General features: G+C 40.4%; 1 protein-coding gene across 1 annotated transcript; it reads right to left on the bottom strand.

Moving 5' to 3' along the window:
• Positions 1 to 17,233: 17,233 nt before the first annotated feature.
• LOC119815651 (60S ribosomal protein L21-like) lies at positions 17,234 to 17,760 on the bottom strand. Its single transcript, XM_038331888.1, has one exon. The coding sequence runs from the start codon at positions 17,758 to 17,760 to the stop codon at positions 17,278 to 17,280; it is 483 nt and encodes a 160-aa protein (XP_038187816.1). The 3' UTR covers positions 17,234 to 17,277.
• Positions 17,761 to 144,179: the final 126,419 nt, after the last annotated feature.

Raw genomic sequence — 144,179 nt, 5'->3', positions numbered from 1 at the left:
AATGAAATTCCAAAAATAAGAGAAGAATGAGAATAAACTAAGAATCTTTATTCACTCACTCTTTCTGTTGGCCAGCTGTAGTTTGGATACTTTCGTCTACTGAGACACAGGTTATTATTATTTTAATTAATTAACTTATTTTTAAAAAAACAAATCTTTTTTCATTTTACATACCAATCCCAGTTCTCACTCCCTCCTCTCCTCCCGCTCCCTCCACCTTCCTCCACCCCACCCCCATCCACTCCTCAGAGAAGGTAAGGCTTCCCTTGGAGAATCAACTAAGTCTAATTGATTAAGTCACTTTGAGGCAGGACCGAGGCCCTCCCCCTATATCTAGGCTGAGCAAAGTATCCCTCTAAAGAGAATGGGCTCCAAAAAGTCAGTTCAAGCAGTAGATAAATCCTGGTCCCACTGCCAATGGCCCCACAGACTGCACCAGCCATACAACTGTTACCCACATTCAGAACCATACAACTGTCATTCACATTCAGAGAGCCTAGTTTGGTCTTATGCTGGTTCCCCCACAGTCACTCCAGAGGCAGTGGGCTCACATTAGTTCATGTAAACTGCTTCAGTGGTATCCCATCATAGTCTTGAGCCCTTTGCTCATATTTTGGCTATTCCCCCTCTTTGACTGAACTTTGGGAGCTCAGCCCAGTGCTTTGATCTGGATCTCTGCTTCTGCTTCCATCAGTTGCTGGATAAGGTTCTATGATGACAATGAAGGTAGTCATCAGTCTGATAGTAGGGGAAAGCCAGTTTAGATAACCTCTCCACTGTTGCTTAGGGTTTTAGCTGGGGTCATCCTTGTGGATTCCTGGGAATTTCCCTAGTGCCAGCTTTCTTACTAGTCCCATATTAGCTCCCTCATTCAAGGTATCTGTCCCTCTTGCTCTCCCTCTCTGTCCTTCCTTATCTCAGCCATCCTGTTCTCTCATGTTCTCTTCCTCACTCCCCTTCTCCTTTTCTCCTTCCCTTTTGCTGTCCCTTCTTCCCCCACCTCCATGCTCCCAATTGTAACATGAGGGGGCCAGGCATGCTTGTTTGGGTTTCTCTCCTGCCCGGTACCCCACAACTGTTTATCCCCAAAGAAAATCACACAAAGATCTTTATAAGTTATAAAGCTGATTGGCCCATTAGCTCTAGCCTCTCAACTGGCTAACTCTCACATCTTGATTAACCCTGATGGAGGAGAGTTATCTGTCTATGTTTCTTTCATTGGTTAATTAATAAAGAAAACTGCCTTGGCCCTTTAAGAACAGAAAATTAGGTAGGTGGAGTAGACAACAGAATTGTGGGAACAAGGAAGTAGAGTTGGGGAGACGCTTCAGGGAGTCGCGTGGTGAGTCTCCATGCTGCTCCTCTCCGAGATGGACGCAGGTTAAGATCTCTCCTGGTAAGCCACACCTCGTGGTGCTACCCAGATCACTAAATATGGGTTAAAGGAAGATGTGAGAATTAATCAATAAGAGGCTGAAACTATGGGCCAGGCAGTGTTTTAAAAGAATACAGTTTCCGTGTAATTATTTCGGGTGTAAAGCTAGCCGGTGGCCGGGTGGCCGGACGCAGCCCCGCCGCTTCACACTACAGATTGGCGCTCCAACGTGGTCACTAAATCCACTTAAAAACCTTGCCAGCTTGGTATCGGAAAGAAAGTACTCTGAGACCATGCCAATGGCTCACTGCTCCCCGCCTGCACCTGGGCAGATGGCGGAATCAGGCTTAGGCGAGCGGGACAGCGTTTGCGGATTCCTGCCGCCATAGAGAGAGAGGTGTTTTCAGTCTGCGCAGTGCTCTGCGCATCTGATTTGGCTGTAACTTGGATTAAAAGAGTTTCTGTGCTGCACGCTCAGTCTCAGAATTAAACTGCTGAGTGCGGCTCCAATGTGGACTGCTGTGTGCCTGGAACTGTGTGCGGCTCAGGGGCACCAAATGACTGAGGCAGGAGCGGCTTTGGCTCTGCTCCGCCATGCTGAACTGTGCTGATCTCAGGCAGGATCTATCGTAATTACCACAATAACTGCGCAGTTAAGGTTTAGACTTGGCTGTAAACAGGCAGTACCGTATTACCTATAAGTGGCGCAACTTAAGTTTTTAAGAAGTGCTTAACCTTTTAAGAAATGCTCCTGGATAGTAAAAAATTACAGATTCACAATAGAAAAGATTCAGACATAGAAGGCCTTTAAATGGCTCACGTAGGCTTAAAAGAGAGAAAAAGAAAATATAGAGAATAAAGTTAATGCCTTAAAAACAAAAGGTTAAAGTCTTTAAAGAGACAGAGTACAGATAGTTATAGATTAAAAGAAGTAAAGTGATAGAGTAAAAATAAGCCACGTAAAAATGGAAAATTCACAGAGAGTCTGGATTATGTATTTTGTTGTGTTTTCTTTGATTTTTTTGACTGTAAAGGAGCTAAGTACAGAGAGACATTTCATTATATGGGCTGCCAGGCTAGACCAGAATGGACATCTTAACGGTATGACTTCAGGATTTGGATCTAAGAACATGATGCTTTGGAAAAGAGTTTCTTCTTTTGTTTTCACAGAGGACGAGACTCTGTGGATTGCTTCTATCCCAATATGGTATGATAGACCACGCCCTCCTGAAAGGTTGCTGTGAACATCTTCAAAAAATTACTTCACTCAACTGCCAACTGAGAGGAACCTAGCACACAGGTTACACCATAAAAGACCTAAATAACAGCGCCCCCATTCAGCAGGAAGCAGTTTGGAGAGAAAAAACTGCGCCCATTTTCCCAAATATTGCTTATAAATGTTCTTTTACATTTAAAGGGGGATATGATATGGAGATGATATAGATATGAATTTGCATTGGTATAGATTTTAAGGTCAATTTTGTTATATGTATATGTATTTCTGATCTTGATTAAGCTATTGTGATTGTAGTTCATTTTAAAAACTGTAATGTATAATTAGGAAATATAGGTTGTTAATGGATAATCATTGATAATAGTTAAGCTTGTAGTCAAGTTATTAGATTTTCAAGATATGTAGAGATATATTTCAGTTAGATAAACATTCTTCATATCTTTCAAAGACTGCAGAATATGGCATTTAATGTTTTAATAACTTAGGGTTTTTCATGACAATGAGACACGTCTGCTCCTGGCAGCACCAATCTACTTCAAGAGGAAGATGGGCATCGAAGAGGCTACTTATGGAGTTTGTTAGCCATTTGGGCAAGAAACTGCTCTTGCCTGGACTGTTGCATAAACTGGACACAAGGAACCCACAGAAAGAGGACTGCTAAACTTGCCTAAAGGTGAGATGGTCTCTCAGGGTTCCTGATTCGTGAAAGAGTCTGTGAGACGTTCTGCAGGACACAGCAGAAAGTGACTGAACTGTCTTTGGAATTTTTCTGCTTCATGGAAATGTCTGCTGGATACTGTGGGCCTGAAGCCCGAAGATGGATGCCCCAACGGTACAGAGGAACTTTGGGTGACTGTCCAGGCAGCGAGTTGTCTCTGTCATTTCTAGAGTTTTATAAGTTACTTATTTCTTGTTTACTTAGGTAATATATCCTTCTGGAGTCTTTGATGGAGTTGAAGAATAAATAGATAGTTATAGATTTCCTTAGTTATGATAAAAGATAAAATAGATTTAAATATTGTAACTGTAATACTTGCTTGATAACTGTTTTGTTATATGTAATTTTGCTATGTTAAAGTTGAAGCCTTTCTTTTTTGTTTAAACAGAAAAAGGGGAAATGATGGAGGAGAGTTATCTGTCTATGTTTCTTTCATTGGTTAATTAATAAAGAAAACTGCCTTGGCCCTTTAAGAACAGAAAATTAGGTAGGTGGAGTAGACAGAACAGAATTGTGGGAACAAGGAAGTAGAGTTGGGGAGACGCTTCAGGGAGTCGCGTGGTGAGTCTCCATGCTGCTCCTCTCCGAGATGGACGCAGGTTAAGATCTCTCCTGGTAAGCCACACCTCGTGGTGCTACCCAGATCACTAAATATGGGTTAAAGGAAGATGTGAGAATTAATCAATAAGAGGCTGAAACTATGGGCCAGGCAGTGTTTTAAAAGAATACAGTTTCCGTGTAATTATTTCGGGTGTAAAGCTAGCCGGTGGCCGGGTGGCCGGACGCAGCCCCGCCGCTTCTCACTACATAACCCATTTTCTACATGCAAACATCCAGCTAGAGCAGCATCATTTAGTGAAGATGCTGTCATTTTTCCATTGTATAATTTTAGCTTCTTTGTCAAAAATCAGGTGTTCATAGGTGTATGGATTAATATCAGGGTCTTTGATCTGATTCCATTGGTCCACCTGTCTGTTTTTATGCCGATACCAAGCTGTTTTCATTACTGCAGCTCTATAATAGAGTTTGATGTCAGAGATGGTGATGCCTCTGGAAGTTTCTTTATTGTACAGGATTTTTTTGGTTATCCCGGGTTTTTCATTTTTCCATATGAAATTGAGTATTGTTCTTTTGAGGTCTGTGAATAATTGTTTTGGGATTTTGATGGGGGATTGTATTGAAATCTATAGCTTACTTCTGGTAGGATTGCCATTTTTATTATGTTTATCCTATTTATTCAAGAGCATGGGATGTCTTTCTATTTTCTGATATCTTCTTCAATTTCTTTCTTCAAAGACTTAAAGTTCTTGTCATACAGGTCATTAACTTCTTTGGTTAGTGTTACCCCAAGATACAATATGTTATCCCCAAGATACAGTATGTTATTTATTACATAGATTAACAATATTACAATATTGTTATTAACAATAAATGTGTTATTTGTGGCTATTGTAAATAGTGATGTTTTTCTGATTCGTTTCTCAGCAAGGCACAGTTTATTAAGCCTTTTCATCTTGCTCTGTAACTATTCCATCATTTCGTCTTTTTTGACCTAGGTTGCTAACAGCTCCATATTGTTTCCCATTGGTGTCGTGAATTTTCCCAACAGTTACACTGTGGCTGTGTCCGAAACATTGGCCTAAAGTAATTTATTAATGATGCTTCCCTTTATTTTCAAAAGTGGAACAATTTAAATGATAAATTAGGTAGCTATTGTTCATTTCTTTTCTTATACCCTTTGTAGATAGTTAATTTATTAAACCATACTGCAGTTTTTAAGGTGGAATATGCTCTTTGTTTCCCATGGGCCTCTGACTAAGTCAGTTAACTGCAGTAGTGACCAATGTGTCATAATATGAAGTCTATTTTCCCACCATTGGTATCTACTTTGTGATACCATCGTTCTATAACCATTGCAAAGGAGACAGTGGCTCTTAATCTAGTAGTCTAGTGTCTAGAATTTGTGTCCTTATTCTGAATGGTGAAAGAGAAGTTACATTAAATTCTGCAATTTTCCATTTTTTAAGTGACCTTTTTTCATAGTTGACAACAATTGTCAGGATTTGCAAGAAAATCATGAAGCTACTAGACTCTATTGTATAATTTCTTACAGTTTAGTCCTATTTTATGCACAGACATCATAAGATCAGTGGCTGTCAGGAGAGTTGGGTGGCTGGCAGCTTCTTTCCCATGTGGTGTGCTTCAGTCTCTCCAAGAATCTCCGCTGCACTGAATTCTAAAACTACCCACAGTGGCTTGTGTTCTGAGTTAAGCAACCACTTTAACAACTTCTCTGGAGGAGCCAGAGTTACCCAAGTAGGTACTGGAACATGAACTCAGGTCCTAAGCAAGAGCAATATGTACTTTTTTCTTTACAAGAGTCTTCCTATGTACCATGGCTGTCCTGGAACAAACTATGTAGATAAGATTAGCCCGAACTCATAGAATTCTGCCTGCTTCTGTCTTTGCTTCCCATGTGTTGTGATTAAAGGTGGATGCCATCACACCAAGGCGGAATACATACTCTTAATCTCTAAGCCATTTCTCTAGTTTTTCTGTGGTGGTGTGTTGACACATTGTGGAACCTTGGGGAGGCAGACCTACCTGGAGAAAGGGTCACTAGGAATAGGACTTGAGGCTTATGAACAACCTTTGGGTCAGGCCCACTTTCTGCTTCCGGATCATGCCTCAAGTTGCCACCACCACAGACAGAGAGCCCCAAGCTTTGTTCCTTGGCCATGAACTGTGAGCTAAAGTAAATAATTCTTCTCCAAATTGCTTATCAGATATTGGCTGTAGCAAAAAACAAAAACAAACAGCAACAACAACAACAACAAACCAGTAATCTAACACATTCTATGCATGAAAAGAATATATAAATAGGCACAGGCAAAATTTAGTCATATGTGCATTCACACACACATACATATAATATCTTGAGAAGGATAAAAAATGGAAGACATTTGCTGTGATTTCAGCCTTTGGGAATCTGACTCTGAAGGATCATGCCTCAGAAACTTTGCTAGATTCTGCCTTATAAAAACACAACAACAGAAGAACCAAAGAACATCAAGAGAAAAGTACAGTCAACTGGATTAAAGTTTCCTGCCTTGACAATTATTTTAATATTGATATTCAAAACAATGCTTCAGTAAACAATCTTGTTCATTTATCATCTAGAACATTTTTCCAGATATAAATTATCTGTAAGATGAATCCCTAAAACTAAAATGCCTAGGTTAATGACATATTAATATATAACTGAGATACACATTATCTGTCTGTCTGTCTGTCTGTCTATCTATCTATCATCTGTCTGTCTGTCTGTCTATCTATCTGTCTATCTATCTATCTATCTATCTATCTATCTATCTATCTATCTATCTATCATCTACCCATATACATACTAGTAAAACAGTCTTGTACAATTCCCTGTTGTTGAAAGAAGTTATCAAAATTATCGATTTTTATTTTTATTTATCTATTGCTAAACTAGTAGACAAAATTAGTGAACTATTTCAAGGTTGTTTCACTTTCATTTTATTTTATTATAAGCTGTTTTTACTTGGCTACTTTAGCGTTTATAGTAGATGTCTTGAGTTTATGTATGCTTAAGTGTTGTTTGTATTTCCTGTTCTGTGAGCGTCTGCTCAATTGCTTTGCTGATGTGTAGTCTAAAAGACTGTTGACAACTAGGGAAATTGTCCTTCGTAGTCAGGTGACTTACAGATACTCTCGTAAGTTTCTGGTGATTTCTTTTTAATGTTGCTAATGCAAATTTTTACCAATACAGATTTTTTTAATTCTAGTAAAATTTACCATTTCTTTTCTTCTTCTCTTAAGAGTATCTTTCTACATTCTAGACAACCTGACTGGAAAAAGTAGAAATATTGTGTTAAGCGGTATCAGGATATATTTTTCTTTATTAATTTAGTCACAAAATTTTTGAAAAGCATTTTCTTTTATTTATGATACTTTTTTGATTAAATTTGTGGCTAAAAACACTGCAAAATTTGAGTTAACAAGATGTCTCAGTGGGAAAAGTGCTGAGTGTGCAGTTCTGACAATCTGAACTTAACCCTGAGAACCTACAATGACAGGAGGGAGCAACTCCTGAAAGTTGTCTTCTGCCTGCTCTCACAATGCACACACACACACACACACACACACACACACACACACAATACAGACATATCAATATTTGATAAAGGTGGAAGTGGAGGCATGCAAGTATCTCTGAGCTAGAGGCCAGCCTGGTCTGTACAGTGAGTTCCAGAACAGCCAGGGTTACACAGAGAGACCCTGTCTTAAAAACAAAACAAATAATAAAAAAGGAAACATGGTAAGACCATGACAGAGTTTATATAATTGTTGTTTTCCTATTTTTTAATTTGGTTTTTAGAATTTTTTTTCTCAGATTCACTTTTCACCCCCAGCAATTAGCACTGAGATGTTGCTTGGTTCCTGTGTTTCCTCTCTTCTCCGATTCCATTCTTTTAAAATTTTTCATTTCAAACACTTGCTGGTGATGCGCTTTCACCTACAGGCAAACATGACGTGACTGTCATGTGGGTAAGAGGAGGAGAAGCTTGAGTTCGATGAGGATCAGTTGGGTTGAATGCCACCCTACACCATCTTCATACGCCATCCTAATGCGGAGATCACACCACAGCGTCAGCACACTGGATCTGCATTGTCTTACAGATGTGGGTTTCTCCTTTTTCTCTACTTCTTGTCTAAACTACCTTGTCACTCTCCCTATGGTCATCTGATTAGTCATCCTTTCTCTACTCTGCCTGTCATTTCCTCTCATGGAGCCTAAACACTGTCACCTTATGACAAGTTATTACCAAAATTGGTGATCTCCCTAAACTCAGGCTTTGTTTATATACACTCTATTAACTCTATTAATTTTAAAATCAAGTTTCTTACATGGTCCCAAGTTCACACTACATCAAGCCATTTTGCCTCAATGCTTACTTTTAATTATTTCAACTCTACCTCCACTCGTTTGCTTTGCTTTTGGTACAATATCTGCTTTGGACTTTGCTACTCTCCTAGACCAACTCTGGCTTTGCCATCCTGATAGTGACCTTCATTTTATTTTCACTCCAGTTTTGTAACAAGTAAACACATAGCATTAGTAGCAAAATAATAATGTGGTACCTGTTGGAATGTAAGTGACAATTACATCTTGGTCATGGTGTAAAGACTCCAGCTCAGATGCTTTGCCTTCCTCAAACCAGCCAGCTGTTATGAAGTAACAATGTCCAAGTTTGCATTATCCTGACTCTACTAGTAGAGTATCTTTAAGTTTACATCATTAATTTCTTTGTCCATTGAGAAGATACCTTGACAAATGCAACTCATGGAAGTTGATGTCAATTTATAGTTTAAAATACAGTTCATTGTGCCATGACAACAGAAGCTTGAAGCAGCTTGTCATGTAATATCCATAATCAGGGATTAGAGAGGGATGAATCAATGCTTACTCAGTTCACTCTCTCCTCGTTTAGACGGTTCAAGACTCATGCCTAGGGAAAGGGGTTGTCCAGTTACAGTGTGAGTTTTCCCACTTCAGTTAACCTGATCAAGCTAAACTCGCCCAGAGGCAAAATTAGTCCCCACAGTTTTGTGTGGAAGACTGTCTCCTCCGTGATCTCAGTCTCTGACAAGTTGAGTAAACAGTCTTCTAGAAGCACGTGCAGAATACTAGCATAAAGTGGAGTGCTGGAAATACTGATATCAGTATATTTGGAAGGACACAGAAGACAGGAGCAACAGCATAACTTTAAATTATTCATTACAAACAATTTTTATGGCGGTGGAATGGTAGAATTGATGGACTTAGTTTATATGTTTCGTGGGCATACTGAGATCTGACACAACTCGCTACAAAACATTAGAAAACACTGGTTTTAAGAGATACTTATTTTTCATGATTTCTAATTTTCAGTATGACTCACTTAAATATTATTTTATGATACCACGTTTGGATGTTGGAGATCACTAGCTGTCCTCCAAAACTTCTTTGTTCTTTAGTTAATAGAATTGTGGCTACAAGGTCATTCTTCAGCTGTGCCTGCCTCCACAAACAGTGACATATTACCCTTACAGGGCAAGAAGGATAAACCTTCCAGCCCCAAATCAAGGAAGACTGTAAAATACGTCCATGATATCTTGTAGGGTACATCTCATTTAGAAAACTACTATCTCTAGCTTTACCTATTTCAAGTCTTGTGAACTCAAAGTCAGTTAGTCATGCTATCTAAAGGAGCTATAGCTGTGTGACTGTTCCTCTTGGCTTTAGCTTTGCTCCCTATCAGTAGTGCTTTCTTTGCTTTTCTCTGAATTATACTGCTTCTTACAAAACATTTCATAAGAGACAGTAGCTCTGAGCAATATTTTAAATGATGTTCAGAACGGCCAACTATTTGTATCTAAACCTGTGAATATCAGTCCTGAGGTCCCAGAAGTTTTATGACTTCAGAACATGGGAAACTAAAATACAAATACAGATAGTATACCTCATAGATTCTACCTGGTTTGAATTGTTCTCATGGAGGATGATTTTTTTAAAAAGTAGGAAACAGTAAAATTGAGAACAGTAGATTCTGTCACCTGGTAGCACCTCCTTAGAGTTTTTCTGGGAGGGTCAGGTGATGATGAGAGCAAGGAGAGGCTTCAAGTGGCTTTCTTGGGCTTTTCTTATTCTAGTGCCATGTGCACATTTTAAGAAACTTATTTTCCTGGACCTGGGGGGAGTTGGGAGGACCTTGGACTTAACATAGTGTAGGGAACCCTGATGGCTCTTTGGCTTGGAGAGGAAGGGAGTGGGGTTATGGGTAGAGGGGATGGGAGGGAAGAGGGAGGAGGGGAGGACATGGAAATTTTTAATAAAAAAATGAGAAAAAAAGAAGAAAATAAAGAAACTTTTTTCCTTTATATCAAATTTCTTAACCTGAAAATAAATAAATGTGGGTCCAGAAAGACAGCTTATTGGTTACAAGGACTGCTTGCTTCTGGTGGTCTGAATGAGAATGACCCCTAAGGGTAAGGTGCATAGGTTTGAATACTTGGTTATAAGTTGGTGGAACTGTTTGGGAAGGATTAAGATATATGACGTTGTTGGAGGAGGCGTGTCACTTGGGGAAAACTTGGGGGTTTTAAAAGTCCAGCCATTTCTCTCTCTCTCTCTCTCTCTCTCTCTCTCTCTCTCTCTCTCTCTCTCCCCCTCCCTCTCTCTCTCTCTCTCTCTCTCTCTCTCTCTCTCTCGGATCAAGATATAAGCTCTCTACTACTGCTCCATTGCCATGCCCTTCTGCCTGCTGCCATGGTTTCTTCTGTGATGGTCTTGGACTTCCCCTTAAAACTGTAGTGCACCAATAAACTCTTTATCTCCAAGTTGCCTTGGTCATAGTACCTTAGCACAGCAGTCGGAAAGTGACTAAGACACCGCTCTTCCAGAAGACTGGAGTTCGATTCCCAGTGCCTGTAATTCCAGTTCCAGGGCATCTGATGTCTTTTGCTAGTCTTTGCAGGCAGCTAGCACACATGTGGCATACAGATATACATGCAGGCAAAGTATTCATATATATATATATATATATGAAAATATGTATATATATTCATATATATATATATATATATATATATAAAACAGAATTTTCAGAACACATTTGACATTCTAGTTGCTTTTATCTCACCACTGTGAAGATGGACTGGAGAAAGGGAACAACATTATTAGAGTGGTGGTGCACAACTCTAGTCCCAGCACTCAGGAGGCAGAGGCAGGCGGATCTCTGTGAGTTGGAGGCCATCCTCGTCTACAGAGTGAGTTCCAGGACAGCCAGGGCAACACAGACAAAACACTGCCTCAAAAATAGAAAAAAAAAGAAAGAAATATAAGGAAAAAAAGCACTGTCTTGTTTTTACCACTAACTAGTTGTTTCACCTATGAATATTAAGGGATTTACTGAAATTAACCAATTACCCACAGGTTATTTAGGCCAAGGTAATTAGATAGATAGAGCAAGTGTGGACCTGCCTATTATCTACCATATGTTTATGTATTTTCATCTTAATGATCACATATCTCTTTATATAACATTTTCTATGTCCTAGGTTCTGTAAGTACCTTAGAATATTAGCTTAATATTACAATAATGATATGAAGTAGAAACTCCTACATACTTATATTATAGGCATGAAATGGAATCGCAGGGAGGCAAAGCAGCTCTACAAAAATCACTGACAGAACTAGGGGAAGAGCAAGTAGGTCCGCAGATGGTAATAGACCAGCAATATCCATTGCTTCCCATCCTGGTTCTTTTCAGATTAAGCCCAAAGCGTTGACCATATAAGCAAGCACTCTACTACTGAGCCACATACCAAGTCCATCAGCCTCATTCCTCAAAATGTATATGTAACATATGTAACACACAAACATGTCTTAGAATAAAATAACACAAGAATGTAACTTGTTGTTATGTGGTGTCAGACACTGTGTTATAATTATAATACACACATGTACATTTTATAATTCAGAACCACTCTACGAGGTCAAACTATTAGTTTGCCCACAGCTGGCCATATCCTGGCTACATGTCAGAATAATCATAAGGTTGGATCTATTAATATTATTTTTCAGGGTTAAAAGAATGAATGTTTAGTCTGATTAGGTTACTTTCTAAGGTTATAGAGACCACAGACAACAGTGCTGTGACTTGCAATAAAGTTTATCTGACTCCAGACTGCATGCTTTGAACCAAAATGCTATTCTGTTTCCGTTCCATGAACTTTCTTTGTGTGGCTGTATATTCTGACCCTGTGTTTCCTGTGTCCAGTGTGTTTGCCCATGCTTGTAAATGACACTGCTTGTTGTCGCTCTCTGCCATTAAGACCACTCCAATGCCTTTCTGATTATCAATCCCCTTGTGCACTGGCATCATTATGTACTTGTTAGAAGCACATAACCTCACCCATCCCTATTCTCAGTACTATGAAGTCAGAGCCCGCATTTTAGGAGATTGTCCATCAAAGACCAGGTGATTCATCATCATCGTCATCATCGTCATCGTCATCGTCATCTTCATTGTCATCGTCAGCAGCAGCAGCAGCAGCAGCAGCAGCAGCAGCAGGAGCTCTGTAATTCAGACTGAATTTCCAGAGCTGCTGGTGTGGAGAGCCGGTTAACACCCCTTAAGTGGAAGGACAGAGTGGACGAGGGGGATCTGTTCTCCCTAATAGGTTAATTATTATACATTCAGATCTGTAGGACACATAGGAAGAATTTTGTAGCATGTTTGGAAAATTCTGTGCTAGGACGCTGGCTGAAAGAGAGAAGTGAGTATAATGTTTTGTTTTAGTGGACAATCCTATGACTTCTTAGTTTTTCTCTATATCAAATTGACCAATTTTCTCTGACCCAATCAAAATGCACCCCTCCTGAAAATGCTAGCCAAACTCTTACTGTATATTTTAAAGAGTAACATACTTAAAAATGTGTAAATAAAAAGCTTACTCTGATCTAGGGGAATTTACTTGGTTCTGATTCACATCCTATTAACTGAAGGAAAAGGCCGTTACCCGTGCTGATAAAGTACTCACAGGAAGAAGTGTTTTGAATTAGGTAGAATATGAATCAGTCCCAGGAAAATCCCAGGAGCCAGAAACCAGAGCCCTGGAAGGGCCCAGTTATTATTTCAGTCTGGCAGAACAAGTTCCAAAGCTTGTAAAAAAGGCCACAGTTAAAAGAAATCTGCTGAAGTGATGGATCAGACCCTACAGCCTGTGATAGAACAGACCCTCCACCCCCACCCACTCCTGCAAATTGCTAATTCAGAGGAAGGAGAGGACAATAAGTAAACTGGTCAATTACTTTGCCTCTAGCTAGATTAGGCAAGGGAAATTTATGAGATAGAAAAGATTAAACCGTTTCATATGTAACTGACATCATTTTAATCATGTTTATATTTTTTTCACATCAAGAAAATAATCACTTTGGTTTCAAATGAGAATTATTTGTATCTAGTTAAAAATTCAAGTGGTAAAAATGGTATTCAGAGATATTTTCTCATCAAATTCTTGATTTCTCCCTTCCTATCTTTTGTCAATTCACTGTTTTATTTCTCTTTTTAAGATTTATTTATTTTCATTTTATGAATATGAATTTTTTTCTTGCTTGTAAGTTTATGTACCATACGTATGTCTTGTGTCTGAGGAAGCTTTCAGAGAAGACCATCGGATCTCATGAAACCAGAGTTACAGTTGGCTCTTCTTCAATGTGGGTGCTGGGAAATGAACTCAGGTCCTCTGTAAGATTAACTAGTGCTGCCGGGCGGTGGTGGCGCATGCCTTTAATCCCAGCAATCGGGAGGCAGAGGCAGGTGGATCTCTGTGAGTTCAAGGCCAGCCTGGTCTACAAGAGCTAGTTCCAGGACAGGCTCTAAAAAAGCTGCAGAGAAACCCTGTCTCAAAAAAACAAAACAAAACAAAAGAGCAACTAGCGCTCTTACACACTGAAGCATCTCTCCAGCCTCTTAGTTTCCTTCTTAAGGGGGAAATTCATAACCAATATTACATTTTCTTTGTGCATTTCTCTAGAGACGTATTTAAAAATTATTTACACAGACATAGCACACTGTACACAAGCACTTGCGCTCTGCTCCTTTTCATAAACACGACAATTTTGAGGTTATTATCAATGCTTATAAAATTGCTTCCTTATTTTAGTAGGTTTGTAGTAGAATGTTGGATGTTTAGATATTATCATAATACTCAGTCAGTGTTCCATGAATAGAAACTGAGGGTTTTTTTTTTCATTTCTTTGAGTCCACGTGTCTGTACGCATGAGAGACCACACATCATTGCAGTTAAGGGAATGAATTACTTGGTCTCAAAGCCCAGTCCTGTAAATCACAAGTTTGTGCAGAAGCAAGTACCCCCTCTGTACATTGTGATACATTCAATCAACATATAGGAGTGGAGCTACTTGTACTTGAGGGGTGTAACTCTCAGATAAAGCTCTTGAAGTGCACTTGTTTGGTAAAAGAATGTGTGCACTTGGTATGGGAAGTCCTTCTGTATATGTGTTTCTTTTTATTGGTTAATGAATAAAGAAACTTCCTTGGTCTGTGATAGGGTAGAGTAGAGCTAATGGGAGATCACCAAGGCCAGCTGGAATGGGACTGATGGAGCATGTGATCAAACCGGACTCTTTAAATGTGGCTGACGGTGGAGGCTGACTGAGAAGCCAAGGACAATGGCGCTGGGCTTTGATTCTACTGCATGGACGGGCTCTGTGGGAGCCTTGTCAGTTTGGATGCTCATCTTCCTGGACCTGGGAGGAATTGGAAGGACCTTGGACTTCCCATAGTGTAGGGAACCCTGACTGCTCTTTGGCCTGGAGAGGGAGGGAATGTGGGTAGAGGGGAGGGGGGGGGGAAGTGGGAGGAGGGGAGGAGATGAAATTTTTAATTTTAAAATAGAAAAAAACAACTCTTCATTTCATGTTTGTCTTGTCCCTTGACAATCACTCTTTTGCTCTCTTTTGCTATAAATTTGACCACTCTACATGTCAAATGTAGATTCTACCTACATATGATGTTCTTATGTTAATTAAGATAAACAATCCCTCACAGACATGCCTATAGTCCAACATGATCTAGAAAATTCCTTGTTGAGACCTTCTTTGCAGGTGACTCTAGATTGTGTCAAACTGACAACTGAAATTAATCAACATACCATATTTTCATTATTCATCCATATGCCTGTAGTGATGAGCTGCGGGCTGTGTTCCTGCCACCCAGCTCCCGGCCACCTGGCTAGCTTATGCCCCAAAATAACAACACACAAACTGTATTCATTGAAACACTGCCTGGCCCATTAGTTTCAGCCTCTTACTGGCTAACTCTCACATTTTGATTAACCCATATTTAGTAATGCGTGTAGCACCACTAGGGGTGTCTTACCTGGAAGATTCTAGCCTATGTTCATCTTGGGTTGGAGCTTCATTGCATCTGCCTAACTTCCCTTCTTCCCAGCATTCTGTTCTGTCTACTCCACCCTCCTAAATCCTGCCCTATCAAAAAGCCAAGGCAGTTTCTTTATTAACCAATGAGAGTCCTCCATCATATGCCCAGGGACAATTAAGCTGCTTGTATATCTTGGCTGTTACAAATAATTCTTCTATAAACTTGAACATGAAGATACTTCTGTGAGATCCTCCTTTCAGTTTTCTTGGGTACGTGCCAACGAGAAATTGCTAGGTCACGTGGCAATCTTGGCTATAATTTTCTGCAGTACTAGCACAGTTTCTCATAATAACTGTACCATTTTGCATTTATACCAACATCTTCTGCACATTCTAAAAACAGATATAGAATCTAGAAAAACCTGTTATTTTTACTTTACAAAACTATTACTGAGAAAAATCTAGAAAATAACTCGAGACACATTATAACCAAAGTGTCATTTCAAATTAGTGGGAGCAAGTGGGATAATTTAGTAAATGAGTATAAGGTTTTCTAGATAGAAAACTTAGGAAAAACAGGCAAATCACTTTGAAAGAACTAGAAAAAATAGGTGATTTTATGTCTTTGCTAGGTAAGTCCTCTAGGTTTTCTAAACCATGAAGGAAAGGGCATTAAGTACAGCTCTATAAAAGTTTTTAAAGTGTTTAAAAATTTTAAGTTATATTTCTTTATTTTATATATGTTTGTTTCAGTCAGAATGACCACAAAAGAAAGATAAATAGAATATAGTATTAAAAAGATAAAAGGGAAACTAGAATAAGAGGATTACATGAGAATGTGGCTAGGATGACAGAGTTAAAGAGGGAGTCGGAGAGAGATAACTTGTACTAAAAGCCTTCTGAAAAGCCATATGGAAGCATAATTCCACAGAAGTGCTTTAAAACATATACATATATGAATGGCATTTAAGTGGAGTCACCATATGTTGGAGGAAACAAGACCCTTACCTAAATATCCTATGCCACCAACTAACATTACCGGTTCCAGAAATTGGTTATTTCTTGTTGAATCATTGGCCAAACCAAACACACACACACACACACACACACACACACACACACACACACACACCCCACAGGCTATTGCCAAGGTTACTGGTTACCTTCCACAATCTGACAGTAAGGCGTTGTTGTTAGGAAAACATTTACTTATATCAATGTACCTGGAAAAATTTAGCTGGTGCTCAACTAGGAGCTTCACCCTACTGATTAATGTTCATGGTTCTAGAAGGTATTTTGTCTGATACCAGAGGAGAAAAGTAATTGTCAGTATCATAGAGCTACAAACCCTATGACCTCAAGCAGTGGTCTACTCACAAGATATGCTGGTGCAATAGTGGCAGAAATATTATGAAAGTCATCAACCACTTTCTCATTGGATTTAAGGCCCACTCCATGAGACATAACCCATACCTGACATTGCTAAAGTGATTAAGAGCCTCAGAACAGGTAGGTCATGGACCTAATCCCTAGATGCTATGGGAGAATGCTTTTGTACACTGTAAAGATTGTCACTCATATTGGTTTAATAAAATGCTGATTGGCCAGAAGCAGGCAGGAAGGATAGGTGGGACAACCAGAATAGGATAATTCTGAGAAAAGGAAAGGCAGAGACACAGTAACCAACCAACGTAGAGAAAACAAGATGAGAAGGCCTCACTGAGAAAAGGTACCAAGCCACATGACTAAACATAGACAAGAATTATGGGTTAATTTAAATAGTAAGAGCTAGTTAATAATAAACCTGAGCAAATAGGCCAAAAAGCTTGTAGTTAATATAAGCCTCTGTGTCTTTCTTTCTTTCTTTCTTCCTTCCTTCCTTCCTTTCTTTCTTTCTTTCTTTCTTTCTTTCTTTCTTTCTTTCTTCCTTTCAGAAAAACCCTTTACAGTCCAGGTCTTTTATTTCTTTTTGTACATCAGGCCATGAATTTGTATGGAATGGGCTCCAGCAGCTCAGGCTCCTTCCCATTAGTTCTCACAAAGTGTGCTTCTCTGGGTGGAGCAGGCTGGCGCTTCAGCTGAACCCAGGTGCCCTTCCCTTTGGCTTCCTTTTTCTTCTGGTCATTCTCCTTCACCCGCTTCAGGAAGCTGTCTCTGCTCTTCGAGTGCTTGATGTGTTCAATCCGCACATTAATTCTCTTGGCAAGAATCTTGCCCTTAACTTGCTTGTTTACAATGATGCCCACAGCATGCTGGGTGACATTGTAGACTCTTCCGGTTTTGCTATGGTAACATTTATGGGGCATTCCTTTTTGAACAGTGCTTGTTCCCTTGATGTCTACAATATTACCCTTCTTGTAGATTCGCGTGTACATGGCCAAAGGAACAACTCCATGTTTCCTAAAGGGCCTAGAGAACATATAGTGAGTGCCCTTCCTCTTTCCCTTTGTGTTTGTCATGTTGGCGAGTTACTGAAAGATGGCTACCATGGCCGGAAGCCTCTGTGTGTTTCTTTGGGACTAAATGGCTGCAGAACTGGGCAGGACAAACCTACTACAGGGAAAACCTACTACTTTTATTCTGCTAAAAGAACATAGGAATAAGATGATTCCTACTGACATATTGCTAGGCCCATAGATCTGTGTATCACTCAACCCTCATCAGAGAAGCTTCTTTTTGTACTAAATAACAATTAACACAGAGACCCATGACTGGACAATGTACAGATGGTATGCCTTTATCAAACTCCTCCCCTCAAGTCTCAGGGCTCTTTGTGGAAGAGGAGGCAGAAAGATTGGAAAGACGGATATGATAGATGACTCCTTTACCTACTGAGCATTTTAGCAGCCCTAAACAGTCTTAATGAGGTGCAATTGTTATACCAATGCTATTTACTATTCTATTACTGTGCTAAGATACTCCTTACCAAAACAACTTATACACAGAAGAGTTTTTTGGGGCATTACAGTTTCAGAGGGTAAGTACAAGACCATCACAACAAAGAGCATTGCAGTAGACAGACAGGTAGGCAGTTATGGTAGCAGAGAACTTACATCCTGATCCACAGCAGGAGGCAGAGGAAGAGCTAAGTGGAAACTGTTGAGCTCTTGAAACTCCAAAGCTTTCCCCGATGACACACTTCCTCCAATATGGCTACCCCTCTTAATCCTTCCAAAACAGTTCCACCATTGGGAACCAAGTATTCAAACCTATGAGCCTCTGAAGGGTCATCCTGATTCAAAGCACAACAACAAAGAGCTAAAAATCTTAATAGATTATTGTTGCTGATTTTTCAAAAATTTTTTACATATTTTTGATATTACCCTGTAATCAGATACAAAGTGATGAATTTGACACATGCAAATAAATTTTCCACAGAATAATTAGCATTATCCAACACATTATGATGTTTTCTTGTATCTCTCTTCTATTTGTAGTAAAAAATTTAACAATATATCTAATTGCTTAATACATTTTGAAGTGCACAATATCTTAATTTTAATCAACAGGCTTATGTTGTACAGATCTCTAGGACTTACTCATCTATAAACTGAAAATTTACAATCATTGTCAATTTTCATTTCCACAACCCTTTGACAACTGCTCTTTTATCTCTGTTTCTATGAATTTGGACATTTTAGACAGTTATATGGATTCATGCAGTGTTAAACTGAATAAATTACATGTATATTCATCAGTGATTATGCCTATATAGACCATTTTTCAGAATAAATAAATTCTAATAATTACTCTAATAATACTCATTAGGCATACCTTGGAACTCACCTGAACTAACAAAAAGGGTCTTTACCAAGCTATTTATCACCTATCTATGTATTTAATCTCATATTAATATAAAGTAATATATAGCAAATCAACAGCAATAGGAAACTCTTGAAGGATGAGTAAGAAATAGGGAAAGAGGAAGAAGTAGGAGAGATTTACTTTTTACAGTATACTCATTTGTATATTTTAAAACTTCTGGTTTCAAGTATAAACCTGTTCATACATAAATAAATATATGTAAGTCCTACTTAAACAAACACAATCCCTCTTCTTTTTAAAGCCCATTTTCTTTTCTTTTTTACTTTTTCTTGTCTTTTTTAAAAATTTTATTGCTTTATAAATAATAGCATTCAAAATTTCCACTTCCCCTCTTCCTCCCATTTCCCTCCCACTCCTCCACTCATCCTCTCCCCTCTCCCTCTAGACTAGGATCCCCAAAGGCCAGTCCACCCACTGAGACAGTGTGCCTGATCTAATGGGAGCTCACCAAAGCCAGCTGGACTGGGACTGAACGAGCATGGGATCAAACTGGACCCTCTGAATGTGGCTGACAATTGGGGCAGACTGAGAAGCCAATGATAATGGCACTGGGATTTGTCTCTACTGCATGTACTGGCTTTTTGGGATCCTAGTCTATTTGGATGCATACCTTCCTAAGCCTGGATGGAGCGGGGATGGCCTTTGGACTCCCCACAGGCAGGGTACCCTGCCCTCTCTTAGGACTGGATGGGGAGGTGTGGAGGGTGAGTGGGGGAGTGCATGTGTGTGTGCTCTTAGTTTCTTAGCTTCCCATTCCTGTCATAATACTGCTGCTTGCTGCCATGCTGTGTCCACCCTTATGAATTCTAGTCTTCTGGGACCAAAATTCAAAATAGACTCTTCCTTCTATAAATTGTTGTGGTCATGGTATTTTATCACATCAGTAGAAAAGTAACTAATACAGTGTGTTAACTTTAGGAATTATGTATGAAATGCCATAATAAAACTCATCACTTTCCATGCTGACTTAAGAAATTACTTTAAAAAATATTGTATCTAGATCAATTAAACTGGATTCTCTGACACTGAGTTCTAGATATAAATATTTCTTCCAAGAACTCTTGATAATTTTAGGATTCTGACAAGACTGAGCCACTGCTGCAAATGGTGTCCACTGAGATTCACTAGCTCTTCACCAAAGGGATGAAGGACACAGGCAGACTGGAGACACTCCATCCAATGATGCTGAGGTCACACATGGTGACATGTGATTTAGTCTTTGGTTCTGTAAGAGCTCTGAGACTCATGAGTTAGAAGTTGCAGCACGGAATAGCATGTCATTACTCTGAGATAAGGGCAGACTCATGTATTTGAATTCTGACCCTGCTGCTTATTGTGTAAAGTTGAGAATATTGTTTTAACTCTGCAATCTTATTCCTTTGTGAATGGCAATATTGACATCATATAGTGTTGTGAGAGATGAAAGAGAAAATAATAAGCCTCCATGAGGATTATCTATCAGATGATAGCTAACATTTCTTTTATGGTAGCTGAAGAATCTGGCTCACTCCATATAGCTATAGTACAATGAACCATATGCTCTAGAATTCAATATTTAAAACACTCATGGGGTGGCAATGGCTCAGTGGGGGAGGGTAAAGTTACTGGTGATCAGACTTATTTACTGAAATTCACTTGGCAGGAGAGAACCAACATCGTAAGTTGTCCTCTGACCTCTGAATACACCCTGGGGCTTACCCCCCTTTCTCTTCCTTCAAAATAAGTAAATGTTGATAAAATACAATAAAATAAAATTCAAGCCAGGTGTGGTGGCATATGCCTTTAGTCCCAGCACTCAGGAGGCAGAGGCAGGAGGATCATTGAGTTCAATGCCAGCCTGGCTTCAGGAAAGCAAAACAACAACAACAACAACAACAAAATATGCACAACAAAACTTTCCCTCATTTTTGTGGCAAATGAAGCTTATTTCAGGGAGTCCTGTTGGAGTGGAAAATGCTCTGTTGAAGTTTCTAGGTTTTGAGTGAAAATAAGAACTTTTTTTTTTATTTGCACGAATGGGTATGTAAAGCTCTCACAGGGTGCGTGGGAACCGGGGTGCTAGTGAAGTGACGTGTGAGTTTGGAGTACTTTGTGGAAGTCTCAGACAGGCACGCTTGAATATTAGCAGCGTGGAACCGCGGCGAAGGGAAGAAGGGACTGGAGCAGAAGGAAAACGATGATGGCATTTTCTGAAGAGTGGTGTAGCCTCTCCCGAGTTCCTCTGATGCTAGAAACACCCCTTAAAAAGTGAGTCACAAACACTGTCCTAGTTTGAATTCAAGATGAGAAAGAAGTTGTTGCTATGGGATCATGAGCAAAGAGGGAAATGATGCAACGCCCGCAGTGAAGCCGACACCCACCCTGCGATCCAGGATTCTCCGGCATTTGCTCTTTCTTTTTTCTCCTTTGCTTTAGAGAGGAAAAGGAACTATTAAAGAAAACACACATTTATGATTGGGACTAACACACTTCTGAAGAATAGCAAATTCAACACTAGGAATAACAAAATCTATCATATTAGCAATTGTCTTTTTAAAGGTTGAAAACATTTTAATGTAGTGTATTTAAAACACTGAAATTGAGAGTTTAATATTTAACACAAAGAGAAAAAGGTAGGAAGTTTTAGCTGATTGCAGATTCAGGAAATGCATGATCCTCTCAGACTGACTAACACAATTAATCATTCCTTCTTGGCCTGTCTTAGATGGAATTGTTTTCCCCCTTTTTCTTCCTTTGATTTTCCCCTCCTATAAATAACTCAAAAATGTCTGCCAAGTGTGACTTCTTTCTGTAGTATGTAAGCCTCGCTCTTTTTCATGGCAACTGAGGAAGGGAAGCATTCTTCCCAGGTCATTGCAAGCATACACACAAGGTGACACTGAGTGGAAGGACGTTTCTAGAGCCCTTCACTCTCTGGGTATTTACTGCTACTTAAGTACATTTCAAGCAAAGAGCAAAGCATAAATTAAAATATGAATTGTTGCTAGGTGGCAGTGGTGCATGCCTTTAATCCTGGCATTTGGGAGGCAGAGGCAGGCTGGTCTCTGGGAATTTGAAGCCAGCTTGGTCTACAAATTGATTTCCAGGAACCCAGGGCTGCCCAGAGAAACCCAGTTAGTTAATAAGCTGAAAAATGACAGGGAAATATGACAATGCACTGTGAATGGGTTTGCGAGAAGAGGAAGGACATTTCTTTCAGGTTAGAACATTCTCCTAAAGAGTGACAGTCTGGGCTGGAGAGAGAGCAGCTCAAGTGTGCACCTGGCACACCCAGCACCTAGGTCTAACAGCTCACAACACCCTGTAACTCCCAGTGTCTCTGGCTTCCTCAAGCACATGCACTCACACAAGGGATCTGTTTGGGAATGAGGGGGGACAGGAGACAAAAGTGGGGAATGGATATTATCCACATACATTATCTGCATGTATGAAAATGTCATAATGGAGCTCATTATTTTGTACAATTAATACATTCTAATAATAGGTTTAAAAGAAGAAAATAGCTAATGCTTCTTGTAACTTAGTTCTGGGACTACCTCATCATTTTTTAAAAGAGAGAATGTATGTGTGCGACTTATGGAAACTTGATATTTGATAAAGAAGCCAGGATTACACAATTGAAAAAAGTCAGCATCTTCATCAAATGGTGCTAGTCTAACTGGGTGTTTGCGTATAGAAGAGTTCAAATTGATCCTTATCTATCAACCTGCACAAAACCCAAGTACATGAGGATCAAAACCATATACACTGAAGCTAATAGAAGAAAAATCAAGGAATAGCCTTGAACACATTGGCACAGGAGACAACTTCCTAAACAGAAAACTGATAGTGCAGGCACATAGATCAACAATTAATAAATGGAACCTCATGAAACTGAAAAGCTCTGTAAGACAAGGGACACTATCAGTAAGACAAAAATTACAGGATGAGAAAAGATTTTCATCAACTCCATAGCTGAGTGAGGCTTGATATCCAAAATATATGAAGAACTCAAGAAACTAGACCTCAACAAACCAAATAATCCAATTGAAAAATGGGGTAAAAATCTAAACAGAGAATTCTCAATAGAGAAAACTCAATAACCAAGAAACACTTGAAATGTTCAACAGCTTAACCACCAAGGGAAATGTTTCTTTATTTAGGGAAATGCAAGTCAAAGCTACATTGAGATTCCATTTTATACCAGTCAGTAGAATAAAAAACACAAGGGACCATTCATACTGGTGAGGATGTGGAGCAAGGAGAGTCCTCCCATTGCTGGTGGGAAAGCAAACTTGTACAGTCACTATGGAAATCAGTATGGGTGTTTCTCGAAAAATTTGAAGTCAATCTACCTCAACACCCAGCTATACGACCCTTGGGCATCATTCTACCTCAACACCCAGCTATACGACCCTTGGGCATACATCCAAAGGACTGATTATCTATTCTATCACAAGGACCTTTGCTCAACTATGTTCATAGAACCTTTATTCATGATAGCCAGAACCTGGAAATAACCTAAATGTCCCTCAACTGAAGAATGGACAAAGAAAATGTGTTGCATTTGCTTAGTGGAATATTACTCAGTGTTTTTTAAAAAAATAACATCATGAGATTTGCAGCCAAATGGATGGAACTAGAAAATGTCATCCCGAGTAAGGTGACCCAGGCCTAGAAAGATAAGCATGGTATATACTCATTTATAAGTGAATATTAGTTATTAAGTAAAAGATAATCATGCTACAATCCACAGACCCAGAGAGGCTAAATAACAAGGACTTAAGGGGGACACATGGATCTCCCTGAGAAGGGGAAATAGAATAGATTTTATGGCCAGATTGGGGATGACTGGGGATGGGAACAGGAGGGTACAGGTAGGGAGATAAAGGGAAAGAGTACTTGAGGAGATAATTAGGGGACCATTTCAGGGTCAAGGTAGAAACCTAGTACAATGGAAACTCCCAGGAATGTTTGAGAATGACCATAGCAAAGACTCCTAGTAATGGGGAATATGGAGCCCAAACAGGCCATCTCCTGTAATCAGGCAAGTGAAGAGATTGGGACACCAACCCAACCACAAAACCTTTGACCTACAATTTATCCTGTCTGCAAGATGTGCTGGGGTAAAAGTGGTACAGAAGTTGTGGGAGTGGCCGACCAATGACTGGTCCTACTAGAGAGCATGCATGAGAAGGAGCCCACCCCTGACACCGCCAGAAGGCCCAGGAACCTGGATAGCCCAGAGACTTAGGATAGAACCAAACATTATGACACCCACAAAAAGTCAATGAAATGGTTCCTAATGATACTATGCTATTCTTGTAGACCAGAACTTTCCATAATCATCAGAGAGGCTTCATTCAGCAACTGATGGGAGCAGGTGCAGATACCCACAGCCAAACATACGGCAGAGTTCAGGAAGTCTATGGAAGATTGGGAGGAAACATTGTAGACGCCAGAGGGGGTCAAGGACACCACAAGAAAATCCATAGAATCAACTAGCCAGAGCTCATAGGGGCTCACAGAGACAGAACTGACAGTCAGGGACCCTGTATGGCTCTAACCTAGATCTTCTGTGTATATGTTATGTTTGTGTAGCTTGGTGTTCTTGTGGGACTCTTAACAGTGGGAGTTGGGGGCTGCCTGTGACACTTATGCCTGCTTTTGGAACCCTTTTCTGCCTACAGGGCTGTCTCATCCAGCCTTAGTATGAGGGGATGTGCCTAGTCTTATTGCATCATGGTGTGTCATGTTTGGTTGACATCTCTGGGAGTCCTGCTCTTTTTTGTAAGGAAACGGAAGAGGAGTGAATCTGAGGGAAAGGGCAGCTAGGGGGCGGTGCCTGGAAGAAGAGGAAGAAGGAGAAACTGTGGTAAGAACATAATATATGAGAGAATAATGAATTTTTTTTTTGGTTTTTCAAGACAGGGTTTCTCTGCAGCTTTTTTAGAGCCTATCCTGGACCTAGCTCTTGTAGACCAGGCTGGCCTCGAACTCACAGAGATCCGCCTGCCTCTGCCTCCCGAGTGCTGGGATTAAAGGTGTGCGCCACCACTGCCCGGGAATAATGAATTTTTTTAAAAAGGAAAAAGAACAAAAGGTGTGTGTGTGTGTGTGTGTGTGTGTGTGTGTGTGTAGTGTCCTGATCTTTCACCTTTCTAAGGAGCTACTTCTTGATAATTTAATAGAATGTCTTATAAAATACAATAGCATAACTATGTCATAAAATACAATAGCATAACTGTTTACAAAGTTTTTTATTCTTAGTCTGGTATAAGTGTTTTAGTTAGTTTGTCCTTTAAAAGCCACTGTACATTTTATTTTTCTCATACACCTTTTAAATGTATGACATTTTCTTAGATGCTGGGGCTTGTAAAGAAGGACTTCATCAATGCTAGTCAACATTTCACCACTGAATGGTCTCTCCAGCCCTAGTATGTGGCTTTTTTCTTTAGCATTGTGCTTGGGAAATAATTACATCAATATATAGTTTTTTTTCTAATGATTTTGTGGCTCTTAAGCATTTTAAAATGTTTGATTTTTCTGAAGTATATTTTGATTTAAGATGATTTTTATTATCTCAAATCATTATCATTTTTCTAAAAATGAATTATTTTGTAAAATGAATGTTTCATCAAACACACACTAATCTACATTATATATGTTGAGTAACACAACATGTTTTTATTGACTTAAAAAGTATGATAATATACTCTGGTTTATACTAGACCATTTATATTATATTATATTTCATTTACAATGTCATTTATTGTAACAAATTTTAATGTGGAGTAATTCCATGTGAGCACTCTTGTATTGATAACTATGACAGAAATATGAACTATATTAATGAAAATAATTCAGTTAGATTCTCAGACATTTATAGAAAATACAATCCATTGAACTTTGTTTCCAGTCAAGGCTAGATGTCATTTTTATATTTATATTACATTGATTTGTGTGTCTGCCTCCTACATGCAGGCACATGCTTACTAAGGCATATGTCATTTGTGTTGCTGTCCAGTGAAAGGGTGTCCAAATAAGGGAGTTTCTATTCAAGTCTGAGCATCTAGACTACAAAACTAGAAGTAAAATAAAGCTTGTTTTTCTTTTTGTGAGTTTTTTGATATTTATTGAGCTCTACATTTTTCTCTGCTCCCCTTCATGCCTTTCCCCCCCTTAAACCCTCCCCCAAGGTCCCCATGCTCCCAATTTACTCAGGAGATCTTGTCTTTTCTACTTTCTACTTCCCATGTAGATTAGATCTATGTAAGTCTCTCTTAGTGTCCTCATTGTTGTCTAAGTTCTCTGGGATTATGATTTGTAGGCTGGCTTTCTTTGTTTTATGTTTAAAAACCATCTATGAGTGAGTACATGTGATAATTGTCTTTCTGAGTCTGGGTTGTCTCACTCAAAATAATGTTTTCTAGCTCCATCCATTTTCCTGCAAAATTCAAGCTGTCATCATTTTTTCTGCTGTGTAGTACTCCATTGTGTAAATGTACCAATTTTCCTCATTCATTCTTCAGCCAAGGGGCATTTAGGTTGTTTACAGGTTCTGGCTATGACAAAGAAAGCTGCTATGAACATAGTTGAGCACATGTCCTTGTGGCACGATTGAGCATCCTTTGGATATATATCCAAAAGTGGTATTACTGGGGTCTTGAGGAAGGTTGTTTCCTAATTTTCTGAGAAATTGCCACACTGACATCCAAAGGGGCTGTAACAGCTTGCATTCCCACCAGCAATCAGAAGTGTTCCCTATTTCCCACAACCTCTCCAGCATAAATTGTCATCAGTGTTTTTGATCTTGGCCATTCTTACAGGTGTAAGATGGAATCTCAGAGTTGTTTTAATTTGCATTTCTCTGATGACTAAGGATATTGAACATTTCCTTAAGTGTCTTTCAGCCATTTTAGATTCCTCTGTTGAGAGTTCTCTGTTTAAATCTGTACTCCTTTTTTTTTTATTGGATTATGTGTTCTTTTGGTGTCTAATTTCTTGAGTTCTTTGTATATTTTGGAGATCAGACCTCTGTCTGATTTGGGGTTAGTGAAGATCTTTTTTCATTCTGTAGGCTGTTGTTTTGTCTTGTTGGCTGTGTCCTTTGTAATTAATAGTTTGTTGTAAAATGTTTACAACAGCTAAAAAAATAAACTGCTACAGATATTTGATGAATTTAACCTTCCATTGTTTGAGTCATGAGTCAAAAGCTACAAGACTTTATTCTTTTAGGATGGTCTAGAGACACAATTTATTAAGAAAACACAAAATAATAGACCCTAGGGTGTTATATTTCTGTATTCATACTATTATTACTAGGGTGTTAAAAGTCTAATTAAAAAACTATATTGCTAATTCTGAAAAATTTGAAAAAAACCAAAAAGCATAAATAAACCAGTTAATCTACACTGCTCCTAATACCTTTACCCATTTATCCGAATGAGTACATATCATGGAGTCATTCTAGCAAAACTATTTGATCTTAATAACATATCAGTGGATATTTCAAATGCTATATTGTATTTTCTTATGAGATAATTTTAGAGGTTCTGTAACAGTCCACGTGTAGCCTGGAGGTATTATAGTTTTCACAACATTGAAGCTGCTTCCAGTCTTTGGTGAAGCTATGTGGTGTGTACTAGACCAAGTGTATGTGGAGATTATGCCCCAAGTCAGTGTGTAAGGTGAAAACCTCATGGAGCGCATCACAGCAAATATTACACATGGATCCTCTGAAGAAAGTTTAGCCTGAGGCATTGATGTTCTACCTCTCAAAAGGTCCAACATGGCTGGCATTTTCCACTAGGGACTAGGAAGTATTCTTTTGGTTAGTTATGCTAGGAGGTAGAAACAGAAAGTATCCAATTTTCTAGTTCATTGGTGTGACACTCCATGAAAAGGAAGAGTTAGGAGTTCTTTTCTCAGGAAAAGTTACTTATGGGAAATTCCACCAAATGGGCTCAGGATACTAACAACAAGTGGAAAAAAAGTTGGGTGTCAGGAGCCAAGAAACAGATATTGTCAGTTTAAGGGACAAAAATAAATCAGTTTTCCCCCTAGGTAAGCAGCAGACAAAGAAGTTGGTTGGAATTTAAGAGCTATGTGTTGTGAGCTAAAAGTGAAAGCTATATGCTTCTCAGATGCACTCTGGAGTCACCTGGGGGAAACCTGTTTATAGCTCTCGTCTTGTGCTCATATTTCTTGATAGAATAGTGTTTTGATTTGAAGAGCTCAACTTCAGAGACATCTTGATACATTTTCTCATTTCACTCTTTCAATTTATAGGACTCATTTTTTTAAAGTAATTCTTTGTTGAAATTTCTTGAGGTAGTAGAGATTCTCATTATGCTGTAAAAGACCTGTAATTTTCTACCTTTTTATATCTTTCCATGAACTCATCATCTTCCCCTCATTTGGTCTTCCTTCTCTCCTGATGAAGCCATGCCTGTAGGTTCAGGTTTAACCACAAGTGCCACTCTCAAGCCTACCCTATCCTTTTACCTGCTAGCATGTACTGTCCTTATCACCAGGTCCATGGAAGGTCTTGCTTCCTGACATGAACCATGATGTCTTTCACTGCATGGAAATCTTAGGCCGATACTCACCTTAGTTTTACTACTATGACTCCTCCTCCTCCTCTTCCTCCTCCCGTCCTTTTCTTCCTCCTCTTCTTCCTCCTCCTTCTTCTTCCTCTTTTACTGGTTCTTTTCTTGAACCTCCAAGACATTGTGGCATCTATTTGTTCTTTATGAGGTATTTTCTGTTACTTTAATTTGCCAAACTTATGAATAAAAGTTCATGCCTTTGTGGTTTACCCCACTCACTCTCTTTAATCCTTCATGACCATAGTTTTATTCAAGTTGTTTTAGTGATAGTCAAAAATGAATTAGAAAGTAAGTTTAGAAACTTCTCTTGGATAGAAATTCTTGGAGTCTTGAGTACTGGACATTCTTGGAACCAAAGGTCTTAATTTCTCACAAATTCTTTATAAATAATTCTTTTTTTCTTTTTATATAATAGTAAGTTTTAGAGAGCTGTTGGTCTTTAGATCATGCTAGAAGAGAAAAGAAGATGGGTTTAGACATTAGTAAAGGATGGCAACAGTAGCAGCGAGAACAGGGTACATGTACTTACCAACAAGGAACAGAGGCTAGCAGGCAAAAGCACTTCCTCGAACATCTTTGTATCTGCACTGGAAAAGGTTCTGCCCTCTCTGGGAAAGGGTCTTCCCTACTCATTTAATCTTTTCCAGAAAATACTGTCACAGAGACACCCAGAGTTATGTCACAGTTGATTCCAGGTCCAACCAACATTAACTGTCACAAATTCAACACTTGTCAACTTGCTAACCAGTCACAGACTTTATGTCAAGTTTTGTTTTCAAATGAAGACAAAAGGCCGGGCGGTGGTGGCGCACGCCTTTAATCCCAGCACTCGGGAGGCAGAGGCAGGTGGATCTCTGAGTTCGAGGCCAGCCTGGTATACAAGAGCTAGTTCCAGGACAGGCTCTAGAAACTACAGGGAAACACTGTCTCGAAAAACCAACAAAAAAAAAATAAAAAAAAATGAAGACAAAAGGTCCTAATTCTGATATAATTATCCTACATACAAGTGAAAATGCACTATTCTTCTCCCAAGAACAGATGGCAAAGTCCCTTGAGGAATGCTTATTCCCTTAATATCCTATGACATAAATGCAATAATAAAGATTTATAACACTTAACTAATAGTATCTTGATTTGTCTTATATGGTCAAGAAATAGAGGAAAGAAAACACAAATAGCTATTTAATAAATAAATCTAAATATATTTAATATATGTATACATATAAACAAAAACATCCTTTAATTTTATTTTACACTGATTTAGGGTTTCTGTCTGTGTGGTGGGGGGGGATACACACTACATGTAGGTTTCGGGGCTGAACTCAGGTTGTCAGACTTGTAAGCCAGGGTCTTTACCTACTGAACCATCTTGCTGGACCAACAAATACATTCTTAGAACAGAAGAATAGAGCTATTGACGACAATTACATTCCTCATTTCTGTAACTGGTTACATAGTCTTCACTGGTATTTTTAACTACTTTCTTCCACTACTCATCCAAACTCCCCCGATCCCAGAAATCACTTTGACAGTCTTGGTTCTTTACTTGGAGGGATAAAGGACAGTCTTAAATAAATTGATTTATTTATAATTGTTCCTGGATTGAATTGATGTAGTTCTCTATCTGTCCTTGACCACAGGACATGATAACACCAGGAGACACCCCAAAGAAACCCCTGCACTTTACATTCCTTACTTTCTACACAAAACATTCCTTACTTTCTATATAAAACATTCCTTACTTTTATTATGGAGAAGCATTCCAATTTCCCCCCTAGATCAATCATACATCCCAACACTGTAATTCATTTCTTAGGCTGTTGACTCAGGGGCATCAGGAGCCCAAAGTGACAAAGGGGAACTCTCAACTTCTAGTTTAATGGAATGTTTGTCATGTCTCCTGGCAGAAGCACTCCACTCTTTGGAACTAAAAGTTCTGGACCAACAGAAAAAAAAGTTTTGATAGTGAGTCAACCAGGGATGACTGAGTGGTACTATTCCCATTTCCAACCCTCAATTTCTGAACCTATGAATCCTAGTTAGATTAGAAACTGTAGCATGTATTGGACACTTACTTAAAACAATTACAGTCTTCTAGGGAACTGTTCCACAGACATCTAGCTTATTGCCACATAGTTCTTCAAAGGGCCAACTACTATTCTCTCAAGTCAGCTGATTTAGGATGGTTGGGAACATAGAAAGACCAGTGGCTTCTATTAACATGATAAGCTGCGTTGCTTAGGCTATGGAGCAAGTATCTTCATCAGAAGCAATGCTGTGTGGAATACCACACTAGTGGATAAATCATTTGGTAAGTCATGGGTTGTAGTTTTTCCAGAAACACTATGTACATGAAAAGCAAATACATACATAGAATATCTACCTATACCTATAAGGCCAAAGTTGTGCCTTTTTCCTGACTAACGTACTCTAAAAGAGGTTGCTTATCACTAGGTTGCTGATCACCCTGAAGAATGGTTCTGTATTAGAGGATATATTGGTCTCTGCTTGTGTTCAGTTTGGTACTCAGGTTCAGATATAGCAAAGTCAGCAGACGGTCATGCTGTTGAGTACATGCCCAACCTCCATCACTGCCACCACGACTACTTCGTTAGTAAGCTCCTTAGACAATGACAGGGACTGCCTAGGGAAAGGATAGACTACTGTCTCAGAAAGGATCATCCCATCTATTTGATTATTGAATTTTTACACCACAGAGGTCACCTTTTGATGGACATTTACATGGGACACAAGTATCTTCTTATCAGTGGCCCATTTGGAGAGATCTATCCATACATCGCTTTCCCAAATGTCTTTCCCATTGATTTTTCAATCATGCTTTTTCTAATTTCCTGACTATTCAGTCAAACCATTGTTGACAAGCCTATGAATTAGTATATGATAAAAATTAACCATTCTTCTTTCCAAGCAAAATGTGTAATAATATGCTTCACCTAAGATTCTAATCCCTGTGAATACTTCTCTTCACGGGTGTCTTTCATCGTTGTCCCACAAAGAAGATGCAATGCTGTAACTATGGAACTTCTTCATCTGTAAACTAGCCCTGGGATTCTTTACCTGTGTCAATGGGTCATAGAGCATAGTCCATGAGACTGTAGGGTCATGCTTGGGGACAGAAGGCATCTTAGCCAAAGTGGAAATTGGACAATTAGGCAATTTCCTCACATGTCTTGTATATTCAGGAAGTGCTAAGCTCTGAGTATGTACACACCACCACCATTTGGTTATGGAGTGCTATTGTACATTATGTATTCCCAACGTTATGGCTTGTGATCAGATAACATGGAGCTCATGTTGGGCAACTGGGTCACATGGTAACCTGGTGGCCCACTTTCCAGTGTTCACTTTCTAATACAGCCTAGTAGAAAGCCAAGAACTGACTCTCAAAAGAGGATAGTTGTCTACAGACGATGGCAGTGATTTGATCCAAAATTCCAAGACCTTTGCTGTGATTCAGCCTCAGAAGCCTGCCAAAGGCTTCAAACAACAACACTTTATACCCCTAAAACCTGAATCACTCCACTACCTTTATCACAGTCTCTGTTAATCAGAGTTCTTGAGAAGAGAAAAACTGACATAGCAAATATATTACAAGGATATTATGTTTGGTTACAAAATATGAACCCAGTCTAACAACATCTATACACATGCTGGGAACTGGGTAGCTGCTTCATCAATGATGCTAGCTGGGGGCATGAGCAATTTCAACCTTGCCCTGAAGGCCTGTAGCAATTGCGAAAAACTGCTGGTCTTTAGTCCATGCTGGAAGGCAGGGGCAACCTTCAAAGTCATCAAGTCCTCGTGTGGGCGTTTAGAGTCTTTAGTTACTCAAATACATAGCTGTTTTTGAGTTCTTACTAGATTCTAGAATAGTTGCTAAGTGGTAAGTCAGGACCTCGAAATGACACCTCTACCTGCATCAGGAATTCATGGGGAAGAGGAATCCTACTGATGTAGCTTGAAGGTCTGCATGGTAAACTGAAAAGAGTTGTAAGCTACACTTACATTGATGCTTTTTATTTTTATATAGAACTTTGATTATCTGATTTCTCATAGATAAAAGAAAGAAATTCAAGTAGACGAAATTTAAGACTTCCCCAGTGAATATTCTACCTTCCCCCCCAAATAAAACCACCCTCACCTACATTTGATGTGGCTTGAAGTTGGCCCATGAAGAACTCTCATAAAGAGATAGAATGTCTAGTCATATAAATTAAGGAGAGGACATTTACCAATATCAGTAGAAGCAAGCTAGAGGCACACCCCAAATTACTCATTTCTTGGTGGAAGAATGACACCTAAGGTTTTTCTTAAATTCTATTTGTTGACTCACTTCTCAAAAATTATTCTAAAGTTATTTTAAATATACATACTTACGATCTATCCCTTTAAGTAAACAGGCAAAGACTTTCCAATTACTTTAATTCCATTTAGTCTTCTCTCTACCATCCAGCATTCATATGTTGGGTTGTACTTATTTTATAGACAGTCTTGGTTTGGTGTTAAGTGGTGTAATCTAGGTTCTTCAATATAAAATCACGGCTGCTAGACTCTGAAGTCCGACATACTTGAGTTAAATGCAAATGCAGATCATGAAGGTTTTTCTTGGAAGGGGCAATGAATTTTTTTGAATGGATATATTGTTCTTTAAGAAGTACTAAGAAGTAAGTCAAAGCCCCGGAGAGTGTTTTTATAAATAATAGAAGCTAGGAACAAGCAGAATTGGCTCCTTTCCTTATAGAAATAGTAAGTAAAAAGACGGTAATACAGTCTAAAATGTATTAAAGGCAAGGAATGTCTCCAGGGAACTTTTATTGGACAAATTGGGTTTTGTTTATGTATCCACATAAATAACGTGATCTAATGACTTAGGGTAGTGGATAGGCCACGTGATGCATGCTGATTTTTCGCTTATGTGATGTGTTTTTGTTAATTTATACTTATTTTCTTGGAAAGAACAAAAATTGCTTTTAGATGAACATAGCATAGGATAAATACTAGTAAAGTAAGACCCAGCTAAGAGGTAGAGACGTGCTAGGGCACAGTAACCATAAAAAGTTCACACTAAGTGTGTCACACACTTGACAAGGTCATGCAAAAAATGGTCCATGTTTGTCTTTAGCAAAACAGAAAGAAGCCCAGTAGCAAACTATGCAATTTTTATGTATTAAGCAGAAATAATGGATTGAATAGGACAATTTTTATTAGATCATTAATTATACTTTTAGATAATGCTAAATCTGAGAGACTCTCCCCAAAACATCGAGTGAGGTAATGAGAAAAATCACTCTCAATGTTTAGAATAAATGAAGTGCTCTAATATGTCTCAAGATGACTAAATATCTCAACATTAACTTGTATAGAAAACGTGGTCAAAGTGCTATGTTGAAATTATATTTCTCATACATTATGGCTTGATGAAAGACAAAAGCATAAATATTTGGGTGTCTAAATACATTATTTTGGTCAACCATCCAAAAAGATTATGTTCTCAAATCAAGCAAAGCATCTGTCAGTGGATTAATTCTGTCTTTCAGATAGTTAATAGTGCTCATTAAGCATGTTTTATATTGTATTATTGATAAAAAATACCACTTGAGGTGTTTTTGTTGAAATCATGGATGTATTTTTGACTTAAGACCTATATCTGAGTAGATAATTCTCTGACTATCTCATGGAGATTGGCCAAGACTTAAGCAAATGCTGGGCCTGGTAGACAGTGTAGTAGCTGTTGGTGGACCCAAATTTATTATAGAAATCAGTGCAATTATTTCATTAGTCTCTCTGTATCTGTCTGTCTGTCTGTCTCTTTCTCTCTCTCTCTCTCTCTCTCTCTCTCTCTCTCTCTCTCTCTCTCTCTCTGTTTCTCCCCCTTTCTTTTTTCTTTCTTGGGTTTTTTTTGAAAGAGGGTTTCTCTGTATAGCCCTGACTGTCCTGGAACTTGCTACAGAGACCAGACAGACTAGCCTCACACTCAGAGATCCACCTGCCCCTGCCTCCTGAGTGCTGGGATTAAAAGTGTGCACCACTACGTCATGACTTTTTTTGTTAGATTTTCAAAACGGGGCTTAGAACTTTATATAACCAATAATGGAAAAAAAACTGACAAATTTTAATTATTACAATATTTTGTAATCTCTTCAAATTGATTAGGATTCAAAATGTGTACTTTTAATCTATAAATACACTGTTTTTCAGGCTTGCAGATTCCAATTATTGGTTTAAAGGTATCCAGGAAAAGCGGAGCTGGTACTGAATTTTCCTTAGCTGATTGTAAGGTTCTTTTTATTGCAAAAATTAGAGTCTTGAATTTGAATTGAGATAATCTCCCTACTCACCTAGTAAATCCATGTTAGGAGCGTGTAGAATACTGTTTATATGCTCCACAATAGGTGGCAGAGAAGGGATATATACATATGTACACATAATCAATAAGCAGTTTCAGACCAATAAGTTGTCTATTAAAACTAAAGAAAATTCAAGAATAAAATTTTTGCTAGCACAGCCATTTGGGTCCCTAATGTGCCAAGAACTTCCAAATATTTACAAATGAAAAACATAACAATCTTTCTAGGAAAATTTGGAGTTCTGACCAAACTTCTGACCAAGCCTTTGCTGGAGACACATTAAGGCATGAATACTAATCCTTGTAAATCCATGAGATTGCTGGAGGATTATCAGAGGAAAATAACTTTTGAATTTCTAATTCAGAATTTCACTAAAAGCTCGGGTGACAGAGATGCATAGAAGTTACCTAAAAACTAAATTATATAGAAAGGCAATTGCTGCCAAGACTGATAACAGGCTCTGAGGAGACCCATTCGGTGGAAAAAGGAGAAATAGCTTCCTCAACTTGTCTTCTAATCTGCACACATATGGCAGGGCATGTTTATGATCACACACACGGATGCTCATTTTTAAAGTCCAGTTTTGTCATCTAATCAGGTAGTTCCCTCCCTTTATTTAATCAACCAAAGAAGGCAGTTTAACATTGTAATGATGTGAGACATGTAAACTACTGGGTAGTGAAACCTGCCCTTAGTTGCTGCTAACGCAAAGGCATGCAGGTTCTCCAAGAGAGGGTGTGGCTTAACCTCATGGCCACTGTAACTAAAAATTTTCAGCAATGAAGTCATTGCTTACAACACTGGACTATAGTCTGTTGTAATAAACTCTATAGTCATAAATATGAAAGCAGAGGACATCAATATATAATTAAAACCAATAACCTGAAAGAGAATGCTTGGAGACAAGTTGATGGGCAAAGCAAAGCAAAAGGTTCCTCATGCAGAATACTTTCCAGAAATTGTACTTGAGAGACAGGAGCTTGTTATAGGAGTGTAATTAGGGTATTAACATATGGTTCACACTGGAAGTCAAGCAAGTCCTAAGGGTGATAGAATTGAAACCAGCAGAATTAATTTCAAGCACCTCTGTGAATCAGAAAAGCCCCACTAATGACACAGAATAGTATTGGGATTCTTCATTTTAAAATTTTTTAGTTGTGGTAAAATACACATCACCATTTTCCATTTAAATCATTAAGGGTACGGTTCACTGGTGTTAAAGATATTCATGCTGCTCTGTAATCATCACCACTGTCTATTTCCAGAACTCTCCATGCACAACTAAAGCCCTGTGCCCATTAAATAGTAGCTCTCCATTAACTGCTCCCCATAAAATCCCTAGAAATCATAGAATATTTTCCAAATCTAAGAATTTAAGTGTGCTAGGCATGCCTCAAATAGAACTGTGTTGGGTCCATATTTTTATGTTTTTTATTTCACTTATAATAACATTGTAAAGGTCCATTAATGTAGTAGCATTGCTTCCTTCCTTTGAAAGATAAACAATATCCTATTTGTGTGAACATACCATGTTTTCTTTACTCATTCATCCAGCAGTAAACATTTGGGTTTCCTCCACCCTTTTGCCATTGTGAAAAATGATATCTCGAAACTGGAATGAACATATTTGTTTGAGAACCTGCATTCAGTTCTTTTGAACATACACCAAGAATTGAAATTGCTAAATAATATGCTAATTTTATTTGTAATTTTCTGAGAAATTTACAAACTGTTTTTCCTTTTTCCTTTCTTTAGTCTCTGCTCATACATTAGATCCCAACTTCAGTTTCCCTTCCCTCCCCTCCTCTCTGTTCCTGCACCTTGATTCTCTCCCATATCCACCCCATTCTGTTTCCCTTCAGAAAAGAACAGCCCCCTTCCTGGGGATATCAACTGAACAAGGCATAGCAAGATGAAATAAGAGTAGGCACAAAGCTGGATGAGGCAACCCTTTAGGAGAAAAAGGGCCCCAAGTACAGCCAAAAAAGTCAAAGATATCCCTCCCTCACTTCCACAGATCCGAGTCCCACAAGAACACCAAGCTACACAGCCATAATGCATACGCAGAGGACCTAGCTCAGACCCATGCAGGGTCACATTTGGAACTTCACAGCTGATGCTGCAAACTGCATTTCCACCAAAGGGTACAAGCTTCCAATTTCTTCAATCCTTGCCAACACCTGCTTCCCCCCGCCCCCCGCTTAGAATTACAAAAATTTATCTGAAATGTCACAAAGAGACCCAATACTGCGGATAATTGATTGTTTTAATTTGAAAAACGTTTCCGGTATCTCATCCTCCAAGTCATGGTATTTTCAACTCACTAAGAATTTATTGGAACACAACCCAATAATCTGAAAATAACCTCTATAGTATCTATATACTATAATATTTAGATAGTATATATTACTTGCATTATTAGTTTAATATATATTTAATACACACATGTGAAAGTTATTGAATTGTTGATATGGTCTTTAGGAAGAAGGACTTGGGATGGTAGTGTAGGATGGTTATTTGAAGATCTAGCTTTTGTGGCATGGTACAGAATTTAAAGTAAGGAATCAACAAATCAGTAAATTGGAGCAGGTTTTTTTGTGATGGACAAACAGCATGATGGTCTATAGTTATTAAGTGTCTATTTTTGTGCACCTGGGTTAAAGAAAGGAGGAGACACAACCGTTGGCTGTGATGTGAAGAAGAAAGTTGGAACTGGGACCTGGAAAGCAAAATATTGGAAATATTTTTCAAATTAAAACTATAAATTAATGCCCACAGTGTTGGGTGTCTTTGTGACGTTCCAGGTGAATTTTTGTTGTTGCCTCCCCCCTCCCCATGTTCCCTTCCGTCTTCCTGGCAGATTTCCCTCAGTGCTCGCTCATCCTCTCAGAACCTCCTCACTTTTGTGCCGCGTGTTTCCCCATGTCGCCTACCCCCGTCCCCCGTCGCTGTCTTGTTTCATACGCTTTACCACCACTTAAACACACACATATAGACACCCTGAGCTATGAGCCACAGGAAAGAGAGAACATGTGATATTCATCTGTCTGAGGCTGGGTTATTTCATGTAGTACTTTCCAATTTTACCCACTTTCCTGCAAATTCCATTACTTCATTTTTCTTTACAATAAATAAAAGTGCATCGTGTATGTTTGCTACATTTTATCTATCTGTTCATCTGCTTGTGGATATCTAGGCCAGTTCCTGCCTTGTGAAGAATACAATAATTGTGTGTGTGTGTGTGTGTGTGTGCAAGCATGTCTCTTACAGGACATAGAGTCCTTTGGGTGTATGTCCAAGAGTGGTGTTGCCAGATCTTGCCTATACCTTTTTATTTATTTACTTATTTTTTCTACAAAGGTGTCAAATGCAGACACTGGAAAAGAGCCTATTCAACAACTCATTCTCATTCTGACAAAATTGGTATCCACCCATAGAAGAATGAAATCATATCAATATATCTGATCCGGCACAAAACCAAAACGAATCAAAGACTTTAATTTGAAACCCTAAACCCTGAACCTAGTGGAGGAAAACACTTCAAGATACAGGAAACACAGTTTTTCTCTTCATTGGTTAAATTTTGTGAGACTTGTGAGTGATTTTATAGTGTCAGGAAAAGTTAGGCCTGAGAGCAACGCTGAGGCAAGAGGGAACCAGAAGATCTGGTCATACCTGAGGAGGGCTGCGCCCAGAGCACTGAGGAAGTAAGTCCCCGAGGGGCTGCTCCTCTTCATTCTGTTCAAAGAGAGAGGAAGGCAGAGGTGTGGGTGTGGAAAGCTCTGCAGGTGTGGTGTCCAGAATTTGTAGGCGTTTCTACCTCATGACTCACGGTTTCTCTTTAAAGTGGAGGCTAAGGTCATCTTCAGAGTGGATGGGTCGCAGTGGGGAGGAAGCACAGCGAGAGCTGTGAATGTTGACATGGGAACCCCGCTCATCATCAGCCATCAGAGATGTTTAGCTGTGGCTTCTGGCCTCAGAGCGCATCATGGGCATTCATGTTTATATATCTCTGAAGCAACTGCCTTTGGCTTTTTTTCCCCCACTTCACCTTTTCCTTTATTCTTCCTTTCTTGACTGGTCTTCTCAGGTTTCAGCTAAAATGTTTCTCTAGAAGGACTTTGTTTAACTTGGCTTTGCAAATATTTCTGTTCTCTCTCAGAATGAATAGGCAATGAATGAGCACTTCTTAAGCTTGGCCCAGGTTTCCACCTGGGACCATGCACTGCACATGTGCTGACATCTGTAAAAAGATGCCATCTCCCGTTCAAAAGATAATGTTTTTAGAAGAATGGAGAATATTACCTCAAGTAGACAAAATGTTGAAAACATTACTGTTGTCTTTGATGCTGTAGAGTTTAAGAAACAAAATCTTGAGATTTCAAGTTTAGATCAAAAGCAAATTATCTTCTGCTTTTTAGCAATCTGTAACATGAGATAAATCTGCCTGATTTTTGCTCTCAATACCCTGCACCTTTGATGCCAATAGAGCTTTGCATTGGTCAAGATTTGGATTTTTGAGAGAAGTGGACAGAGGAAAGCAGGGGCTAGGAAACGTGAACATGCCGGCCAACAGAGGATGCAGAGAATCCAAGTTGTGTATGGCAAACAGGAAAAGGTTGAAGAGAAGAGACGGATGGTGGGAAAACATGGAGCTAGGACAACAAAACAGGATGCCCTGGAAGTATGTGTGACGGCACTGAAATGCTCTGAAGTCATCAGGAGAAAGTAGAAAGATTTTAGTACCTGACTATTTAAATAATCAGCTGATATGGAATAAAGGTAACAATAATAAGCTAAAACAGATATGACGGTATTTGACTGGGTCACTCACGTGTGCACTAGAATGAGCACGGTTTCTGAAGAGAATCTAGGAGAAGAGGGACCTTGAGTCACATGCTAGACTTTCATGAATGAGGAGGCAAGTCCAGGATTAACCTTGCTAACTGTGGTGGTTGATGGCTGGCAATCATTTCACCCCTAGAATCTTCAGAAGAAGACTGCATTTCTTTTGCCATTTATTCATTTCAGCTCTATATCAGACACTTTTCAGATATGCGATTTATTAATAAAATGTGAGAACAAAGTGTGTGGAGTTAATTAATCAACATGTAATAAAATATTTATTATGTAGTTAGTATCACATACTGAGAGAACTGTGAAAGTTATAGCTCCCGACTTTGCCATCTGTGGAGTTAAAATGTCTAATACAGAGTGTTGGTTGAAAGGATTAATAAATGAGTATAGCATACATTAGGAGAGCAGATAAGCCAATCTCACAAACACGCCGCTTGTATTAACTTTGATTTAAAGGAATTCGCATCACTTTGGAGTTCCTGTGTAAGATGAAATTGCTAGTCTTGTTTTCACCTGATTGAAATCAACTTCCCAAACACGCGGTCTCTTTAACTTACTGAGCCTTTTTGTTGCTTAGAATGTTTTAAGTTTACTGACTCAGAGGAAATTCCTAATATCATTTTCTTCATTCTTTCCTTTCTGTATAATATATGACCCTTTGGCTTAGGAATTTTAAAATGTCATCACTCACTTTAAAAATAACTCAGAAAATAAACGATGGTTTCCCAATTGGTTTCATTAAAAAGTTTTCATAATTTTCATGTATCAATAGTTAAAGGAAGAAATTTCCCCATCCAGGTTTGAGTAGAAAGCTACAGTCTTCATTAAGTATGGAGAAAATAAAATTGTTTTGAGCAGACACTAGTACAAAATTAAAGTATGTAACTTATTAAAGTTATGCCCTAAGGCTCATTGGGAGTGTCCATGCCATGCTTCAATCAAAAATGCCTTTTCCCACTACATGGCACCACACTGTTATTCAAGTTTCATTGCTAGGAGACGTGGACCCTTGCCATGACCTACTCAACTATGCCAACATCCTTCGCCAAAGAGAAAATTCTTCTGTCTTTAGACAAAAAGAAAGAAAGAAAGAAAGAAAGAAAGAAAGAAAGAAAGAAAGAAAGAAAGAAAGATATTTGCTAATGTAACACTCTCATTTTGCAGGTCCCTTAGGGAAGAAAACAGCCAAAGAAACTTGAAAACTAACTTCCCTTCAAACTCACAGAGATCAGCCTGCCTCTCTCTCTCAAGTGCTGGGATTAAAGGCGTGTACCACCACCGCCTGGCCTTAAAAAGTTAAATTCTTGAGAAATAACAATATCTTTGCCAAATGGTTTTAACTTTAAAATAAGCTTGTCTCTAAATATGATTCTTGAGAAAAATCCCTGAAATTTAATAAATGACAAAAGGTTGATAGGGTCTGGAGAGAAACCAGAGAATCCTTAAAGTCTGGAATCCCTTCCAGTTCCCATTCCTAGTCCTGCATCACCCTCAAGTGGAAATCATTACAGGCGGCTGAAAAAGGAGCCCCTGTGGGGTCTAGCGAGGCCGCAGACAAAATCACTTCACGGATGTCAGAGGGAGCACGAGGCAGGTGAGGAGCCTCTTCGCTGGAGGGGTGTTGAGGTAAACAGATGAGTCTACCAGGTCCTCTCCTACATTCAAAAGAGGACAGCAGGTGCTTCTATACTGTTTGCAGAGAGCTGGAGTTGGGGGCCAGCCACTCTTCCTAGGAGTGGGTACCAGTGGGAGGCCAGGACATATGTACCCATGCCAGTTCCCTCCCTGGATTCTATTCAGGGCTCATTTTCAAGGAAAATGCTGTGCTTTCAAGGAAGTCACACCGTGAGCCAGTTATGCATTTACCAGGATGGACAAGGCCCAGCGAGGACTGTTGTCACTGATGGAGGCTGAGCTTTGGTGCCAATGGCTTCCCAGGGAGATTAATTCTTTGACATCCCCTCAAGCCTACAATGTTAAGCTATTTTTCCCAATATTTACTCATAGGGAATGCTGAGACTAACTATAGGAAATGGAGTGGGGAGATAATAGATGGTAGCCTGTAGTTTCTTTCTTAATTTATCTCTTGTAACCTGTCCAAAACTCAAACCTTATCTAGTAAACTGAAGTCTACTAAAATTAGCAGAATTGGCATTTTTGCAGAGCAAATTCTCAATAAGATATTATTTCTCAGTTATACCCTTCACTGAGGTTTGTGACAATCTTCAGGTATGTCACACATAAGTGACCACCTTCCAATTCAGTCAGCTTACCAAAATAGTCCTTGGAAATTCCGTTTTAGATCTGAAAATATCTTTATTCACGTCATTCACTTTGTTTCGGTTTGAGCTTTATGAGACAGGGTCTCTATGTTGCTGAGCCTGATATCCAATTCATGGCAATATTCCTGTCTCAGCTTACTGCTGTAATTACAGGCAGGCACCGGCATGTCTGGCTTGGCTCCTGCTTTTAAGGTGAGTTGGGAGGCAAAGTTATATCATGGGCCTGACACCAAACTGGAATGGAATGCCGGCCTTCCCACTTACATGCAAATATTAACGTAGACAAATTATTTTATTTCGTTGTGCTTTAGTTTCCTAATTCATAATACTGTGTCAATAATCATAGAGCTATAGAGTCATTGTGTTAGGAACGTTAGTGAGCTCATTTTGTGTAAAATCATTTTGTGTGACTTGGAACAATGTAATGTTTGCAAATGTGTAAAGGAGCCAGCCACAAACAGCTCTGATCTAAGCCAAGCTTCTAAGGCAAGCTCTGATACGTCAATGGACCAACCCCGAGGTGGCTCCAATATGTTGAAGAATCAACCCTGGCTCTGAATCCCAGGTAGTGCAAAGTTAACGCCTTCTGGGATAACAGAAGAAATCAAAACTTTGGGAACAGTCTCAGGACTACACTGCCATGCACCCAACAACACAGTGCCTCAAGCCTCTGCCCTGAGCCTGTGGCAAGTTGGCAAGTGGACTGCCCAAAGACTCTGGCTCTAGGGACTCTGGAGTTTGTAGAACTGGTATAGTTGCTGAGTTCACATATGCTCACCTGTCAGGGACTTTTTGGAACTCAACAGAAGGAAGCTTCTAGCATTTCTTGCCTATATATTCCACACTACAGTGGTATTTTATGTTTTAATAAATAAAGTTTGCCTGAAGATCAGAAAGTAAAATTAAAACACTATAGGCCAAGCAGTGGTGTCATACACCTTTAATCCCAGGATTTGGGAGTGAGAGGCAGATGGATCTCTGTGAGTTCAAAGCTACCCTGGACTACACAGATCCAGGTGCTTGTGACTCACACCTTTAATCTCAGCATTAAGGAATCACACACTTTAATCCCAGCACCAAAGGGGAATATCAAATGGGAGGAGACAGAGACTCAGCTCTGTCTGCAGTCGCCCAGCTTTGATAGAGTTAAGACTTTTCTAGTGACTTGCCTGTTTTGCTTTTCTGATCTTCAGTTTGAACCCCAATATCTGTCTCTGGGCTTTTATTATTTGTGCTACCCTACACTTAGTGATATGTCTGTCTACATAAGACTTCCATAATCTTAATAAGAGCACGGTATTATAAAGACATGAGATTACCATGATTTTTATAACAGCACGATAATGTAAAGAATGCTTGTGTGAATGAATAAATTTTAAGTTAAAACTTAATTTAATTAAGCCTCTTACTTTGATTGATAATGTAATACATTAACAGGAGTGGATTTTCAATACAACTAAACTTTTAACACCATACTTCAAAATAATGGTGTGACTTTTATTTGGAGAACATGCATGTTCTGTAAGAATATCCCTTATTCCTAGACTGAAGATTTCTATAAGGAATAGGAATTACAGACAGACTACCACCTACAGACATTCTCAGGATCTTATGATTTCTTTCTGTGAACATAGGTCTTGTCCTTATTGTCTGACTACGGAAGAGGTCCAGTGCTTATGCGTCTTTGGCAATTCCCAGCAAGTATGGCAAAAGAGCAAGCACTTGGCATAGCCAGTTACTCATTTCGTAGGCTGTTTCTGGTCCTTGGCTCGTGAAAAATAGTGCTATAATTAATATGGTGGTGTTGTCTGACGGACTTATTTTGCTTCTTTTGGCTATAGATCCAGTACTGAGACTACTGGATCAGATGCTTGTGAGCATGGTGGAAAATCTTTTTGAAGGACCATCATCCTGTATTAACTTATTCCTACCAACAGTATTCTTTTCCCCCTTTGTGAAAGGGTGTTTGGAATTTATGTCAGTGTAGAGTCCTTGCCTAGCAAGTACCAGGTCTTGGGTTTGGTCTCCAACACAAAAATGGAAAACAAAACAGAACAGCCCTGTGTGCTTAGTATTTTTTATCTCTTTATTGCAATACCCATTTAATTTTGTAGACTACATTGTTTTCATAACCTTCCTATGTACTTGCATGATATTTTTGAGTATCTATCAAGTAAATTATATAGCTCCATTTCTTTTTTAAAATTTTTTCTCAGGCCTACTTCATTCTTTTTCCTCTCTCTCTCTCTCTCTCTCTCTCTCTCTCTCTCTCTCTCTCTCTCTCTCTCTCTCTCTCTCTCTTTATCATCCTGGCCACAGTTTGCCCTCTATCCTCTCTTCATGGTCCCTCCCTCACTCCACCCACTCTGTTCCCACCCCTCAATCCATTCTTCTTCTATTTCTGTTCTGGAAAGGGCAGATCTATGGCTATAAACAAAACTTGGTATAACAAGTTGCAATAAAACTAAATACCTCCCAATGTATTAAGGCTGGACTAGGTGACCCAGTATGAAGAGTAGGATCCCAAAACCCAGTAAGACTCAGACAACCCCTGCTCCCACTGTTAGGAGTCTCACAAGAAGATCAATATAGCTCCATTTCATTGTTTGTTTTTAAGAGATTCATTTTTTTTCTTTTGCCTGGAATTCCCTGTTTTCCCTTTTCTCTTTAATGTTCATTCCTGCACTTCTCATAAAACAACCATTTTTCTCCTCTGGCTCCCTTCCCTCACCCCCACATCCACTTCTCCTCTGTCTCCACTCAGATGGAGTAAGGCCTCCAATGGAATCAACAAAGCATGCACATCAGGCTGAGGCTGAAGCAAGCTCCTCCCTGCTACATCAAAGCTGAATAAGATATCCCACCCTAGGGAATGGGTTCCAGAGAGCTGGCTTATGCATCAGGAACAGGTCCTGTTCCACTGCTAGGGGCCCCACAAAAGACCAAGCTACACAACTGTCACTCAGATGCAGAGGGCCTTGGTCAGTTCATTGCTGGCTCCCTAGTTCTCCGTCCAGAGGCTGTGATCTCCACAAGCTCAGGTCAGCTGTCTCTAGCAGTTTTCCCATTGTGATCGTGACCCTCTACCCCTTGCTCATACAATCTCTTCACCCTCCCCTCAGCTGCACTCCTGGGGTTCGGCCCCATGCTTGGCTGTGGACCTCTGCATCTGCTTCCATCAGGTACTGGATGGAGGCTCCATGATGACAAGTAGGGAAGTCACCAATCTGATTGCAGGGGAAGGCCAGTTCAGGCCTGAAGGGGAAACTGGTTGGTTTGTAAAATGAATTTTAAAAACTGATGAAGAAAATAAAACAAATCAAAACTCTGGACTAACACAAAAAAATGGCTGTCTCCTGACAGAAAGTCCAATAGTTGTTTGTTTTGTGCTCGAGGCAGGATGTCTCAGCTGGCCTTCAGTACATGCTGGGGGATCCTGAAGAAGTGGGCTCTAGTGTCAGTGAAGGGATGGATACGCTAGCGAGCGTGAGGACAAAAAGACAAAGAGCAAAACTTCCTCCTTAGCATCCTTTAAACAGTCTACCACCAGAAGGTGTGGCTCACATTTAGAATGGGTCATCTGACCTCAAATGATCTGGATTTAGGGTGTATTTTCTAACCTCAAATGATCCAATCAAGAAAATTCCATCACAGGCATGCCCTGCTGCTTGGGCTTTAATTAATTCCACATGTAGTCAAGTTGACAACCGAGAATAGTCATTGTTTTCCTCAAGAAACTGTTTTTCTTAAACATAAAAAGGTTGATCAGGAACTGGGCGGTGGTGGCACATACCTTTAATCCCAGCACTCGGGAGGCAGAGGCAGGCGGATCTCTGAGTTCGAGGCCAACCTGGTCTACATGAGCTACTTCCAGGACAGGCTCTAGAAACTACAGGGAAACCCTGTCTCAAACCCCACCCCCAAATATGTTGCTCAAGGGCTTGGTGGGGTGATAACTCAGTTAGAAAATTGCTTTCCAGCCTGGTGGTGGTGGCACGTGCCTTTAATCCCAGCACCTGGGAGACAGAGGCAGGCAGATCTCTGTGAGTTCAAAGCCAGCCTGGTCTGCAAGAGCTAGTTCCAGAACAGGCCCCAAAGCTACAGAGAAACCCTGTCTTGAAAAACAAAAAAACTAAAATGCAAGAAGAAGAAGAAGAAGGAGGAGGAGGAGGAGAAGAAGAAGAAGAAGAAGAAGAAGAAGAAGAAGAAGAAGAAGAAGAAGAAGAAGAAGAAGAAGAAGAAGATTGCTTTCCAGAAATAAGGGAAATTAACAGACATCAATAAAACATTCCATCCAAACAGAAAAGAATATACCTTCTTCTCAGCACCTCATGGAACCTTCTCAAATTGACCACATACTCGGTAACAAAACAAACCTCAACAGATACAAAAAAATTGGAATAATCCCATGTATCTTATTGGATCACCATGATTAAAACTAGAATTCAACAGCAACACTAATTCTAAAAGTCCACAAACACATGAAAATTAAACAATGCTCACCTGAATCATCAATGGGTCAAGGAAGAAAGGAGAAATTAAAGACTTCCTAAAATTCAATGAAAATGGCCACACAACATACCCAAATTTATGGGACACAATGAAAGTAGTGTTAAGAGGAAAGTTCATAGTACTAAATGCCTACATAAAGAAACTGGGAAAGCCGGGCGTGGTGGCACACGCCTTTAATCCCAGCACTCGGGAGGCAGAGGCAGGCAGATCTCTGTGAGTTTGAGGCCAGCCTGGTCTACAAGAGCTAGGTCCAGGACAGGCTCTAAAAAAGCTGCAGAGAAACCCTGTCTTGAAAAACCAAAAGAAAAAAGAAAAAAGAAAAGAAAAAAAAGAAACTGGGAAAATTCCACTCTAGTGAATTAACAGAAAATTTAAAAACTTAAGAACAAAAAGAAGCAAACTCACCCAAGAACTAGACCGCAGGAAATAATCAAATTGAGAGCTGAAATCAACACAATAGAAACAAAGAAAACAATACAAAGAATCAATGAGACAAAGAGTTGGTTCTTCGAGAAAATCAACAAAAGAGACAAACCTTAATCCAAACTAACCAAAAGATAGAAAGAGAATATCCAAATTAATGAAATCAAAATGAAAAGGGGGACATAACAACAGACTTGGAGGAAATCCAGAGAATCATCAGGTCATTGTACTCTACAAAACCTGTACTCTACAAAATTAGAAAACTTAAATGAAATTGACAATTTTCTGGATAAATTTCACTTACCAAAACTAAATCAAGACCAGATAAGCAAAGTAAACGGATCTATACCTGCTAAAGAAATAGAAACAGTCATCAAAATCTTCCAACCAAAAAAAAGCTAAGGGTCAGATGGTTTCAGTGCAGAATTCTACAAGATTTTCAAAGAAGAACTAATATCAATACTCCTCAAATTGTTCCACACAATAAAAACAGAAGGAACAGTGCCAAACTCTTTTTACCAGGCTACAGTTACCCTGATACCCAAACCACAGAAAGACATTACTAAGGAGGAGAATTACAGACCAATCTCACTCATGAACATTGATACAAAAATACTCAATAAAATACTGGCAAACTGAATCCAAGAACACATCAGAAAAATCATCTACCATGACCAAGTTGGCTTCATCCCAGAAATACAGGGATGGTTCACCATACAAAAATTTGCCAATGTAATCCACCATGTAAACAAACTGAAGAAAAAAAATACATGATCATCTCATTAGATGCTAAAAAAGTCTTCAATAAAATACAACATTCCTTCATGATAAAGGTCTTGGAGAGAGCAGGGATACAAGGAACATACTTTAACACAATAAAGGCAATATACAGCAAGCCAGCAGCCAATATAAAAATAAATGGAGAGAAATTCAAAACAATCCCACTGAAATCAGGAACAAGAAAACGTTGTCCACTGTCTCCATATCTATTCAATATGCTACTTGAGACTCTAGCTAAAATAATAAGCCAACAAAAGGAGATCAAGGGGACACAAATTGGAAAAGAAGACAGTCAAACTCTCACTATTTGCTGATGATATGGTAGTTTCATAAGTAACCCCAAAAATTCTACCAAGGAACTTCTACAGCTCATAAACACCTTCAGTAATGTAGCAGGATTAATTAAAAAAATCAGTAGCCCTCCTTTACATAGATGATAAATGATCTGAGAAAGAAATCAGAGAAACATCACCCTTCACAATAGCCACAAATAACATAAAATATCTTGGAATAACTCTAACCAAACAAGTGGAAGACCTGTATGACAAGAACTATAAATATTTGAAGAAAGAAATTGAAGAAGACACCAGAAAATCTTCCATGCTCTTGGGAAAAATGGTTATCTTATCAAAAGCAATCTACAAATTCAATGAAATGCCCATCAAAATCCAAGAAAATTTCTTCACAAACCTTGAAAGAACAATACTCAACTTCATATGGAAAAAAACCAGGATAGTCAAAACAATTCTGTAAAATAAGAGGCATCACAATCCCTGAGTTCAAACTCTACTACAAAGCTGCAGTACTGAAAACAGCTTGCTATTGGCATAAAAACAGACAGGAAGACAGATGGAACCGAATAGAAGACCCAGATATTAGTCCACACAGCTTTGAACACCTGATTTTTGACAAAGAAGCAAAAAATACCAAATGGAAAAAAGAAAGCATATTTAACAAATAGTGCTAGCATAACTGGATGTCAACATGTAGAAGAATGAAATCAGACCCATATCTATCACCATGCACAAAATTCAAGTACAAATGGATCAAAGACCTCAACATAAAGCCAAGCACACTGGACCTTATTGAAAACAAAGTGGGAGTACACTTGAACACATTGGCACAGGAGACCACTCCCTAAATATAACCCCAGTAGCACAGACACTGAGAGAAACAATTAATAAATGGAACCTCCTCAAACTGAGAAACTTCTGTAAAGCAAAGGATATGGCCAACAAGACAAAATGACAGCCTACAGAATGGGAAAAGATCTTTACCAACCCCACGTTGGACAGAAGACTGATCTCTAAAATATACAAAGAACTCAAGAAAATTGATCACCAAAAGAACAAATAATCCAATAAAAAATGGGGTACAGACCTAACAAAGAACTCTCAACAGAGGAATCTAAAATGGCTTAAAGACACTTAAGGAAATGTTCAGCTTCCTTAGCCATCAGAGAAATGCAAATCAAAACAACTCAGATTCCATCTTACACCTGTAAGAATGGCCAATGTCAAAAGCACTGATGACAACTTATGCTGGAGAGGTTGTGGGGTAAAGGGAACACTCTGTATTGCTGGTGGGAGTGCAAACTGGTACAGTCACTTTGGATTTCAGTATGGCGATTTCTCAGAAAATTAGAAAACAACCTTCCTCAAGACCCAGTAATACCACTTTTGGGTATATATCCAAAGGATGCTCAATCATGCCACAAGGACAGGTGCTCAATTATGGTCATAGCAGCATTTTTCCCCATCTAACTAAGTTCTGCCTTGCTATAGGTCCAAAGCAGTTTCTTTATTATTCAATGGCATTCACAGCATACAGAGGGGAGTACTATATTACCTCCCCCTTTCTGTTTAAATAAAAGGGAAGGTTTTAACTTTAACCTAGTAAAATTACATATAACAAAACAGGTATCAAGTAATAATTACAGTTATAATATTTATATCTACTTTATCTTTTATCTTAACTAAGGAAAACTATAAATTCTTCAGCTCCATCAAAGATTCCAGAAGGATATAATATTACCTAAGTAAACAGGAAGTGCATTGTAAGCAATTTCCAAAACTCTAGAATTGACAGAGACATCTTGCTGCCTGGACAGTCACCCAAAGTTCTGTATCCTTGGGGCATCCAGTCTTCAGCCTACAGGCTCATAATATCTGGCTGACTTTTCCATGAAGCAGGAATTTGAAGATCTGTTCTGCCTGAAGATCTGTTCTGCCTTATAATGACAAAGTCCATCAGTTGCTTTCTTCTGTGTCCTGCAGAATGTCTAGCAGCCTCTTTCATGAAGCAGGAATCCCAAAGGATCATCTCATCTTTAGGCAAGTTTAGCAGTCATTTTTCTATGGTTCCTGCATGTCCAGTTCATCAAGCAGTCCAGGCAAGAGCATTTTCTTGTCCAAATGTCTAACCAACTCCATAAGGAAGCTCTCCAATGCCTATCTTCCTCTTGAAGAAATTGTTGCTGCCAGGAGCAGATGTGTCTCATTGTCATGAAAAGTTCTAAGTTAGTAAAGCATTTTAAGTGCCATATTTTATTAGTCTTTAAAAGGTTTGAAGAATGCCTATCTATCTGAAATTCATCTCTGTCCATCTAGAAAATCTAACTAACATGACTACAAGCTTGACTATTATAGATGATTATCAATTAACCTATATTTCCTAATTATACACTGCATTTTTAAATGAGCTGGACAAACACAATACCTTAATCAAGATCAGAAATACATATATACAATACAACAAAATTGACCTTAAATTTGTAATTTGTATCAATAAACCAAGATCCATACCAATGCAAATCTCTATAGCATATCCCCCTTTAAATGTAAAGAAACATTTATAAACAATATTTGGGAATATGAGCGCAGTTCTCTCCAAACTGCTTCTTGCTTTTTGTTAGGTAAAAGAAGTTTTGGGGGTGTTTATGGAGACCTTTCAGGGGGTTTTGTCCCATCAAACCACATTAGTCTGGAAGAATTCCACAGGTACTCATCCTCTGTGGAAACAAAAGAACTTTTTCCCAAAGCAACATATCCTTAGACCCAAATTTTGAAGTCAAGAAACCTTTAAGACATATATGTTGGTTTAGCTTAGCAGCCCATACAATGAAATATCTCTCTGTACTAAGTTCCATCACAGTCAAAAAATTCAAAGAAAACACAATAACGCACATAATCCAGACTCTCTTTGTATATTCCATCTTTACATGGCTTTTCTTACTCTATTACTTTTTAATATTTATTTTATTATCTTTACTTTTTTAATCTATAACTGTCTGTACTCTGTCTCTTTAAAGACTTTGTTTTATTTTTATAAGCCATTTACTTCTTTTTACAACTCTCTTTCTCCCAAGCCTATGTACATTTTTAAAACACAGTGTGTCTCATTTAGAGGTCTTTTTCATCTGAATTTGTCTTTATTGCATATCTGTAATCCTTTTCTGACCAGAAGTGCTTTGTAAAATGTTAAGCCCTTCTTATGAACTTAAGCAGTGGCATTTTGCTAGGGGAAATATGGCACTGCTGGCTTGCCCCGCCCAGCCCATCATGGCAGAGCTGTTCACTGCCTCTGAGAGCCATGCACATTGCCCCATTTTAGGCAAACAGCCTGCCTATGTTGCCATTAAGCAAGTTGTAACTCTCTGTTCACAAACCTCTTTTAAATGTTTGGCCTCCTAAAAGACCTAGAGTTTGCACTGGTAGCAAGGCCCAGAAAGCCAGCATTTCAAAATGGGTGTGGCTTTTTTTCTGCTGTCACTGAATTAGGAAAATCTCTCTTACAGGAGCCGTGGCATGCCACCAGCAAAATGCTGGCTACCAAGAAGTCACGCTTAATTCTCTTTTTGTGTGTCTAAAATTACTTTTTAAGCTTTTAGATTTTACATGGATATAGCTAGCACATGTTGGAGTGCCAATTTGTTGTAGGAAGGCCACTTGGTCATTCTGGCTGACCAGCAGCTAAGACCCGAAATAACCACATAGAAACTATATTATTTAAATCACTGTTTGTCCCATTAGTGCTAGCTTCTTATTTGTTAACTCTTACATCTTTATTTAACCTATCTCTATTAATCTGTGTATCACCATGTGACTGTGGCTTACTGGGTAAAGTTCCTGTCCAGTGTCTGTCTACACATGGCTTCTCACTGACTCTGCCTCCCTTCTCCCAATATTCAGTTTAGTTTTCCCTGCCTAAGTTCTGCCTTGCTATAGGTCCAAAGTGGTTTCTTTATTAATCAATGGTACTCACAGCATACAAAGGGGAATCCCACATCACATTTGGGCTGACAATACTCTAAGAGTCAAAGACCAACTATTAAAACCTCAAGCATGAGAAGCCCTCTTTTGAATTGTTGTCTAAGAGACTCCCTCAAATATTGCAAGCCCTTAAATGCTCCCCAAAGGTGGAAGGTAAGTCCTGATTGCTGAAGACATCATGTACTTCAGATGCAGAGCCCAGAGGCCCCTGAGCTGGAAGTGACCTAAATGCTTCCTCCCTGAAGATGGTCTTTCATGGTACCAGAAGCCACCATGCTTCTGGTATGAGAGAAGCAACCAACACTCCTACCCAGGTATGATACCTATGAGCCACAACACTGACCATCACGACATGATAACTAGTAGTAGTACACACACCCTGGTGGTAACCAACAGCTCTCCATTTGAGCTCAAGACCCACTCAACAAGAGGCAAATCATACATGGTACTAGAAACCTAGCCCACTACATGGGACTAGTGAAGCCACACATCTTGGAGAAGGGCATAGGCTCACCATTTTACTAACTCAGAACAATTCTAACTATAGTCTAAATGTCCGTCTTTCAACCCATAGATAAATGCACTCACCATCCCTCATCATTAAGGAAATTTCTCTTTGCAACAGATGGAGATCATTACAGAAAAACCACAACCAATCAAAATGCAGCCTTGTGGAGTCAAGTGCCAGTAGACACATCTTTATAAAACAACTCCAGCACCTAAGGCTCAGAAAAGGGGACCAAAGGTTTGTGAGAGCCAGAGGATCAGGAGGTTTGCTGTGAGACTGTGACTACTAGGGATGTTAGAAACCACACTCTAGAGTCTCAATAACAGGACTTCTTAAACATGAGCTGAACAGAGACAACAATAACAGACCTGCCGATTTGGACATGGGGGAAAGTCTATTAGGTCTCAGCCTTACACAAAGAACTACAGACAACTATGGAATGCTGAGAGCAGTATTAGGGGAAGAGCTCAACTGCCAGTCTGAACTGCCCTTATTCACATTGTGGGAATTATATGATGGACAGCTGCGCACAAGGTAACTCAACGTTATGAAATAAACACCTTTGCAACAATGCAGACACTTACAACCCCATTGCCTTATGCTGCAGGTAGTTGGGTTGTTGCTATCAACTTACTGCCTTTGCAACAATAAGCCCATTTCATTTCTACCCTGGACTAAAGGGTGAATTCATTCACTGCCTGCCAACCAGGTCTGATTAAAGATCTTGAATCATGCAGGACATGATGAAGCTGCTTGATAAGCTTCATTTTACTTACAGTGAGTCATTAGATCAGTCAAGCCTCAGCTCTCACTTTCCAGAGTCCTTAACAAGATTCTTACCACAGCTATTTGTAAATTTTAGGAGAATGTATTCGGTTTCATTAGTTCAGAAGTCATTTGAAGGTTCCATTTAGGTCCCAAGAATTGTGTCAAGTTCTACAGATTAAAAAATGAATAGGATATATGCTTAACTTTCTCATTGTAAAATCCCTTGGCACCATTTAGATATATAGAGTTACGCTGCACAGGCATGTGTTCCTTTACGGGCACTAGACCTGAAAATTGACTGCATTGCCAAAAGAATGACGGTATCTGAGTCAGGTTCCTTTTGATAGCAACTAAGCAGGAATGATTGATTAGTCTAAGCTAATGTGTTTGGTAAGTTTTTAGGGCATAGACAGAACAGGGCCTCAAAGCAGGATTTATGGCCACCACACCCAAGAAATGAAATGCTCTAAGTCACCTAGACCCTGCTTCTCCTTCTCTCTAGGTTCCACTTCCATTTTTCCTCCCCTCTCTTCATAGTGGCTGTTGGTGCTTTCTCACATCAATAGGATGCCACAGCTTGCAAGTTTGTCACCTGTGCTCAAGAGTTAACCCTTAAAGGACTCAGTTCTTCTAAATTTCAATCTTAAGTTCCTGGGACAAAGAAGCTGATTAATGCAGCTTCTGATGGGCACCCTTCTGGTTCCATCAACAGTGGCTAAGATGTTCAAGTTGCATGGCACACACCCTAGGAGAGGAAAGGGAAGGCAGATACTTTATTTAGTCTGTGATTTAATTGTATTTCTTCCAAGTAAGCTGTGATACTTGTTGAAGATCACAGAGCTCACCAGAGCTGAATCACTCAGTTCTGTGATTACTTATTTTTCTTAATTACAAAGGAAAATATCCTGTCTTTCTCCCCCAACAGCTTCCTCCCTCACAACCTCTCTCTAGGAGGAAAGGTCATGCTACAAAAACCAGGTTGAGTTTGAACTTGTGATCTGTCTGCCCCAAGTGTTGGTAGTACAACTGTGACTTAATAATGGCTTCTTTTTCCTATTAAAAAAATTTAAATAGGTTTTGAAATAAAATATTTGCTTACTGGTTGACCTATGTGTAATTTAGTTATCCTTGTCTTAGGAATCTATCAGCTTTTGTTAATGATAAAATTCTAATTCTTCTAAAGTTAGTCTACTTTCTTTCTGAATGTTGCATCTGAAAATATTAAATTTTGTAGCAGGTTCTTTCTGCCTGAATTACTTTTCATGCAAATTATTATCAAACAAAAAATTTTCATTGAAAATTTGTTGAATCTTTTTAGTCATTAATACATATATCTATGAGCATTAGAACTAAAAGCAGAGGTTAAAAAAGTTTGGTTTTTTGACATTTAAAATATGTGTAATTGAGTCTTTTGAAACAGTTCTGTCATACTCCATGGCTACTTTTGCTTCTCCTTCCTGATGACTGTACATGTATATTATTTTATTTTTAGATTATTATTGGTGGGAGAGATAAATATTAGGATTAACATGATAAAGAGCCTAATTTGAAGTAAATATATCTATGTTCATGACAAGTGACTTGAATAAAAAATAAAACCAAGATGTATACAAACTCATATATTTGTTTAATTCTAACATGAAAGTATTTATTAATCCTTTTGCCAAAACAGAGTAGTGGGTATGTTTCTGCATAATCCATGCTTATTTATCATGCATGTATATGCATTTTTATGTGGATAAGAGAAGAAAGACTTGAAAAATATCATTATCATTACTATTAGAAACAAAATCTTTTGAGCATAAAAATTATACTATCTGGGAAAATATTCTGAAAATATTTTGGATGGAAGTTGAGTTTCTCAAAGGATTTAAATGCTATCAGACTTTGAGGGTGGTAAAAAAAAGTATTCTGCATTCAAAAGGAAGTGTGAATTTGGAAAAAAAGAAGGAATTAGGAGTTGAAGCAGAAAGAGGAAAGAGGCTGCTAGGACCAGAGGCAGCGAGCAACAAGAGATGGGATGCTGCAGAGGAGAAGTCAGGACCAGAGGCAGCGAGTAACAAGAGATGGGATGCTGCAGAGGAGAAGTCAGGACCAGAGGCAGCGAGTAACAAGAGATGGGATGCTGCAGAGGAGAAGTTGCAAGGGGGAGCAATGTGAAGAAGTGGACTGCTTGTGGATTTTAAAGATTTTTATTTTCTACACAGGACACAGTTCTGTCCTGCTAGCCTCATTTTTTTCAGCAAATATGCAGCTCCAAAAAAAATGACTAAAGTGAGCATACACTGTGGAAAATCAAGTTTATTGCCATATTGGGTCCAAGATTATGGACACCAGAGCAACATGTGAGCGCATGGGAGTCAGGAGACGCTAAGCATGGAAGGGCCTCAGACAATCAAAATTAATAAATTTTTAAAAAAATCATAATATAGGGATTTTCAACCACTCTGGACCCAGATTCTTGGAGTCTGTTGTTCTTTATCCTGGGATCACATTATGGAATTATTAGAGCAGAAGAGATATTTAGTTCTAGTTGTCCTTCTCGTTTGATTTAAACCAGCACTGTGGACATAGCAAAGTGCCAGCAAACCAAAGGCAAAAGATTCACTCAGTTTAGAAGATGTCAGGTTATCTGTATTTGCCCTTATTAGGAGAAGGAAAGGCTTCTGCCAGCACACAGACTCATGTTTGTTGATGCTTTCTGAAATCCGCAGGCTTGTGCATCATGGACTGGAGATATTGGTTTGCCAAATGTTTCCCTTATCACTGAAAAGTAATCAATAGTGGTGTGACTCTGACAAATTTCCTGTCTCAAACTAATTTATCTCATTATTCCTTTTTATTCTGCACCACAGGATGTTTGGAAACATCTGACTATCAGTTCTATCTAAGTGAAAGCCTGATGGTGTAACCTGTATTGCCTGAAGCTAAGTTTATGTATGCACAGAAACTGTATTGGGCAGAACAACCATAGAAACCTATTACAGGAAATGTAGCACAGCTATCTCATAGCATTTTAAATTCATCCCTTTAATGTTGTATCAAGTTTATATATTCACAGAAACTATACTGGGCAAAAATAATCATAGAAATTTATTACAGGATGTGTAGCATAAGTGGTCTTATAAACGTTTTTGTTCTGTCCCTTTAATGTTGTGCTTGTGAGATTTTTTCCTGTGAACTACTAAAGACCGAGGTTAGAAGAAGCAATACCATAGAAAGAAAATTTAAAGTATACTCAGGTACTTCAACATGACCTCCATTAAGACATTGTAAATCTATTTTGAAATAAACTTGGACATTAATGGGTCATTATATCTGATTGAACTTGTATATCAATTATAGATTAGTAATAAATATATTTTTGAAGATAATAATATACAAAAATATATGTTAACATGTATAATTTATGTGCACATGGTTTCAACTCAAGCATAGGTAGATTTCTCCTTGGGGATTCTAAATTGTACAGAAGGTTCATCTTAGGATCTCATGCATGCTAGGTAACCTCTCTACTGATGACCTGTAGCCCAAGCCATCAGGAGACTTTCCACTGGAAAGAGTTCCTTGCTTTATCACAAACATGAAAGTATTATGGAAAGCCACCTTCTTCAAACAATGTGTCGGGCCTGTGAAGTCTCCTGATTAAAAAGAGCCAAATGTTTTCCTTTAGGAGAATTTGGTGTTGAACTAGAAAGGCAAGGGTCTGATAGGACCTTCCTCTTCTCAGGAGTGGGCAGAGAAAAAGGCATACCAATCAAGAAGAAAAAGAAACAGAGAGGCAATGACTATGTTTCCCCTGTCAGATTCATCAAAGACGCCATTTTAAACTTTCAATGACACTTGTACGTGCTTATGGTTAACAGAAATATACAATTGTCTACTGTTACATCACTGACCGCATAACAATCATTCATGAAATGCTCATTGACAGAAGGCTTGGGCTCACACATCCTGTGTGAGTAACAGTATTTTAAGGCAGAAGGAAGTATTGTTTGAGTTTTCTCTTTGAGGATCAGGAAGGGATGTAACTTGTTCGTGTTACTCCATAGCTTCGGTAATAGCTAGTAGGATGCTGGAAATCATTTTCTTAGAGAATTAGTTAGAGTAGGATTGCATAAAGTGAAGCTAACACAAATTCACTGTGTAAAATGAATCTCAAATTCTCTTAGGAGAAATCTGTGAATAACACTGAGACAATATCTGATATACCAAATAACAGATCTCTTTAGTCAATGAAGGGAACATAGAAGTTTTCCGTGAACAAATAAATATTCTATCACAGCAGTATAATTTATAAGAGCAAAGGATTTATAAATAATTTACTTGAAACCTTTAATAAACTTGACCTGGTACAGAAAGTGTCTGTGATGGCGATGGAGAAATGCTCCTAGCTTAGAAATATTCAAAAGCAAACAGTAGCTACCACATAAACATAAAGCATACTTTATGTGTTAGAAGAAGAAGCAGATAAACACAGACCACCACAAAACATTTTGTTTAACATGGATTTGTTCAAGTGAGCACACACACTGCAGATGGAACCACACACCATCAGCCTCTAGCACCCTTTTGTTGATGAGCCACAACTCCATCTTCCATCACAGCTTGGGTCTGAAGAGAGAAATCCACAGGGCTGTAATGCAATGTGTAGCATTAACTACACCTCAAGGGAACAGCTGTTTAATCAAGATTGCGTCATCCTTCTGCTGGAGAGAAAGTCATGAAAGAAGTAGAGGGAATGACTGGGTGCACGTTATTGATTCTCCATTTTCTTACCCTTACTTCTAACACTCTGTCCCTATTTTACTAGGCCCATCTAAACGAAGTGTCCTGCTTGTTCTCTCTATAATCAAACTCCTTCAACTGCAGGAAGTAACCCTATAAAGGTATGCAAAGAAATAAAATTTGGCAAGTGTATTGTTTAATTTTGCAGAATTTAGAAAGTTAAAATATGTACCCCATACAATAGACACAGTTTTTCAGGATTTCGATAGGCAACTGCTTTGAGTTCTGAAAAGGCTGACTCTGTAATCACATACCTACTAGAAGTTATGGCTACCATGGGTATACCTGCACAAATTAAAAGGGACAATGTTTCAGCAATGCCTCTAGTAAGATAAAAGAGTTTTTTTTTTTTTATGTTATAACATAAAGCATATTACAGGTATACCACACAAACCTACAGGACAAGCGGTCATTGAAAGATCTAATTGCATCTTAAAAGAAATGTGTATAAACAGGTAGGGGGAACCAAGACCTCCAGAGATAGATTGCATAAGGCATTACTTACCTTGAATTTTCTTAATGCTAATGAGAAAGATACAACAGCTGCAGAGAGACATTGAACAATAGAAAAAACTTCTGAGTTAAATCAGTCTGTGTACTTCAAAGATGTGTTGACCTCAGAATGGAAACCATGATATGTATTACACTAGGGAAGGAGTTTCACTTTTGTTTCCACAGGAGAAGCAAAGCTATGGATACTGTCAAAACTAATTAAGGTTCAATTCAAACAGGAGAAACTTTTTGATAAGGGGAAATGATAGTTCATCCACCAATGTGACCATCCTACAGGTTGTAAGAAAAACCCACAAGGGTCGGGACAGGGTTCTTTGTCTTCACAGAAAAACAGAGACACCCATCTTTTTTGACGTTATTTTCTTTGATACATATTTATTTTATGGCTATTTTTTATTTATTATATTTTTTAAAATACCAATCAAAATTCCCACTCCCTTCTCTCCTCACATTCTTTCCACACACCCTCCATCCTAAGAGAGGGCAAGACACCTTGCCCTGTGGAATGTCCAAGGCCCTCCCCACTATATCTAGGCTGAGCAAGGTATACATCCAAAGAGATTAGGATGCCAAAATCCAGTACATGCAGCAGAGACAAATTCTATTGCCACTGCCAGTGGCCCCTCAGTCGGCCCCAGCCATATAACTGCCAGCCACATTCAGAGGGACTAGCTTGGTCCTATGCTTGTTCCTTCCCAGTCCTGCTGGAGTCAGTGAGCTTCTATTAAATAGCTAAGGTAAACTGCTTCAGTGGATGAACTCCTCATGGTCTTGACCCCTTTGCTCATATTCCTATTCCTTCTACTCCTCAATTGGACCTTGGGAGCTCAGTCCAGTGCTCCGATGTGGGATTCTGCCTCTGTTTCCATCTGTTGCTAGATGAAGGTTCTATGGTGATATTTAAGATAATCATAGATCTGAAAACAGGGCAATACCAGTTCAGGTATCCTCTCCACTATTGCCTAGGGACTTAGCTGAAGCCATCCTTGTGGATTCCTGGGAATTTCTCTAGAGACAGGCTTTGCCAGGCTTTTGCCAACCCCATAATGGCTCCCTCAATCAAGATATCTCTCTCCTTGCTCTCATATCTGTCCCCTCTCCATCTCAACCATCCCATTCTCTCAAGTTCTCCTCAACTCTCCTCTTCTCCCCTCTTCTTCCCCCCCCCCTTCCCTCTACATGGCTCCCGTGCTCCAAGTCCTGTCAGGTGACCCTGTCTGTCTCCAACCCCCAGGTGGGTCCATATATGTTTTTCTTTGGGTTCACCTTATTAGTTTCTCTAGGATCATGAACTATAGGCTCAACGTACTTTGTTTATAGCTAGTATCCACTTATAGGTGAGGACATACCATATTCATCTTTCTGGGTCTGGGTTACCTCAATCAGGATAGCGTTTTCTAATTCCATTCATTTGCATGCAAAATTCAAGATGTCATTGTTTTTTTTTTTAAACCGCTGAGTAGTACGCTAATGTGTAAATTGTCACACTTTCTTTATCTATTTTTTAGTTGAGGGGCATCTAGTTTGTTTCTAGGTTCTGGCTATTAAAAATAATGCTGCTATGAACATATTTGAACAAATGCTTTGTAGCATGATTGAGCATCTTTTGGGTATATTCCCAAGAGTGGTATTGCTGGATCATGAGGTAGGTTGATTTCTAATTTTATGAGAAACCGTCATACTGATTTCCAAAGTGGTTGTACAAATTTGCATTCTCACCAGCAATGGATACGTGTTCATTCCCCTTACTCCACATCCTCTCCAACATAAGCTATCATTGGTGATTGTGATCTTAGCCATTCTGACAGGTGTAAGATGGTATCTCAGAGTTGTTTTGATTTGCATTTCCCTGATAGCTAAGGAAGTTGAAGATTTCTTTAAGTGTCTTTTGACCATTTAAAATTCTTCTATTGAGAATTCTCTGCTTAGTTTAGGATGCAATTTTCAAATTGGGTTTTTAAGAATTTTATTGTCTAATTCCTTGAGTTCTTTATATATTTTGAAGATCAGTCCTTTGTCTGATGTGGGGTTGGTGAAAAGCTTCTCCAATTCAGTAGGCTGCCTTTTTGTCTTATTGACTGTGTCCTTTGCTTTACAGAAGCTTCTCAGTTTCAGGAGGTCTCATTTATTTATTGTTGCTCTTAGTGTCTGTGCTACTGGGGTTATATTTAGGAAGTGGTCTCCTGTGCTTATGCATTGAAGACTTCTTCCCACTTTCTTTTCTATCAGGTTCAGTGTAGTCAGGTTTATATTGAGGTCTTTAATCCAGTTGGACTCGAGTTTCATTCATGGTGATAGATATGGATCTATTTTCATTCTTCTATATGTTGACATCCAGTTATGCCAGCGCCATTTGTTGAAGATGCTTTCTTTTTCCATTATATAATTTTAGCTTCTTTGTCAAAAATCAGGTGTTCATAGGTGTGTGGATTAATATCCGGGTCTTCAATTCAATTTCACTGGTCAACGTCTCTGTTTTTATGTCAATACCAAGCTGTTTTCTTTACAGTAACTCTGTAATAGAGTTTGATGTCAGGGATGATAATGCCTCTGGAAGTTGCTTTATTGTACAGGATTGTTTGGGCTACCCTGGGTTTTTTGTTTTTCCACATGAAGTTGATTATTATTCTTTCAAGGTCTGTGAAGAATTGTGTTGGGATTTTGATGGGGATTGCATTGAATCTATAGATTGCTTTCAGTAGGATTGCCATTTTTATTATGTTGATTCTACCTATCCAAGAGCATGGAAGATCTTTCCATTTTCTGGTATCGTCTTCAATTTCTTTCTTCATAGACTTAAAGTTCTTTTCAAATAGATCTTTCACTTCCCTGGTTAGTGTTACCCCAAGATATTTTATGTTATTTGTGGCTATTGTGAAAGGTGATGTTTCTCTGATTTCCCTTTCAGCTTCTTTATCCTTTGTATATAGGAGAGCTACTAATTTTTTGAGTTGATCTTGTATCCTGCCACATCATTGAAGGTATTTATCAGCAGTGGGAGTTCTCTGGTAAGTTTTAGGGTCACTTATATATACTATCATATCATCTTCAAATAACAAAAGTTTATTTATTCATTTTCAATTTGAATCCCCTTGATCTGCTTTTGTTGTTTTATTGCTATTGCTAAAACTTCAAGAATTATATTGATGAGATATGGAGAGAGTGGACAGCATGTCTTGTTCCTGATTTTAGTGGAATAGTTTTGAGTTTCTCTCCATTTAATTTGATGTTGGCTGTCAGCTTGCCGTATATTGCTTTTATTATATTTAGATATGAGCCTTGTATCTCTTATCTCTCCAAGACCTTTATCATGAAGGGGTGTTGGGTTTTGTCAAATGCTTTTTCATCATCTAATGAAATGATCATATGTTTTTTCTTTTAGTTTATTTAAATGATGAATTACATTGAATGATTTTCTTTTTTAAGATTTATTTATTTATTATATGTACAGTATTCTCAGTATTCTGTCTGCAGGCCAGAAGAGGGCACCAGATCTCATTACAGATGGTTGTGAGCCACCATGTGGTTGCTGGGAATTGAACTCAGGACCTTTTGAAGAGCAGGCAGTGCTCTTAACTGCTGAGCCATCTCTCCAGCCCTGAATGATTTTCATATATTGAACCAGCCCTGCATCTCTGGGTAAAGCTTACTTGGTCATGAGGGATGATATTTTTGATGTGTTCTTGGATTCAGTTTGCCAGAATTTTATTGAGAATTTTTGCATCCATGTTCATAAGTGAGATTGATCTATAATTCTCTTTCTTGGTTGAATCTTGGTTGTGGTTGTGGCATCAGGGTAACTGTAGCCATATGAAATGAGTTTGGCAATGTCCCTTCTGTTTCTATTATGTGGGAAACTTTGAGGAATATAGGTATTAGCTTTTCTTGGAAGTTCTAGTAGAATTCTACACTAAAACCATCCAACCCTGAGCTTTTTTTGGTTGAGAGGGTTTTGATGATAACTTCTATTTCCTCACAGCTTATAGGTATATTTAAATAGCTCACCTGGTCTTGATTTAATTTTGGTATATCTAAAATATTGTCCACTTTTTTATGTTTTCCAATTTTGTGGAGTACAGGTTTTTGTAGTAAGACCTAATGATTCTCTGAATTTCCTCAGTGTCTGTTGTTACATCCCCCTTTTCATTTCTGAGTTTGTTCATTTGGATGTTCTCTCTCTGCCTTTTGATTAGCTTGGAAAAAGGTTTGTCAATCTTTTCTCAAAGAACCAGCTCTTTGTTTCATTGATTCTTTGGATTGTTTTCTTTGTTTCTAATTTGTTGATTTCAGCCATCAATTTTATTATTTCCTGGCTTCTACTCCTCCTGGGTGAGTCTGCTTCTTTTTTTCTAGAATTTTCAGGTGTGCTGTGAAGTCACTAATGCGAGCTTTCTCCATTTTCTTTATGTGGGCACTTAGGGCTATGAATGTTCCTCTTAGCACTGCTTTCATAGTGTTCCATAGGTTTGGGTATGTTGTGCCTTTCTTTTAGTTGAATTCAAAAAAGATTTTAATTTCTTTCTTTCTTTCTTTCTTTCTTTCTTATTTTCTTTCTTTCTTTCTTTCTTTCTTTCTTTCTTTCTTGACCCAGGGGTGGTTCAGTAGTTGACTGTTCAATTTCCATGAGTTTATAGGCTTTATGAGAGTTGTATTGTTGTTAAATTCTAACTTTAATCCCTAGTAATCTGATAAGAAACAGGGAGTTACTCCAATTTTTTTGTATCTGTGGAGGTTTGCTTTGTTACCAAATATGTGATCAATTTTAGAGAAGGTTTTTTGAGGTGCTGAGAAAAAGGTATATTCTTTTGTTTGGGTGGAATGTTCTATAGATGTCTGTTAAGTCCATTTGATTCATTACATCTGTAAGTTCTCTTATATCTCTGTTAAGTTTCTGTCTGGCTGACCTGTCCATTGGTGAGAGTAGAGTGTTGAAGTCTCCTACTATTAGTGTGTTAAGTTTGATGTGCAATTTAAGTTTTAGTAATGTTTCTTTTACATATGTGGATGCTCTTGTATTTGGGGCATAGATGTTCAGGATTGAGACTTCATCTTGATGAATTGTTCCTGTTATAAGTATAAAGTGTCCTTCTCCATCTTCTGATGAATTTTAGTTTGAAATCAATTTTGTTAGATATTAAGATAGCTACACCTGCTTGTTTCTTAAGTCCATTTGATTGGAAAACCTTATCCCAACTCTTTACTCTGAGGTAGTGTCTGTCTTTGAGGTTGAGGTATGTTTCTTGTAAACAGCAGAATGTTGGATCCTGTTTTTACATGCATTCTCTTAGCCTGTGTCTTTTTATAGGTGAATTGAGTACAATGATATTAAGCGATATTAATGACCAGTGGTTGTTACCTCCAGTTATTTTTCAGTAGTTGTGTTTGTGTGTTTTCCTTCTTTGGGTTATGCTGGTTGAGAAGGTGGGGTTATCAGAAGTCTGTGGGGTTTTTTTTGTTTGTTTTTCGAGACAGGGTTTCCCTGTAGTTTCTAGAGCCTGTCCTGGAACTAGCTCTTGTAGACCAGGCTGGCCTCGAACTCAGAGATCCGCCTGCCTCTGCCTCCCAAGTGCTGGGATTAAAGGTGTGTGCCACCACCGCCTGGCAGAAGTCTGTGTTTTTGTGGGTGTAGCTTCCTTGGTTTGGGGTTTTCCTTCTAGTACTTTCTATAAAGCTAGGTTTGTGGCTACATATTGTTTAAATCTGTTTTTTTTGTCATGGAATATCTTGTTTTCCCCATTGATGGTGAATGAAAGCTTTGTTGCATATAGTAGTCTGGGCTTACTTCCATGATCTCCTTGTGTCTGCAGCACATCTATCTAGTACCTTCTGGCTTTCATGGTTTCCACTGAGAAGTCAGTGTAATTCTAATAGATTTACCTTTATATGTTACTCGATCTTTTTCCTTTGCAGCTCTTAAAATTCTTTCTTTATTCTGTATGTTTTGTGTTTTGATTATCATATGGCAAGGGGATTTTTTTTGATCCAGTCTATTTGGTGTTCTGTAAGCTTCTTGTACTTTTTAGGGATATCCTTCTTTAGGTTGGGAAAGTTTTCTTCTTTAATTTTACTGAATATATTTTCTGGGCCTTTGAGCTGGAGTTTGTTTCCTTCTACCCCTATGTTTCTTAGGTTTGGTTTTTTTATGGTGTCCCAGACTTCTTGAATGTTTTGTGTTAAAAATTTGTTGGATTTAATGTTTTCTTTGACCAATGAGTCTATTTCTTCTATAGTATCTTCAGCACCCGAGATTCTTTCTTCTATCTCTTGTATTCTGTTGGTTATACTTGTTTTTGTAGTTCCTATCTGTTTACCCAGATTTTTCATATCAAGAATTCCTTTGGTTTGTGTTTTCTTTATTACCTCCATTTCAGTCTTCAAGTCTTGAACTGTTTCCTTCACCTGTTTTATTGTTTTTTCTTGGTTTTCTTGGGTTTCTTTGAGGGATTTATTAATTTCTTCCAATTTTTTGTTTGTCTTCCTTCCATTTCTTTAAGGGAGTTTTTAGCTTCCTCTTTAAAGGTCTCCATCATTTTCATAAGGTTACATTTAAAGTCTTTTTCTTCTGCTTCTTCTGCTTTTGGATGATCCAAGTCTTCCTGATGTGTGACCGCTTGGTTTTGGTGTTACCATGTTGCTTTTTAGGTTGTTGGAGGAATTCTTGCATTGGCGCCTACCCATCTCTTTTTTCAAACGAGGCTGGCAGTGTCTTTGCATCTTGGTCTAATCCTTGCTGTGGCTGTCTGAGTGTTTAGGAGGTTTTCTTGATCTGTTCTGTACTGTCAATGTCTGTCTCAGAAAATCTCTGTGGTCTCTATACACCTACTCTCTTGGTCTTCTCTCTTGGTTTGTTGTCTTGGTGCTCTCTCTTAATCCCCTCAGTTTTGTAGCACGCTTTTGATCCCCTCAGTATTATAGCCAGCTCTCAGCTCTTAGGTGGGGTGTGCTTAGTAACTTAGGGGGTCCAGTGGATGGTTTTGGGATTTGGGGGAGAGTAGCTGCAGGAAACTCCCTACTGGATGGCTAGAAAAGCCAAGAGAGTTGGGGAAGTGGCCCAGGGTTTTGTCCTGCTGGAGAGGTCCCAGAGAGTGGAGTGTCCCACCATGTGACTGTTCAATCACCTCTTGGATCCCCTCAGTATTGGAGCAAGCTGTATTTCCCAGAGACACCCATCTTAAAAAAATAAAAGACCATGGACATCTAAACGTCTAAGAAGAAAGGAAAGCTATCCAGAAAAAAATTACCAAGCAAAGAAAAATCTGATCTATGGTATCAATATTCTCTGCAGGGTAAACTCTCACTACCTAAACATCTGCAGTTCTTTACTTCTCAGAAAGTTGAGTTGTAGTCCCAACTCAACTAAAAATCAAAGCTGGCTTTGGACTTGGAGCATGGCTCTCTCCTCTAAATCCAAGCATATTGTTATATATGAAAAATTAACAGTTTCTGTCTCATGTCAGAAGAGCCACCTGGTAAGGGACAGAAAACCAAAGCTCTAGGGACTATTGTCAAACTCTATTATCTTCTCCAAATTCCACTTCTCCCCATATTTATTTTTTTCATCTCTTTGGTAACTTTCTTTGCATGAATAAATATCAAAACTTAAAACTTTCTGTTTTGATGTTAATGTTTAATTTTCCACAGTGAACAAAGAGTTTTCCTAACATCAATCTCTAAAGTCTCCAGAAAGAAGATGGGGCCTGACAGCAACTATTCTACCTGGTTCATATGATGCCATTGAGCCAAAAAACACCACTTAAAGATCGCTTTGGGCTGTAAATTGCTAAAGATGATTCTGGTTTGCAAAGCTGAGATGCTCCATCTTCTTACAACACTCTAGCCAGAATTTCAGAGATACCTTACCTATCTACAATTGTTACAGATAGTACTCTTGAGTCTTAGCCATTGTTTTAGGTTTTTTACAGGCTCCCATAGAGATACCATCACCCCCAAGACAGGTGGAAGCAATTCTAGAAAATAGCTCCTTCTCTCCCAACAGATTTGTTTTCTCAAGGTTATGGATAATTGTTATATGTTAGGGGTTGGATATAAGTTGTAATAAGGTTGGGGATGAAATAATAAAGGTTAGGCTCAGGAACCTCTTTTGGAAAAGAAAAAGAGGAAATGGATGGGATGGGATAATAGGTAGATTAGTGTGTTTTAGCAATATTTGTGAACTATTTTAGCAAACTATTAGTTATGAGCAATTTACATTGGCATATATTCTTCTATATTGATACATAGATAATATTATTTTTATATTCCCACCTAAGGTAATTTATATATTGAAACAAATTTAGAATTGTATCTACCCTAGCCAAAGTTGTTTGCCCCAATGTTACAGTGAGATTTCAGGTGACTGTCCAGGTAGCCAACTGTTTCTGTCTTTTCTTGCATCTTTTGGAAGTCACTTGCTTGCACTTTCCTTCTCAGGTCTTTGATGGGGTTGGAAACTAGATAGTCACAGTTACTATCCTCTCATATTTTAGCTAAGCCATTTTAGGTACAAGACTTAGACTCCTCAGGACAGGACAGCTATTAGAATATCTCTATTATTTACTAATTATCATAGCCTGGACACTTAGTATGTGTTTGTGTTTCTTGATTGATGTTGTTCTTGTTGGTTGTAGTTCTATTTTTGTGTCTGCTATTAGCCTTTCTTTCTCTTTGACAATAACTGATATTTGCTCTCATTATATATAGTTTTGTATTAGGTTTAGAACCTTCTTATTTAGACAAAATGGGGAAATGTGGGAATTCACTCCACCAATAGTTTTGGGGTATCTACCTTAGGGTGTGGCCTCTTCTTTGGATGTGTCTCTAATAAGAAAGAGGAGGGTCTCTCTTGCTATCTTGCTCTGGCTCTTGCTTGGCATGAGGGGAGACCCAAAAGGCAGAGAGGCAGCATGGGATCACTGGTAGCTCCGCCCTTTTTTTTATATTGTGTGAGTTTATCCTTTCTCCCTGCAACCCTTAATAAATTGATGGAGGAGAGTTATCTGTCTATGTTTCTTTCATTGGTTAATTAATAAAGAAAACTGCCTTGGCCCTTTAAGAGACAGAAAATTAGGTAGGTGGAGTAGACAGAACAGAATTGTGGGAACAAGGAAGTAGAGTTGGGGAGATGCTTCAAGCAGTCGCCATAGGCAGTCTCCATGCTGCTCCTCTCCGAGATGGACACAGGTTAAGATCTCTCCTGGTAAGCCACACCTCGTGGTGCTACCAAGATTACTAAATATGGGTTAAAGGAAGATGGGAGAATTAACCAATAAGAGGCTAAAACTATGGGCCAGGCAGTGTTTAAAAGAATACAGTTTCCGTGTAATTATTTCGGGTGTAAAGCTAGCCGGCGGCCGGGTGGCGGGACGCAGCCCCGCCGCTTCACACTACATATTGGCACCCAACAGATTGGCTCTCCAACATGGTGACTAAATCAACTTAAAAACCTGAGAGGGCTTTAAATAAAGGAGAGAGAGAGTTTAACACAGCTTTTTGCTGTTTGCCTGGACGTGCCGTAGAGAGATTTCCTGTTTTGGCAATAGCGGCAGAGAAAAAGCTGAGTCATTTTAAAACGCGGCTTCCTGGTGCTCTGCCGCCATGACTGAGACAGTAGAAGCTCTGGCTCTGCTCCGCCATGCTAAACTGTGCTGACCTCAGGCAGGTCTATCGTAATTATGCCCATTTTCCCAAATATTGCTTATAAATGTTCTTTTACATTTAAAGGGGGAGATGATATAGATATGAATTTGTATTGATATAGATTTTAAGGTCAATTTTGTTATATGTATATGTATTTCTGATCTTGATTAAGCTATTGTGATTGTAGTTCATCTTAAAAATGTAATGTATAATTAGGAAATATAGGTTGTTAATGGATAATCATTGATAATAGTTAAGCTTGTAGTCATGTTATTAGATTTTCTAGATATGTAGAGATATATTTCAGTTAGATAGACATTCTTCATATCTTTCAAAGACTGCAAAATATGACATTTAATGTTTTAATAACTTAGGGTTTTTCATGACAATGAGACATGTCTGCTCCTGGCAGCACCAATCTACTTCGAGAGGAAGATGGGCATCGAAGAGGCTACTTATGGAGTTTGTTAGCCATTTGGGCAAGAAACTGCTCTTGGCTGGACTGTTCCATAAACTGGACACAAAAAACCTGCAGAGAGGACTGCTGAACTTGCCTAAAGGTGAGATGGTCTTTCGGGGTTCCTGATTCATAAAAGAGTCTGCGAGACGTTCTGCAGGACACAGCAGAAAGTGACTGAACTGTCTTTGGAATTTCCTGCTTCATAAAAAAGTCTGCTGGACACTATGGGCCTGAAGGCTGAAGATGGATGCCCCAACGGTACAGAGGAACTTTGGGTGACTGTCTAGGCAGCGAGTTGTCTCTGTCATTTCTAGAGTTTAAAAGTTACAAATGACTTGTTTACTTAGGTAATATTATATCCTTCTGGAGTCTTTGATGGAGTTGAAAAATAAATAGATAGTTATAGATTTCCTTAGTTATGATAAAAGATAAAATAGATTTAAATATTGTAACTGTAATACTTGCTTGATAACTGTTTTGTTATATGTAATTTTGCTATGTTAAAGTTGAAGCCTTTCTTTTTGTTTAAACAGAAAAAGGGGAAATGATGGAAGAGAGTTATCTGTCTATGTTTCTTTCATTGGTTAATTAATAAAGAAAACTGCCTTGGCCCTTTAAGAGACAGAAAATTAGGTAGGTGGAGTAGACAGAACAGAATTGTGGGAACAAGGAAGTAGAGTTGGGGAGACGCTTCAGGCAGTCGCCATAGGCAGTCTCCATGCTGCTCCTCTCCGAGATGGACACAGGTTAAGATCTCTCCTGGTAAGCCACACCTCGTGGTGCTACCCAGATTACTAAATATGGGTTAAAGGAAGATGGGAGAATTAACCAATAAGAGGCTAAAACTATGGGCCAGGCAGTGTTTAAAAGAATACAGTTTCCATGTAATTATTTCGGATGTAAAGCTAGCCGGCGGCCGGGTGGCGGGACGCAGCCCCACCGATTCACACTACAATAAATAAATAAGTTTTTATTTCCTCTGTGAGTTCATGCATCAACAATATTTAAGCAGTGTATCCACCTTTCTATACACAAGATGAAATTTCCATTCCACTATTCGAGAGGAGAGCCTACCCTTGAAATGCATCTGATCACTCCCTTCATTCCCTTCCTTATTTTATCTCCATCAAAAGGACCATGCAGTCTTGGCAAGAAGCTGATTTTCACAAAGAGTCTTCAATATTGAACATTATGATTCAGCCTGGTGAATTTCACTCTCTATTCCATGGTTGTTACGGGATATTGTCTTTGCCTCTCTTGAATCTTCTCAGTCTAAATATACTTAAGATACTTCATAATTTCATATCTTCCCATTTTTAGATCTAAACTCTAGAGTTGAGAGAAAATAGTTAATGGTTTCCACATTGGTGAAAGATCCAAATTATATCATTCGATTCAACTTTGCAAAATAAGAAGGTGACAATAGAAATCTAATTTATACTAGTCTAATTGTTCATATTTCATAGTAGATGGACACCTAGAATTTGAGTCCCCAGAAACTTAAGACACACACCTACCTCACCACAACAAATCAAGGGGGTTTTCTTAGCCATCTATAATAATTAGTCACACTATAATTCCTCCTGAAATTCTAAGCACATTAGTTTAGTAAACTATTGAGCAGTTAATAAAGTCTGAATTGGGATACTATATTTCTATCATAATTTTGTGAGTCTTGGCATATGTTTATGCTTTGTCATGCAGTTTTTACATTCGTGTTGTTCTATCACATCTGTTAGATAATGATGAAACATATCTTGGTGCCAAATGATAGGCACTATCATGAGAGTCAATCACTATCTGTGAGCCTGGGCACGAATAAGATAAGCAAATTTCCTTTAACAGCGGTAGCTACTTGGTTGTATCTATACAGATGTGTCTCTCACTTCTGAACCAATAATTCTCTGTACTTCCAGGATCATGGAATAAATCTACTCGACAGCTAAATACCTATAAAGTTTATTACTACCACACTTTGTACTCTTGGTAACAAAGCTCCCCAGTGTGTCATGCAAGAGGGAGACACACTGGAAGAAACTAGTACTTTATATATAAAGAAAGTAAGCAGATGGGGATTAAGATTATCAGTGTCTGGAAAAATAGGAAACCCTAGCCAAGAGTGTCTATAAAACAAAAGCATGATGTCAGGGAGGCAATTAAAAAGACATTTACATTTATATCTTCAGTCTCAATCAGCAAGAACAGGTTTCTTCAACCACCTACATAATTTGATTCTTATTGACATGCAAAGAATCTGACTGATTTATTCTTACCAGAAAATGTAATTATCTTCTTCATATAACTTGTGCTTAATAAGGCAGGGTTAGAGTAGAGAATGATATTGACAAACACTTCAAGTAGTCAGTATTTTTCTCTGTCATTTAGTCTGAATGCAAACCATGTGACTGGATTTGGTCAATAGACTCTATAATGCTGTAATGTAAATCTTTGGCATCATTCAGGATCTCCTGAGTAAACTGGAAGTGTGGAGATCATGGGAGAGGGTAGAAGGAAAGTGGGGAGGAAGGGAGGAAAGCAGAGAAAAATATATAGCTCAATAAAAACAATAAAAACATCTCTAGTGTCATTTTGTTTTCTCTTGTAACAAGATACACACCGGTTGGTAATACATAAAAAAAATAGAGACCCATTCTGGTGAGTGACTCCTGGCTGTATTCCAATGTGATGGGTGACATTCTGGTGGAAATACTTGCAAGTGGGAAGTCATATGGCAAGATAGAAAGCCAGAAGGATACAGCAATAACGTTTTACATATATATATATATATATATATATATATATATATATATATATGTATATATATACACACACACACGTATGTGTGTGTATAAAACAACACAGTTTCACAAGAACTAATGTGTACCAAGAGCACTACATTAAACCCTTCCAAAGATTTTGTCCTTACTGACGTGATCACTAAGCCCTACCTCTAAAAGGTTCTTTTATGGAAACAGCACTACATTGCGACCAAACTACCAACATGCAAAATTCTAGGTGACAAAGACTAATGATACCCCAAAGCATCGGTAGCACTGGGTTAAGCTGGTTTTGAATTCATGTGATTACAAGACTGACTGGCACAGCACTGGAATAATGACCTTCTTGGAACCAACTGGTAAAGTACTGTGACCAGAAGCGAGTTACTGCAGACTGTCACCTGAACAGTACTGACAGTCAAAATCTAGACAGATAAAGAAGAGGATCACAATAAATATACCAACAAATTTAATGTTAGGGGCTGGCAGGATGGCTGTCCAATGTTGGTGACCCAAGTTTAATCTCTGGGAACCAATGATGGAAAGGGAATACTGACACCCTAAAATAGTCTCCATGTGTGCTGGAGTGTGCATGGATCTACACACAGATGCACCAATCTCTCTCTCTCTCACACACACACATACCCATAAAATAATAAAATGGAAAAAATGAGAAAACCTTAAGGTTGGTATAGTTTCTGACATATAAAAGCGATATAGCATTGCTGTTCAAATCTTTATTTCCTACACAACTTAATGTTTCAGATTTATTTTAAAAATAAAAAACACATATTGATTTTTTACTTTATGTGTATGAGTGTTTTACTTGTATATATGTGGGCACCATGAGCATATGATATTCACAGAGGCCAGAAGAGAGTGTCAGATCCTCTGGAACTAGAGTTATAAAAGTTATCACCTTCTGTATAGGTGCTGGGAATCAAACCTCAGGTCCTCTGGGAAAAGTCAGTGCTCTTGACTGCTGAGCCATCTCCCCAGCCCATTGTTGTACTTTTTAAATTGTATACTTCTGAACTTGAACAACTTTTAAAAAAGAACCTCATTATACTTCCTCTTCAATGTCTTAAAAGGGCACATGGCCTGGGTGAGCTCCGAGATGTGTGTGTTGGAGGACAAACAATAATATCCAAGAATGTCATGACTAATTATGATTTTGGTAATTGGATCTGATGAGGATTATTTGCTCACTGAAGGGGATGAGGAAAGTCCTTCGATTGTTGGGTATGCTAGCATGACAGGTTTGATAAAAGATCAAAACATTTCTTTACCTCTGTGGCAAAAAGAAGGCCCTGTTGGATTTGCAGGGCGAAGGCCAGTGGAACAGCTCTGTGACAGTCTGCAGTAAGGAGCCAAAATGAAAACACAGAAGCACCAGATGGCCGAGGAAGTGGGGTTCTGGAATGGAATGTGGAGAAGCATATCAGGCGATGGACTAGCGCTACTTCCCAGAATCTCTCGATGATTGCACAACTCAGCCCTCCAAATTCACATGTAGGGAGATAGCCATGGAATACAGGAAATGACAGAAATGTTATCAAACATGGCATGCGCTGTGCTTGTTTTTTTTTTTTTTAATTTGGGAAGATTTCTAAATCATCTTTAATGAATATGTGACAATGTTCTTTCAAGAACAAGACATTTTAGTTACCAGCAGCAGTTTGTTTTGATCTGACAGCATTAAAAGGTTGTTTTCTGTTACTTCAGCAAGATTTACATTCTCCTCTCACTGAACTGTATTCTGATCAACACAATCTAAACTGTGTCTGAGCCTAACTCAAATATTGAATTACATTATCACCAGTGGATCAAATCATCACCGATGACATTTTGGTTGGGGTGATTCAGATAAATAAGACCTCCCTTATTTATTTTAAGGCTATAAAAGAGCAGATTATTGAATAAGAAACAACTTGAGGTGTCCACCCAAACAAAATCTTTCTGGGAAAACTATACTTTTAGGGAAACCCAAGAGACACTGTAGACCTTTTGCTGATAACTCCATTTCAGCTTAGTTTCCTCATCTTTTAATACTCCAATTCCAAATATCTGATTTTCCCAAGCATTTGCATAAATGGGGCCAGAGATATGGAAAGTATTAGAGGGAGCAGTACAATATACAGTAGATCTTATCTCTTGCTCTTTGTGGGCTCCTGATGAAAATGGCCATAACTCTAATGATCACTATCCAATATCTGCCCATACCCTTGTAAACATTAGTGAGGGATGGCAAGGTAGTGGATATTATAATTAACTAAGGAATAAATTGAAAACAAATCAGTAATTGGAAACTAAATTACTAATATAAACTAGCTTGAAGTCTAAGTATAGTAAATCATCTGAGTCAACAATTTCACTTACAGACTCGCTTTAGCCTCTTCCACCTTTGTCTGTTTCTCTGTCTCTGCCTTTCTGTCTGTCTCTCTATCCCTCTTCTCTAAGTTTTTTTTTTAATATTTATTTTACGTATATGGATATTTGTTCTGCATGTGTGTGTGTCTGTGCACCACCTGCATGCTTGGTGCCAGCAAAGGCCCTAACAGTCACCAAATCCTCTGGAACTTGAGCCAAGGACATGTGGATGGTGGGAATTGAATCCAGGTCCTTTGAAAGAGCAGCAAGTGTTCTCAACTACTGAGCCATCCATCTTTCCAGCCCCTTGCTTTGGTTTCTCCTAGAAAACTCAAGGGACTGAATGAAAGAACACCTTTTGCTTATGAAAAACATACCTGCTCCTGTTTGGTAATGATGAAAGCTCTGTAGCATTTAAGGTTAGATAGCTGCATGTAGCAGAAAATTTTTTTTAATCAATAATTTATTCTTTGAGAGTCTGGATTAAGATGTACAAAACTGAGAGAGCTAAGCGTTGGTCATTAGAAACATACTGTTCAGTCTTTCTGCCCTGTTCATTCTCTGCAGCTTGGCTTTGAACCAGAAAGATGGCTGTTGTTGTATGTAGTCTGTTTTTCCTTACTCATAAGACATTGCTGATGTCAGCGAATGAATTTCTTTCTTTCTTTCTTCCTTCCTTCCTTCCTTCCTTCCTTCCTTCCTTCCTTCCTTCCTTCCTTCTTTTCTTTCTTTCTTTTCATTGATTTTAAAACTTTTATTCATTTTACATACCAACCACAGTGTCCCCTCCTCCACCTCCTCCTCTCCCCATCCACTCCTCTCAAAGGGGAGTCAACAAAGTCAGGCACATTAAGTTGAGGTGGGGTCAAGTCACATCCCTCTGCATCAAGGCTGAGCAAGGAATCCCACCATAGGGACTGGGCTTCAAAAAGCCAGCTCCTTCACCGGGTATAGATCCTGGTCCCACTGCCAGGGCCTCTCAAACAGACCAAGCTATACAACTGTCGCCCCCATGCAGAGGGCCTATTTGGGTCTCATGCAGGCTATGCAGCTGCTGGTCTAGAGTTCGTGAGTTCCCACGAGCTTGATTCAGCTGTCTCTGTGGATTTCCCCTTCGTGATCTTGACCCCGCCTTGCTCACGTAATCCCTCCTTCCTCTCTTCGACTGAACTTCCGGAGCTGGGCCTGGCACTTGGCTGTGGATCACTGCGTCTGCTTCCATCAGTTACTGGATGAAGGCTCTATTTTGATAATTGAGAACTAAGAGAAAATGGTTATTTAGAATGAAACTATCTGTAATATTCTAGAGCTTGAGAACTTTGTATTGTTTTCTTGTTGCACAATATAAATTTCTTCCTGGCTCCCTCAATAGATCTTAGAATCATTTGGGTAGCAAAACTAATAACTTGCTTTCTGAGCTCTTGCTCTTATCTATGTTGGTATGAATCTTTCAGTGTTCTTAGTATTTGGGGTAGTCTCTTGTGCTTCAAATAAATTCAGCTCTTGTATATGGAGACTGTTTAGGATACTGTTACTGCCTACCAAATATCTCATCCTCCAGATGTGTAAATCCTGCTGCTTGTTTTAGCTGCTGCTGTGCCTGCTTTGAAACACACTGATTATCAATCATCTGGCTGTGATCATAGAAATTATAAGTAGGTGAGAAGTAGATTTTCTCCTGTTGGCAGTCCCTGACTCTTGGGCACTTGAGGCCTGGCAGATGTGGAAGCTCACAGCTCTGTGGGGACATTTTGCCCCTTGCTGTCAGCTGCCAGGGTTCCTCAAGGTTTTAAGTCTGTAGTGACTTCAAATGGTTTTCTCAACATGTTAGTAATTAAGATGGAAATTACCTGGTGAGTATGAAACTGGCAGCCAAAGTTATCAGGACTTGTGTTTCAATGTGCAAAAATAATATTTCCACTAAAACACACACACACACACACACACACACACACGCACACACACACACACACGCACACCTCCTCAAACCTACAAATCTGAGCATCACACGCAGGGATTATATTTAAGTGGCAAAGGTGGCTGAAGTGTAATTATCTTTAATCATATCAAAGCTCCATTCATATCATATCATATCATATCATATCATATCATATCATAATCATATCATAATCATATCATAATCATAATCATATCATATCATATCATAATCATATCAAAGCTCCATTTCACACACTGAGGAACAGAGAAATCAGGATTTGGAGCACTGTTTTTTTTTGAGGTGTTTAGAATGTTAAGAGTATCTTCTATGTACACCAAGAATTTGATTCTTCATTATTTTTCTGCCTCCGTAGCTGTATAAAATAAGGCTTTGATGTTTAGCCACAGGATATTTGAATATTTGTAGGGAATTGCATGTCCTCTAGAATGTCTCTCCTCTGATTTTGTTAGGTGAATTCTTGTTTTCCTTTTTAGCTACATTAAACCAGGTTTATGACTAGGTTTCATTGACCAGATACGTATTTGATTTTCAACATTGTGTTCCCTCAACAGTTTTCAATAAGGCTTCACTCATTTCACATAGAAAGGCCTTTAAGTCTCAAGCTGAATGAAACTTGCTTCTGAACCAGCACAAAAAAGCATAGTATATAATGCTGCAAATGTATTATTGCATTGTCTTTCTTTCAATGTCCCTTAAATTTCATGTATGTTTGTTCCATATGTCCCAGTAAGCTCACAAACAGGGATCAAAGGGCATCAGCAATGCCTGTAACACTCCTAATTTAAGGGTGCTTACATTTGGGCAAAATCATCCACCACAAGTCAGCTTTAAAATGAAGAGTCCATTATTCATATAATTTATGAAATGCTTATATCCCAAATTCTCAAAGAACACAGTTTCAGTTGTTTGCCTTCATGGCTGAGTGAGTGACTACTTGCTGAGTTTCACCACTGTTACCCAAAAACACAGTAGAACATTGTTACTATATATTGCTAGTCTGGAAAAAGATGAAAAAATTAAAATTTTAACAAAGCAATGGTGGTGCGCACCTTTTATCCCAGCATTCAGGAGGCAGAAGAAGGTGGATCTCTGAGTTCAAGCCCAGCCTGGTCTACAGAGTGAGTTTCAAGACAGCCAGAGTTACACAGAGAAACCCTGTCTTGACAAAACTAACTAACTAACTAACTAACTAACTAACTAAATAACTAAATAAATAAATTGAAAGTATAGACTCATGAATGCCTATTATTTTTATCTTTAGAATGTTGAAAAGTAAGTCAAGCCATTAGAATTCAATTATTGATTTATATAAATATAAAATAGGTGAAGATATAAATACTTATGTATCAATATATACATATCATGTCTCTGACTTTATCCATTCTTTTGATATAAAGTCTTGTTATATATTCCAGGGTAACCTCAAACTCATAGTACTCCTGCCTCAGCTTCTCTGCTGGGGTTACAATCAGGTACCATCATGCCCAGAATCTATCTATCTATCATCTATCTGTCTGTCTGTCTGTCTGTCTATCTATCTTCTCTCTATCAATAATTAACCTACCTGTCATTTATCTATCAAGTATCTATCATTTAATTAATCTGTCTCTCTGTCTATCTATCATCTTTTATTTTCTTCTTCTTCTTCATCATCATCATCACCATCTTTGGTGGTTTGAATAAGGATCATGCTCATAGACTCAATATTTGAACACCTGGTCCTCAGTTGATAGAACTGTTTGGCAAGTATTAGGAGATGTGGCCTTGTTGGAAGAGGTGTATCAGTAGAAGCGGCCTTTGATGTTCCAAAATCTCATGTCATTCCCAGTGTGCTCCCTGTCTCTTGCTTGCAGATTAAGACGAAAGCTTTCAGATATTCTTGATGCCATGTCTTTCTTTGAAGCATCATGGACTCTAATTCTTTGAAACTGTAGGCTCAATTAAACAGTTGTATAAGTTGCAAGGTATTTTTTTTAACAGTGATAGAAACCTCCAGGTTTCTATTTATCGTTTAACCTACCAATTGTCTACTATGTTCCTGAATATAAAGGAAATGTTCAAATCAAGCTTCTGTTGAATGTTGAAGATGTGGTTGAGTAGAAGGGAGGTGATATGAATTTTCAGTTGACATAAAGACGTAAAGACAGAGTCACTTGAACTACAGAAGCAGCTACGCCTTCCTTCTGCTGGCCACACACATCTGAAGCATGTTCAGCATGGGTATGGGAATCTTCTATCGGAAAGAAGCATTTACAGGAGATAGAGTGACTGTATGAGGGACCTGCTCATCACCATAGTGGGAAGACAGCCCTCAGGAAAAGCATCACAGAGGTCTGGTGATTCAGGAAGCTGTAACCCACCTCCAAGCTGTTTGCTCCAGACCTGTTCTCTGTGCTTTCTGTCCATTTTTGTTTGCCACAGAAGATTTCACATTATCTAATCCCATCCATTGGAATGTCTTAGCATAGCAATTGTGTGTAGTGCAGAATGCATGCACCTTCCAAAGTCAAAAATCTTCTAGATGTGGCTAACAAAAATTTTGATATGAATCAGAAGAATCACCATAGGTAGTAGTACCAGTGCTGTTAGCAGAAACACGGGTAAGGCCCCACCTAAGGGTTGGTGTTCCATTTCAGTTAGGTAGGGAGGGGAGTAGAGGACGGATGTTGGGGCACATCTCTGTTCAGACCACTCTGACCATGCTCTGCCTGGTAGTTCTAAACTGCCTCTTCCCAAGTCCTAGTTTACACAAGGGAGCAACCTCTGCCTGCCTGCCTGTCCTAAGAGTGTGACTTGCAGAGTAGTAAAGATTTATATCTCCATGGAGAGAAAAGTATGGCTGGCAGTAATAGAGGCATGCAAAAACAAGTTGGTAAGATTTCTAAACTGATAAGTTTAAGGTAAGTGTGTTTTACATATACTTATGGGTCAGAGGCCTTTCTGGAAAAGAGAAGATGATAAAAGTCATCACATACATGAATATTAACTTTGGCATGATATCTATCTATGCCAGACATCTTTTAATGATATTCAATTGAGCCCTCTATACTTCTAAATATAGACTGTTGAAAATCCTAATTTTTTAAACAAATGGCTTGTTTTGTGTTAGGACCCAACATATTAGTAAATTAATTGATCATATCTTCATAAATGTTATTTGATGTCTTATTCATTGTTATTTTTTATTTAGTTTTGAAACTGTATTTTAATTGCATTTCTCCCATCCATTCCCTTTCCCCAAACCCTTCTATAAGCCCATCCCTACTCTCCTTTTAATTCATGTCCTTTTTTCATCAATTGCTATTGCATGCATATATGTATTTATTTATACCTTTATATTCCCAATTATGACCTGTTGAGTCTACATAATGTTAATTCTATGTATGTTTTCAGGACTGGTGATTTGGCACTGGACAGCCCATTGGTGTGCTCCTCCTTGGGGAGGACCACCTCTCTTGCTCCCAGCTTTCCTCAGTTGCCTGCAGTTCTTTGTGCAGGGTTGAGGCCTCCTGGCATTTCCCCTGGGGATCCTGGATATTCATTAGTGTCCTCCTTCTTCAGCTCACATTTGGGCAGACATGGTGGTGAGACTTTATGGGTGTGGCTTCTGATGTTACTCAGACACTGGCTTTAGACATTATAGATCTGTGTTTTAAACCATGCTTGAAAGAGGCCTACCTGCACAAAAGAGCCTTAAAAGTAGGAACAGATCAAACAAAGGAGTAGGAGGGAGTTTTGTTTGTTTTTTCTCATATTAATTTGTTTCCTTCCAATAGGAAGAAGCATTATTAATGACGTCCCTCAGATTAGTACGTGAAGTCACACAAAGGGACAAATCATACATTTATCTTTATTAGAGGAAGAAGGACTGCATTCTACAGTTTCCTGGGAGGTTTTTAAGAGGCCAAAATTAATGATGTATAGTACCATTGGATTCAAACTATTTTTTCAACCACCAATTCTGTTTTCAAATCCTGAACCATTTGTTACAACTAGAAACTTCTATCTTTGTGAAAATCCCTTTCTACCTCTTCTTAGAAAAGCAAGGTCTTTGTACAGAGAGGAGAGTCATGAAGGTGAACAAGAATGATGTCCCTATTATTGGCCAAAGGCTATCTATGTCCTGAGTTTACTATCTTCACATACAATTTTTTTCAAAAGGGTTATATGAAGAAAACAGGAAAGACATAAGAACATCCAACCTAAGAGGATAGCATCTACAATTTAATAAATTCATGGAAGTATCCTTTGTTCTTCTTTTACATTTGCTATAAAACAAGGCTCAGATTCCCTTGGAAATGTACCTATGTTGAACTTATTCTGCCCTGGGCTCTGCTTCTTCAGCACAGCTACCCTGAGTCTTTCCTTCCTATGCCTCTGCCTTAGTCAGTGTTCTATTGATGTGAAGACACACCATGATCAAGGCAACTCTTATAAAAGAAGGGACTTAATTGGAAACTTGTTTGCAGTTTCAGAGGGTTTGGGCATTTCATCATGGTGGGAAACATGCCAGCAGCCATGGCAGGCACGGTGCTGGAGAAGTAGTTGAGAGCTACATCCTGATCTGCCAGAGGAGGGTAGACAGAGGAAGACTGGGCCTGCAATGAGCTTTGGGAACCTCGCAGCCCACCCCAATGATGTACTTCCTCCAGCAAGGCTGTCTTAGTTAGAGTTTCTAGTGCTGTGACAGAAGAGCAAGCTGAGGAGGAAAATGTTTACTTGGCTTCCATGTCCACATTGTAGTCCATCATTAAAGGAAATCAGATCGGGATCCTGGAGGCAGGAACTGATGCAAAAGCCATGAAGGGGATCTGCTTACTGCCTTTCTTTCTCTGGCTTGCTAGCCTGCTTCCTTCCTTCCTTTCTTCCTTCCTTCTTTCCCTTCCTTCCTTCCTTTCTTCCTTCCGTCCTTCCTTCCTTCCTCCCTTCCTTCCTTTGTTGTAGTAAAGAGGCCACTTGTTCATTCCAGTCACCCAGAACCAAAATAATCACACAGAAATTATGTTATTTAAATCAATGTTTGGCCCATTACTTCTAACTTCTTATTGGCTCTTACATATAAATTTAACCCATCTCCATTAATCTGTGTATCATCATGAAGTCATGGTCTACCAGCAAATTTCAGCCCATCTGTCTCTGGCAGCGGTGCCATGGCTTCTCTCTAACTCTGCTTTTTTTCTCCCAGCATTCAGTTTAGTTTTCCCCACCTACCTCTATTCTTTGTGCAAACCTAATATAGTTTCTTTATCAACCAATGATATTAACAGCATACAGAGGGGAATCCCACATCGCCCCTTTAATTTCCTACATATCTGTTAGCACTTTCTATTTGGATTGTCTTTGGCTCTATCAAGATGGACACCTAGAATGAACATGTGTAAAGGATGGCAATCTTCTGCTAACTCTAGTGCCATCTTGTGCTGAAGCTAGACTTCTGACCTTGAAGAACCAGTTAACTGAGTCCAGGAGCCACCCTTGTGGTCATAGATCCGTAACTGCTGCTGGATAAGCTATGCTCGCTCTTGGGGTCTTCCTTCACAGAAGTTTGTCTTGACATATGAAATGCAATGGATCTGACTCTGTACTTGTACATGTTAGTGAAGGCAGGTGGTGAGATGAAGATTAAACCTCAGCTTATTTTCCTCTAACCAATTCTTTCTATGTTGGGGAGAAGTTGTATAGACAGAGTGGAAGATAGGATTGCCCATTCTGGAAACTACTAAATTCCAAAACAATTTTGTCTTTGAATTAGACATAAAGCTGGGCATTAGCATGAAGAGATACAGAGTAAAAGGTAAGGAAGATGCATATAGCTTGCTCCAAGGTCAAGGAATAAAATTAAACAACTGACTATAAGTTGATATAAGTCTACATTTAGTTATAGCTTGGTCTTACACTTAGTAATTCCATAATATTTTGGTAAATCACTTAACTTGATTAAGTATGAAGTTCCCTTCTCTCTATTCAATGATGACAAACCTATCCATGTTGCAAAACTTTTGAGAGTATTTGCCTGGCAATAATTACTCAAAACCCAATAAATGGCATCATTGTCTTTCACTTTAGTCATGTTTTCTTTCCCATCAATACTACTGTGTTTTTATTTTCTGTTAGCTCACTTACCTCTTATTTGATCATAAGTGTTCTGAGGCTGGATTGTTTACACATGAGTTCTGACTAACTCATAGATCTCTGAATTCTGCAGAGTCCATGTGTTTGGCTAGGGTATTAATATTTACCTTTTAGAAAAGTTATCACGGTTTTTAGGATGAGACAAAAAGTCAAGTGCTGAGCACAGACATTTAATGGGAAGGAATAAAGGTCAAATGCTAAGACTGATGACTTGGAATTAATCTTGTTCATAAATGGCCACTGTAGAGATATTTTGGCTAGTAGTCACTGACCACTTAGAATTCGATCTTGTGAGACTATTACTCAGCCATTAGTTCACCATACTGTGTATTCTTAGGCAAAGAAATTATGTAGTGATTATATTACTTACAATGTCTTCCAAGTCTTTTAATAAAACCTGAGTAACTCTACTCATTTATATAGATGTCCTGATATCAACCAATTAATCCAGAGAGGAAAACATTATCATAAATATGACCAAATTCTGGATACTTTTAATGTTAAGAACTATGGTTTGAAACTATAGATTGTATGTGTTAAAGTGTAAGACTCAACTACAGCCAAAACTATGCCTAAGTGTGTTTCTTCTGAGTGAATTGAAAAACGTGTCATTTTAATCCTGATCAAAGTATGTCATATTCTCCAAGTGTGTACTGGACACCCTACAGCCTCAAATGATTATTATTATTTCAGTGAACAACAGGATTCTTCAAAACAATAGTATATGCTTAGTGTTATTTTTCATGGGGATAATATACAAAAGATTCCAAAATCATTCCTTCAAAGAATTTTCAGCTGTGACTTAAGGTGTTCAGGGTGGTGATGGTGATAGTTCAGGCTATTTTGGTCTCAACTAAGACCAGAAGGAACTGGCTTAGACAGAAAAGAGTAATTGGGCAACTGGCTGGCTATTTATATAAACACTGCAGGCAGCAGTTGCTCTGGAGCTGGAATGTGCCTCTTCTCTGATTCTCTTTTCCTTTCTGAGCTGAAGTCACTCCTGAGAAGTTGCTTCCTTGTGTTTGGAACCAGAGCCATCAGCCACAACCGCTTTGTTGCCAAAAAGGATACGAAGCCATTTTTAGTTCCAAGTTTTAGAATATTTTTATACAAATGTTACAGCAGCTGTGCTTGTAATAACAAAAAGAGAAATGATTTAATAGTTTCTATTAATACCACAGTAGTTGAATCAGTAAAAGAAAATTTGCAGACCCCTTGCAGTGACATAGCAAGCAGCAAGAAAATGAATAAGCAATATTGATGAGTGGAATTAAAAAAAGGAGTAAATTAGGACTGAGTAGCTTCTCTCAGAGAAAATTTTAGACAATGGAAGTGATTCTACAGGAGGATGTCAAGGACGGTGGAGAGCTTGGGAGCCCAGAAAGTAAATGGTAATGGTAAAAGGTAATGGGTTGTGGTGATGTTTGCACAGGGATAAACATGTGTAGAAACCAGTCACAAGATGCTTAAATACATGACATTTATTATAAATACATGACATTTATTATGAATCAACAATACAATAACAAGCTGGCACTTTTTAATTAGACAGGAAATAAAAGCTATAGTACTGCTGGGTAGTGGCCACACATGCCTTTCATTCCAGCACTGGGGAGGCAGAGACAGGTAGATCTTTATGAGTTCGAGGCCAGCCTGGTCTACAGAGTGAGTTCCAGAACAGCCAGGGATGCATAGAGAAACCCTGTCTCAAAGACAAAAGGCAAAAACAAAACAAGCTGTAGTACTATGGAAATATATTTACAACTTCATGAACATTAATCAATAATATTATAAACATTTTGATTAATAACACATCATACTAAATATAAATTGAAGTGCTTATATTGACAGAGTTTCATGCGTTTACCATGCTCCTGTTGTTCTGAAGTGTGTTGTGGATGGCTAAACTTAGCCAACTGTCACAAGCATCACACCGTATAGTGATTATTTTGGTGGTGAGAACCCTGACTCACTGTCTTAGCGGACTTCAAGGCTGTACCATCACCAACTGCATTTATCATGACGTACAACAGATATCTTGGACTTGCCCTTTCTACCCAACTGATTTGTTTGTACACTGTCCATCATTTTTTTCAGATTCCACATCCTATAGTCACCACATCCTCTGCTAACCATGATTATACTCTCTCTGAGATGGATTTTTTGGAAAAGATGGCACGCATGAGTGAAATCATACAGTATTTGCTTTTCTCTCCTTATTGTATTTCACAAAACCTGTCCTCCAGGTCGATATATGCTGCTGAAAATGATATAATTTATTATTTTAAAGGCTTAACATTCCACTCTACACTTCTGGGCTGGCTGGTTTTATGTCAACTTGACAGTAACTAGAGTCATCAGAGAGGAGGGAGCCCCAATGAAGAAAATGCCTCTATAAGAGTGAACCGGGCGGTGGTGGCGCATGCCTTTAATCCCAGCACTCAGGAGGCACAGGCAGGCAGATCTCTGTGAGTTCAAGACCAGCCTGGTCTACAAGACCTTGTTCCAGGACAGGCTCCAAAGCCACAGAGAAACCCTGTCTCAAAAAAACCAAAAAAGAAAAAAAAAAGAGTGAGCTGTAGGGAAGCAAGTGTGGGCATTTTTCTTAATTAGTGATTGGTGAGAGAGAGCTCAGTTCACTGTGGGTCAAGTCACTCTTGGGCTGCTGGTGCTGGGTTCTATAGGAAAGCAGGATGAGCAAGCATGAGGAGCAATCCAGTAAGCAGCTCCCCTCAACAAGCTCTGCATCAGCCCCTGTCTTCCAGGTTCGTGCCTTGCTTGATCCTGTCCTGACTTCCTTCAATAATGACCATTGACGTGGAAGTATAAATCAAACAAACCCTTTCCTCCCCAAGTTGCTTTGGTCATGGTGTTTTATCACAGCAATAGTAACCCTAACTAAGACTGTGTCTTTATATAGATATACCATGCTTCCTTTGTCCATTCATTCGTCAATGGAACAATACATTGATCCTATGCCTTGCATGTTGTGAATAATACTATAACAAATATTGGAGACAAGATATTGCTAACACACTGATTTCATTTGATATATATTTATATATATATGTAATATATATACAATAGCAGTTTCAATTTTAATCTTTTGTGAAGTTTCCATCCTGATTATACTTATTTGCATTCCTGTCAAGCACACACATGTGCTCCCTTTTTTTTGAACCTTGCTGGGGTAGCCATATATTATTGTGGTTTTGATTTTTGTTTACCTCATTCTTATTGATAGTGAAGCATCTCCCCTCCCCCATATCTAGTGGCAATTTGCCTTCTCTGGAGAAGTGCGTATTTAGATACATGACACATTTTATAAAAACAATAGGGATATTTGTCTTCTTGCCATCCAAGGTGTGACCCTGAGCTGCTATACATTTTAACTATTAATCCACGTACAGTTTAATGTCTTTTGCCATTCTGAAGGCTTCATCTCCACTCTGCTGATTATCTCCTGTGCTGGGCTGAAGTATTTTGGTTTAGGTACTCTTATTCGTTTTTGATCTTTTGCTGTCTGTGAATTGGGGTGACAGTCAAATAATCAAAGTCCAGTGCCACCAAGCCTCCCCCAAATGTCTTCAAGTAATATCATAGTTTTGGTTTATAATTAAAATTTAATTATTGGATTAAATTAAAATTAAACTATAAACAAAACTTTCATTTATTTGACTTTTGCATATGTTATAAGATCAAGGCTTTATTTTATTGTTTTCCATGTGGCTATTCGATTTCCCTAACATTGTTTATTGAACAGACTTCATGTCCCCCCCCCCCCCACTGAGTGTCTCTGTTAAAAATCAGTTTGCTATAAACATGTGACTTTATTTCTGGACCATGTGTTATAATCTGTTGGGAGATGTGTCGGCCTCTATGGCAACACTGTGTTGTTTGGACTCCTGCTCTGGTCTGCAGAGGTTTGCACTCGACCTTTGGGTTTCTGTGTTGGAAGGTTAGCACTCAGTGCAGCAAAGCGGAAAGCAATGATGGAGCTGAGTAGTTAGAGCTCGCAGAGAAGTACTACAATGGAGCTGAGCAGTTAGGGCTCGCAGAGAAGTACTTAGGTCGCCACGGGCACCATTCCTTGGGATTCTGAGCTCCTTTAGGGCTACCTGTATGAGAACAAGCTTGTCTGCTTGGTTTTTCTGCTTGCAATAAGGCCTCTTTCTTCATACGTGTCCCCACCACTGTGATGTCATCTTATGTGATATCCTGTCCAGAACTGAGAAAATTCTGCTTTATGTCTAGAATGAGATGGAATGTTTTCCCACTTTTTTGTGTCTTTTTCAATTTCTTTCACCAGTATTTATAGATTTTAGTATAGAGATCTTTAACCTCCTTGACAATTAGATACCCAAATAAATGATTATTTTTATGGCAACTGTAAATGGGATTTTTTAATTTAGTTGTTTTTTGTATCTCGGTGTATAAACATGCTACTTTTTTCCATATTGATTTTGTGTTCTATAACTTTCTGGAATTATCTCTATCAGGTTTCCCTCCCAAAGGAGTTGGTGGGTCTTCCTATTTATATAAGATCATGTTTACAAACAGAGACCATTGAACTCATTTTGAAATCTGAAGGTCTTCTTTCTTGCCTAATCGCTCAGCCTAGGACTTCAAGAACTTTAATAGAATTGGCAAGAGTGAACCCTCTTGTCTTTCTCAAGAAATGGTTTCTGTTTCCTCGCAGAGTGTAACTCCATCCTCCAGTATGTCACCTTTGCCCAGCAGAAGTACTTTCTCTCTACACCCAACTCATTGAGTGATTTTATCATGAGGGGATGCTAAGTTTTACCAGATACTTTTGTCTGCACTTTTTGAACTGCCAGTGTGGTTCTTCTGAGTAAGCCTATCCTGCTGATGTGCTGATCTTGTCTACTGATTTGTGTGGACGGATTCCACTTGTAACTCCGGGATGATACATCTCCTGTAGTCTGTGGTGAATAAGCCTTTTCCAGGGTGGTTGAATTTTATTAAATTTATGTATTTGGTGTGTGTGTGAGGGGGGGGGGAGGGAGGAAGAGAGAGAGGGAGGGAGAGAGGGAAAGAGGGAGGGAGGGAGAGGTGATAAGTCTACTACAGCATAAATGTGAAGGTCATTGGACAACTTGGGAGAATCGGCTCTCTCCTTCCACCATGTGGGTTCTGTGTGTCAGCAGGCTTGGTGGCAAGCACCTTTACCTGCTGAGTCATCTTGTAGGACTACTGTTGGGTTGAATTTTTTATTCTTTCAGAACTATTTATGTTCAGAGATATTGGCTTGTTCTCTCTCTCTCTCTCTCTTTCTCTCTCTCTCTCTCTTTCTGTCTGTCTCCTGTTATCCCTTTGTCTCTCACTGCTCCCCCATCGTTACCTTATCTAGTCTTGGTGTCAGGATAATGCTTGCCTCATGAATGATTTTGAAGTATGTCATTCTTTAGAAGTTTCTTAGACATTTCACAAGAATTTTTCTATCTGGTTTTATTTTGTTTTGGTTTGACCTTTGGTTTGGTTTGGTTTGGTAGAAGTTGGGAGTGAAGTAATCAGATCCCTGGGCTGTTTCATTTTGTTTTGTTTCAACAGAAGACCCTCAGCTACTGACTCATTGCCCAATTCGTTATTCTGCTCAGATTTTTCATCTTGTCCTAATTTAACTTCAGTAAGTTTTATATGTTAAAGCATTTTTATCTGAGTTTTCTCTTTTTTCCCTGCTAAGGGTTTATTGATTTTATCTTTTTAATGTATCAATTCATCCTTTCTTTGTTCCACTTTATTTATTCTGCTCTTGTGATCTTTATTTCCTTCTTTCTCCCAACTTTGGACTTACTTTATTCTTGCTCTAATACCTTAAACTGCAATGTAGTAATATTTGATGTTTACTTTTTAATGTAGGCATTTATTTCCATAAGCTTGACTATTAGAATTTCTTTTGCTGAATCCCAAAGATTTTTGACATATCATGATTCCACTTTTTTGTTTGTCTCAAGAAATCAAAAACTTTTCTTTTACTTTCTTCATCGTCCCTCTTCTAATCTTATATGATTTTGGTTAGAAAATATAACTGATATGAGTTGCCATATTTGTTAAAACTTGTTCTGAGACCTGATGCAACCTTTCCTAGAGAATGTTCAAAGTGTACTCGAGAAAAATATATATTTTGAGTGGCTAGATAGGATATTCTGTGAACATCTGTCAGGTCTAGTTGGCTGGAATTATAGTTAAACTAATTCTTTCTTGTTATGTTACTAAAATTCCCTACCATTATTGCTTTGCAAGCTACCCATTCCCTTATAGACTGGCTTATGTGGGAGAGCTTTACAAGAGTAAGCCTATCCAGACATTCCAGGTAAATTATCTGATATTCCTTTGTACCTAGACTGTAATGGCCACTGTGGTAGCAGAGTTGTCTTAAGTCTTGGTTTCTTGTAGTTGGTAAAGTACTGAGACAGAATCTTGAGACTGCTGATGTTGACATAGTCTTAGGGTGTGGTTGTTGAAGGTTTAATACAAGGTTTAATATAGCCCAAGGCTGCAGTGATGTCGACAGGTTGACTTCATTTTGTTGGAGCCAGGACAGGTCTGAGATCACAGTCCATTGGTGCAATGTAAGGATTTAGGGCCAATGGAATATACCCAGTGATTACCTTTGCAGTATCAGGCCCAGGGTTATGAGGCAAGGTTAGAGTGCATTCCTTTTCCTTGTGTATGAACACGGTAGCTGGTACTGTACTGACCTGAATGGGGGAGGGGAGATGTGGGAGATGTTTAAACTCTGTTCCTGCCCTCTTCTCTTGACTTATTGTCGTGCTACCACCATGACTATACTCTAGTCTCTTTCCCACTTTCTTAATTCTTTTAAAAGTATTTTTAAATGTGGAAAAATGCTCAAATTGATGTTTCTAATGCAAGAAAACTGGGGAGTTTTATTTTGTCCTGTTGCGCTGTGCTTCACATTCCCATTTCTAGAAGACTTTGATGGACTTAGCTTAGCTAATACAGTTGTTTGATTTATCAGCACAAAGACTCTCCTGCAAGGGGAATGGAATCCCACTCTAAAACAAGATGAATGACATTCTCATTTGGGAATGCTTGACACAGCCCATGCTCACTAGTTTTCGAAATCTCCACCAAGAGTTTTGTCTTGGGAGGTATTTGAAGAACAATCAAGAAAGTGAAGCCAACAGAGAAAATTTGCAAAACAAGGTAGATCAGACCTTAGCTAATAATAATAATAATAATAATAATAATAATAATCTTACAACACTAGCAAAATCCAATTTATCTGAAGAGAAAATTACTTCTCATAGGAATTTCTTTTCATGGTTAAATTTTATACTGATGAAGGACAACCTTACAGGTCAGTTTGAACCTCAAAACAAAGCACACGTGAACAAACCAAAACTAAAAAGAAACTGAACTTGATAACAGTTCACACAGTATCTCAGCATAACTGATCACCTGTCATTTTTTTAAACAGTTCATGAATGTGTACCAGAGTTAATGTTCAGTAAGCTACACTCACGGAAAATAGAGCAATCCGAATACTACTATTTAAACTGCAGGCCTCTGTGGCTTCAGGTAACACCATGAGAAATCCAGGTTTCGGTCATCTTTTAGCACTGTTGCTTCATCCTTTTCCTTGTCGTTGAAGTGACACTGGCGGGTACGGGAGGGGCACTTGTGGGCAGTGTCATCTAGTTCTGTCTCTTCCTTATTGATCGATATTTTTTTCTTTTTTTTATTTTTCTCATTTTTTTATTCAAGATTTCCATCTCCTCCCCTCCTCCTCCCCCTTCCCTCCACTCCCTTCCACCCATACCCCCACTCCACCTCTCTCCAAAGACAAAGAGCCATCAGGGTTCCCTTCACTATGTTAAGTCCAAGGTCCTCCCAGTTCCCCCTAGGTCCAGGAATGTGAGCAACCAAACTGACAAGGCTCACAGTGAGCCCGTCCATGCTGTAGAGTTCATGTTCATTGCCATTGTCCTTGGTTTCTCAGTCCTCCTCCACCGTCGATATTTTTAAAGATTGCCACTGCTCTCAGTTTTAAGATTCCTCAATTATGAGCCACCCATTCCTGGTTTTCTGGGACAGCGTCTTATGGTGTAACTTCAGCTGGCTTTGAATGCCTGAAACTCATAGCAATCCTCTTGCCTCTGCCTCCCAAGAACTGGAATTGCAGATGTGAGCCATCCTCTCGTAAGATGTAATTTTTAAATGTAAGGTCATAGCAATGGTCTGAGAAGAGGAAAATTTTCCTTTAAGCATATTCCGTGTTTTGTGGCTTGCTAAGTATCTTGGCTCTTTTCTTCCCCTCATCTTCCAAAAGATTGAAGATGAAGATAAAAAATTCGTGACTGTTCTCACTTCTACCAGTTTGCTTAAGGCAGGACCAAGCATCGCTTTAGGTAGAGCCTGAGACCTGCCAATTCTTGCAAGAATCTCCATGACAAAGCTCTCGCTCTGGCTCAAGCAACAGGAGCTGGCTACAGCCAAACAACAGGAGCTGACTATAGTCAAGTACCTAAATTATATTCGCTCAGCATTCCTGGAACGACCTTTCCACAGTGGGAAAACTGGCAGACAGAAGCTAGACAAAGAGTGCTGCCCTTCCTACCATATCCATTTGCAATCCTTGTAGTTTAAAATGCTGGCCGAGGTGTGTAGAATTTTTTTTTTAAAAAAAAATCCAAATGTGCTCTACGATTTCTGTATAGCTGAAAAAAAAATGAGACAAATTGGTGGAACCAAATTTGTGAAAAGAGCAAATTAAGAGCATGAGATACATTCTGAGACAGCACGTGACTGAAAAGGGCTGGAGCGGTTCAGATACTTCACGCAAGCGAGGAGCAGATCACCACCAATCGGTCACATCGTCACTCCTATCTAGATGGTAATTTTGAGCGATGAGTTTGAGGCCAGCCTGGTCTACAAGAGCTAGTTCCAGGACAGGCTTTAAAAAAGCTACAGAGAAACCCTGTCTCGAAAAACCAAAAAAAAAAAAAAAAAAAAAAGAAAAGAAAAAGAAAAAGAAAAGAAAAAATATTTGTCCTTATCACTTCTAAGTTAGATACCGCATTGGTGACAATGGCTAATTATAGCACCTGAGTAACAAATGCTGACTATAAACTGCCCAGAAGATGAGAAGGACCTTTACCCACCCACTGGCAGGTAGCATAATAGTTAATATTTCAAGATTAGGATTCTTTATTAGTGCAAACTCTTGTGCATGTGTGTGTGTATGTGTGCATGTGTGTGTGTGTATGTATGTATGTATGTGTGACCATGTGGGTGTGCATGCACCTGGAGGTGTCATTCCTCAGGCACTGCCAATCTGGGGTTCTCAGTGCTGCCTGAGTGGGTTAGACTGGGGCCCCGGGAGCTCGTGGGATCCCCCTGCGCCTGTCTCCCCAGTGCTGGGGTTACAGGTACATGCCACCACACTCACCGTTTTACTTTTTCCATGGGTCCTAGGGGTGGGGCATAGGGCCTCACTCTTGCCCAGTAAGTGATCTACCAATGAAACTGTCTCCCTGTCTCCCCAAATAGTGCTTTTAAGTGCACCCCTACTCACTATTATTAGTTAACATGATCAGCATCCTCATATTAAATATAGAATATTATTTCAAAAAGAGAAGACACAAGGATTTTATGATAGATATCATTTGTGTCAACATACATGTGTAATTAAGCAGTGAAAAATCACTACCGACTTAAGAAGTTACAGAGGATGCTACGAAGGATGTAATATGGTATTTGGTGGCTTTTTACAAAGTGTTCCCAAGACAAAAGTCTTTTCAGGAAAGGGAGAAATCGAAAGAAAGCCATGAAACAGGAATACCTATATAATACGTGTGGGAAGCTTCAGTTGTAACCAGTATAGTTAGATGAGGGCCCGTGGCACTCTATGATGGGGCCTGCATCACCTTTATCAGGTTCCGTCTCAGTCATACACTAGTCATTTCTTGCCAGTTCTCAAACCAGCCAGACATTTATTAGTCTTGGAGTCCTGGTATTGCTGGTATTGCTCTATTACCGATGCTTTGTGTCACATGATTATGCCTTTGAAATCTTTCTTCTGATGTTATCTCTGTCTTAATAAGGCCTGCTCTGATCACTTTCATAATTACAGACTTCCTTGGCACACCCCATTCTTGTATAGCATTTACCACCTTCTGATGCACTCTCCTACTTGACTTAGTTAATTTTGTTTATTGCTGAATTCTTCTTCTTCTTCTTCTGATCGAGGGGAGTAGTAGGAGGCGAGAGGATGAGGTGAGGCGGAGTGGGAGGAGGCGGAGGAGTATGTCTGCTTATGTCGTATTCTGCTTTTATGTTTCTTCTTCTTCTTCTGCTCTTCTAATCGTCATCCTCCTCCTCCTCCTCCTCCTCCTCCTCCTTCTTCCTCTTTGTTTTTTCAATAATTTTACAGAATTTTTCTGTAAAACAGAGACTGTTCTGGATCACGTTTTATAGACCAGGCTGGCCTCGAACTCACAGAGATCCACTTGCTTCTTGAATTCCCAATTCTTAAAACAGTGTCTGGGCATGAAGGACATTAATGTGAGAGTGACGTGTACTCAGGCTCTTCCATGTGAGAAATTACATTAGCGACTTAAAGTGAAGCAATTTGGCATCTAAATGCAAAGTGGAGAATTGATATATTCTTAAAGAGAATATTTAAACTTTTAATCATATTTTATGAATGGTAGAGTGTGGAAGAGGGACAGAGACATAGGAGCTTCTGCCTGTTCCCTTCTCCATTATCCTCTGTCTACACTGCCCTGTGCCATGGGAGGCTACCTGTGCAAGCTGTCCCCTGGTAGCTCCCTTGATGTCTCTCATCATCCCTTCTGTGGGAGGAACAATAGACTGGATGGTGACAGCTGAGGAAGGTGAGGATTCTTTACCTTTTAACCTGGGTGTGTATTTTGGTGATGACTACATGTCCCTACAACCATGGTGGCTGTGGCATGGGCCCTGGGGCAGTCCAGCCTCTAATCTAGATTCCGTTCTCTCATTCTTCGTCCTTAGAGTTTGTCTCAGGATTTATGGCTATCTTTTGTTCCTTTGGTCTCTCTACACCTCTAGCCCTAGTCCCTTCGCTAAAAACAGACAAAAAACCCAAAACTGAATCATGGAAGAACAAACTATTTCCTCCCAGGGATGTGACTAATGAAGACATGTTGAGATTATAAACATCCAGATGATAGAACTGAAGAATATTAATGTCACCCTCAAGAGAAATAGAAAAATTCAGAAAGGATATATCAGTTTTGAGGAGTATGGAAGAGGGTACTTGGATACATTTTTTTAAAGCCAGAAATCTAGTCATTCTGAACGTAAACAACAGTAGATTGTTTAGAAGATCATACAGTACTTACTGACCTAGTAAATGGAGGGATTTCAGTCTTTAGGATAAAGAAGAAATCATTGCGGGTTTTAAGTGTTTGTTCTATGTGATATACAAGGAATACTCATTAGGAGGTCGCTACAGAAGTCTAGGGCAGGAAGCATTGTTATTTGTATTGAGATGGTATTACCTGAGGTGGAGAGAAGCATAAAGAGAAGATGTAGTTTACAGTTGGGACACTGAGGGTTTGGTGAATAACTAAGAGACTGAAAGAAGGAAAAGGATGGCCGAAAGTATATTAATAAGTCTTGGCTTTAACTAGTGTGTAAATGTGTTTGCAGTTACTGATATGAGAAAAATAGGAAAACGGTAAATTTTACATGTGAAGGTAGGGCCCTAAGAAAGTTATTAGGTTGAGTTTATTTTTACTCAGAAAAATCATAAATTCTATTGTACCAATGATTACTGCTTATTAGTATGAAGGCTAGAGATCTATGGACAGTAAAAGATAAAGAAGGTTATGTCTAAAAAGAAGTAAATACACGCATCCTTTTGTTCTCTTCCAGTGGGTTCACGTGGCCAGTGTTTATTTCTCTCAGCCACCTTGTGTGATCAAATGTGTATCCATTACCAAAGAAGTTCATCCTATGCTTTGCAGTCAGTTACATAAGCAAGGGTATCCAGATAGGGCTGGCCGTGGAAGTGCCATGCCTAGCCTGCTCTATGCAGCCTTCAACATTCAACCAGACACTCACCTCCGGGTTTTACAAAGACACAGCTCAGATCTCAGACTCTCAAATTAAGCAAAGGCACAGTCCTGAAGATCTTTGGAATTCCTCGGGCTGCTGCTCAGATCTGCTGAGTTAATCATTTATTTATTAAACAAGGGGGAAATCGGGAGTTCTGACTTATTGGTTTTAAGATTGAGATTCTTTTTGAATATACAGAGGGAAATGTCAGGGGATGTGATCATCGAGCTTTTATTACATATAAAGTATTTAAAACTGACAAGACAGGGCTGGAGAGATGGCTCAGTGACTAAGAGCACTAGTGGCTCTTCCAGAGGTCCTGAGTTCAGTTACCATGTGTGGCTCACAGCCATCTATAATGGGATCTAATGCCTTCTTCTGACATTAAGGCATACATACAGACAGAACACTCATGCATAAAATACAAACTAAAACTAAAGCAAAACAAATACTATAAGACTAGATGCAATGAGTCAAGGGGAGATTTCATGCTAAAAAAGGTTCTAGAAGGTTTTTTAATAATTAGAATTGAGGAGAGAAAAATGTGAGAGTAAAAATGACGGTAGAAGGAAATGGGAGATTGCGCCATCGCAGAAGCCAAGAGGGGGAAAACAAGGATGTCACCTGCAATGAATGTTAGAGAGATGCTTAAACACAACACAGTGTGTTTTGATTCAGCCTTAAAGAAGAATAAAATCAGATGGAACTAGAGATTACTATGTTAAATGAATTAAGTCAAACCCAGGAAGATAAATATTGCATTTCCCTTCTTGTCTATATTTAAATAGGACATGAAGCAGAAGGTGGGCTATGGATAGGGAAGAATTTGCCTTTTGATACGATAAACACTATGACCAAAAGTAGTTTGGGAATGAAAAAGATTTATTTGATCTTATAGTCCATCACTGAGAGAAGGCAAGGCAGGAACTCAAGGCAGAAACATGGAGGCAAAACCTGAAGCAGACACCACAAGGAATGCTGCTTACTGGCTTACTCTCTCTTGCTTGCTCAACTCCCTTCCTTATACAACCTGGGACCACCTGCCCAAGGATAGCACTGCTCACAGTGGGCTGAACTCTTCTATATCAATTAGCAATTAAGAAAATTCTCCACAAGACCCTGGAGAGGAGTTTCATTGGTTGAGAGCCCTGGTGGCTCTTCCAGACACTCCGGTTCCTCTTCCCATGTGAGCTCACATGGTGGCTCACAAACACATGTAACTGCAGTATTGGAGATCCGACACTCCCTCCTGGCCTCTGCAGGCATTATATAGTGGTGTGCAGGCATACATGAAGGCAAAACACCCACGTACATCGTCATCACCATAATCATGTTTTGAAGAGGACAGTCTCCCCGCAGACACATCTACAGACCAGTCTAATGGAGGTAATTCCGCAACTGGGGTTCCCTCTACCCAGATGTGTAAAGTTAACAATTGACGTTAACTATGATAAGGTCTAAAATGGATGAAGAGGTGAGAGGGTGAAGGAATGTATGTGGCATGAAAGAAGAAAGTAGCACTATTTTTAGGAAGACCATTGAGAAATCAAGCAAGAACAAATTATAATGATGCGTATAAAAGTGCGCAATGAACCCTATACTTGGGCTGTAGAAAGGTCATTGAGCAAGCCAGAGCAAGCCTGTAAGTGGTATTCCTCTGTGGTTTCTGTTTCAGTTTCTTTCCTCCAGGTTTCTGCCTCGAGTTCCTGCCTTGGCTTCTCTAAGGGGTGGACTATAAGTTGAAAGACCAAATAAAGTTCAAAGTTCAAAAAAGTTTGTTTTAAAGATGGAAGATCTTTTGCGCTAACAGTTATGAGTCCTCCCGCGAAGAGGCAAGAATTATTAATGAAAAGAATTAATTAGTGGCATTGAGATGGGACTCTCACGGGATTGCTTCTCTTTGGATATCAACAATGAGTCAAAGAAGCTGTCAAATAAAAGAAAACAGGATTTTCTTGTTTTCTAACCATCCCGCCTAGTCTTGCTGTCAATACAGGGCCATGGAGGAGAAACTATCACGGTGAAGCCACAGGCTTTTGAATCTGACAGAGGAGTGCCCCACTATGTATTAAACTTGACTTTTAACAAGTCAGTCTCCTCCTCTCGACTATGCCTTTCTCCTTTACTTAGAGTAGTTCATGGGAAGTTCCCCTGGGTTTTTTAAATATTCTGTGGAAACTGTCATGAAGTAAACACCACAAGAACCAGCATGTGTTAAATGCTGAATTGATCTAGATTCTGTCTTTCTCCTTGCTTTTCTGAGCTTCCACTGTTTCTTCTCTTAGTTCTGTGGCCACTATGATAAGTTTTCTCCCAGTCTTTCCTCTGCCTAAGAAAGGTCAGTGTCCCCTTATGCCCTTCTTTCTCCGTCTTACATGTGATGATTCATCTGCCCACCTATCCTATTACTATTATGGTTTCGGCATTGGTAGTTCAATTTTCTAGTGGGCACTTAGAATTTTCTCATGGCTTTTAGGAAATTCTACTTGAATGTTAATCTAATTAAGTTCAAGCACATCAGAGAATTAGCTTCCCCGTGTCTGTTACAGCATGTAGTAACTCATTCCTACCAGTGAGGCACCCGGGGAAGTTGACCTCATACTTGTCTAACGCCAGGCTTTCGACTGTTTCCACAGAAGCCATGCAATTATTTTTGAAATAATTCATACCATATCTCATTTCCAACTCTTTAAGTATTGAAAAAAAAACATTTTTGTCTTGATGCGGTGATTGATATTCAAAGAAATCATTTTAGTCTGGCAAGTGTCAATTAACAAATTAGAGATTCATAGTTATTAGAGCTCAATTGTGATTCTCTGAAGTCAAAGTGTTTCATCTTTACCTAGAGGGCACCTAACTTCTCAATTAAGGTAGAGCGCTGAGTGATACCTCTCATCTCAGAGATCATTGTGTTCTCCCCAGTCCCTTAGAAAAACAGAATAATGCAGCATGCTGCAACTCTTCCTGTTCTTTTATTATTACTATTATTATTTAATTTATTATTATTATTATCATCACTATTTTAGTGATTTATTTTTATTTTATGTATATTGGTGTTTGGCCTGACTGTGTCTGTGTGAAAGTGCTGGACCCCCTGGAACCAGAGCTACAGACAGTTGTGAGTCGCCATGTGGATGCTGGGAATTGCACTGGGGTCCTCTGGATGCACAGCCAGTGCTCTTAAACTACCGAGCCATCTTTCCTGCCCTTCCTGCTCTTTTCTTTACCTCTAGGCCAATTATTCTTTGCACTCCTCTGACCATCACATCAACTACCCAGAAACTGAGAAGAAACATGGTCCCAAGTTGCTGATCTGGGTTAATCAGCGATGGACATTCAGAGGAAGGGTGGGAAGCAAAACAGATGACAAAAAGCAGTAAACAAAGGGGCTCACATGGCTCCTTTGAACAGCAAGGGGGTTAATCCAGTGAAAAACCGGGAGCTCTAAGGAACTCACCACAAATGTAAAAAGATTATGAAACCCAGACCAGACCGTCGAGTCATGCCAGCAAACTGACCTTTCCTATAATATTTGTTATTTACTCTGCTCATGTGTCACATAGGTCACAGATAAGTGCTAGTTTGTGTTTATTACATGGGGGCATTCCTTGTGGTTTCACGGCTCTTGGAGTGTCAACGAAGCCGGGGTTGAAATGTTCTCACCAAGTAATGTTTGTGTTAACCGTTTTTAACATGACAAATGAAAGAGAGCCCTTGGGAAAACCCAGGGAGATAGGCTGAGAGAAGGAAGGAAGTAGTAGGTGACTATTAACTATTGGAAAACTGAGAATGTAGTTGACTCCTAGCCGGGAGTGGGTGTTGATGACAAATAGGAAGGCAGCAGGGTAAGAAACAGAAACCAGCTACGGGTTACAGCTGTCTGTTTGGAATTCAGATTGGGCCTGCTTCTTTTTGCTTCTGTAAAGTTGTAGCTTTTTAGACAGTAAATCTCTTTGAGGCAGCAAAGCTCTTTCTTGCAAAGGTCTTGGTGGTTGAAATCTTGGGCTCTTCTCTCTGGGCTGGAGAGAGCTTTCCTCTATAAATGAATCACGTGTCTACCAGGTCCCACTCACACAACATTCTCAACAGATCCTGTTATGCTCTCTACCCCTGACAAGGAAGGTCAAAACACAAATATAGGGAAGAACTTTCTGAATTAGACTCCAAAAGTAGAAGAGAAAAACCTTAACAACTGACACATAAGATTGCACAAATCGAAAAGCTTCTGTCCAGCGAAGGGAATGATAAGCAGAGTGAAAGCAAGTTCCTGTTGCTCATTGCTCCATACTGACACAGCATGTCCACATCCCCATTACTGTCTAAAGGACACTGTTTCTAAGAATGCTGAGTCACGGGTTGTCCTTGGAGGACATGACGGAGTGCCAACTCTGGAGTGCTCATGGCCATGGCCTCTCTATTCTGATTATGGGTGTTTGAGCCAAATGGCTTCCTTACCCTGTCCCTCCTCAAAGCCTGATGACTTTTTTCTGCAGTCTTTCTGCATGTCTTAGAGTCCCTCTCTGACTTGTCCTATCCCCCTCAAGAGTCCAGTCTATGAGACAGGAAATCTAGTTCTACCAGCCCCAACCCAGGATCAAATTCCTGGGGCTGACATTGGTGTGCGCTGAGGACTAGCTCACTAGGCTAGTTCTTCTACTATTAAATATTAAGGCTACAAAGCTACAATTGCTTAGGGCTAAGTCAACTTTTTGACACATTCCTCTTGTTCATAATCCATATGGATTGTAGAAGTCATGAATATAGAGGAGGTGATTTGTTAAATGATGCTGTCGCTATGTGTCATGTATTTTGATTAAATTAGACTTAGAACATTCAAATCTTTAACATGAAAAAAAATTACCAAAAGACTCCAGGAAAATTCGGAAGAACAGAAAGTTGAAATATACCCTTTTGTAACTTCACTAAAATTAAAATAAAATTTATGACTTAAGAAAATAGAAAAATTTAACTCAGGAATATAGAAAGAAATTCTTTGAAAGCAAGCAACAAAAAAACTATAAAGGTTTTTTAAAAAAACTAATTAATGGTTATGGTTTGGGTTTAGCCAACATGTGAACAACTTCTGTAAGTATGACTAATCAAGGACAATAACTTTCTCTTCACTTTGCTGACAGCTTCACTGAATCTTTAAAATTTCAGCTAACCTAATATGTCCATGTGAGAGGTCATTCCCTGGGCTACTGGAGTCCTATTTGCATTTCTGTAAGACAGACCCTATGATGTAGTAAAGAGCCTGCGGGCAGGCCTGTTTTTCATCCTGCCCAGATCCTGGCCGCCTGGCTAGCTTATGCCCCGAAATAACAACACACACAAACTGTATTCATTTAAACACTGTCTGGCCCATTAGTTTCAGCCTTTTACTCACATCTTGACTAACCCATATCTAATAATCTGTGTAACACCACGAGTGGTGTCTTACCGGGAAGATTCTAGTGTACGTCCATCTTGGGCCGGAGCTTCATCGCATCTGACCCAGAGAGCAGAGGCATGGCGATTGCCCGAGGCATCTGCCTCACTTCCTTCTTCTTGTTCTGTCTACTCCACCCACCTAAACCCTGCCCTATCAAAAGCCAAGGCAGTTTCTTTATTAACCAATGAGAGTCCTCCATCACTATGAGGGGATAATGTTAATCTTGAAATTTGCCTGGGAAAACCAGTTCCACCATTTTAAAACAATTCACATTTAAAACAAGCTTTTATTAAGTTCCACCCCACAAGACATGTGGTTGTTGGGATTTGCAAAGACAAAACTCATAGGCCTCTGTACTTTCCCATGAGGCTTTGGTTTTGTTGTTGCTTGTTTGTTTGTTTGTTTGTTTGTTTCTCAAGAACCACAACTCACACAATCCTAGGAAGTTACCTGGTCCTTGGGCAGATAAAACTTACAGGTTAACTCAGGGTCTAAGGCTAGGTTTTGCCTTTAGGACACCTTTCCTCCTGTGCAAGTGCACCTTATGAGGTTTCTCTTCAGTGATGTGGATCTCTCTAACAATTACAGCCACCTTTTTTACACCAGCCTATGCTCTCCTGCCTTGAAACTTCCTCTGCCAAACAATGAGTTCATTATTTTTAAATTCAACCTCATTCAAGTTCTCCAGATACAGGTAAAATGAAACTAGATTCTTGGCCAAGATTATTACACAAATGACTCTTCTATCACTTCCTAATACAGTTCTCTTACGGCTCTGAAACCTTATGAGCTAGGTCTCTGCTGTCTACTTGCCCCTCATAATTCTTGTCTCCTAAGTTCCCACCAGAATGGTAGGTGAATCCATGAGTTCTGCATGCCAGCACTTTTCTAGCTCAAAGTGCCTAACTCTTCCACATTCCAGCCACAAGTAGTTCCAAGAATATTAGACATCCAAGAATCAAATTAGCCCAAGGACCACAGAGTCAGGTTAATACAGCAAGGGTTCCAATTCCTTGGAGCCAATTTCTGCCTTAAGTTTTTATCCCATTGTTGTGATAAAATAACTTGACAAAAGTAACTGAATGGTGAAAGAGTTTGTTTTAGTTCACAACTTAAAGTCTATTATGGGGGGAAATTCAAGGCATCAGAAGCTTGAAGTAGCTGGCCACACTGTGTCCACAGCTAGCAAGACCTGGCTGGTGAATGCCAGTGCTCAGCCAGCTTTTTCCTTTCTTGCAGTCTAGGACCCAAGCCTGAATGGTGCTAACTACTGTTAGGTTGGGTCTTTTCAGCTCCATTAACCTAACGTAATCCCTCACAGACAGGCTCTGAGGCTAACCTTAATGGATGGAATGGAAGAGGAGACCACCACAGGTCTGCCTGGGTCTGCCTGGGCCGTCTCTGCCTTCTCATGCTGTGGCACCATGGTACCTGTGAGGAAGAGGCAGGGAGAGAAGGTGCTTCTTTTTTCCTCCCCTTCTTCCCTCCCCAAGGATCAGGGTAAACCAGTACTCCCAGGCGGGCACTAACCTAATCCAAATCATCCTTCACTGTGTGCCTGGAGATTTATCTCCCAGGGAATTCAAGATTCTATCAAGTTCACAATAAACACCAATCAGCACACAAAGATATCTCCATTTTGGAGAATATGCCCTTTTTGTAATAAAATATTCTCTCTTTGGAAAATCATGATGTGATGGTGTATTAGTTCCTTTTCTCATTGTTGTGATCAAATACCAAACACAAAACAATTACTTCAGTTCACAGTAAAGGCACACGGGCCAGCATGGCAGGCAAGGCTCGGCAGCAGGAGCAAGAGGCCAGCTGTCCACATTACATACCACATACTGCTGGGTTAGTGGGAAGCACAAGAACTTCCCGGTGTCTATAGTCTATTAAATACTCTTCAGTTTTTAAAAATTGTATCTTTTTATTAATTCTTCAAGAATTTCACACAATGTGTAATGGTAATATTCACTCTAACTCTTCCCAGATCTGGCCCCTGCCTCTAGCCCCTCCCCACTAAGTATGCTTTTTTTTCTATTATTAACCTATAAAGTTCAAACTGTGCTGCTCATAACACTTATGAGTGTGGAACCATCCACTAGGATATAGTCAACTAACCTAGCTCACACAGCCTTAAAGGAAACTGACTCTCCCTACTCAAGAAACCCTCACTGTCCATAGCTCCTCAGTAAGGTGTGGGGGCTCATGAGCCATTCCATCTTCCATGCTCAAATGGTGACTAACTTGATCTTATGCAAATACACCCTTGATTTTTTTATTCATAAATAACTAAATATCACAAACATGTGTATCTGATGTGCTATTTGACAGAACTCTAATCATTCTAGATATTATGATTCAAAAACATTTTTCTTCCATACAGCCTAATTTAATTTAAAAGTAATAATGGTGATAATTAATCTCCCTCAAGGAAAGGTGTCTTATCATATTACATTGATGGCTGTTTTAAAGTGTGGGGTTATTCTTTCTCTCTGGTCATGTAGTCAATTTATATCATTTTTCATGAAACTTTCCATTCTATTTAGTCTATGTATGGTGTATGTAGAGGAAACAGGAATAAAAAAAGAGAACATTATATTTTTCTAGTCAAAATTTTAAGACTTATAAGCTTCAGCAGATGTCATCTCTTTATCCTCACGTTTATCCAACTCATGCACAGACTGAATGTATATATCTTGAAAAATATGAAATCAATGACTAAATAAAACCACTAGGCCTTATTAAATAATGAAGGGGCCGATTTAAAAGCAGCAATCGAGGAACTACATATTAGGTTGTTTTGACAGTGCCATTTTAGTTATTGCAGCTGTAAAGTAAGCATACTATATGATTACCAATTCAGATTTTGCAATTCACTTTTGCCTGGAGACAAGATTAGCATGCATAAATTTTAAAACATTAAGCAAGCAATAAGGTAAGAGATACCAAAAGCCAATGATATTGACGATATTTTTCATTAAGTAATAGAACATTAAATGGGCTATAAGTACCTGGAACACCTTTAGCAGCACTTTACTGTGTTTTTGAATATAGCATTGTTAAAAATATATAAAAGCTAGTTAACATTTGTGCAAATACTTAAGGAGGCCTAACTTACCATAAGTGCAGCCATGATATACTGCAGGCTGACAATACAGAAGACTACAACAACCAGGAAAAAACACAAACTGTACCCTGTGGGGGACCAATCAGAATTGAGACAAGCAAGTACTACATGCTCCAGAACATTGAGAATAGCTTACATAATCTGTATATAGGTTGCCAATTTCCTTGCAGCAGCGCCAGTACCAATCCATGTCTGACAAGACTTTTGTTGTCCCACTCCTGCAACCCCCATCTGAGTTCAACCCCATCTGAATCTGGAATTCCCCTACCCCATCCTTTATTCCTTAAAAACCCCTTCCATAACTGAGTTCAGGGCTCTCTGATGTAACCACTGAGTCAGAACAGATGGAGGATTCAAGCTTGAGTTTGCAATAACTCTTATCTTTTGCATACAAACTTAGACTCCTGGTGGTCTCTGCGGGGCTCATGGCACAGCCATAATAGTATGTTCACAGGAATAAAACATTTTAGGCTATATTTGTGATCCTAAAGTTGTATGAGTGAATTCTAACCAGTAAATTTGTGTATTTACATAGTATAAATAATTAAAGGTTTACTCTTTTCTGAACAACTATATGAACTGAATGGCCCTATAGACTTTGTAGGTGATGACTACATGTAAGAAATGAAATATTGCAATTATTCTGAGGTTTTTGAGACCCTTGCTTGCCCTGTCTTCTTACTGAGAGCCATACATGCATTCACAGTAAAGATTTGGACTATGACCATTTCTTTATTTTTCAGTGACTACCGGTTATGTAGACAGAATAGGCGAAAGCGAGACTATTATTAACTGAGAGGCATGCTTAAATCAATATGTTCCACAAAACTTTGTTCTTTGGTCTGTGACACTCAGTTTTCAAATAATTCCAGAAGACACAGGCTTGAGATATTTGAAATGAACTATGTAGGTGATACAAAGACCCTATGGAATACACGGGAGTATTTAAATCCAAAAGATCTACATAGGCTGTAATCTTAAGTTAAATAAATGGAGTCTGATTTAGTAGAGATAATTTAAATCTTTAATGTTGATTAAGTTCCAAAGTAAATAAATAAGTGTTCATGGACCTTGAAGTAAAGCAGGGATTGTGGGTCTTCAGATCTAATCAGGTGTATTTATGTGGTCAAGTAACAAAGCAAATGAAAGGATTCTTCTGCTTAATTAGCCTACCTCAAACAGGATACGCAATTGAGCCATTACTGAATTCTTCCCTAGAGTAACACTTTATAAGAAGATAGATGAAGTGTTTTCCTTCCTTAATCTTAGATTTAAAAAGCATTAAAAGAGCTGGGCATGGTGGTATACACCTTTAGTCTCAGCACTCAGGAGACAGAATCTGGTGGGTGCCTGTAAGTTTTAGGCCATTCTGATTCACATAGTGAGTTCCAGGACAACTAAGGCTGCATATTAAGACCCTGTCTCAAAAGAAGGCATTAAATGCCTCCTCCCCGTGTACTAGTTTTCATGGAGCCTGAAAGTACCACACAAACATGCAAACTTCCAAATGAGGGTAGCAACCAACAGTCTTACCCACCTATGATCCGTAACAATGACCAGCATGTCATGAAAACCCTAAAGGTGCTGTAGTGGCACACACCACCTGAGGGTAACCAAAAGCTCTCTAACTGGGCCCAAGACCCAGGTAACAAGAGGGAAACAGCATCTGGTATGGAAAGGAGATACAGTGAGCTAGTCAGGGCTAGTGAAGCCATGGGTCTGGGAGAGAGCCTGCAGCTACCACTGCACTAACCATCAGAATCCCAAACTACAGCTTACACAATATGTCTTTGTGCTCACAGAGAAGTGTAGTCCTCACCTCAAGCAAGCTCCCCTCTGCAACAGATAGAGGCCATCACAGAAAACACAACCCATCAAAATGCAGAGTTGTGGATCCCAGTCCCAAATGACACACCCACAAAACACGTCTCCTACCCAAAGTGTAGATGGAGCAGCGGGCTGTGTCCTGCCACACGGCTAGCTTTACCCAAAATAAAATTACATGGAAACTATTCATGTAAATACTGCCTGGCCCCTGGCCCATTATCTGTAGCTTCTTATTGGTTGATTCTCATATCTTGCTTTAACCCATATTTAGTAATTTATATAGCACCACGAGGGGTGGCTTACCAGGAGAGATCTTAACCTGCGTCCATCTCAGAGAGGAGAGGCATGGTGACTGCATGTGGCGACTGCCTGAAGCGTCTCTCCCACTCTGCTTCCTTTCTCCCACAATTCTGTTCTGTCTACTCTGCCTACCTAATTTTCTGTCTCTTAAAGGGCCAAGGCAGTTTCTTTATTAATAATGAAAGTAACACATAGACACTCCTCCATCACCAAAGATCAGGGAAGAGGCAGGTAGGTAGAAAGATGGTTAGAGTCAGAAGATCAGGGAGTTTGCTAGGAGACTGCACCTCCTAGGAGCGTCAGAAGCTATGCTCATGAAGTGTCATCAACATGATGATCAAAACATGAGCTGACAAGGACAACAATAATAGACACACCAAAGCAGACAATGGAAGGCCACCACCCTACACAAAGAAGTGCATGCAACTGGGGAATGCTGAGAATGGAGGAATTAGTTTTCTCCAGGGAAGAGAGCATAGCAACTGGTTCTCCAACACCAAATGGCTAACCCCGAAAATGCTTCCATATGAGTAACATCATACAGACTGAGCAGATTATGTTTAGAAATATATATGCATATACACAACAATGAATGCATGCATGTAACAATGAATGAAAACGGACATGAATTTGTGTATATTTATGCTTGTACAGTGCTTATTTATACTTGTATGTGCATGTGCACTTCTATGTTTTTGTGTGTACATTTACATATTAACATTTGTGAATGTACATGTGTATATTTCTATTTGTGAACATGTGTATGTTTATGTGCAGACAGATGTATATATTATGTATGTGTACATGTATATATTTATATGTGGACATGATAGATTATGCCCTGGAACTTTGACCCAGCATGAACTCTTCCTTCTTTACATGGTTTCTTGTTGGATATATTGCAACAGCAATGAGAAAAGTAAATAACACAGAAGCGTTGAGTGAGTAAGAATATGGGACTCAATGGGAATCACAGTTGCAGTGGGTGGCCCGGAGCCACATGGAGAGCAGGGAGTCTAGGCGTTTCTGGAGGTGAGTTGGTGCTGTATGTCAAGGCTTTATACAAGGACACTAAAGCTGAGCAAGGCAACTTCATGTTGTGTAGATATTCTCTTCTGCACTATCCAATATAGTACAACAGGTAGTCACCAAGGAATAATTAATAACAGCTTATAATTAGCAGTTCTTATGCCAGATAACATAATCTCAGAGTTGTATTACTCAGGGCTCAAATTCTGTCCATGCTTCCTAGTTATCTTGTGACTTTAGGAAACTCAGTTAAGCTTGATGAACTTTGGTTTTTCTCTTGTGTAATCTGTAAAATTAGAAAAATATTTTCACTAAGAGAGACATACATAGATCTAATCTACATGGGAAGTAGAAAAAGACAAGATCTCCTGAGTAAACTGGGAGCATGGGGACCTTGGGGAAGGGTTGAAGGGGAGGTGAGAAGCAGGGAGGCGAGCAGAGAACAATAAAAATCAATAAAAAAAGAAAAATATTTTCAGTTCTCAGGAGATACATCAGTTAGTAAAGTGCTCTATCCATGGAATTTCTAGGGCCTATGTTTGGTCTCTAGAACCCACAAAAGAAAAGAAAAGAAAAGAAAAGAAAAAAGAGAAGAGAAGAGAAGAGAAGAGAGAGGGGAGGGGGAGGGGGAGGGAAGGGGAGGGAAAGGAAAGGAAAGGAAAGGAAAGGAAAGGAAAGGAAAGGAAAGGAAAGGAAAGGAAAGGAAAGGAAAGGAAAGGAAGGATGAAAAGGAAAGCATAAAAAGGAGTGTGGTCAAACATGGCCAGGAGGCCCTCAGTGCTGAGGAGGTAGTGATGGTAGATCCCTGGAGCTCAGTGGCCGGGCAACCTAACCTATTTGGTGAGTTCCAGGCCAGTGAGAGCTCATATCTCATCCAAGGTGGGTAGTGCCTGAGGAATAAAGTCCAGGGTTGACCTCCAGCCTCCACGCACAAACACATATGTGTGCTCTGGCATGCAAAACTTGCAAGAGGAGAGAGGGGAGGAGAGAAGAGACTCAGCTACAGAGTAGGCACATATAGTGACTTCAAGAAGTAAAAGTCATTTTTAGTTTGTTATGTAATTTGCAGATCTGTTGATGAAGTCATTGTCTCTCAAGAGAAAACAATGAAACCAGTGAGCTAAGTTTCAGTATGTCAGGGTTGTCACAGACTAGGCATGGCAGGTGCAAATGTCCCTTTGTGACACTCTGCTAAGTACAATAAGGGTTTTAAGAGACATATGCAACACAGACCAACTTCAGCGTATACCAGTCCTTCTAGGAATGAAGACATTTTAAAGGTAGCATGTGTCCCTCCCGCACATACTTTGGCTTTCAGACTATTAACATAATGAACTCTGAGAATCTAGAATCTTTCTATGAGTCTTATGCTGGGAGAATAAGGCTGAAGCTGGGTACTAGACCATGGGAGAGCTGTGTCTCAGAGCGTGTGACACATTCTGACAGTGTCTCAGATGACCTTGTAGGAGAGTTTGAGCTGAGAGAGTGATGGATCAGTGTTGGGCAGGACCGTTAAGCACACCTCTTGCCTTCTCTTTAAACCAAAACATCATGTGAAGGCCCATAGATAGGCTTGGGAGGTCACTAGATATCTCTGTCCCTCTTCTCCATGAGGTCACATCAAGAAAGTCTCCTTTCCTCCCTTTTCTGTTCCTTGTCTGTTTAACTGCTTGCCAGCAGGCAGCCAGACACAGCTCATCTGAGATCCTGGGGCTCAGGCTCTGACTCCGACAGTTCCAGTACAAAGTTCTTTGTATATAAGAGCCAGAGAAATCTGACACGTGGGATATAAGAAGAAGTCAAGGCTGTTGAGCAGTGTCGTTCTTTCCATGCTGCTGCTATGGTTCAATGACATCTACCCAGCAGGGGCCTCAGAAAGATGCAGTTCTCAGCAGGACCTGGGCTGGACCCTCAACAGTTATCACAGTAGGTCTTCAGCAGCAGTGTTAACACCTGTGGCCAGCTGACAAAAAGGCAAGAGTTTGGTGAACGAAATAATTTGAAGATGCTCACCTTACATGAGTTTCATGTGAGACCGATCCTCAGAACCCACAAAAAAATGAAAAGATCAGGTGGGGCGGTACACACTTGTAATCCTAGGATTAGGGGAGGAGGGGACAGGAGAATCCATGGTCACTGGCCAGTTAGTCAAGGGTACTTGGCTAGTTGCAGGCCAGTGGAAACAAAAAATGGACAACGCCCGATGGACAACACACACAGGCATGTGTACCTACACACAATCATGCACCTTCACACACACACACACACACACACACACACACAAAGGGATCATGCACTCAGTGGAAAATATCACAAAGATGGGACTGTGGGAACAGAATTCTAACTGGACCCTGATCCAAACTTGCCCTTGTCCACAGAGCAGTTCTGGGAGAAGGGCTGTGAGCTGCTGGATGCCAGCCATTCACTGAGTGCGGGTGGTGACATGCGGAGGAGGGCTGGGAGCAGCTGGTGTGTCCGTGAAGGGAAATGACCACAACAGTAAGCTGTACAAGAGCTTGGGCAGCTGACACGGAGGCCCAGGCCACCACCCACTCCAGAGTCAGAAAGCTCTCAAGAAAATCGGACATTGGGAATTTCTCTTTGACAATTTCCATCCATGACAGCTGGATGAGCCAGAAGGCAGGATTAGAAGCTGTGTATCTTACATGGCTCACACTCTCCTTTCAAGTGAAATTTGTGAGCAGATGAGTAGTTTCTATTGTAATTACAAAAGCAAGTGCTTATGAGAATCAAGAGCAAGGGTCACAGTGCACTTTTCTGTTACTGTAACTGAATACCACCAGCCGAGGAATTTATAGTGAATAGGAGTTATTGAGCTCATTTTTCCAGAGGCTAGAAAGGCCCAAAACATGGCACTGACATCAGATGAAGAGCTTGTTACGTCACGACACAATGACAGGGACCACATGGAGAGATGGATCAAATGCATTCTCGTCACACAAACACACCAATTACATCATGGGAGCTCTATCTCTTGACCTCATCTAACTCAAATTGCCTCCCCCAAATACCATATTAAAATACAAGAAACTCATAGTTGGGGAGACCACGATCAACTTATTCATACCAAATACCGACGCAGGGCTAGGGAGATAAGCATACAAGATTAAAATACCACTGATAATACCACTTGCAGGAGCTGCGGGGGAGACATACCATATACCCCCACCCCCCCACACACACACATACACATACCTTCAGTGTTCTTTCTTTAAGATCTTGAAATGCAGAGCTTTGTCAGGGAGCATGAGCATAGTATATGCATTAGGATAGCCATCCATGCAGATCTGTTATTCATTCTACATTCATCATAGGTGTAAGCATTCTGTAAACTGCTGAAGAAATATGAGACGTGGAGCCTGACTCCTGCCTAAGGGATTACCTTCTGGAGTGGATGGCAGGAGAACTCAGAATTAAGTTCTGAATGGCTTCTCCAGAACGCCCTCTCCACAGAGACAGCCTAGAAAGGGAAGTTACCAATGCCAGTGTATCAGTGAGGGCACATGCAGAAAGAAACTTTCCTTTCCAGTGTGAGATCTGACAGGGAATTGTACACGCTAGGCAAGGGCTGTGTTCCTAGCCATGAATGTCGGGTATCCATCCAAATTTCAATCTTACTGACAACACTGTTTCCCTGATCCTCTAGATCATACATGAGAAAGGAACTTTCCTTTGCTCTCTCTGCTCAGTAGACAAAGTGGGTCTGACTTTCCATGTCTTTCTCATACCAACTCTCTCCTCACCATTGTCCTGGGCTGTTTAATGTTCCTCCCATTTTCCATATAGAAGTATACACTAGAATTTTTAACAAGTTTTTTTATTCCCTTCTTTCTTTTACAATTTTCCTCAGCACTAGAACAAAAGTGGTAGTGAAACATTGTGACAGTGTTGTTGGTGGTGGTGGTGGTGATGGTGTTGGTGGTGGTGTTGCTGTTGCTGTTGTTGTTGTTGGTGGTGGTGGTGCTTGTGGTGGTGTTGTTGGTGTTGGTGTTGTTGGTCGTGGTGGTAGTGGTGGTGTTGCTGTTGATGGTAGTGGTGGTGGTGATGGTGGTGGTGTTGCTGTTGCTGTTGTTGTTGGTGGTGGTGGTGCTTGTGGTGGTGTTGTTGCTGTTGGTGTTGTTGGTGGTGATGGTAGTGGTGGTGTTGCTGTTGATGGTAGTGGTGGTGGTGATGGTGGTGGTGTTGCTATTGTTGTTGGTAATGGTAGTGGTGGTGGTAGTGTTTCTGTTGCTATTGGTGGTGGTGGTGGTGGTGGTAGTGGTGGTTGTGTCGTTGTTGTTGGTTGTGGTGGCAGTGTTTGTGGTGATGGTGGTGCTGTTGCTGTTGTTGCTGTTGGTAGTGGTGGTGCTAGTGGTGGTGTTGGTGGTGCTTGTGATGCTGCTGTTGGTGGTGGTGGTGGTGGTTCTCCTGGTGGTGATAATGATGTTAACTGTAGTTTCTATTATTGTATCTTTTAATTGTAAAGGTGAAGAATCAAATGGACTTAATCTTGGCTCTAAACTTAGCTTTTTAGAGCCTAAGAAACTTCAAAACACAGAGCTAGGAACCTACAGTCTCAGGATCCCAACCATGTGGACTTATACTTCCAAACTCTGCTACCCCTGAATCTGTTGTCTGGCCTTACATATTCTCTGATTTCCTAGAAGACAAAGTACTTTTACACAAGATTTACAAAGCCCTTCATCAACTCAAGCAGGAAGTCTGCCCAGCTTTTTAATCTTAATCATAGCTGAATTATCCACCCCCTGCATTTTATTCTTCAACAAGACTGTATGGCTTCTGATTTCCAAACACTTTACAGTATTTTGTAACTTGTATTTGCAAAAGTTCTTTCCTGTTGCTTTTAATTTTATTAATTCTTTGAGAACCTCATTAAACATACTTTGATCATTCTCACCCCCTTGCCTGAACTCTTCACAGATCTTCCCCACCACTTTCCCTAACCTCGTGTCCTTTAAACAAAAAGTCCACCAAGATCAATTTGCTCTTCTCAAGTTTTCTTGGATGTGTGGTCAACTCAGCAGGGACTACACTCTTGGAGAAATCAGATTCTCCTTCTTCCAGCAGCTAACAATGGTCATCAGCCCCATGGCTCTGAGTGGGATCTCCGGCCCAGCTGTCCTCTCCATGCTGAGATTTTGTCTGCCTTGCTCTTACACAGGTCTTTCTTATCCTGTTCCAGCTTCCCTGCTTGGTCCAGAAAATACTGTTTCCTTGTATCCACTGCCTCTAGCTCTTACTTCTTCTCCATTCTCTGCAAGGATCTCTGAGCCTCGGAAAGAGGGAGTGTGGGATATCTACTCCACTTAGGGCCAAGCACTAAGCCATCTCTATTTTCTGCATCTTGGCCAGTTGTGGGTGTGGGGGTTGAATAACACTAAAGACCTTTCTGAAGGGTCATGTGGAAATGCACTACTGCAGAAGCTTCCATACATGTGATAGAAAAAAATGGAATTGCCCCGTTATAGGAAAATAATACCCCAATAGACACCAGAGGTTAATAAATAAAAAGTCCAGTGTCACGAATGGGCAACTTCTTGAGAGAGGTGTTGGTCAGTGAGGTACTAAAGACCCCAAACACTACAGGCTATCACCAATATTCTTAGACTACAATCCAGAATTTGACAATAAGACCCCATTGCTGAAGACACCACATACTTGAATAAGATAGAACATGGAAAATAAACTTGGTACTGGCCCGGAAGCTTTATCCCTACTCATTTGTTATCATAGCGCTGGAAGGTGCCAGGGAAGCTACGAGAGGAGAAAAGGAACCTTTAGTCCTACCCAGCTGTGAACCTTGAGGTACAGTAATTACTGTCCCAACAAGACAAACCCACTGGTGCGACAGTGGCAAGAACACCGCGGGAATAAGCAACCACTTTCTTCATGGATTTAAGTCCTTCTCCACAAGATGAAACCTGTACCTGGTACCATTATTGGGCCAAGAACCTATGGCTAGGTGGAGCAAAAGCCCTAAGGGACCTACTACTATTCTTCTGCTAAATGGACGTAGTATTAAACCAACTCCTAATGACTTATTGTTATACCAATAGATAATGCAACTCTCCAGCCTTTCAGAGAAGCCTCCATTTGCAATAGATAGTGATTAGCATAGAGATCTTATTGCTGTATTAAAGCTGATAGTATAAAGAATAATAAAATTCTATTGTAAGGATGAAATCAACCTCTAGGTGGAGACATCTCCTCCCTTAAGTATTATTCCAGTGGGGCCAGTAGGGGGCCAGGCTAGGAAATCCCCAGGAAGGCAGGTTCACTTTAGGATGCAGTGCTTTTCTTTCCCTGAATTCCGGATCCCTAGGGCAGTTCCTATGAGCCACCATGAGGTTGGGCTGGGTCAGCCCTTTCAGACCCTCACTCAGAAAAGCAAGATTATTTCTTTTTCTCCTCTTCTGTCCTCTTTAAGATGCTAGCCAGAGCAGAAGTGGGACTTAAAACTCCCTAACTTATACTCTGCTTCCTTACTGTTTTACTAAAGTCTTCCTCCCCACATAGCTGCCTGCAGCTGAGAGGCTGACCTCAGAGCTGTATTAGCTCCACAGCTTTCGTTCTTTCTCATCTCTGTTGTAGTGAGGCGACTTGTTTGTTCTTCTTGAGGCAGGGAGGGGAGCAGAGAAAAATATAGAGTTCAATAAAAATCAATTATATATAAAGAATGTAAGAAGAAAGAAAGAAAGAGAAAAAGGAAGGAAGGAAGGGAGGGAGGGAGGGAGGGAGGGAGGGAGGGAGGGAGGAAGGAAGGCCATTGTGTGAAGCTGTGAAGGTGAAGCTTTGATTGCCTTGAAAACCCAAGATGTTGGAGATCCCAGAGCCATGGGATACCTGCCAAGGAGAACTGCTAACAGGGAGTGGAACCAGTCCAAGAGAGAACAGTGTGTTGCAGTCAACAAAGCTGAAAGGAGTTGGAGATCTGAAGAGTGTTTTGACATCAAACATGGAGATGCAGAGTTTGGAGTTTGCCTAGCTCCTTTGCTCAAGCTACGCTCAGCATGATACACAGTACACTTCCTGTTGCCTGAAGATCAAGATGTAGAACTCTCAGCTCCTTCTCCAGCACATCTGCTGCTCACTGCCGTGTCCCACCATGATGATAATTGTAGGCCCATATTTCTACATGGCATGGCGACCAGAATCCCAGGTCACAGTTTGTACCTGCTGCACAAGAGGTGATCACCTAGCCTGCTGCCACCCCTAACAAAGGGTCAGGATGTTGTTCTGCTCCTTATTTGCAATCTGGAGGATGCCTGAAAAGAGATGTTAATTCAGCCTACATGACAGAGCTGGCATACAGAGCAGGAAGACATGACAGAGCAGGCATAGGTAGATGTGGATGTGACCACAACCTGGTTACCTAGGAAACCTCAGTTTATGTTTTGGTATACAAGGCTGTTTGGAGAATAAACGGGTAATTTTCAGGATGTGAACTCAGGATTTCATGAGTGATCAATTAGAATCTCCCTCCCAATAAAAACCGTGTGAAGTGTGTCTTTATTCCCACGCTTCCCCTCTGGTCCGGAGAAATAATTGAGGGTCTGGGCTGGCACCAGACCCAACAGATAGTGAACTAGACCTCTGAAACTGTAAGCCACCCTAATTAAATGCTTTCCTTTATAAGAGTTGCATTGGTCAAGGTGTCTCTTCACAGCAATAGAAACCCTAACAGGACAATATGTAGAGAGTGGCCCTTTCTCTTGGTCCTCCTTATTCTAGAACGCCTTCTGATCTTTTCACTGATTTTATGATATTGTCACTTTTGAATCATCCCTTCTTGTTTATGATTGTTTTGAATCTTCCCTTCTTGTTTATGATTGTTTTGAATCTTTCCTTCTTGTTTATGATTGTTTTGAATCTTTCCTTCTTGTTTATGATTGTTTTCATTCTGTAGGTGTCTGGCATTCCCTTGTGGGTGTGTTAAAATCTTTTGTGCTGAGAATTTTGCACAAATGGAGTTTGCTTCTCTCTAGTACTAAACATATATGACCAACTGACTCTCATAGGTGACAACAATTTCAAGCACCCTTTCAGGAAGTTTCCCTTTGTCCACTGCTAATAAGCAGTCCATAGGGGGACATTTTCAGAACATGGGTCTATTTCTTTGGTAAGTTCATCTATCCCTTTGCTGCTTCCGCACACTGTATTCTTTCACTAATATCAGAACTCACCCTCTGGCTTCCAAGGTGGACTGCAGGCTGGTCACTCTCCAGGAATTCTCCGTGCCGTCGGTGCCTGATTGGGCCTGCTGAGGCATCCTGTCTGAGGATGACAAAGGCTGGGTGTTCAGCCTTTGTGCAGCAAGTCACTGTTGAATGACCTAGACTCTTCATGTAATCCAATGACACAAGCCCCTTTTAATATATATTCATTGTATCAGCTCTGTTCCTTCCGGGAGCCCCAATGCACCCATCTGCACTGCACATGAGTGGCCTGGACCTCAGAGAGGCCTTGAGGATCTTGAGGTGTGAAAGTCTTGAGGACTGAAGCAAAAAGCCATACCTACCAGTCTGTGTTGACTCCAGAGACTTCCTGCTCTGCATGGCAGCCCCAGGAGACAGCCTTCGGAGAATGGACAGCCAAGGGGAAGCCGTAGCATGAACTCTTAGTCGGCCTTTGCCACGGAGAATTCCAGCTGAGAAGCAAGAATTCCAACCCAGCTGTTGTAAGAATTACAACCCAGTGGTTGTAAAGGTTGCAGACATAAAAACAATATTTACTTTATATCCACATATTTTATTCTACAACATCGGGGGAACTCATCTTAGGGCCTGTATGTTTATGATCTGGATAGGGCCTTAAGATCCCAGACATTTTTCAGGGATTTTATGATGTCCTGATTTCTTGGAGTTCATCTTTTTCAGTTGTAATTATTGGGAGCCTTCAGGAACCATCCCGAGGTCCCATCCAAGCCCCTTAGCTTGGAAGAAAATAACTTCCAAGCCAGTATAATCCTACTGTACGTGCAGTTCTCCTTTGAGAAGCCACAACCATTCTCTCAGATGTGTTTCTCTTCCCAAGAGCCTCTCCCCCTCTTAATCATCATGCTTAAAAATCTGCATTTAATCTTTCAGGGCAGGCAAGAAACCTCGGTAGTTAAAAAGAGCTTTGCCACCAAGTGTCATGATCTGAGTTTGATCTTCAGGGTCCATGTAGAAAGAGAGAATTAACTTCCAAAAGTTGTCCTCTGAGCTTCACAGGTGCTCCATGACATGTATGTGCACACACACATGGGCATGCGTACACACACACGGGCATGCATTCATGTACACACACACATGACATGCAGGTACACACACTGAGCTTCACAGGTGCTCCATGACATGCACGTGCACACACATGCGGGCATACACGGATGTACACACACAACATGCATGTACACATGCATGTATACACATACACACACAGGCACATACGCACATCATACAATATTAAATTCCTTTCCATAAATTCCTTTTCCCATCTAGCCCCAGGTGTGCACACCCAGCCACCGTTCCTCACCAGGCCCTGCTTTTGAGAAGTGAGCCACCACCTGAGGACTGCATGGGGCAGGGAGCCCAAACTCAGGTCGGTGCTGCAGGACAAGGGAGGCAGCAGGAAGCTGAGGGCCAGCTGCGTAGGAGGCAGCTTCCTTTCAGTAAATCCAGACTCTGCTTCATGTTGTTTATCCTGAAATTCCTTCCGGCAATAAAGCCAAGGATCTGGTTTCACCTGAGTCAAAGGACTAAAAGATTAAGAGAATTCTTTTTCACTGTCGTGGGAGACAGTATGAACCTGCGCCTCTGCCACATCCCCACTATCATTCATTATAAAACTCTGTGTCGCAGAAGAGTCTATTTCATGACAAAAGTTTATTTTCTCACCCAATAAAACCTAACGTTTTACTGTATGTCCTAACATGGTGGCATTGTGTGACAAGACTTTTCCTGGAGGATACACATCAAACACACAACTACTCACCGCAGACAGGGAGTCAATGACAAACTAAAGTACAACTATTAGCCAAGTTGAACCTGGTAAACCACTGGGTTTTCTTGGAGTTACTTACAGAAATATGGGGGGAGGGAGTATTACTTACAGGAGCAGAAATGACTCAAAGACAGCTGCATCTCCAGAGCCCACCCCCGCACGGGTGACAGCTCACAAAAGCTAGGAACCCGTGCACACTGCACAGTCTGTAGGCAGCTTAACAGGTTAGAGTGCATCCTTCCAAGTGACTCAGTTGGTCTGAACCCCTTCCCGGTGGCTCAATTGGTTTCTGCTTCTTTTAGACTGGCTGGTCTAAGAGTCTTCTTTATAGCTGGGATTATTTCAAAGTGATTGTCAGCAGACTTTCCAATTTACTCTGGGAGGAAGGGGCCTAGTGAACCTGGTCACCTTAAATGTCTTCCTGTAGCTATTTACTTCCTGTCTTCGGGAGTTTCCCTGCAAAATGAAACGCTTCAGTTTGGGGCAAACATCTACACAGCAGGTAGACACTAGTCACAAATGATACAGAATGCTCGAGTTATGGTTGGTTACAGTCTGGAGATGTGTTGTGCGTTACTAGATAGTGTCTTGCACCAGGCACAGAGCTGGGAATTCAGAGTCTATGAGGAGCTAAGCTTTTGAAGAGTTTCACTGAAGGAAGTTTGGGTTTTGCATGGTGGGATAAGTACCCGCCTAGAGTCAAGTGCAGCTTGAGGGTGGAAGTGCAGGCGTAAAGGCCAGGGAAAGAGCTCGGTAAAACGCGTGAGGATCTTGGGGCAACTTTTAGAGGCCATGGTTTTTGTTTTTTGTTTGTTTGTTTTTAAGTACCTAGGTATGATGCTATGAAAGACAAGAGCATCTGGGGACATAGCCAGCTAGCCTAACCTGCTTGACAAGCTCCAGGTTAGTGTAATAAACTCTGTCTCACAAAAACAAGACAAGCAGCACCCAAGAAAAGTAGCTGGCCTCCAGACTCTGGATTCCACATGCAAGTGTACATGTATAAACAAACATTTACTTTCACACACACATACAAACACACACACACACACACACACACACACAAAGAACAGAAGTTGGTCTCTGTGCAAGGACTCCTTGGACAATGGTCTTAGGTAGGATCCAGATATCAAAACATGATACAGGATTGATTCTTAGCTCTCAACACTGTAAGTAGGGGCAAAGGCTGCTGTGGAACCATTGGAGGATAAGGGAGGAGACAATGGGAGGCAGGGCAGGAGCCATCCTATAGCTGGGTCAGAGCCTCGCCCTCACCCTTAGGCCAGAGTGGCGCATGACTGGAACCCAGAACAGAAAGTCAAAGAGCAGGAAATTCCAGCTGGAGGAAACAGATCCTACTCCAGCCCACCGCTCCCCCCAACCCCCGGTAATGGGGTTCAGGTAGAGGATGGATGCATGCAAGGAACTGATGTGGGAGAGTCTTCTGTTTGTGTTGATTTCATTCGTTAATAAAGAAACTGCCTTGGCCCATTTAATAGGCCAGCCCTTAGGTGGGTAGAGTAGACAGAACAGGAAGAAGGAAGTGAGGTAGATGGCTCAGACAGATTGCCATGCCTCTCCTCTCGGGGTCAGATACGATGAAGCTCCTGCCCAAGACGGACGTACGCTAGAATCTTCCCGGTAAAGGCACCACTTCGTGGTTCTACACAGATTATTAGATATGGGTTAATCAAGATGTGAGTAAGAGGCTGAAACTAATGGGCCAAGACAGTTTCTTTATTAAGGAATGAAATCAACACAAACAGAAGACTCTCCCACATCAAGGAACAATGATAAAAATTCTTTAATCATGAAGTTAGAGACTCCGTGGTATTCTTGTATCTGGTTTTAGGTGTGGATCTGTTTGGGGAACACCTACTAAGGATTTCCACGTTCTTGTGTCTAGGAACAAGGAATTGAACTGGGTACATGAGGAGAGTGGCAGAAACATTATCATTTCTCAAGGGACTAGAGCACTTCTGAGATTGGAAGTGACCCAATGGTCCCATGCCTGGAAGCCCGAGACCTTGTGTGGGTCACTTACCTGGGACCCACGTGCTTGGCTTTGTTATCATAGTCCACAGATTGGCGGGGTTTCTAGTTTTCTAGTGTTCGCTTTTGCATGCCTCTCAAGCCTCCTCTTTGTCCCCGTTCTGCTGCCTCGCCTTCAGTTCTACCAGCTTTTGAGAACACGAAGAGGGGTACGAGTGGGCCTGGCTGCATTAAGGAAACCACATGTGAACACAGCTAAAAGCAATGATTTGCAGTGTGCAGGGGTGAGAGTCATCATTTCTGCCTTGGGAAGCTTCCAAAGATGCATGATATTCCAATGGAAGCTAGGAAGATAACAGGATAAATTTCCAGAATCAGAGGGGGAGCACATTTTCACAGAGAAAGCTGAGCATTGTGGGAGGGAAGGAGTAGGTTTTTGGAAGGCTCAAAGTTCGTTCAATGAACTCACCCATGACAGGAAACCAACCTAGATATTTTTGGATAAAATAATATTTCTGTATAAAATAATAATGAGCAGAATTAGAAATGAAACACTTTACTTCATAATAACAGCACTAAAGAGTAGAAAAATAAGCAGTTTATTTTGGACCTTGCGAAGTTGGACATCAGCTTTGACAAAAGGTAGAAATGTCTGGCAGCAATTTGACACAAAATGATAGTTTTTGTAGTCCCTGATTGTAGTTTTCTGCCGCCTATGCCTCTTACTAGCTGAGATATTTCAAGAGGTACAGTTTTCCTGCAGCAATACTTTGTTTATGTTTTAACAAATAAAGCTATGCTGGAGATCAGAGAAGCGGACAGTTCTTTTACCTCTACCAAAGCTCAGACAGAAGCGGTGAACCTGTCCTCGGACTGCATCTCCAGACTCTATCTGTCTCCACCAAACCTCAGACTGTCCTGAGCTCCTGTCTTCTCTCGCCTTATATTCCTCTCTCTACCCAGCCATATCACTCCTGTCTCCACCTCCCTAGTGCTGGGATCCCAAATGCTGGGATCACCTTTGTGTGAGCTCTGTTTCTCTTTTGGATAGATTCAGTCTTGTGTATCCTAGGGTGGCCTTGAACTCACAGAGATTCCCTGTCTCTGTCTCCCGAGTCCTGGGATTAAAAGTGTGTGCCACCACTCCCCGGCCTCTAGTTGCTTAGCTCTGCACTCTGATCTTCAGGTAAACTTTATTTGTTAAAATATAAACAAAATATCACTAGTGCTCCTGTATGCAGCATCTCCCCCTTTCTAAGTCTCCCATCCTTTAGTTTCAGGACACAAGACCTCATCTGATGCATAGAATAGGACATGGGATTACCCTGATCTGATCTGTGCACTCCATCACAAAGCAGACTGCCTGTAACCCTTCCAACCCTAGGCTGACCTGAGACGACCAGCTGCCAACTCAGGAAGACAGGGTCCTAGTGCCGCCTTTCTATCTGATTCTGCAATGAACTCTATGTGTACCTCTTACTGCAAGTAAGCCAGAATAATTTATTTCTTACAAAGATAGCTAGAATAATTTAAAATTACTGGAAAGGGTTCATGAGCAGGGGAGGTGTGGGGAGAGTAGAGGGGGCAGCAGCAATAATGTGAAATGGGCTCATCAGGGAGAGCAGCATAGATGGACACCAGGAGCCAGCACCGGAAGCCATGGGCTGAGCAGGGACTCTGGAGATCACTGAGTTCCTCAGCCCTCGGCACTGCGGGACTGAACGACAGGACTATGATTTTCCTTGCATTGACATCACCCACCCAACACAGCACTGAGGTTATCAAGGACCGGGGATGTGGACTCGTGCATGCTTGCCAAAGATCAGACAAGCACAACTGTGCGACTCTCTTCATCGGCTTTCTATTCTGCTCCACTGGTCTATAAGTCTGTTTGGGACCAGTTTGTAGTGTATGCTTTGCACACAGTGTGATGGCTTGAATAAGAAATGTCTCCGGAGACTCAGGGAGCCCCAGTTTTGGCACGATTTAGGGGGTGCTATGGAAACTCTAGTCGGTGAAGCTTCCTGGAGAATGTGTGGCACTGGGGTCAGGTTAGAGAGTTCCCAGCTTCACCCCACTTCTTGCTGTCTCTACCTTGTGTTTGCACTCTCGTCTTCCTGCCTCAGCCTCCGACTGCCATACCTTCTCCTGCCATTGTGGACTCCCCCTCTGGAACTGGACCCCAGATAAATTCTTCTTCCTTTAAGATGCTTTGGGTCATGGTGTTTTATCACAGCAAGAGAGAAGTATTGAATTCCTGGACCTCTGTGGGATGTTTGGAAATTATAAGTCTCTGATTTTGTTCTTCTTTGCTTATTCTGTCTTTTGGGTTTCTTATGAATGTGGGACTGGTTTTTCTATCTGGAGAACAGCACCATTAAAGTTTTGACAGGAATTTCATTCGAATGGAAAATCACTTTACATAGCACAGAATTTAGGCAACTTTAGTTTTTCCAGTTCACAAATATGATTGCCACCCCATGTATGTCATCTTTCATGTTTTAATCAGTGTTTTGTCGTTTTTGATTTATAGATATTCTACTTTCCTTGTTACACACTGATTACCCAAGTTTTATTCTTTTGTGGTGAAATTACAAATCATATTATTCTCTTAGTTTTGGTTTTAGATTCATTGTTAGACTGTATAGATAAATTTTTTTATATTCTTTTTATATTCTGCAACATTATTGAATTTTTAAGTTTTAAGTTTTGGGGGGAAAACATCACAGTTTTCAGGTATAATATAAGGCAATAGTAAAACAGAACGCATATAGGCAGGATGTCAAAAACATGAAAAAATACTCAACTCAAAGAAAGAAGAGATTTTATAATAATAAAGAAGCCAACTGAACAACAGGCTACAACCATCAGTTTACATGTATACAACACCAGCGCACCTAAGCAGAGAAAACAATCAAGAGAACTGAAGAGACATACACAATATGGTAGAAGAGGAATCCAGGACTATAAGAAGCCACTTTTAACAATGAATAGACCAAATGGATCATCGAACAGAAACAGCAGGCTTGAGTAAAGCTGAGAACCTAAAAGACCTTGTGGACAGAGATTATCCCCCTCAACAACAGCAGAGCAAGTGTTCTCGGCTCACATGGGATATTCTATAGAGAGGACACTGCAATTGATTTTTTTATTTATTTGTTCTTACTCTTTGGGGGCCCGTCACCCAGCTCCCAAATAAATACACAGAGACTTATTCTTACTTATAAATGCCCAGCCTTAGCTTGGCTTGTTTCTAGCCAGCTTTTCTAACTTAGATTATCCTGTTTCTCTGTTTCTAGATTTTGCCTTTACGCCTTTTATCTTTCTTTATTCAATATATCTTTCTTTCTTACTCTCTGTCTGGCTGTGTGGCTGACCCCTGACGTCTCCTCTCCTCCTTTCCTCACTCCTTACTCCTCTTGTTTTTCTTCTCTTTCTTCTCTCTGTTTGCCAGTCCTACTTATCCTTTCTCCTGCCTAGATATTGGCCATTTACTCAGCTCTTTATTAGACCCATCAGGTGTTTTAGACAGGCAAAGTAACACAGCTTCACAGAGTTAAACAAATGCAACACATCTTTGCATCATTAAACAAATATTCCACAGTATAAACAGATGTAACACATCTTTGACTAATATTCCATAACAGGACACTATGATGAGTCATGTGATGGTTAATATTGTTCTCAGCTGATAGGATCTAGAATGGTGGCGACTCATTTTTCTGAAAGTCTCTCTTGCCTTCAAAGAATAAACTTTTGCTCAACTTGGTAGCCAAGTTAGTAACCTTGAGATCATTGGAGGCTATGTTCTTATCCTGTTGCCCTACTGTGTTTAAGTTTACTCTTTCCTTGGCATAACAGCCTACCTCAGGATTCTGGCATATTCTTGAAACCAGCTGAATCATCCAGGCCTGTGGGTAAACAACTATTGGATTCTTGACCTTTCTGCTGGTAGCTACTATTGACTTTCTGAAGCTTTCTCCTCATGACTGGGGCCAACTGCATGACAAAGGCAGTATTAGTGGCTCACTGGTGATTATGGGGGTAAATACCTACTTTTTCTCACAGAGCACTCCAGAAACCCAGAGGGCAATTCATCAGGTCCTTAAGTAATCTGAGTTACTTTAAATTAACTGGCAGGGTTTCTAGCTACCACATTTAATCCTCCCAAGAATGTTTAGCAGAAGAAGAAAAAAAGCATCCCATGCACCTTTTATCTGAAAACAGTTTTCAACAGGCTGATAGAGACCTGGGGCTTCTCTGCAAATGGAAGTTTTCCAATTATACAAGTCAGCAGTAGAGAGGAGACATAAATGTACCATGACTGGGGAAGAACTCCACCGTCCCCTCCACCACCACCACCACACACAATGGAACTGGGGAATCACTTCCCCTCCCCTTCCCTGCTTAGAGCAGGAAGGGGAGAACAGGGCTCAGGGACTGCCTCCTCCCTGTGGCAGGGCTGAAAGATAAGTGGAAGTTTTGAGTTTCTCTGGGTGATCTGATTGAGCCAAAATGATTCGGGTCCCCCAAAAAGGGCAGAGGTCTTAAGCCAGGGGAGGGGGTCCTTGCAACAGAGCAAACCATTGGTTATTCCTGGGAAACTGGTGGCTCTAATCTCAGCTTGGGAGCTGGCAGCATTGCCATAGCAGCAGCAGCAGTACCCAGCTGCCTGGAGACAGCCACCAGTGAGTGGGTGGGCATGCAGGTTCAGTCCGTGGGTCTACAGGAAACTGTTTTCTGCCCCACGGGCAGCTGTAGTTGTGGTCTGAGGATGGCTGAAGCCCCCTTCCATTTAGATCTGGTTCTCCTAGCAACAGAACTGACAGAAACACATCTAGTAAAGTCAAACACGTGTGGCTACCACACATTCATACACCTGAACAGACCAGGGAAGTCTGGTGATGTCTCACATGGGTCATTTCTGATGGCCCCTCTTGTGTCCTAACCAGATGACACCTCTTACAGGCCCACTTGGAGAAGCCTACCTCTGTTATTTGGCTGAGTGGGCAGGTGATCAAACGGCCTTCTCATTATTTGTTTAGATTATCACTGTTTTCAACATTTGCCAGTGGTCTGTTTTCTGTGAGCGCCAACCAACACAAAGAATAACTGGCAAATATGCTGAGAACTAGTGCCCATTGGATACTCAGTCCTGTATGGGACACCTACATCAACCCCAAACCACGAGGCTCGGGGCCATCACAGGAGAGGATGAGAAGCATCTAAGAGACAGAGGATAAGGAGGGAGCTGTGAAACGCAGCCTTCTGGACAAAACAGGACCAGAGCATTCATGAACTCACAGCAGCCTTGGTTATCTGAATGGAAGCCCCACAAAATCAAGTCAGCCAACATTCTAGAATAAATTAGGGAGGGCCTCATGAGACTCTAATCCTAGCCAAGGAGCTATTGGCAACTGATAGCGGCTGGAAGGTGAGGTTGCCATTTTTCTTTGGGAAGTGTGGCCCCCGGTGTGTTGCTCATGGCCCCGTGGCTGGCCCCACATCCATGTGCATGCAGACAGCACTAATTGGACTCAATGGATTATTAATAAAAAAAAATAGATGAGGACACAGGCAAAGGAGAGCATCGTGGGGAGTCCCGGGGGGGAGAAGAAGGGGGAATTAGAGCTGAATACTATGATACATTGTGTGTATACATATTGGTTACATGTAAAAACTGCCAATTGATAAATAAAAAGTATTCTAAAATGATGCCCCCTTCAAGTGTATGTATTTTCAAGTCAAGTGAAGGTAACAGGGGCTACACAAATATTTCGATAAGTATGTGAAAGCCAACATGAAACCACTTGAGGAAAGAGCCAAAAAACCACAGGGGAAATGCACAGAAGTGCATGGACATCACTGCAGGATGCAGTAATGCAGCAGCTAGGACCTCCGCGTGGGAAGCACCAAGTGTGGAAGAGATCCCTGTGGAATACAATGGTCTCCTTGAGAACGACCTGAAAGACAGGCTTTGTAGAAATGAACGGCTATACCCATTCGACAGCTGTTTAATGAATATCTATAATGAGCCAGGTCCCATGCTTAGAGTGAAGCAAACAATAATTATAAATCATTATGCCTTGTCCTTGTGTTTCCCTTTTCTGTGCACAGCCCATCCAGGGAAGACAGTGCCATTATCTATCAGGGAAGGAACGGAAGCCAGTGAGACTGGAGTTGCTGGAAACCCCTGTGTCCTAGCATGTGCTGTAGGTCAGAGTGTTATAGGTCAGTTTCCCCCAGATGAAATACTCTAGGAAGGAAGACTCATCAGACTCCAGAAGTAGACAAGATGGGAAAACGCTAGAGGTTAGGGATTCACTGGGGCCCTGCTCCAGCTTTTACCAAGGCATAAACAACTGTGTAGTGAAGACTGACCAGCAGAACTAGGGAAAAGAGGCTAGGCTGTGGCGTCGGCTGCAGGGCACATAGCATTCCTGGCATACAGCCTTCGTGAGTCATCACTCAAGCTGCGACAGGCTTGTTGGTGAGTCACCCATGCTCCTGTAAGCGGCTCCTCATTCATACCCCTGTGAATAACCTCAATGAATGCATCTGCTCATCAGGTTAGACTGATACAGTTGTTTGGTCTGTAGTGAGTTCTATATGGGGTGCTATGTCTTTCCAGGAAAGGTCTCAGGCTGAAGAAAGTCAGAGAGCTGGGAAAGGTCGAAGGTCTTGGTAGGAGAGTCAGGAACCATTACGGGTCAGTAACATAGCACTCGCCGTCTCCAATTGCACATCCTGGCCTTTCCTTGCTGCGCATCGCGCCCCCGTGTCTGCGTTCCATGTGCTTTACCCAGTTACCGAGCTTCGGGCAAGGGGCTGGAGGTTAAAATACATAGACACACACAGACAGAGAGACAGCGACACGGGTCATCCTTGAATTCTCCAAGAATGCCCCCTTTATTGTGTTCAGGGGCAGATTATATGGAGATAGCCATGCCCCAGCCAAACCCACCAGAAACCACTCTCCTGCCATCAGGAACTCCTGAAGGTCTCGTGCTCAGAGCAGCTGTAGGCACTCAGACCAGGGGATTACAAGAAATTTAGGATCTGGGGGTCTTACTGCTCCCAACAAGCCAGCTCTGTCCCTTAAATGCAGCCCTGGTAGGGAAGGACTTTTAGTCTTTCTACCAAGTGGCTTCTTTCCTATGTAAATCTTTTTTTAAAAAATTATGTCTGTGTATTTGTGTGTCTGCCGAGTGAGCACAGAAGCCTGTGGAAGCCAGAACAGGGCATCAGATCCCTTGGAGCTGGTGCCTGTAGACAATTATGAGCTGCCCAGTGGGTGCTGAGAACTGAGCTCTAGTTTTCCACAAAAGGAATGAACACTTGTAACAGCTAAGTCATCTCTCCAGCCGATCCGATGCTAATCTCGATGCCTTTTTCTCTGAGTCCTATTCTTCTACCACCATTTCATAGATAGCACTCTCTGAGTTGAATTTACATACCACTTGAATCTGAGGTTGAAGAAAAGAGAAACAGAGAGCAACTAAGACAAGTGACCTGAGCCGTTAGCAGGCACACACATCACACCCCAGAGCCTCCTTCCTACAGGAGCATGGTTAGTAAGATGAGAGAGTCCTCCTGGCCAGAGGGGTTCTTTCTTAGGATCACCAATTAGCTCCCATCAAAGGTGTTATTTTCCTGGACAGCTGATGAAGAGGATCAAGATTCCAGTAGGCTGGAGGTCACACTGAAGCCTTCCAGTTAATAGCTGAAATATTCACAGCAGAGTGAACAGTGCTTGCTTGGAACTGATGCCTTCTACATGATCCAATTCTTCTAGCATCTGTACTGTTTGATTTTTTTTTTATTTTGCACCCCAGTATTCCAACAAGCTATTGTTAGCCAACCCTAAGTTTTGGAGCCCCTGTGGCCCAAGAACAGAGCAGTTCATCAGCAAACCATCTGTGTGATTTACTTTATTATTAAGGGAACTTATAAAAGGATGATTAATTTAGTCCCTGGATCTTGGGTGATTCACAATCTTCCATCCTTCTCTACATGCCCACTCCTGTTGCTATGGAGAAGTGACATCAGGCCCAGGTCTGAGATAGTAGCCAAAGTGTGGAGTGTTGGGGCGTAGCACTGTCCTTGACCTTCTGCCCACAGTTTCGAGTCTGGCTGTGCAGGTCACACTGGCCCCTCTCTTTTTGTATTAATGCATCATTGTACTGTAAGGTCAGATTGAGGCAGGACAGAAAGCAGGAAGCTGATGGGACACAGGGAGGAGAAGGAGCCCTTGTTGTCAAATAGAATGTTTAACTATGTAGAGATGTTGTATCTGTTCATGCTGCATTTATTTAACTATGCAAAGATGTGTTGCTATTTCACCTTGCCTGCCTAAGGCACCTGATTAATCTAATAAAAAACTGAATGCCCAATAGCTAGGCAGAGGAGGAAGGATAGGCAGGTAGCGAGAAGGGGGAAGCAGCCAGCCAGGGGCCAGTCAGCCAGTGGCCAGACAGACAGACAGACACAGAGGAAGCAGGAAAGCAGGAGGGACAGTATGTAGATGAGGCAAATGAGCCTCAGGGCAGCTCATAGATTAATGGAAATGGGTTAATTTAAGCTAAAAAAAAAAAGTTAGAGAGAAGCCTAAGCTAAGTCTTCTTTCCATAACTCATTATGAATTCATAATTCATAATAAGTCTCCATATTCTGATTTGGGAGCTGGTGATCCAAGAAAGCACTTGCCCTGGAGTCTTGTGGAGGACTTACACCAACTGAAGAGCAGGAATTCCAACATATTTTATATCTGCTGTGATGTCTTCAGACATACAGTTATCTTATTCACACACACACACACACACACACACACACACACCCATTTTACTAAAAGAACCAGCTTATGATCTAAGTATACATGACCTTGGCTAGTCTGGACCTTATTCATTTTCCCAGATAATTTTCCATGAATCTTAAGCAAGGCTATCAACTTTGTTTATAGTAAAGATACCCTGCTTGCCTGCGTTACTGTCGTCTAGAGTTTACCTCGTCCATTGTAATCCTGCCGAGTACCTCTAGGGTTCACCTTCTCTACTGAAACCCTGGAGTCTCCCTGGAGTTCACCTTGTCTACTTTAACTCTCTCAGCCCCCTAGAAATCACTGTAACCCTATCAGTGCCTCTTATGAACCATCTGTGATCTCATTTAGGCTCCAAAGCCACCATTTAAAGATACTAGTTTCTGAATGCACCATATCCTATATCTGAACACTGTCAAGATACTGAAGAGTAACTCCCTCAGAAAGGCCCACACCCATTCTCACTGTCTTCCCAAGGACCTCATTCTTTCTTTTAACCCACATGCTTTAAAAAAAATCTATATTCACATCTTTTGCACTGTCAAGATGACTCAGCAGATTAAAGCACTTGTCACAAGGCTTGATGACCTGAGTTTGATCCCTGAGATAGGATTCACAATGGAACAACTCCTGAATGCTGTCCTCTAACCTTCACAGATGCCCATACTTACACCTGCATGCACACCACACATGCACACTGCACTTATGCAATAACAATAAGTAAAATGCATACTCTTAAAATGTATTTTAATGACCTCAGTTTTGCCTCATGCTGCCTGACCATGAACTTCCTTCCTGTATGAAGGATTTAGTTTCACCTGAGAAGAGGGTCTTACAAGGTTAATGTAACACCTCAGCTGTCTGCAGGTGACAGCATGAAGCTGACTCTCAGTCCATCCCTTTGGACGAGATCACACTGGTTCCTCTTTTGTGAGTCTCCTCCACTCTGTGGATAATTTAATGACAACTGCTGGCATGAGTAAAACTGACTGGAGGGCTCGGGAGATGACTTCATCGGCACAGTACAAGCACGAGGACCCGAGTACAAAAGCCTATGATGTGGAGAAGCCAGGCGTATGGTATGTGCTTGTGGCGTGTGGTACGTGCTTGTGGCGTGTGGTACGTGCTTGTGGCGTGTGGTACGTGCTTGTGGCGTGTGGTACGTGCTTGTGGCATGTGGTACGTGCTTGTGGCGTGTGGTACGAACTTGTACGCATAGCACTGAGAAGCAGAAAGAGGTGATCTCCTGAGCTAATGGCCAAACAGCTTGGGCAATTGATGACCTTCAGGTTCAGTGATAGATAAAAGAGACCCTGTCTCAAAAAAACAAGGTAGAGACAGGGTGAGGAAAACACCTGACATCAATCTTTGTGTGTGTGTGTGTGTGTGTGTGTGTGTGTGTGTGTGTGGTGTGTATGGGGACACACACATATATATAAATATATATGGAAGTTAGAAAACCAACACGGCTGGTTGGCCAGCATCTGCTTCTGCTTCTTGATGACAGCCCCTAAGAGATTCAGAGGGAAGCAGCCCTTGCCTGTTACTCACTCCAGCTAAACTTTCTCCAAGCAACAGAGTGGAAATGAAAAGCAGCAGCATCTCACCACTCTCGGAAGTTACTCAGCCCTGGCCACAGCCCCTGCTTGCTGCCAAGGGCAGCAAAGGCTGGGACTTGCCTTCACTTCCTGGGAATAAAAGGTGCTCTTTCCACAGAGGCTACTAACTTGGCAAACTACCGTGAACATTCCTATTACTGTTATTTTTTTATTTACTTATTTATTTATTATTTTACACAAAAGGTCTATTAGTGACGAGGAAGGTAGGGGACATTCTCAGTATGGATACAAAAGCCTAAGCCACTGCTTCTCCCCTAGATCCCACTCCTGGAGCTACTAAATTCCCTGAGATCTTTAAAGTACTTTGCATGCAACACCGCAACACATTGCTGCATAACCAGCAGTGTTAGAAGAATCATCCTGCAGGAGCTATTGACAGCTTGTGGCTGTTGGGAGAGAAAGAGTCAGTTTCTTTAAGGCTGTAGGCCCTGAGGGGTCAACTGTGCTTCAGAGGATGGCCTCACACAGATGAATACATGGTCAGTACGAATTGGACCTGCTGGGTTACAAAACAAAAATAAATAATAGGACACAAATTTGGGAGGGGCAGGGATGTTGTGGATCTGGGAGAAGTTAGTGGAAAAGTATATGTGGGGGTAAGTAGGATCAAAATATTTTTTTGTATTTATGTATGAGATTCTCAAAGAATTTATGTGTGTGTGAGTGTGTGTATACGTGTGTGTGTGTGTGAGTGTGTGTGTGTGTGTGTGTGTGTGTGTATATAAGTGTGTGTGTGTGTTTTAAATCAACCTGGTGACTTGAGAGATGGCTCAGCAGTTAAGTGTACTGCTCTCATAGAGGACTGGAGTTCAGGTCCAGCACCCGCATCAGATGGTTCATAACTGCCTGTAATCCCAGCTCTAGGAGATCTAATGTCCTCTTTTGGCCGCTGCAGGCACACAAGTACATGTGGGGTGTGTGTGAGTGTGTGTGTGTGTGTGTGTGTGTGTGTGTGTGTGAGAGAGAGAGAGAGAGAGAGAGAGAGAGAGAGAGAGAGAGAGAGAGCTATTAAAGTGGAAAAAAGGCCAATTTAACCAGGTATCATCCAAATAGGTATGAGAGATTTAAGCTAGTTACACCTTACTCAAAACAGTCAGAAGCTCAGTCAGTGGTCCATCAGTGAGCCAATTGTGTTATTGGCTTACACTGATGGGGGTACTGGCGTTCGAACCCAGAATCTCAAACATATTAGGCAAGCGCTCTACCACTGAGCTAAACCCTCAGAATATCCCCAGTGTGTTATCTGAAGAAGAGCAGCTGCCATTGCATCCACACACACCTGTCTTCTGAGTGCAAGGGCCCCTGTGCACTGCCCCTGTGCACTGCCCCTCCCTCCCTGGTCCTTTAACAGACAAAGTTTGTGGTCCTTCCACTCCACATTGACTTCTGTTCCTAGAAAGCACAGGCTGTGAGCTGCCCTTCCTCCTCAGTGCCTGCCTTGAGGAAAAGGCGCACACACCCCCACACTCAGTCCCCCTAACTCCTGTGTTCTAGAGATCAGAGCCTCATAAAAAGCAATCCTCACCTCAATCGCATTTTCAGACCAGCTCCAGGGTCCACTTACAGTGTGGTGGGAGCACAGGTCAGAGAGTCACTGAGATTAACCTGTGAAAGGTCACAGCCAGAAATACTGGTGTGTGCTGCAGAACGGCCTGTGAAGGCTGCATCTTCATGAGAATGAGTGAGTTTAGCAAGTGTGTAGCAAGTATAGTGAGAGAACAAAATCCCAATAGAAGCAAAAAATTAGATACCAAGTATCATCAAATCAGGACCTTACCACATTCCTAGAGACTAGGGAGTAGTGTGGTTGACAACCAAGGGGAACATCCAGCAGAACGGACGGAGGAAATCCTGTCAGCTGGAGTTCCCCCATGAGCTTTCTCTCCACTGAGCTCGGAATTCCCATTTCTGTTCCAGGAATTTGTAGACCTTGTAGACCATGGGATAAATAAGAGCAACTGTGCTAGAGACAGTTTATCTTCCAGCTGTTCTCAAAGACGCAATAGCTTGGGAATACTCTTAGCTGCTTGTTATGTGTCTCTGTCCACGTTACACAGGCAGAGGATGAGCCCGGCTGGGAACAGGGCTTTTTGGAGGAAACCAAGGAAGGCCCCATCATTTCCACAGTCTTTCACCAAGCTTAAACAGTAAGTGAAGATTTCCAACATAGTGACCAACCATAAACTGAACCAGGGCTGCATGTCAGGGACAGAACCTATGCAAAACAACAACAACAAGAAACGCTGAGGTGCAAACCCAGGAGCAGGCTGGCCTTATGTAAACAACCCTCAGAACCTTTCCACACTCAGAGTTGGCACCCTAAGCTTTTGCCATTCCCTGGCCTGGTTCCATTTCCAATAATGTCTTTCTCATTGCTAAATCATTGTTGTCACTGTCCATGTGGCCACAAGGCCCAGTTCAAGTCCTGTCCCAAGACACAAGACTCTGGAAAGCTCGGCAGGTGTCCTGTGGACTGATATGCTCACCCTAAGGATGCTGCTGCCGCCTGGGGCGTTCCATTATCTCCTTGGTCAGCACAAATTGGACTTGGCAGGCTACAACTAACAACTGCTGGCATGAGTAAAAACGCATGAGTAAAACTGACTGGAGGGCTCGGGAGATGACCTCATCGGCACAGTACAAGCACGAGGACCCGAGTACAGAAGCCTGTGATGTGGAGAAGCCAGGCATGTGTGGTACGTGCCTGTACACATTGCACGGAAAACCAAAAACAGCTGATCAAGGCAACCATAATAGGGCCCGAAGAAGCAAAAATCATCAGGAATGGTTTCTGCATGACTGGAGCAGTAATACATTTTATACTTTCTATGAACACTCAAACACACAGAGCGGCATCATGGGGAGAGCACATTCGCATGGCATCCAATCGAGATGAGCAGAAGCCAAGTCATAACTGGAGAAGCTGAGGTCAAAGCAGAAACTTCACACTTACGTGTGATCAGGCTCGGGGAAGGACAAAGAAAGGACTCCTGGAAATCTGCAAGAACAGCCATTCGGAGTCAGAGATGGCAGCAGTAGCTCAAAAGCCAGGATGCCTGAATTATCAGACAGGCTCCACCATCCCCTCTGTGGTCTTGGTGGAATAAATCAGGCTCTCTGTGTCTTATTTTCCATGACATTAAAGCTCAAGAGTGCATCAGATCTCATTACAGATGGTTGTGAGCCACCATGGGGCTCCTGGGAATTGAACTCGGGCCCTTTGAAAGAGCAGGCAGTGCTCTTAACCTCTGAGCCATTTCTAGTTGCATACAGCAAGACTTTCTAATATTCCACACTCGTGCTCTCCATACTACCAGGGGAATCTTCAGTAATGCAGGTATTGGCAAATGACAAGCCTGCTCCATATACTTGAGAGATTTATCTTTATAATTCTGTTACTTCCGGTGCCAGAGGGTATATCAGTCAGGAGTGGCAGACACTAAGGAAAGACAGCATAAATTACCATTAAGTGGTTGAGCACAGGAACACAGGAGTAGAAGAAACTCAGATCAGAATTTCTGGTCTGGATGGCCAGAACATTTGAGTGGGGAAGGTGTGAGAGAAACCACGCCCAGGAAGAAGGGCTCACCTTAAGCCAGACTAAAGCGACAGATGGAATAATTCATCCTTTAATGAGATAATGTTCTTTTCCACCCCAGAATCCCTGCCTCTGGCGCAGCAGTTTACCAGGTCCTAGCCATGGATGTTTGTCAATCTGCCCACTGTCTAAATTCTTCCAAAAAGTGCAACTTCTTCTCTTTCCAAGCATGCTTTCCTAACACTTTAGGGATCCCTAGTGTTTGGGCTTCCTAAGTCTTTCTCTAAACTCTCTTCTCTGTCCTGTGACTGTCTGTCTGCCACGTGTCTGACTCCAGATTAAGTAACACAGCCTCCTTTGCCTTCTCCCCTCCATCCTTGTCTAGGCAGCGGCTGAGATTTTTCAGATTTCCTGCTCTATTTTTTTCTAATAAAATTGTTCTAAACCTTCCACTTGAGTCCATTCTCAAGTCCTCCTATTAAAGAATTTAAGAACCTCAAGGGGGACCGCTGATTTCCCTGTGTCAGGAGGATTTGCAAAAATATGATAGATTTCATGACACTCCAATTTTGGAACCATTTTGGAAGCAAAAATGTAATGGGAAGAATATGACAAACAAAAACATCATGGCTTGTGCTTAAGTTACTTAAGTGAAAATAATGACGGGAAGCAAAAACTATACAAGAGCAGACAGCAGATATGGAAAAGGTGCTAACAAAATCCAGTATATGATGATTCAATGTTTCAAAAATGAGCAACAAATGAAAAATAACTAAAAATATAATTCAAGAAACCTTTTCTGAGTCAAAATATGACTCATATGTAGACTCATAGTGTAGAAGGAGCTGCGGGCAGGCCTGCTTTTCATCCTGCCTGGCTCCTGCACAACCAGCTTAAAACCCGAAATAACAACACACAAATTGTATTCTTTTAAAAACTGCTTGGCCCATTAACTCTATCCTCTTACTGGCTAATTCTCATATCTTGCTTTAACCCATATTAAGTAATCTGTGTAGCACTGCGAGGGCTGGCTTATCGGGAAGATTCTAGCCTGCATTCATCTCGGAGAGGAGAGTCATGGCGACTGCCCGAGGCATCTGCCTCACTTCCCTTCTTCCCAGCATTCTGTTCTGTCTACTCCACCCATCTATGCTCTGACCTATCAGGCCAAGCAGTTTCTTTATTAATTAACCAATGAAACAACAGATAGATAGAAACACTCCTACATCACTCATAGCACGCTACATGCCCCTAAGCTGTCACCAGACTGGTTAGAGTCACAGGTTGATCCCTGGTAGCCCTAGACAGCTAGGTTTAGCTACCTATCCCCAAACAGCCAATTAAACAGATATGTGACAGCAGAGATTTAGTCAATGTGACCACTCTGGGAAGTTGCATAAAGAGGTACAGTGGCCCTTTGTCCCGATGTCCATCTCTGTCTAACATGATGCATGGATTTAAACAAGAGCCAGAAGTATGCATAGCTGAGCAGTCCTGGTCAAGGTGTGACGGGATCATCGTCGTCTCAGCTTCAGTTTCCCCTGAAAAGTGGTGCAACAAGTTATGAGAACTGTGTGAAATCTCTTCTTGGGATAGTGGCTCCTCTTTCGGCTCCCACCAGCCTACAGTGTTTTTCTTCTCCAAGCATAAGATTCCTGGAGAAATAGGAGTTTCTTAAAAGTCATTGTATCTGTTTGATAACAAAAGGGAGGGACACAAGTGTGTCTTTTGATTATCTTTATTTCTGACATGATGTTATAAAACCATAACCAAGGACACAAGCAGATATATACATATATATTATAATAAAATCTCTGCTTCAGATATGGTGCTTTGAAAGAGACTAACCCCCATAAGCTCAAATATTTGAATGCTTGGTCCCTAGCTGGTAAAACTGTTTGGGAAGGATTAGGAGGTGTGGTCTTGTTGGAGGAGATGTATCACTGGAAACGTGGTTGGAGGTTTCAAATGCTCACACAATTCCCAGTTAGTACCAACCTCCTCTGTCTGTGCTTTTCAATCAGATGAAACTCTCAGCCACTACTGCAGCACTGTGCCTACCTGCTGTCATGCTCCCTACCACAGTGGTCATGGACTCTAACCCTCTGGAGCCACTAGCCCCCAGATTGATTAAACGCTTTCTTTCATTAGTTGCCTTGGTCATGGTGTTTTGTCATGAGTTGCAAAGGAAAAAGAAAGAAAAGGAAAGGAAAAGGGGGAGGGAGGAAAGAAATATGGTATGGGAGGAAAAAGGAACTGGGGGGAGATGGAAGGAGGGAAGGAAGAGGATACTTGGAAATTTCTGGTAAAAGTTCAAATAATATATAAGCTGAATAAATTAGTGTTCCAATTAGACTCTTCGAAAACAATTTTTTTCATCCGAGTATTTAAAATGTTGAAGAAAATGAAATGTAAATCCATGATTCTGTCAGGTCCAACTGGCCTGCAAGTTGAATGTCACTGTTGCCATTTGATTCTTATGCAACAATACAGGGAATATTGTTTTCGTGATTCTCCCCTGAGAGCCTAAAGAGTGAGGTTTTTTTTTTTCCAGTAGTGCGGCTCTGCAGCAATAATATATATTTATTTAAATATATATATATATATATATATATTTAAAGTAATATATATAATGTTATTCACTATTTTACATTCTTCATTCCAGTGTAATAGTGATGAATTTGTTCTTTTTACTTGCCTGGTTTTTTTTTTTCTCATTTTTTTTTTATTAAAGATTTCCATCTCCTCCCCCTTCCCTTCCCTCCCTTCCACCCATACCCCCACTCCACCCCTCTCCAAGACAAAGAGCCATCAGGGTTCCCTTCACTATGTTAAGTCCAAGGTCCTCCCAGCTCCCCCTAAGTCCAGGAAGGTGAGCAACCAAACTGACAAGGTTCACAGTGAGCCCGTCCATGCTGTAGAGTTCATGTTCATTGCCGTTGTCCTTGGTTTCTCAGTCCTCCTCCACCGTCAGCCACATTCAGAGAGTCCGGTTTGGTCCCCTGTTCCATCAGTCCCATTCCACCTGGACTCAAGTCCAGTTGGAAGAGTGAGGTTTAAACAGCCTGAGTGCAAATACAGTATGGACAGGTTGTATACATACACCGCTACTATGTGGGGACAAGCCACCATGAATGCAGTACACTGATGGGGAATTCTTTTTACTTTAAAAAGCAAGTAGAGGAAGTAGGTGGAGAGATGGCTCCATGGTTAAGAGCATGTGCCATGTTTTTCAGAGGATCCAAGTCAATATAGATGGCTTATAAACACCTGCAACTCCAGTTCCGGTGGACCCACGTCCCATTCTGTCCTCTGAAGCTACTGCACTATCCACTTAATTAAAATAGGAATCCTTTAAAAATAAGTGGACGTTTGAGCTGGAGAGATGATTAGGTTGGTATGGTACTGGCTGCACAAGCATGAGGAACTGAGGCTAGATCTAAACAGTCACATAACAGCTTGTTTGTATAACCCCAGTACTGCGGAAGACAGAGACAGGGAGATCACTGGAGCTTGCTAGCTCCAAGCTAAGTGATAGGCCCTGTCTCAAAGGATGAAAGCTGAGAGTCATAGAAAAGAGTGCTGAAGCCCTCCTCTGGCCTCCACAAATGCACAGGCATGTGTTTTACCTCTAAACACATGAACATATACAATACACACACACATAGACACACGCATGCACACACACGTGTGATGACTCAGTGTACTAATGTCCACAAAAGTAGCAAAATTACTGGCAAGAGCAAATTACTCATTTGCTATTTCAGAACACAGTAGCATGTGTTACTCAGCTCTATGTCATTAGGACAAAATCTTGAGATAAATCAACTTAAAAAAGGAAAAGTTTATTTTGGTATAAAGCTGGAAATAATTCAGAATGATTGCATCATAAGAGAGGTAAATGTATCATAATAAAACATATCTAGAAAGAATATTAATTAACTGTAAAAGAAAACCCAGTAAGACAGGTGATTCACAGTATAAGGGTATAAAATCCCATAGATTTCAACTAAATAATCTGCTATTTCCAGAACATAATGGGGACTACAAGTATGACAGCAATGAGAGCTCAAAATGTGTGTGTCTATGTGGAGATAAGGTTGATTTTGAGTACCTTCTGTTCTTATTTATCGCTAAGCTTCCTGAGCCTCCTTACTCCCCAGGGAAAGGTGGGTGTGCTATCTGCCCATCCCACAGCCCCACAAAGCAGAATAATCAGATGTGATAGGGAGTCAAGACAAAGCAGGAACTCAGTTTTTTTTACTGTGAGTATCAGCTTATATATGTTAAGTGATATCCTGTGATATGGAGGTGTCTACCTAGTTTTTGCTGTCTCATCCTCATTCAAGCTCGAGCCAGGCTTTTCTTTGTCCTACATGCCTCGAAGTCTAGGCTCTGAACTTGAGCCAGGTTTTTTTTCTGTCCTATAGGCCTCGAGGTACAGGCCCTGAGATAATCTTGGCCCAACAATCTATTTTTTTAAGACAGGATCTGTCACTAAACATAGAGCTTGTAGTTTTAGTTACAATAGTGCCTTAGCAGTTTACATTGCTGTGATGGAACACCATGACCAAAGGAAACTAGGAGGTAGGGGGTAGGAGGACTATTTTATCTTACACTTCCAGGTAATACTATCACAGATAAAAGTCGGGACAGGAACTCAAGCAAGGTAGGAACCTGGAGGCAGGAGCTGATGCAGAAGCCATGGAGAAGTGCTTCTCACTGGTTTGCTCCTAAAGATTCACTCAGTTTGCTTTCTTAAACATTCTCAGGACCTGCCTATCCCTGGAAAACCCCTCAATGGCCTGACCTCTCCCACATCAATCACTCAGTAAATGTTGCACACACCAATTGTACAGAGACATTTTTCAGTTGAGAACCCTTGTCCCAGATAATTCTACCTTGGGTCAAATTGACATAAAACTATCCAGCCACAGCTATCTAAACCAGTGGTTCTTAACCTGTGGGTCAAGACCCAATGGGGGTTCCAATGACTCTTTCACAGGAGTTGCCTAAGACAATGGGAAAACATATTTACATTATGATTTATAACAGTAAAATAATTATAGTCATGAAATAGCAAAAAAATAATTTTATGATCGGGAGGTCACAACATGAGGAATTGTATTAAAGGGTTGTATTAATGTATTGCATTAGGAAGGTTGAGAACCACTGATCTAGCCAGTAAGCCCCAAGATCTGACAGTTTCTGCTCCCAGTGCTGGGGTTATAGGCTCTCATCATCACATTTGACATTTACATTGGTGCAGTGAATCTGAACTCTAACCCTGTGCTTGCCCAGCAAGTGCTTTGCCCACTGAGCATCTACCTGCTCACCCCCATGCCACTTACCTGGATATTAAAGCCCTACTTCAGATAATACCACATCCCTGCTCATAGACTGCAGATTCACATAGTTTCTCTCCTTGGCACAAGGTCACAGTTCTAGAAGAGAACAATACCATAGGCAGAGGCAAGCCTCCTTGCTTGCATGCCTTGTGGTCTGAAAGCTGCCTTTGGATGATCAGCTCTTTATAATGTAATCAGCTGCTGGGGAATGGAAGTCAGGGTCATAGAAATCTGAATTAAAGCTAATGCAAGAAATGAAAAACAGACTATATTGTTTGAAATCTAGATAGCAAAATAGTAACAACAAAGTCAAAGGTCATATTATAATGGAAGGCATATGAGAGCATCCCCTATATCTCAGGTATTTGGCTACCCATTGGGTACAGAACGTTGTTCAGAGTGAAGGTCAAGTTACTGGGTGTGTTACTAGATGTGAGGATATGCCTTTGTCATTTTATCAGAATCAAACTCCTAAATGGAACCCAGGCAATGTGCCACAGTCCTGTTTTCTTTTTGAAGATACATGTTATTTCTATATGTCCTGCATTCTGGTCTCCATCACTGCATAACTACTATTTTCAAGACTGTCCAAAATCAGCCTTGCTTCAAGGAGCTGGGCTGGTTAGGCCCATGACATGCATTTACATGTCACCTGGGTTCCATGTCCACCTGGGACTCACACTGGCAGGCTAAAGATCCTGGTACAGTTAGTTCCATCAGATGATGTCAAGGGGGGCATTTTCAGGCACACACAGAGGCCTGCAAAAACAGAGGTGTCCCTAGGACCTGTGATAAGAGTTTCCATTGCATTTTGTTATGAGGATAAGAACCCATGAAGGGAGTTCCCATTGTATGTCCTTGTCATGAGGATAAGAATCTGTGAAGAGAGTTCCCATTGCATGTTCTTGCCATGAGAACAAGCACTAAATATCTCTTTGTCCATCATAGGTATTACAAAATATGTTGGCTAGAGTCATAGGATTATTATGTGGCTATTCTTTCCCAATGGAAACATTCTACTCTGGAGGTAGAAGGAGGGCTCAAAAGAATAGAAAAGCTAATACAACTTATCAACTTCAGGAGACTCAGTCACAATACTCAAAAGGCCTCTCTCCAAGGCACTACAAGCAGAAATTACCACTGCAGAAGAGGAGATTGTCTAGTGGAACCTCCCCCAAGTTGTGCAGAGAGCTTCAGGATTCACTTTTGTGAATCGCCGCCATCTGGAGTGGGCTTTGATGTTAACAGTTACCTTTGAGTCATAAATACTTCTGGAAATGACCCAACAAACTCACTGGGTCACCCAGCTAGACTTGTGTGAATAGTTTTTCCAGTCTTTCACTGGTGACCTATCTGGGGCAAGCAGAAATTTGTTTATGTCTCCTCATAAAATGTCATACAACAGGAATGTTGCTGTAGAAGAAGAATTGATTTACAGTATTGCATTTTAAAATTTCCACAAAAAAATTCTGAGTCCAGAGGCCAAGTTTGGTATTTGTTCTGTGGGGACTGTTTTGATCACAGAATTGAAGAAAATAAAGCCCAGATGCTCTTAGAACGCTTTAATCTATTAACTGTCTGTGTTTCAGGTCTAGGAGGTGATGCATAGAGGACAAGCAACCCCGGTGTAGGCATGGGAAAGGAATTGGAATCAAGTGGACATTCCCTCTCTGTACACCAGGAATGATGCTGGGGAAGACACTTAGCTCTTTCTTTCTTATTTTTTCTGGAGCATCCTTCCTACAGGATGTCAGGATTGAGTCACTTACTCTTCTTGTAATAACTTATATTGATTGTCAATGCTCTGCATTGCCTCACACTTCATTCTTACTGTAATCATTCTGGCAGTAAAGAAGGTATTCTATTTTTGGTTGTGAGCCTAGCCTTTAATGGCGGAGCCATCCCTCCAGGCCAAGGAAGGTATTCTAAAGAGATACATGTGTCCACCCACTTGCCCCTGTGGCTGTCAGGGTATCTAAACAGGAGACCTCAAGAAATAGGAATTTTCCCAGCAGTCTCCTAGTAGAGAAGCTGCTAAAGCCTGAAACCAGCCAGTGGAGGATGTGGTGGTTTGAGCAGGAATGGCCCCCAAAGGCTCATATATTTGAGTGTTTGGTCATCAGGGACTGGCGTTACTTGACAGGGAATAAGAAGTGTGACTTTGTTGGTAGGATGTGTGTTACTGGAGGTGGGCTTTAGGGTTTCAGATGCTCAAGCCAGGCCCAATGTCACTCTCTTCCTGCTGTGTCGGGGTCCAGTGCTAGCCTGGACCAAAATTCTTTCTCTGGACCAGAAGACCCCAACATAAACTATCTCTCTGGACTGGCATGGAGGTGCGGGAATAAAGATACAACTCACATGGCTTTATCAGGAGGGAGGTTTTCAGAGATCCCTCATTAAAACTTGAGTTCACATCCTAAAGAATTCCTCTCATTTATTCTCCAAACAGCTTTTATACCAAAATGTAAACTGAGCCGTAAATGCATTAGCATTCTGTCTCCTAGATAATCAGGTGAATGGCTTTTAGTCACGTCCACCACTACCTGTGCTTTCTGTCACATCTTCCTAGCTAGTATGCTAGCTCTGTCACATAGGCTGAATTAACACTTCTTTTCAGGCATCCTCCAAATTACAAAGAAAGTAGCAAAACAACATCCTGACCTTTTGTTAGGTTAGCAACAGCCTGTCTGGAAGGTTATGTGACCACTTCAGGTGGGGAACTATGGCTTCATAGCCTTGATGCCATACCATATAGAAACATGGGCCTACACTGCTGCCTGCGAATCTGGATGTAAAACTCTCAGCTCCTTCTCCAGAAGCATGTCTGCCTGTGTTCCACCATGCTTCCCTCTAAGCTAATAATGGATTAATCCTCTGAAATGTCAATCAGTTACAATTAAATGCTTTCCTTTATGAGAGTTGCCATGGTCATGGTGTCTCTTCACAACCATAGAACACTGATGAGAACAGAGGAGACTGTCTCCTAAGAAGAGATCTCTAACAACTTATCAGACCCCTTGTGGGAGAGGTGGAACACAGGCAATGCTGGGTCAATGATGGGAAAGGCAATTCCTTGACCAGACCCTCTGTTTAAACCTAAACTCTATATTGGTTTAGAGGTAATGTATCAGTGGACGTTTTTATTTCTTTTACCAAATGTGATCACATTAGATAAATCTCTTTAATTGGCCACTTGAAGGCAAGTGTCCAATCCTGATTTGTTAGGACTTCCAGTCCAGGTCTGACCCTAACAATCCTGCAACACCTATATACCTTCTTTCCTTACAATTGCCTCCGTGAGGTGCAGAGCATAGTTACAAGGCTCAAAGATTTCCCAAGCCCTGAATTCAGAGCAGGAAAGCACTTGTATGCCCTCCAGGTTTGAAGGGATGGCTCCCAAAGACTTCCGTAACAATCTGTGGGAAAGGAGCATCAGACAGGAAGCTGAACGAGTCTCTCGATATAACCATAGACTTGACTCTCCGATGTACTGCATGAGATAGTGAGCCCCGCAAGGGGCCATTTAAATCATGCCACCACCCACTCCAGCATCTAATAGAAGCATACAGACTATGAAACTTAGAGGACTTGACTACCTGAAAGCCTATCACTTGACTCTCTCCTCATTCCATAGTAATGTTCCCACTAGCTATAAACAAACAAACAAAAATCTCCCAACTGTAGCAATCTATGAGAAAAATATAAAATCATGGAATGATACTTCATCTTTAAAAAGAAAAGAGGTTATTTCTAATTCAAGACAATTTGGACCCAAATACCGCATGCATTGGCAAAGGAAAAAAATTGTTTGTTTAGTAAGTGGCTAGACAGATGCTGGTAGGCTTGGAGACTAGATTCCTTCCTCATAACCCGCTTAGGACACTGTATCCCATCTTCCCAGGGAGTACCACAATTCTCTCTTAAGGTTTAAAATACATAGGAAAATATGGAGGTGTCTAGGCATTGTTGATTCACATTATCAGAAATCTACTTTCTCCTGGTCAAAAGAATAGATTGGCAGTTCTGTCATTAGCCTTAGGCAGAAACAAGGTGTTCTGATCTGTCTCAGAGATTAGATTATACACTATGTGTCTCCTTCTTAAGAGTTAATCTGTGTCTGTCAATCACCTGACCAGGGGGACACACCTCAGGAAGGCTGATTCATATGAAAATATACTGAGGAAATGGGAGGAACAATTATTCCCCTAATGAGATAATAAACTTAGGTACCCTGGAGTCCTTCCTCCAGGCAATTCCTGACAGATCTTCACTGATAAAAACGCCTGCTTTTCTGAGCTCTCACTCAAAAGTCTTAACTTTTCCTTTCTCCTTTTCATCTCTTCTTTGAACACCAGCAATAACCCTAAGCATGCTTGCCCTGGCACTGTGCTTTCTTGGTGTTTCTGTGAAGACTCCCTCTCCTTTTCTACACTTGCTTGAGGACACTAGCTCAAACAGCATAACTTTCTTCCTTCGTTTTCTCTATCTTCCTTCTCTTAGGAGCTTTTAGTATTTACAGTTGCCTGGTCTGTTATTATTTTTATCAAAAGCTCTGATAAAGTGGCCCTGGAACTTCTGTATAAGTCATTTTTCAAATTATTTTACCAATAAAACTAAGAGCCTGCAGAATAGAGCCCTGGTTCTCAGTGACATGTTTGCATGAGTAGGTGTGATGGTGACGACACATGAACACCGGCTTCCACACAGCAAATGACTTGCCTTACTTCATTTATACTCATTTATGACTAAACAGGCAAGTTTGCAGAGAGACATTATAAATATATTTCTACAGCTCTCTGGAAGCTTTTGCCTCTTAGCTAGAAACACTCCAACAAGAGGTGCAGAGCCCAGGATGCCTCTGAAGGCAGTGTGGAATCAAAAGGGGGCAACGTGGGTGGGCGAAGGAAGGAAAAGTGGAAAAGAATTGTCTACACAGTAATAGCTATAAAAAAATCATGAATCAGAGGCAACTTAAGGTTTACATGTTGAGATCATTTCATTAAACTAGATGAAAGTTAATCTGTTTTAAATCTTGCTGAGTTTTGATGGCTCTGCAGAAATTCATTTATAGTAATTGAGAACAAGAAGAAGCATAATAAACAGACCAACCGTGATGGTCACCATGATGGGAGAGGTGGCTTGCACATTTACAAGAATATACCACAATCAAAGCACCTGTGACCAGACCCACTGGGCCTGCCCTGTCACGTTCCTGGGTGTTACCACTGGAACATGAATCTGGCTGCAGAAGTGCAGAGAAGAGGGAATGGTGCTGGCTCCATTATCCTTATTCTCCTCCTTTACTAGAGGCTAAGTCAGAGCTCTGCTGAGCTACCCTGAGTCATTGCTGGGATTATAAGTGGATCTCTGCCTGGTTCATTCTTCTCCGTGCTTTGGAGGCTATGTGCTTTCTTGACTCAAGACAGTGTAAACCACCTCCTAGGGTCTCCAATTCTCTATCCCAGAGGTCGGGCTTCCCACAGCCCATTCATCTGAGACTTCCACTGTTTGGTGTAGCCCACGAGTCGTGACCTCACCATCTAGGACCCATCACATGAAGCTAATGCTGCTAGGGCCCCTGCATATCTCCTTAAACATCCCATCCTAAGGCTGCTCGCCTAAGGCTGCATGCATACATCAGTTCCATTTGTAGTTCAAAGACTGATTCCGTATTAGAATATCATGATTCGCTTTGCTCCAAAGCTCAGTCCTCCTTGGGCTGCTCCTCTGGATGCCTACTCTGTCATTTCCTACTCCTTCCATTTTATTAGGTGTTGTGTTGTGCTGTGTGCCTAGTGTGTCAATCTTCCTGAGAATACAGTGCTTTTCTAGAGGTCATCACTGTACGTGTTTAATGCCCATGCATGATGGTTCATATTCAAATAAAGAGCATAAAGACTCACATAGGAGACAATGCTACATGCATGTCAGAATAAGGCTTTCCTTCCTTAAGTTTTGTTAAATCAGGTATTTAGTCACAGCAATGAGAAAAGTGATTCATAGTCTATGTAAAATCTAAATATACAATAACAAACATCTGTATACTCCAGTTGCTCACTGTCAACATGTTTAGCAAATGAATAAAGAGATCACTTATAGCTCAAAGGGATAAAGAAAGCTGCCTGGACGCAGGTGGATATGGTGGGAATGGTGTCGAGACAGGAAGAGTTGAGCATGGTGGTAAGTGTGAAGGAGAAAAATGAGTGTGTGGGTGAGCGGTGGAGACACAGATATCCAGAACTTTAGGCAAGAGCAGTGCCTGGCACTGGTTGATTATGGTATTGAGGAAATTTGGCACCAGAATTATCATGTCGGATTTCAATTATGTATGTTTTAAGGACATAAATACATCACAATTTTTGCATGAAATATGACCTGTGTGCACTGACTGTGTTATTGAGATGTAGGCACTTCAAAAGTGTACCTCTGCGCAAAGAAGCAAAATTCGTGTCTACACTAAAACCAATCTCATACAGGGAGATGAGAAGCCAACTGACTTCTCCATAAACATAATTTAAAGATTTCTAACTGGGGCCTGACCTAGTTCCCATAAGCATCATGGCATCTGAAGTCATGACATCTAAAGATCTAGGCTGTAGAGTTGAGATCTACCAACAGCCTTCCTACTCATGAGGTTCTCTGCCTTTCTCATCATGCTTTCTTCCATTCCCCATTCGATTCTGGGTAAATGTCACACAGAACAGAGAGGTCTCATCAGAGCCCAAAGGGTACTAAGTGTCGTCCCTTCTAAGGAATGCGTCCTTGATGAGACTCTTACATGGATAAACAATCATTGCCTTTCTTCCTGGCTGTGACTCACTGGACAAGAATAACAAATAACCTGAAGCACAAACAAATATTCTCTTAGAAGAGGGTGCAATGAGGCAAGCACAATTTGTCCTTCAGTTTAGGATGAGTGACACAACCAACTGTT

The sequence above is a fragment of the Arvicola amphibius genome, chromosome 5 (assembly GCF_903992535.2).
Source record: "Arvicola amphibius chromosome 5, mArvAmp1.2, whole genome shotgun sequence".
NCBI lineage: Eukaryota > Metazoa > Chordata > Mammalia > Rodentia > Cricetidae > Arvicola > Arvicola amphibius.
This window is presented reverse-complemented; position numbering and strand designations above follow the sequence as displayed.

Excerpts from the sequence above, each read along its gene's own strand:
- LOC119815651 (XM_038331888.1), bottom strand. The coding sequence starts at position 17,760 with ATGACAAACACAAAGGGAAAGAGGAAGGGCACTCACTATATGTTCTCT.